The following is a 144,179-nucleotide window of genomic DNA, read 5'->3' as shown; positions in this document are numbered from 1 at the left end:
AAGGCAGCTGTTTTTTATTAATGTGAAACAGTACACTGTACTACTTGAAAAGCAATTTGGAATTATTCAAATGAAGTGACTAACAAGTCCATACGCTTTAAATAGAGCTTCCACTCAAGGATGACACTGATAAGGAGAAAGTACCCGAATACACTCATATATTTATAGTAGCATTTTCTGACATCAAAAAATAAAAGGAAGCAAAGTCAATACCCACCAATTAGAAAATGGCTCATTATGGAACATGAATGAAACAGAACACCACTGTGCTGTAAGAAATGGCAACATCAATACAAAAAACACAGAAAGATCTACATGAACTGATGAAGAGTGTAGCAAGCAGAGTTAAGGAAACAACACATACAATGACAGCAACAATGTAGTACTGCAGAAAGAAACACACACAACACACAAAACACACACACACACATACACACAGAAATGAAAAATGAAAACTGTAAAGCACAAGCATGGCTAAAAGAAGATACAAGAAGATACTCCCACTCTAGCCTATTGGAGAAGTTGGAGGTCTACAAGTATTGCACATGGCACATATTTATAGACTTTTTTGATGCATTAATTGATTATGCTGATTTTTCTTTTTTCTGTCTTTAAAAAAATAGAATGATTCTCATAGGTGGGAGTAAGGGATATAAGAGGAAAACTATGATGATACATAAAAATACATAAAATTAGAGAGTGAAGTGAAAACAAAGAGAATCCAGAATCCACCAATTACTTCCTAAAAGAAACCCTTAAATGAAAAAACCTAACAATGTCACCGCCAAAATTCTAAGTTCCCATATCAAAGAAAAAATACTGCAAGCATCCAAGAAGAAGTTCAAGTACCAAGGAAACACCACCAAGTTCATACAAGATCTGGCAACTCCTACTATAAATGAGAGATCTTGGAATATGATAATCCAAACATTACAACATATAACATTACAACAAAGAATAACTTACACTGCAAAGTGAGTATAATTCTACAGGAGAAAAAACAGAATTTTGATGGAATAAAGGACTTTTAAATATGCCAGCTTAAAAGACCAGAGCTGAAAAGGAACTTCAAAATTCAACCACAAGCCTCAAAGGAACTTTTTAGAAGGGTATATTTATTTAAGCAATAAGAGGCTATATGATGAAGAAGGGCTAGCATTCTAATGGGGGAGAAAAAACAAGTATCCCACCAGAAACTTTATGTCTTCAAAGTATAGTAAAGACTCTGAAGTACCAACTCATACTCATCAAAAGAGCAAAAGTGACAAAAAGGGAAAATGACAAATACTGAAAGGGTAGAATTGTGAACTGGTCCAGTCAATCCGGAAAGCAATTTGGAACTATGTCCAGAAAGTTATTAGATTGTGTATTCCCTTTGATCCTGTGACACTACTAGATCTATACCCCAAATAGAGTAAAGAAAGAGGAAAGGGACTCATGTACAAATATATTTATAATAGATTTTTCATGGTGGCAAAGAATTGGAAAATGAAGGAATGCCTATCAATTGGGGAATGGCTGAAATGACATACGTATGTGATAGAATGCTATTGCACTGTAAGAAATGATTAAGAGGATGGTTTTAGAAATACCTAAGAAAATCTGTATGAATTATCGCAAAATGAAGTGACCAGAACCAGGGGAATAATTTATACAGTAACAATACTGTAAAGGCAAACAATTTTGAAAGATTTAGAAACTGTAATCAGTAGAAAAGAACCAAGCACACAATGGTTCCACATGCTATCCACCTCCAAACAGAAAAGAGATGGACTCAAAAGTGCAGACTGAAGCTTTTTTTCTTTCTGAACATGGCTAATGCAGGAAGTTGCTTTACACCTTACACACACACACACACACACACACACACACACACACACACACACACACACACACGAGTATATTAAGAGATCTGAATAAGAAAAATAGATAATGTGGGTAGGGGTTGGTTCTGTACTACCAAGTCCTGTTGATTCTTCTTCTGCAATAAATCTAAATTCCTAGACATAACATTCAATGTAAGGAGACATATCCCTTCCTAAAAATCACCGTTATGCAAATTCCGACAATAAAAACCACAAGATTTATGGAGAAAATAAGTTTAGGGGCACAACACTCAAACTCAGTCCCAGTGTCAATTATAAAAGTCACAACAGGAGGAATTCCCATAGAGAGATTCAGTCATCAATAACATCTGGCACTACCTCATGTGGGGCATAAATGGGATCACCCTGTGACCGGGAACTGGAGATCTCTGGCCTTGCCTCTCCCAGGAGGCAACCTAAGGGGACAGTCTCCTTCTCTTCACTCTGCCAATACCCACTGCAATCCCAAGAGCTGGGCCCATTTCCAATAAGACAGTGCTTCACAACTACCTCTGACAAGGCTTTTCCCTGTGCAGGTGGCTTGGGGGTTGCAGGGTCAAAGGGGTTAGGTCATCAAAGTCTGTTCTGGTGTTGGGTGGGAAATACCATTGGTGGTGTCCTGTCTTCCTTTCCCTTCAGCGCCAACCTCCCTCTCCAGGCCCCTACCTCTCACTCCTGAAAAGTACTACACACTTCTGACCACTATTAATTCTCACCACCTTCTGGATCAGAAAACACAACAACTATAGCACTTATTCCTGTTGGAGCCAGACATCTCTTCCTACAGGCCCCACTGAACTTCCTACAGGTCTCACTGAATGCTGGCTGTACCCAGCCCATTCCACCCCACCCCACACACCCTTTTGCTCACTAACTGATGTACACCATCATGATGTCGGTTTTACGTGGGGTTGGGGGATGCTTGGTGGGAGCTGTTTTCCCTTCCCTTCTACGTCAGCCACTCCAGGCTCTCTCTTACCTTTCTGGAGTATTACATCCCCTCCCATTAGCTCTCACTTTTATTAGCAACACTCTTCCTCAGTTAGAATCAGACAATTCTTCCCACAGGCCCTCACATGCTAGCAGATACCTCTCTCAACCTTTCTGTAGAGATCTCTCCCTCCCACCCATTCATTCTTGCTGTAGTGGTCCAAGATGGCAAAATTATGCATAAGCAAACACAAAATTTGTATAACCATAGTGAAAAAAATTCTTATTTTCAAAATAAGCATTATAGCAGAACTGTCTACATTCAAGATTATTTAATAATAGGAAGAGATCCCTTCCTGTTTCACTACTAACAAAATTCACTTCTCATTATTCCACTCATATACAAAATTAATCTGCTTTCTATCTTCAGGATAGGATGGATAGTGGCCCCCAAGGGCACTCCCTGGTTTGCTCCCACCTCTTAACTTTCATAGTTGCTCCCCCATCACGTGAAATATCTTTAAATCTCCTCATGCCCTTCACAATCCATCTTTAAACTCATCTTCTTTTGGAAACTTTCAATGACTGAGCTCCACTTCACACTTCTCCAGATCCTCAGTCTTTTTATACCATTTAAAATACATTCTTGATATGTTTCTCTGTAAACACTTTACACACTTTAGTTGATTTGTGTCTTCACACATTCAGTCTTCCTACCACCCCATTTCCCTATTCCTCACCATTTTCCTGTATGGGGCAAGGTATAGTCTTAAACTGGGTTTCCATTGCTCCCTGGGCTGCTGTCTCTTTTGAAGACACTGGTGCATTAGTGGGGACCTGAAGAAAAATAATATTATTTAACCAAAACCTGCGAGAAAAAGAACACAGGAAAAGAAAAGAAGAACAAGAATTGCATTTAATCATTCAACATACAAGGGCCCAGTGAGGCACCATCCAATTTCCTCAACATAATAATCTTGTCCCTCTACACATCTCTAATTAATTAACTGCTTTTTTAACAATATCTTAGAATTCCTTTCAACTCTATCCAAGTCAATCTACTTTCTATGCCCAGCATATAGCTTATTGAGTTCTGTACCTCTATGCCTTTCTGCTCATACAATGCTTATCAACTTGTAATACCTACCTCCCTAAGCATCTTTCCAGATTCAGCTCAGCACTCACCCCACATTTAAAGGTCTGAACCCAGTCTTTCATATCATCCAATTTTTCTTCTATGGAGTACATAGCTCACAAATTAACTTTCCTTTAGCTCACCTGATCTGATTCACCTGGCTCTCTTTCCAAATCCTCCAACAGGGTCACCACCTCCTGGGGGCTTTCTGGACAATGCTTCTGAACCCAGGTTTGAAGTGTGTCTGGGAGGATGGTCAGGAATTGCTCCAACACCACCAGTTCCAGGATCTGTGCCTTTGTGTGGATCTCTGGTCTCAGCCATTCCCAACAGAGATCTTGTAAGCGAGTCAGAGCCTCTCGTGGACCAGAAACTTCACAGTAACGAAACTGCCTAAAGTTCTGGAAGATGTTCTGCTTTGGAGAGCTGCTCCCTTGAATGCTTGTGTTCTGTTCCCTTCTATAACCCTTTTTCTCCAGGTTCACTACGACTAGCTCATCCTCCTTATGGGGAATCTGGGGGCCAAAGGATGTAGCTTCTCCTGACTGTACAGTTGTATTTTTTCCTCCAAATCTACTCATCTTCCAACTGAGACCAAGTTTGGAGAAATTTATCCTTGGTCTCCTCTTTTTCTAGATACTGCTGAGCCAAAAGAAATCACTTTCAAAAATAAGAAAGGGCAAAGGCTTTAGCAGCACCAAACATACTTAAAACTTTCCTGTTACCCAATTCATTTAATTCTACAAGAAGATGAGAATACTTATTTTGAAAATTTAGGGTCAGGCAAGATACTTTTCAGACCCCTTGGGTTTTATACACAATCCAATGAAAGGATCTGATTCATTCACCAATGAGAATGAGTGAAAATACCCAGGATGGCCAGAGGCTTAAGAAAACCACATATAACGAAAATAATTTATATTTACAAATTATTTTATGAGTGCTACCCTCTTTCTACACATAACTTCGCTTGATCCTCACAACGATGCTAAGAATCAATCAATGGTGAGAACGATATTACCCCGCTAACGATAAAGGTGCGTCCATGAGTCAACATGGCTAAGCCATAGCAAAGCCAAGATTAAAACCCAAGTGTTTCTACAACACGGAAGAACCTAAGACAAGGCTGCTTCGGTACTTTCGGGCCAAAATGACGCAGGAGCAAACATCAGTCGTAGGTTCCTGGTACTCGCCGGGGGTCCGTTCCGATCCCAGAAGTCAGGATTCCTCTCAAGACAGGAAAGCTCTGCAAGCGCCAAGCCGGAAATGAGGCTCTGAACGCAGAGGCCCGGACAGGGACACCCTCGTGCGCTCCGCTTCCCTGATGCAAGCTCCTTCCTACCCCCACCTCAAGGTCCTCTCGCCTTGGGACAGTCGAACGCACCAGCCTCACTACTCCATCCTCGGCGGGAGCGAACGAGCCGTGCTCCCGTTGGGTCCCGTTGGACTTACGACACCCAGCCGCATGCGCAAAAGAAAACCACCCCCGCAGGAACCGGAAGTGCTTCGGCTCCTGCGCTCACGCATGCGCAGGCAGGATGGACTTCCGGTGGTCCTTTTCAATGGTACAGGAAGGCGGAAGTTAACGCTACGGACGTAGTAGAAAGATGGGGGCGCTTCCGAGGGAGCGGAAGTAATAGACTATTTATCCTTCGAAGTCTGAGAAATCTTACGTGGAAAAGGATTCTCTGCCTTTTGCTGCAGAAACGGAATAGTAAACAGAAGGCCAGCTCTGCTCAAATAGCTTCTTAAAATGTTCCAACAATTACAGATACATCTTCCAGTTCTTTTTCTAAAGCAAAAAATACTCGTCGCATTTCTTTAGCTGTTTTTTTTATGTATTAGGGGTGCAAAGAAAGACAAAGACATTTTGTCGCTCTCAAGGAGTTCACGTTATAATTGGAGAAGAGAATATGTAAACAGGTACACACGTGATCTGTACAGAGTAGTTGGAAGATATCTCAGAAGAAGGCACTCGCATTCAGAAAAGCCTCCTGGAGAAGGAACGACTCGAAGGAAGCCTAGGAAACTAAGATGTGGAAGTGAAGAGTGACAATTCCAGAAAGTGGGAATAGCCAGTGCAAAGTCACAGAGAGGGGAAATGAGTATTTGAGGGAGCAGCAAGTAAACCAGTTCTAGGTCACTGTGTATTGGGGGTGTGGGGGGAGATGGAGTAAAGGGGAAAATAAAAAATGGGCTGGGTTTTGAAAAGCTTTAAATGCCAAGCAGGAGATCATATTTGATCCTGGAAGTCATAGGAGACCATGTTTGTAAAACAGGGTACACATAATAAATGCTTGTTCCGTTTTCTTCCCTAGTAGGGACCTACTGGTGGTGTGGTTTCATGATATGTAGTAGCCTAACCATCTCAAAAAAGTTCAGTCAGACCACTTCTAATCCAAGTATAGGCGTTTATTGAGATTGGTGCCTCTCATGAAGCCCACCAAATTCCAAGAGGAACCAACAACTTCAGAAAAAGCAAGAAAAAAACAATTTTTATAGGGTAGAGATGCAATTACATAACAGAAATTATGAATGTTAAAAAGGCAAGGGGGTTATTAAGGGATTAGGGAATAGGGGAGGGTTCCCAGCTACCCTGGAACTTCAAGTGTAATTACCCACAATGCATCCAGAAAAACCCATGGTGAGGGAGTATATATATATATATATATATATATATATATATATATATATATATATATATATATATATATATATATATATATATGATAATGATATTGTAATAAGCCTCTTTATGTGATAAGTTCACCTAAAGGACAACTTTTGCTATTACTTTGAAGGTGCCTACTTAGAGAAAGTCCCTTCTATTATTTAGGGGTCTACATTTGGCTGGAACATCCTGATGGTGGTGCTTTCCAGTGGGTTGAGTTAAATTAGATTAGATTGTGGTCCTGTTAGATTAGCTAGATGTGGTTGTGGTTGAGTGCATGGACACACCTGCTGTTCCGTGAGAAATAGGAGTTCAGAGACACACCAGTTGTTCTAGTGAGTTGTGAGGCATATGTGAAAAAGTTAGGATATGGAGGGGGGTGAGGATTGGCTAGGTAGGGACAGTGGGCCTGCTGTTTTGTGGAGCTTATAAGGAAGTTAGAATATTATGGCTTTGTCATGATTCCATCACTAGAGCTCATTGAGTAGGGCTTTGATAAGGTCAGAACTACCAGAGCTTTAGAAAAATTACTTAGTCTGTACCCCAAAGAGATCATAAAAATGGGAAAAGGATCCACATGTACAAAAATATAGCAGCTCTTTTTGTGGTGCAAAGAATTGGAAATTGAGGGGATGCCCATCAACTGGGGAATGGCTGAATACGTGGAATGTTATGGAATACTATTGTTCCATAAGCAATGATGGGCTGGCAGATTTCAGAAAAACCTGGAAGGGCTTGCATGAACTGATGCTGACTGAACTGAGCAGAACAAGGAGAACATTGTACACAGTAACAGCAACTTTGTGTGATGACCAACCTTGATAGACTTTGCTCTTCTCAGCAATGCAATGACCTAAGTCAATTCCAAAAGATTCGTGATGGAAAATGCTATCCACATGCAGAGAAAGAACTTTGGAGTCTGAATGCAGATCAAAGCATGCTACTTTCTCTTTTTTGTTTTTTGTTCTTTCTTGTGGTTTTTCCTTTTGTTCTGATTCTTCTTTCATAGCATAACTAATGTGGAAATATGTTTAATATGATTATATATATATACTATATCAGATTACATGTAGTCTGGGGGAGGAGGAGGGGACTCAACTCAAAAATCTTATAAAAGTGAACATTGAAAACTAAAAATAAATAAATTTCTAAAAAGCAAAAAAAATTATCTAGGCAGCTGGAGGATGAATTGGATTAGGAAGAGACTTGGTAAAGAGATACCATTTAGAAGGCTGTTAAAATATTCCAAATTAGAGATGATGAGAGTCTGAACTGAGTTGGAACTATGTATGTGGAGAGAAAGAAATAGAGCTGTTGTGGAAGTAGAAATGGAAATTTTTTGGCAAAAGATTAGATGGGGATTGGGTACTGGTGAGCAAGAATGAGTCGTCAAGGATGACACTGAAGTGCCAGATTGAGTGGATGGTAGTGCCTTCTATAATAATAGGGAAATTCTGCAGAGAAAGATAATGAATTCTCTTTAGAATATAACTTGTTGGAGATGCCAATAACAGTTTGAGATGTCCAAAAGACTATTGGTGATGTGGGACCAGAGCACAGAAAAGAAACTAAGAATGGATATATAAATCTGGGAGTCATCTACATAGATATGATACTTGAACTCATGGAAGCTGATGCGATAACCATGTGAGATAACATAGGGAGAAAAGATAGTCCAGGGTATAGCCTTGGGGGACATCCAAGATCAGTGGCCATAATGTGGATGAAGAATCAGCAAAAGAAACAGCTGCAATGGTCAGACAGGTAAGGGGAAAGCCAAAAGAAAGCAGTATGAATACATATATGTTTATTTTATATTTTATTATATTTTATCACATAAAATATACTTCATATTTCATTATATTTTACATTTTATACATACACATTTTATTTGTATATAATTGTTTTCACATTATTTTCCACATTAGACTTAGCTCCTTGAGATCAGGGACTGTTTTCTCCTTCCTTTGTATCCCCAGTACCTAGCATATAGTTGGCTCTTTTAATAAATGCTTGTTGACGAACAGAATTGAGTTCAAGAGTTGAAAAGGATGGAAGGAAAGTATACAGAGGTGATGGATTGAGAAGGAACTGAAGGGTGGAAGTATTGAAAGTCATTGTGAGAATAAAGAACAGATTTAAAGTTTATAAGACTGGGTGGAAATGAAACAATAAAATAGTGTGATCAGATAAAAGAATTTCAGAGTTCATGAACATGGAAGTTCATTTGTGTGTGATCAAGAGTATGACCATCTCTGCGTATAAGTCAGGTAGAGTGGTAGAATAGTTCACAGAAATTGAGCAGATTGAGAAACTGGGAAATTAGGATATTTGAGAGAGCATTGATAGGTATGACCTAATATGAGGTCAGAAAAGAAGAAAAGATTGTTTGACAGATGCTAATCTCATTGAAAAAAAATAAGATGAGTCTTCTTGACTTCATGCTCAGAACTCTATCCACTTCACCACCTAGCTTACCAGCACTGATGTATGCCTCTAGTTTTATTATAATTGGTGTTTGCCTACTCCAGATCAGCACATCTATAAATAGCTTCAGCTCCCTTGGCTTTTCTAAATGTAAAACTATAATCCTGCCAAGATCCTTTGCTAGAATTGACTAGAATCCACGTAAGAATTAAACAAGCTAGTCAATGTTGAAAGCAATAGGCCCTTTTATTTGATATGTGATACTCAACAGATGTCACTGTAGAGGGCAGTTTTGATGGGGAGCATTTTTCATCCCCCTCATTTCCGGGAGAGGATAAAATAGATTCTTGCTTATCATGCCTATCTCCACCCACTAGTGGTCTGCTCAGGATGTGACCTTCTCTTGAGGTCTCTCTACTCCCCAGCCTCCCTTGATTAGACTATTTTGAGAGATAGTCTGCCTGGATTAGTGAGATTAGCTCATGAGGATCTTAGTTTAAGGCAAGAGTTTTTAATTCTGGAATACATGATCTTATTTAAAAAAATATTTTGACAGCTATCCCCAAATAATTGCCTTCCTTGTTATAATCATTTAATATTATTTTTGGATTTTTATAAGGGCCAGAGCCTGAACTGATCAACTACACTGATTTGCTTTGCCCTTTCCTGTGTCAGCAACTTTGAAGACCAGATAAGGTTGGTACAGAGTTTTCTTTTGACAGGATGCCTGAAACCAGTGGTAGGATTTATCTTATCTCAGTTATCACAGAGATGTATGTAATATGGGGGAAACCCAGACATCATGGGATCCTAATTTCTAACTGACACTACTTTGTTAATTTCTTGTCTCTATTTATGACTTATTCAACTAAAAAACTTCCTTTCTAATGGTATGGATAAAAAAAAATACATATGGAAACCATAAATTTGAGTTGAGATTGTTCTAAAGTGTATTTAAGCCTTCTCATTCTTTTATCAGTCAGAAGTTTCCTTCTAGCTCCACATTCATATATCTACTAGCTTTAAGGGAATAAATAATATGAATTTACATATCACCTAAGCTTTTTACCTCCTTTAACCAAATTTTCAGGTTGATACTTGTTAATCCTGTATATTTTATTTTATCTACTTAAAAAAAACCATTACTCTGAGGCCTACTGCAGTGGTGCATGCCTGTCATCCCTCCTACTGGGGGAGGTGGTGAATTCCTTGAATTTAGGAGTTCTGTGCTGCCATAGAGCTAAAGGTAGGTGGCTAAAGTAGGGTGTTGACTCTCAGTCTGGCATAAGACTGGTGAGTCAGTCCCACCAGAAGCATAGGCTAGGCTGCCTAAAAAGGCATGAACAAGCTCAGATCAAAAAAAGCAATGCCAGTTAAAGCCTCCATTCCTGTCAGTATTATTAGGTTTGGTCCTGTGAGTGGCTGCTACATTTGTAGCTGGAGTAAGAAAGGGAGACCCAGTCTCAAAAATAAATAAATGAATGAATGAAATCATTAAGAGGTCCATAGGCTTCACCATACTGCCAAAGGGATCTATATTATATCAATATAAAATGTTTAAAGCCTCCATTCTAGGGTAAAGGACCCAGTTCCATATGAATTTCTTTCTCTACAAAGCTAGAAAACTTAAAAATACAGATTATATATACAATTTATCAAATGTTTTGAACCCTTGGACAATATGTTAAATGCTAAGTCAGGAGACTGTGCTCTCAGTCACCTGCTTACAACACTAGAGCAAAAATATCAATTCTGGACACGATTTAAATGACTTTATTTTTATCTAGAAATCCATTGTTTAAAAAAATAAAAAAAAACAGTAAGCAAAATTTAAAATGTCAGAGAAAACTGCCTCTTGCTCATGTCAATAAAATGAAAGGGAGAAGCAGTGGATGGGGAGCCAGGGCAAGAAAAAGGTTCTTGCCTTCATAGCATTATGGCAGAGCTGTTTTAGTAAACCTGAGAGTAACACTTCCAAAGCAAGTGTAATGCTAATCAGAGAGTTAAAGAACTTCCTCACCCATTAAGGAAAGCTTGGTTAGGGAAGGCCCACACTTTTTGTTAATTTCTAATGCACTAGTTCTCTAAGGTTGTGATGCCCTCTGGCTCTGAAAAATGTATAAATACTCTGAGGTGAGGTTTTTCTTTGGGGTTTACTCTTTGGAAGTGTTTGGCCAAATGAGACTCTGGACAGCTGCTAAGGAGTGCCCCCCCCCCCCACCACCAACCTTTGAAAGCCCAGATGTTGGTGCTTCTCTCTTTGGTAACAGTTCAGACTGTTGGAAGCCCTGTCTGTTGATTGCTATTTCTTTGTATTTTCTGTGAAGTTCAGGGTGCTGACTTTTTCCCCTGAACCAAATGAATGATATATGTGTTAGATTAAAGTGATTGTTGACCCCTCAAAGGTTGCTTTCCTTTTAGAAAACTAGATCTAAAAACCTGTACAGCAGGCCCTCCTGTGTATGTTGGGGTCCTTGCTGATATACTAACGTATCCCATCAATCCTTTAAAGTAACACCTTTGAACTAAGATAGCCCACCAACCTTACCATCCTCACACTGGGGCCAGAACCTCCAAAAGGAACAAGGAAAGCATACAACTAAGAATGTCATCAGGGAGTGTCTGACATGATGATCTTTGAGCTCTGGGATTAAGAGGGAGTCTACAATGCTAAGATTCCTGGGTCCATTATGATGAAAAATATTACTAACCTCCAAAGAAAGAAATGATAGTGTCTGAATGCAGATCAAAGAATACTGCTTTTACTTTTTTTCATTTTTTTTATCTTTTGTTTTCTTTCAAAGCATGACTAATATGGAAATGTTTTACATAACTGTTAAGACATTTAAAAAATGTTAAATACATAGTTTCTGGGTAAATTAATCATTTTATTAATAAGGCTAGCAAGTTATTAATAAAAGAGGTCAGTGGCACTCTCAAATGCTAAACACCTTCATGGCTTGGGCTTAAGGCTTATATGGCCTCGGAAAATTGGGTGTTCTAGAGGATGGCAATCAACTCTGACTGGCTAACAGGCAATAAAAGAGAATGAATATTACAGTGAGGGGTTGAGACAGTGTCATGTCATCACTCCTGGACAAAGAGACTATCTCCACAGGAATACAAACCCCAGTTTTGGACAATCTAATAAAAGAATTTATCCCCACCTAAACCTGAGTAGAACACAATGGGATTAAATGCCTTATAAGGGTCGATGGGGTCTGACCACAACTGAGGAGTATTAATTCAGTTTCATTGTCAGTAATGTCCTTCAGGAGACTGAACTTTGAAATGAGGACTATCGAAAAAGTAGAAACTCTGGATCTCCCCAAATCATTGGTTATTTATAATCATTTCTCTCACTGCACATGTATAAAAAATTACTTGCCTTCTCAATGAGAAAGGAGGGAGAGAATTTGGAACTCAAAATTTTAATGTTAAAAATTATTTTTACATGTAATTGGAAAAAATAAAAAATTTTTTAAAAAGTTAAATCAGGTCAAGAAAAGAAAAGGATTCCTGGGTCCATGATTCAGGGATGGGTCACATCTGCTTAAGGTGCACTTCTTTGGAATGGATTCCATTATGAACTTAGGAAGCTCATTGAATTAACCTTGATACTCACATCTCATCAATACTTTCTGCTGGATTCCATTATGCCCCTATCCTTTTTGCTTGTAGATATTTTGAAGTCATTCTCTTCTACAATTGTGTCTTGAACTTCCCCACCACCACAACAATTCTTTATGGTGAGATTTTGTTGTTGTTGTTTGACTTTTCTTTCAGACTATTTACTGACTTTGGATTTGATGTTAGGGCTGAGCTCTACCACACTTCTAAAAGGGAGGTCTAGACTGGTAGTATGGCTACTTTGGGGAGCACTGAATATTGTGGAATTCTAGGATCTCAGAGGCTAACCAGGTTCCTGCAAGGTGGTTTGATTCAGGACAAAATCTGATTGCTGCCTCTCTGATCTAAGGTCTGCAAGTTCTTGACCTGAGTTTGGATCTGAGCCCCTATCAGTCAACTGGAAAGCTCTCTTGGTATGATAACTTTGGAAATCAATACATGATAATTCTGTGGTTTTAAGATAGTCCTGTTTTTAAAAGAGAATTTTTTCAGAGGTCAGCTTGCTCTAGTGAAGAGGAAAGATAGTTTGTCTTAATGGGGCCCACTCATGAATTATTGCTAGGCATACTGTCCTTGGGCTGTGGAGAAAACTGTCAGGGTTAGTGTTTTGAAGCTAGGGAGAAATGTGATCTTGGAATTGAGGTCCAAGCACAAGCATCCAAGCATCCCATTAGATGGTATTTTCCATCATGAGTCTTTTGGAGTTGTTGAGAAGAATTCAATTGCATTGCTTCTCAGAGCTAAGTTTATCAAAGTCAGTCATCACACAATGCGGCTGTTACTGTGTACAATGTTCTTCTGGTTCTGCTCACTTCACTCAGCATCAGTTCATATAAGACTTTCCAGGTTTTTCTGAAGTCCACCTGCTCATCATTTCTTATAGTACAATAGTATTCCATTAAATTCATATACCACAATTTATTCAGCCATTCCCCAATTGATGGGCATCCCCTCAATTTCCATTTCTTGGCCACCACAAAAAAAGCTGCTATAAATATTTTTGTACATGTGGGTCCTTTTCCCATTTTTGTAATCTCCTTGGAATACAGACCTAGAAGTGGTATTACTCAAAATCACATAATTATTGTACTGGCTTGACAAGCACCAGGTGTTCTCTTAACTCAAATTATCACCAGACAAGCTTGGACAAGTTCTGGTCATGAAGCCTGGCTATGAATTAAACTTATCCTATTTTTGCAGTTACCCCTCATTGTCAGGGCTAGAACTCACTGCATAGCCATTGGTATAAGTATTGAGATCTCCCCACACAAAAACTGGTCCTCCTTCTAGAGGTGGGACCCAGCATGTGTGTCTAGATCCCCAACTTGCTTGCTTGCTTTTCCTCACTTTGAAATTAAACTTCTGTTTGATTCCTGACTCTCCTGTTTCTAGACTACTCTATTTGACTCCAGCCATCCACAGGTTAGAGGCCAGTTTAATTTGGATGACAACCCCAGTCAGCTGGTAGAGCTGATCAGCTTCTTAAAAAACCTCAAATGTTCTGTGGCATGTCTTAAACCAGGACAAAAAGGACTCTGGATGGTTATATCATTTCCAGAGAAGCATGCTTTCTTTTAACATCATTAGTGGAGATCAATGTCTCAAGGCTGATGAGGGGTGGGGTGAAGTTTGTGAGAAGGAGAAAGAATTTCTATGTCTTTTGTGCTCTGGGACCTCTTCCAGTGTTTTTATGCTTTGGGTACTGCCAGGGACTTTGGGTGCATCTGGCTTTCAGCTTCTAGAGAAAAGATGGAAAATAAGACTGTAGAATGTAGTAAAAGGGAAAACTCTGTTTAAACAGTCTTTCACTTTAGTTAATGAGGCAAAACTCAGGACAAAGAGAATTTTAAAATAGTTTGTTAAAAGAATGTCAAGGTAGCAATACTTTGGCTGGTCACTGTGAGATCAACAAGGGTTTCAAGATGGAGTCAGCTTTCTTTGAAAACTTTCATAATGATAAAGACAATTCAGATAGGTCCAGGTCCGTAAACGGGGATGGGCCATTACATCTCAGTTTCTCCCCAATTGCCTGTATGTGACATTGATCAGGTAGGGGTACATGATAAACAGTTGATTGGTTAGTTGGTTGGTTGTTGTCTTTTGTTCTCAAAGAACCAAAGTGACATTACAATGTTGGAGTCAAGGTACAGTGTGTCCAACTAACTGATCAGACATGACAATATGAACTCAGAAGGCTTTGCCACAAGTGAGGCACAAATAGCCCACATTTGCAGTGGAGATGCCTCTAAATGGGCACATCTTATGTTTCTTTTGAGTTACTGAAGTTTTGCTTTGCTCAAAAAGCACAGAACCTTCTTTGATGCGGGCAATGTTTCCCAGGACTCATAATTAATTCAAATGTTCTTCAGGGAAACCTTGAGAGTATCCTTATATCACATTTGTCTGACTTGTATGAGTTCTCCATAGTCTTCTAAGCAAACGTAACTTGGGCATGTGAACAATCATCCGATTGTGCTTTCTACAGTAGAGTTTCAGGTAATAAAAAAAGCTTCAATCTGAGTGTGATGCCTTCTCCAACCAGGCTTTTCCCTATACTTTTCTTTGTCTAGTTAAAAAAAAAAGTGAAATACTTGTGGTATACATTGCTCTCATCCATTTTTCCATATTTGTATACTCTTCTCACTCTCTCAGTGGTGTACTGGTAAATATTCAACAGCCAGCTCTCTGAAAATGCAGAACACTTTAAAATGTAATCTGCCTTAACAATTTTCTCTATCACTTTCTTAAATCTAGAAATCAGCAAAATAATTAATTAAACACTGATTTGAAGCATTGCTAATTTCCAAGGTGTAAACAGTTAGTACAAACTGGCTTCAGCACACCCCCAACATAGCCCAATTATTTCTCCTCGGTTTTCTCTGATATTCACTTTCCCCTTGTTTTCCTTTCTTCTCTAAAAATAAAGAAAACAGAATAAAATCACTGCCAGGGCCCCTGTGTTATATGACTCCCTCTATGATCCTGATAACATTAGGATTCTAAGGAAACACATCAACTCATCCATTAAAACTTAAATACTTTGTCCTTTTATAATCCCCTCTGCTTTCTAGTTTTGGGTCTCTTTTGACCCCTATATTTCAGAGGTTTTTTGTGAGAAAACTTTATTGCACTGTTTGAACGTAACCCTGCATGCTTAGAGGCCAGACTTATCTGTTGCTTAGAGACCAAATTTGTTTCTTAACTCAGGACAAGCAGGAACTGCAGACACTAGAAACATTTCAAGCAATCTGCAGATTGATGCAAGGAATTCAAGCAATCTGTATGCCTCTTATGGAAAGTGTCTGTGTGCCAGTCAAATGACCATTGTTTCCTTGTTTGAACTCTGTATATTGTAAAACTTACAGAAGTTTGGGAGAGCAGGCCATCTATTTTAGCTCTCTGCCAAATAACTTAATATTTTCAGTTCTGGGTCTGTTCTCAATGTACAATTTGGTGTCAGAAGTGGGATCCCTGATGTTTGACCCAAGAATCCTGCAAGTTCTCCAGGACTATGGATGCAGAGTAAAACTCTGAGGTCTCAAAATCAAGGCAGGCTAGACTGACCCATATGAGCTCAATATGCAGAGTAAGAACCTGGAAATTGGGAAAATCAAATTGAATCTGTTTTATTACTGATTTCATTCTGTATAACTGCTGACATTTTTGTTAGTGCCTAAGTCATGTTTCATTTGTCTAATAGTTGAGTTTGGAGATTCAGCTTTCACATAAATCACTCATTGTCACTGAGTTTAATTCAGAAGTCAAATTCTCTTGCTAATTAGTGCCTCAAGAAAATGTTATCCTTGAAGGATGCAGGTGAACACAAGGCAATCTGACATGTTATCCAAGGAGGTCTGGTCTATATCACTAAACTGTCCTTGCAAGTAGACTTAAACAACAAACATTTCTTAGTGATAGGATGGAAGGCAGGATTGTTGCTAAACCTTCATTCTCAATTTCCAGTCAATCATATTGTTTCCCATGCCTGTGATTTAACAAACTCTATAACATGTCACAATGTTTTCACCATCTATGACTGCCTTCTATTTTGGATGCTCATCCTTTTGTCTATAAAAGAAAGCTATACCTCTTATTTGGGGTTTTAGATTTTGTGAGGGGGTTGAGACCCTGTTTATTGGCAAATCCATACTTTGTCAACAAATTGTGCTTGAAACTTTGTGGCTTACTTTATCTTAACTTTGGTCATAACATACTGTAAGGTTCAGGTGGAACATAGTCAAGTCCCCCCACCCCTGGACTAGGTTTTAGAAATGAGGACTTTGGGTGTCTAGAAAGCTAGGGGGCTGTGTTTAGCTTTAGCCCAGGGCAACTTAAAACTATCCTAAATTTGGCTAGTCTTCCAGCAAATCTCTTTCTCCTTTTCTTTCTCTTCCTGTATTTATCCCCTCAATGTTCCTGTCATTATTAGATATAAGCAGGGAGTAAAAAACTGGAGTGTCTATTTAAGTTCTCCTTTGCACACAACGTTATATTACATTGGAGATTTTGAAGTGAAAAACCCAGACAAACTGTAAAAAACTGCTGTTAAAAAAATTACAGAGAGCTTAAAGTGGTGGGAAGATTAATGAATATTCATATTTAAAATAGCTCTCCCAACTATCTATAATATATTACAATCTTTTTTAAAAATATTTTTTCCAATTACATGTAAAAGTAATTTTTAACATTCACTTTTTTAAATTGTGAGTTCCCTGTTCCAACCATTCTGGAGAGCATTTTGGAACTATGCCCACCCAAAGAGCAATCAAACTGTGTATACCCTTTGATCCAGTAATAGCACTACTAGGTCTATATCCTAAACAGATTATAAAAAGAAAAAAATGCCCACATATACAAAAATATTTATAGCAGCTCTTTCATGGTGACAAAGTTTCTATTTCCAAAGAAATGGAAATTGAGGGGATACCCATCAATTGGTGAATGGCTTAATAAGTTGTGGCATATGAATGTAATAGAATACTAGCAGCTCCTTTTATGATGGCCAAGAACTGGAAATGGAGGGGATGCTTATCAACTGAGGAATTGCTAAACAAGTTGTGGTATATGAAGGTAATAGAATACTATTGTGCTATAAGAAATGATGAGCAAGTGGACTTCAGAAAACCCTGGAAAGACTTTCATGAATTGATACTGAATGAAGTGAGCAGAACCAGGAGAACATTGTACACAGTAACAGCAACATTGTGGGATGATCAACTATGAAAGACTTAGCTCTTCTAAGCACTACGATGATCCAAGACATTTCCAAAAAACTCATCCAGAGAAAGAAATATGGAGTCTGAACGCAGACTGAAGCATGCTATTTTCATCTTGTTGTTTTTCTTTATTTTTTCCCTTTTGTTTTGTTTATTCGTTCACAATATGACTAATGTAAAAATATGTTTAACATGATTGCACTTGTACAACCTACGTCAGATCACTTACTATTCTGGGGAGTGAAGAGGAGAAGGACAGAGGGAGAAAAATTTGCAACACAAAATCTTATGAAAAATGAGTGTTGAAAACTATCTTTACATGGAATTGGAAAAAATAAAATTCTATTTTAAAAATTGCATATTCAAAATTCCCTCTTTCCCTCCCTCTCCTTCCCCTTTCTTGAGAAGGTAGACAATTTGATATAGATTATACAAGTACCATCATGGAAAAATATTTCCATATTAGGCATGTTGTGAAAGAAAACACAAACAAAACTAATAACATAAGAAAAATAAATTTTAAATAATTTGCTTTCATCTGCATTGAGATTCCACCTGTTTTTTCCCTAGAGGTTGATGGCATTTTTCATCCTGACTCCTTCAGCATTGTCTTAGATCATAATATTGCAGAGAATAAGTCATTCACAATTATTTATCCTACAGTATTGCTGTTACTGTATATAATATTTTCCTGTTTCTGTTTTTCATAAGTTCATATAAGTCTTTACAAGGTTTTTGGAAAGCATACTTCTCATCATTTCTAAGAGCATAATAGTATTTCATCACAATCTTATACCACAACTTGTTCAGTCATTCCCTAATTGATGAGCATCCCCTTAATTTCCAGTTCTTTGTCACCACAAAAAGGAGCTGGTATCAATAGTTTTGTACATATAGGTTCTTTTCCCTTTTCCACCACTTCTTTGAGACAGTAGTGCTATTACTGGGTCAAAGGGTATGCCCAGTTTTATAGCCCTTTGGGCATAGTTTCAAATTTTTCTCCAGAATGGTTGGACCAGTTTACAACTCCACCAGTAGTGACCCAATTTTTCCACACCTCTCCAATATTTGTCATTTCCCTTTTCTTTCATATTAGCCAATCTCAAAGGTGTGAGGTGGTATGTACCTCAGAGTTGTTTTAATTTGTATTTCTCTAATCAATAGTTATTTAGAGCATTTTTTTCATATAATTATAGATAACTTTGATTTTTTATTCTGAAAACTGCCTGTTCAGATCCTTTGACCATTTATCACTTGGGGAATGACTCTTTTCCAAATTTAACTCAGTTCTCTATGTATTTGAGAAATGAGGCCTTTATCAGAGAAATTTGCTGTAAAATTATTTCTCCTTGTTTTCTGCTGCTCTTCTTTGATGTGTTGGTTTTGTTTCTGCAAAACTTTTTTAATTTAAGGTACTCAAAATTATTCATTTTAGTTCCCATAATGCTCTCTGTCTTTTGTTTGGGCATAAATATTTTCCTTATTCATTTATCTGACAGGTAAGATATTATGTGTTCCCCTAATTTGCTTAGGATATCACCATTTATGTCTAAATCATGAACCAAATTTGACCTTATCTTGGTATACATTGTGAGATGTCAGTCATACCTAGTTTCTGCTAACCTGCTTTCCAGTTTTCCCAGAAGCTTTTGTCAAATAGTGAGTTCTTGTCCTAGAACTGGGATCTTTGAGTTTATCAAACAATAAATTACTATGGTCATTGACTACTGTTTATTGTGTACCTATTCTATTTCACTGGTCCATCATTTAGCCAGTACCAGATTGTTTTGATGATTACTACTTTGTAATATAGTTGGAGATCTTGTACTTCTAGACCACCTTCCTTCACATTTTTTTCATTAATTCATTTGATATTATTGATCTGTTCTTCCAGATCAATTTATTATTATCTTTTTCTAGCTCTATAAAATTTTTTTAGTAGTTGGGTTGATATGGCACTGAATAAATAATTTCAGTAGAATCATAATTTTAATTATATTGGCTCAACCATGTAGATCACCAAATGCTTAAATACCTAACTTTTCTAAAATTCTATTCTCCATAATGTTTTTCTTGCTTATTAGATTATGGTTAGATTTATCTAGCTCTGAGAGGGGAAGTTGAGGTCCTCCACTAATATAGTTTTACTATTTACTCTTGTAACTCATTTAACTGTTACCTTAAAGAATTTGGATGCTATACCATTTGGTGCATACATATTTAGCATTATTACTACTTCATAATCCATGGTACATTTTTTGCAAAGTATAGTTTCCCTGTTTTTGTCTTTTAATTAGATATATTTTTACTTTCTCTTTGTCTTAGTCATAATTATTACTACCCTTGTTTTTTTACTTCAGCTGAAGCATGATAGATTCTTCTCCAGTCCCTTATTTTTACTCTGTGTCTCTGTTTCAGATGTGTTTCTTGGATACAATATATTGTCAGATTCTGGTTTTTAATCCATTCTGCCATTCTCTTCCAATTTATGAATAAGTTCATTACATATGATTAATAACTGTATATTTCCCTCCATCCTATTTTCCCCATTTATCCTTCATTCTCTCCTTTCACCCTGTCCCTCCTCAAAAATCTGACCACCACCTCCCTCAATTTACCCTCCCATCTGTCATCCTTCCTTTTCCTTATCCCTCCCCCAATTCTTACTACCCAGTGGGGGAAGGCAGATTTCTATACTCAAATTAGTGTGCATGTTACTCCCTCTTTGAGTGAATTCCAATTACAGTACGATTCAAGTGTTACCCACCACCCCATTATCTTCTCTTCAATTATAAAAGCTCTTCCTGCGTTATCTCTTTTATGTAAAGTAGTTTACCTCATCCTATCTCTTCCTAACCCCTTTTCCCAAGGAATCCTCTTTCTCACCCCTTAATTTTATTTTTTTGAAACTGTCTCATTATGGTTAACTCATACATATGCCCTGTGTCTACATATACTTTTCCTAAATGCCCTAATAATGATAAGTTCTTAGGAGTTACAAGTACCACCTTCCCATGTAGAAATGCAAACAGTTTAACATAATTGGATCCCTTATGATTTCTCACTCATGTTTACCTTTTTATGGTTCTCTTGAGTCTTGTATTTGAAAGTCAAATTTTCATTAAATATCCATTTTCCCCTGAATGTATTATACTCATTGTTGCTGAGTAAGTGATTCTTCTTTGTAATCCTAGCTCTTTTGCCCTCTGAAATATCATTATTGCTATTACTCCAGTCCTTTGATGTAGAAACTGCTAAGCCTTTTGTTATCCTGACTGGCTCCACAATATTTAATTTGTTTCCTTCTGGCTGCTTGCAAAATTTTCTCCTTGACCTGGGAGCTCTAGAATTTGAGCATAATATTCCTGTGAGTTTTCATTTGGGAAATTCTTTTAAGAGATGATAAGTGAATTCTTCCTATTTGCATTTCTAGGATATCAGGACAGTTTTCTTTGATAATTTTTTGAAATATGATGTCAAGGCTCGTTTTTTGATCATGGCTTTCAGGTACCTCTGAATTTCCAAGAGACTAGGTATGTTTCTTAGAGGCTAATTTTGCTTAATGCTTAACTCAGTTCTACAGGTTACAGTGCCATCTTCCTTCACCCCCCCTCCCCCCAAAAAAAACCCAACCTTCTAGGGGAGCTGGAGTTGAAGGTTGATGCAATGAATGTAAGTAGTTTCCTTCCACTGTATATCTTAGTGTCTTATCTGGAAACTGCCTTCATCAATCAGCTCAAAACAAAATTTTCCTGCACAAAAGTAATTTAGGAAGAGGTTTATTAAGTTGTCCAGCAGAGGGGAGAGCCAAAATGGTGAACTTACTCCCCTCATTCTCTACAAATTGCAAATTAGATAGGATTCAAACAAAGGAGCAAAAAAAGTAGCTAATTAATTCATAATGTTTTTCAAATAAAGCACATAGATTAATTAAAATGTACTTCTCAGGAAGCCAGAAATTAACTGGAACTTCCAAACATCAATCTTTGGGTTTCCTGAAATTTTCTAGGGTCACTTTGACCAGGAGTCTTAATGTAAACCTTAAACTAGTCCTACAAACCAGTATTTAATATTTTTTGCTTAAAAACTATTACTTAATAACTTTATCTATACCTCATTCCTTTGTTTGAACTCTATGTAGTATAAAACTTACAGAGATTTGTGGGGAGCAGGCTTATAATTTATGGGTGCCAGTTGAAGAAATGCTTGTTAGCAATTTAATAGACAAAATTCAATCAAGTTACCAAATGGAATCAATTTATACAATCAAGAGTTTACCAAATGGAAACTATAAAAATAAATTTGCAGCATGGAATTATTTGAGTATAGCATCCTAAAATTCTGTCCTTGAAGGACTATTAGAAAAGTGTTCCAGTCTTTATGGAGGGGCACACAGTCATAATATTATTATTTTCTACAATTTCTACATTTTAAAAGAGCTTTATGGAATCCAATTTATGCCACCATAAATCTTTGGAAATGAGCTAACTGAAAGCAATGGGCTCTTTAATTTGAGGTGCTGGCAGCTCATGGCCCTTGAATGATATAATTTATGATTGTAAATCCTGATTTGATTTGATTGAGTTTGTCTTAAAGCAAAATTATAATGTGGTCTCATGGCATTAAGATAACATACTTATAAACTGAATGGTTAAAAATCTAAAGTATAATTGCTTCAAAACTACTCTACATTGGTTCTTTTTAATGTGATTAGTATAAAATGCCAAATTGACAGATGGATGAAATGATTTTCTACATAAAATGTCTGAGAAATGGATTCAACCAAATTGTTGTTATTTGACCAGCAATAAGTTTTGTGTTACATTTTTAAAATTCATAAAATTGTTTATGTTATTGTTAGGCTTCTAAGTTTTCTTGTATTGTCATTTTGGGGAAACAATTGTATAAGAAAAGCTGTTATTTTGAAAACTGATAGCCAGAGGGTGATGTAATTGTGCCATTAGAAAATTAATTTCTCTTTTGATCAGAATGCTGTGAAATTATGAATTTAGCTGTCATTTTAAAAATCAATTCTAAGTTCATAGACCCCAATTTAAGAAACTTTGACTTAATGTTGTTTAGTCATTCCAGTTTTGTCTGACTGTGAACCTTTTTGGGGTTTTTTTGGCAAAGATACTGGAGCTGTTTGTCATTTCATTCTGCAGTTTATTTTAGAGATGAGGAACTGAGACATAGGAATAATGAGGTTTGGCAGTGCTCTCACTTTCTCCATCTCTCACTTCAAGCCCTGGGCAAAATGCAGGGTGAAAGGTAAGGTTACCCAATTTATCAAGGCTACCTCTGTTTTAACCAATTACTCTGGCCCTACCAGACCCTCAACCTTCAGGTCACAGGCCTTGAAGGGAAAAGGAAGCCACATGGAGAGACATATCCCCTCCCCAGACTTGAGAATCAGTTGTTTGAACACTCCTTCCTTATCATCTTTTCTTGCCTTGTCTCCTTGTTGGGAAGTGACCTGATGGTGAAATTGGAGAGCCAGTTTTCTCTAGTTAAGTACTTCCCCACATTACCCCAGAAGTGCAAGAAACACTTGAGCCAGTTGTTTGGGATCAGGGAATTCCTGGGTTAACTACTCAAGCCACCCCAGCCCTTATTCGCCTCCAAGACCTTAAAGTGTTCCCACATCGATGTTAACATCTAATTAAATCTAAGGCCTGGGAAGGACTGCAACCATTAATTGCTGCTCAACGCCCTGATTTACTCCCTCTCAGTGGGGCCCAGACCAGGCTAAAGTTTCTGAGAGTTTGAAAACTAAATTGACCACCACTCTGGCATTAGCTCTACCCCTTCTAGAAAAATCCTTCATTCTATATTTTTGTGAAGAGTGATTAAAGATTTTGTTTCTGTAGAAATTATGTAATATATATCATGGAATCTGTAGGATAAAAAGGGGAAAAATTGAGAGATATAAGGGAGAAATCTGTTTCCATAAACTCAGAATAACGATCAGCAGAATGGGAAACTATGACTCACACAGAAGATAACAGGCAAAGAAAGGATTCAGTTTTTATCTTGTTTTGAGGTTAGAAGTTAGCTAAGTAGAGTAAAGACTGTTGTAGAGGCAGGCCCAAGGCCAGGACCTGAGTGGGAGTGACCTCCAGGGTGAGGGGTCAGGGAAAGAGATGCAGTTTAGGGGGTGTGGAAGGTGAATGAGGCAGGAAATGAGGGGTGGGTTAAAGGAAAAGAGAAGGAAAACCAAAGGACAAAGGGAGAGGGGGAGAATGGGGAGCAGCAGGAGAGGCTAGGAGAGAATAGGGTGGGGATAGGAGCTGGGGAAGTGGTTAGGAATGGAGGCAAGGAAGAAGGAGTTGCTGCAGACCTGGGGGGGGTCACAAGAAGGGAGTCATTTAATTGGTCCCCATTCCCCCTTTGTGGGTGGCTGTGCTACAAGCATATTACAACCTTGTCTTAGAATGGGGTCCTGAGAGAGCTCTATGAAGGCCACTATGCAGAGAATTTCTATCCATTTTCATTTTTGGCAACAGTATAAATCTAACTAAGAGAGTATTGTATTGTAAAATCCCGAAAATGAGTTGTGCTTCATAGTTCTCCAGGTGATAACTGAGACCAAACAGTGTTGTAAAAGAACACCAGCCTTTTCTCTTTAAATTCTTAAGAGAAACTAATTTTGTAAAAGACAACCGAAAGGCAAATTTTTGGAAACTGAAAAGGATCGATCCATTACAGGTATGGGGAGTGGAAGTCCCTTCATCCATAAAGGAGTATCTGAGAGTAAGCCTCCAGAAACAAACAAAAAAATCCCCAAAATAAGTTTTCCCAATTCCCTAGTGCTGAGAGAATTGGGCATACACCTCCAGATAGGGTGTCCCTCCTTGTCCTCTATGCTTCGGAAGGTGTACTTAGTTCCATGGCCTTGGACATAACCCCTGGACCAAGATCCTGAGAGTTTCAGTCTGAGTTTGAGACAGCCTCGTAGCTGTCTGACCCAATGGAACCTGAAAAGCACCTCCAAGGTTCTCGGAGAGTGATATATATGTATGTGTGTATATATGTGTATATGCTTATGTATAGATGTGTGTATGTATGCATGTATATATGTATGTATTTATATACATACACCTTTATGTATATACATGTCTTCCTTCCTTCCTTCTGTCCTTCCCTCCTTCCTTCCTTTTTTTCTCTTTCTTTCCCTTCCTTGTGTCCACATAGGGTATCATACCCTTTCCTGTGGGTGCTCTGGCCAAAAGAACATAAATTTTTGCTCTGAAACATCTAAAGATATCTTGGATTTTATAGGCTAGAGGTTGGGGGTTTTTGTTGGTTTTTTTTTTAAGAACCATGCTTTAAACATGAATCACTCTGGCTCTCATTGATTGGCCAACAAGTTTCCAGACCAAGCCCCATTTGGTCATTGACTGGGCCCTGATTGGCTCAGGGTGAGTGTAAATACCAACTGTAGCTGTTTTGTCCAGAAACTCTGAGGACATTCCCTTCCCAGATTTTTTTTTTTGACTAAGTAAAAGAGGCCATTCTCTGCCTCATTTCTTCCCTAGCCTTAATTACTGAATGGGTGTTGCCTCAGTCAAACTGAGACCTCAGCCTAAAAAGGCTCCCGCTGCATCCAGGGCCATCTCTAGTCAACCTGAGCGGCATCTGGCCGCTGGACCCAGATGGCTCCGGAGAGAAAAGTGGGGCTAGTGCCTTTGCACAGCCCTCCCTCACTTAAATGCAATTCACTTGCATGTTAGAGAAACCTGCACTCAGAAACATACCAAACTCAGGGAGGTAAAATAGACACAAATGTAGCAGAAGGCGCTGTGTCAAGAAGAAAGCCAAGGTGTGTGGGGGGAGGGGAGAAAGAGGGGAAGGCGGGGGAGGATGTGCGGGAGCAGTGACGCGATTGAATCTCGGAACTCAGATTTCCGGTATCCCTACCCTAACCCCCCCCCCCCCCCCCCCCCCTTACGGACCGGAAGTGGGGTGGGGTAGCTGTTTGGAATGGGATTATGTAGCGGAGCTAGGCCGGCCGAAAATTTCATAGATACTTCCGGCCCTTGTAACCCACCCCACACTCCACCCTACCCCACCCCCAGACGTCTTTTGTGTGGGTGTCTGGGGGTTGAAAGAGAAGTGAGCGTGACTAGCTGCCCCCTTGCCCCCGTCCAGGGTTCGCGGTGAGTGGGGTCGGGCCGAGCTGTACAGGGTGGTCGCCGCCGGCAGTCTCAGGGGAGGGAAGGTCGGTGCAGCTGCGGCCCCCCCGCAGGGCCACCCAACCGGCCCACTCTCCCTGGCCCTGCCTCTTGGCTCTCACCGAACCCCTTCTCCCTCTTCGCCTCCTTCCTCGTCCCTCCTCCTCCTCCTCGTCCCTCCTCCTCCTTCTCCTCCTCTTCCTCCTCCTCTCTACATCCCCTTCCGTGACTCTTAGGCGCTGTTTCCCTCCTTCTCCCTGCGCTCTTCCTCGCCCCCCTTTCTCCTCTTCCTCCCCTTAGTCACTTCCATCACCCTTTACCGTATCCCCGTCCTTGCTGCCCTACTAGTAACTGTAAGACACTGTCTCCCGAGGCTGGGAGCGAAAAAGAAAAAGGAAAAGCTTTCTCCGCAACACCTTTCCCTTCTGTTTTCTGTCATGCACACACTTCTCCTGTTTTGGTTATGGTGTTAGTGGCCCCAGGCTTGAATTCCAGTTCTTCTACTCTTTAGGAAAGACTGAACTTTTGGGGGGCCCCAAGCCTTATCTCTAAAATAATTGAGTTGGACTAGATCCGGGGTTCTTAAAGTTTTTTTGTGTCATGGACTCCTTGGGTAGTCTGGTGAAATCTTAGTACTTCAGGGTCTTGTTACCTAACGTTCATAAAGGAAGGCAATGCTAAATTTTGGTTGGAAGTTCGTGAAAATAAAGATGTGACTTTTTTCTCTGTCCCAAGTTTATAAACCCCCAGAAATCTATTCTAGGAACCCAAATTAGTAACCCCTGGAATAAGTGATATTCCAGCTCTTACTTATTGCCTTCCAATATGTTTGCCGGACACTTTCCTAGGGGATCGGAATTCATCAGGTAACAAAGATGACAAAGAGCAGTTTGTTTGCACCCAAGTAATACTATGCTAGCTCAATCCTTCCAGGTTGTTTCACCAGTCTTCACTATGGCCATGACATGTATAAATGAATCGGTCAATCAACGAATATTTATTAAGCACCTACTTTTGGCTAGGCACTGTGCTAGATATTGGTTATACAAATACAAAGAATGAAACAATCTCAATTCTCAAAGAACTTATTTCTAAAAGAGGAGAAAAATAAAGTATGTGCAGAATAAATGTAAGGAAAATAAAGGTAAATCAAAACAACGCAAATTAGGAGTGAAGGCACTGAACAGTTGTAGGGAATCAGGAAATGCTTCCTGTGGAAGGTGATGCTTTCAGTGCATCCTCAAGGAGAAGGGAATTCTGTGAAGCAGAAGTGAGAAGAGAGTGAATTTTGGACATGGGGCACCAGACATACAAGACAGACAGGAAACAAGGGAAAGTTCTGTATTAGGAAAATGGTTAAGATACAGTTTGACTGAATTGTGAGTTTGAGTGTGGGAGTAGTTTCTGTACAATGAACTTGAAAAGATAGATTGGATTGTAAAGGGTTTTGAAAACTAAAACAGGAGTTTTATTTAATTCTAGAGGAAGTTAGGGAACCATTGGAGAACTATAACATGGTCAGATTGTGCTTAAGGAAAATCATTGGCAGCAGTACGTAGGATGAACTGGAGAAGAGAGAGATTTGAGCCAGGGAGACTAATTAGAAGGCTGTTGTAATAATCTGGCTGAGAAGTAGCTAGGGCCTGATCTAAGGGTAGCACTGTGATTGGTGAGAAAGGGGTTCTATGGCTATAGAAGCAGCAAGAATGTGCAGTGAGAGTGAAGGAGAAGTCAAAGATAATGTTGAGGTGATGAACCTGGACACTGGAAGAAAGTCAGTGCCTTTCCAGAATCACATCAGAAGATGTGAGGATTGGAGTAGGAGGAGGAAATAATGAGTTCAGTTTTAGACATGTTGCATTTTGAGACATCTCTGAGGCATTTGATTTGGAATATCCAGTAAGCCATCAGTGACTGAAGTTCTGGGGAGACCAGGGGTTGACTACATGGATCTGTAAGTCACTTGCATAGAGATGATAATTAAAACCCTGGGAGCAGATGGGATTACCAAAGAGGCAATAGAGAGAAGAAAATGGAGCCTTTGATAAAAGCGCATAGTTAAGGGTCAAAGGGAGATCAACATAAACTTGTCTACTAATTAGTTCTGGCCTTTTTTGTTTTTTAAATGAGATAAACATTCTATTCTTTCTCCAATTTGTACATTTTGTTGTCATCAAATACTACTTTTCTATCTCAAGTTATGTCATACATAGGTCTTCTTTTTAAGTTAACCATAGAATGGTTATAAAACCATAGAATGTTAGACTTTTCATCTGAAGCTCAGGGAGGGGAAATAATTTGCCCATGGTCACTAGGCAAATTAGTGGTAGAACCAGGACTAGAATTAGTCCAATGTTCTTTTCACCATGTCACAGTGTTCACATTATTCTTATATTGAAGTACTTTAAAGTCAGTGGATGACTGACTGAACTTCATAAGCACTTGCATTTGTCATTTTTCTTAACAGTAAGTTCAGTGTTCCTCTGTCCCTATTTGAGTAGCCTGACTCCTTGTTGCCATTAAGTATACAATGGGGCAGCTAGATGGTGCAGTGAATAGAGCACCAGTGTAGGAGTCAGGAGGACCTGAGTTCAAATCTCACCTCAGACACTTGACACTCACTGGCTGTGTGACCTTGGGCAAGTCACTTAGCCCCAACTGCCTCATCCTGGGTCATCTCCAATCATCCTGATGAATATCTGGTCACTGAATTCAGATGGCTCTGGAGGAGAAGTGAGGCTGGTGACCTGCACAGCCCTCCCTCACTCAGAACAAAGTCAAGTGCAAGTCATGTCATTATTTCTCTGATGGCATGGTCTTCTTTGGCAACAAAGGACGAACACACACACACACAAGTATACAATGCTCTTTTCTGTACTGGTCTAATGTTGGGTTCTGAAAATTGCTCAGGTAAGCTTCTCCCTTTCCTCTTTCCTTTGAGCTTCAAGAAAAATATCTCATTAATGTTTCCTAACTCTTTTTTTCCCCCAACTCCATTGTCTTGTGTTTTAACATTTTATGATTTTACCTCATGGCTCTGTGACACTTAACCTCTTTATTTATAAATTAAAAAAAAAACCCTTTTAATTGTACTTATTGACAAATACTAAAACTTAAATACATAATAAAAAGAAACATATACACTTAAATATAAAATAAGAAAAAACATGTCATGTGCTCGGCAGAATGTAGGAGACGATTCAGAATATATCGCAGTAACTTTCCATTTCAAGAAAGCCTATATGTTAAATTCTTCGAGTTATGTTGAAAGCTGTCCATCTTTTCTTTGCTTCCTTCTAGGTTTTCTTTTGTTCCCTGCTGTACCCTTTTTACTCTGCTCATCTTCCCCCCTTCTTCCCTATTCCCCACCCCACCCCAAGGCTGCAATTAAGTATAGATATATTTATATATAGACGTATACACATACATACATATATAAATATATAGATCCCTAAGAGATTCTGCTCCTAATCTTTGTTTTTATGCTTGTGTGTACCTCTTTTCTTAACTCCTCTACTTACTTCTACCAACCAGCTTGCCCTCCTATTACTTAACTTACTCCTCCAAGGATCCCTCTCTTATCCTTTCATTCCCCTAAATCTAAATATCCTTTTGTATACCCACTTGACCTGTTCCCTCACTCTCCCCTCTAAAGATCCCTCCCTTATTCTTCTAAGAATCCCTCCCTTATCCTCCTATTCCCGTTGATCTAACACTTTTCTATATCCCCCTTTTAACCTATTCCCTCACCCTCCCCTCTAAAGATCCATCCTTTATCCTCTCCCCCCTTAGAATTTTATTTTTTTCTAAATTTATAACACTTTTATACTCATCTAGATGTATATGTATTTTTCCCTCTTGAACCCATTCCTGATGAAAGTAGGTTTCCGTAACAGTCCCCTTCCCCCATCTAATTCCTCTATATTGGTTCTTCCTCTCTCACCTCTTTTGTATAAGAATTACTCTTTTAGCTGTTCTTGAACAATTTTACTTTTTTGAAGTCATATTATACTCAGGTCTACCCCAGTCTTTCTTTTGGCTACTTAATTACTACTAATAATCTTAGACCTAAGTTGTTTTACATACATAAAAGTTAAACAGTCTATCCTTATTGAGTCCCTTGTAATTGGTCATTGGTATGAACCTTATATTTCTCCTGGCTATTGTATGTCAAATCTTCTGTTGAGTTCAGGTTTTTTTTTTTTTTTAAATAAAGTACTGAGAGTCTGACAATTCATTAAATATCCTTTTTTTTTTTTAATTCAGAATTGTGCTTAGCTTTGCTGGGTATATTTTTGGCCAGAAGTCCTGTTCTTTTGCTATTCCATATACAGTGTTCCAAGACCTGCGATCCTTTAGTGTCACCACTGCTAGGTCTTGTGTGATTCTGATTGTGGTAACATATGTAAACTGTTGTTTTCTTGTTGCTTGTACTTGTCCTTGAGCTGGGGGTTTAGGAATGTGACTATAATATTCATGTGAGTTTTCTTTATGGGATCTCTTTCAGGTGATGATCGGTAGATTTTTTCTATCTCTATTTTCCCCTCTTGTTCTAATGCTTTAGGACAATTTTCTTTAATCATTTCTTATATTATTGTATCAAGATTCTTTTTTGATCATAGCTTTCAGGTAGTCTGATTATTATTGTTTTCTCTTCTTGATCTGTTCTCCAGATGTTTTTCTTGAGATGTTTTATATTCTCTTCTATTTTTTCATTCTTTATTTTTTTATTTCTTCATTGCATAACTTCTTTGTCTTTCCCTTGCTCAATTTTGATTTTCAAGGAGTCATTTTCTTAAGATTCTGGATCTCCTTTTCTAATTAGTTGACTTTCTTTTCATAATCTTCTTGTTTTTCTTGGATTATTCTTATTTTTCTTTTTAGTTTTCTTTCATTTGATTTTTAAAGTCTTTTTTAAGTTCTTCTATCAATTCTTTCATTTGATTTTTAAAGTCTTTTTTAAGTTCTTCTATCAATTCTTTTTGGGCAGGTGACCATTTGACATTACTCTTTGGGGTAGAAGAAGGTTTCTTTGCTTCAGTGTGCTTCTCTGAAGATGAACCCCAGTCTTTTTTTTTTTCAGTAATAGCTTAGTTTTTATAATCACTTCTAGTCCTGGGGAATGAAGGATGGTGCCTCTTGCCTCACATACTCTTCAGTTTTCCTCTCTGAACTTGAACTCAAAGCAAGACCTCCTGTAAGTGCCTGAAGCCATTGGAGTTCCTCCCCCTCCCCCCCAAACACCCCAGCACACACACACACACACACACACACACACACACACACACACACACACACACACACACACACACACACACACACACACTCTGCTTCTGCACTCACCAGGCTTGTACTGTTTCCTTCTTTCCCCCATCACGTCTCCACAGCATAGTTGGGTCTGGTATTCCTTGTCAGCAGAGGTTCCCCAGCTTAAAGACCCAACTCCTTTCCCTGTCCTGGGAGTAAAAGTTCCTGTGAGTGGGGACCAGGAAGCCTCCCAACCTAGATAACTCCACGGCTTGTCGCTTGTTGTTTAAGTGGTCCCTAGCCTGGAGGTGTTTACTCCTGGGAAGGAAATTTCCTGGGATTTTTCTTCAGGTCTTTTCTGATTGTCCCAGGAGGACGCCTGTCCTACCCTTTCTCTTAATTATTTTCATTGCTCAATGTTCTCCCTGAGGTGTTATTTTATCTCTTTTGTGAAGGAAAATGTTGAGAACTTGAAATATTCTGACCTACTTACCATCTTCCCAGAATCTTCTCATAGAGTATCTTTTAAGGTCCTGTCTGGATCTAATGATCACTGAACTGAATACCTGTAGAGGTATTGTGAAAATCTCAAAAGTTTAACAAATAAAATTTTAATTAACTCTAAGAAAGATAAGTCTGTATCATATTGAAAGCTTTAGAGACAAATGGGGCAGCTATTCTTGCAAACAAATAAAGTTAAAGTTAACTCCAAAAAGACTGGAAGTTACTGCAGCAATAGCAACAATAATTTCTTCTCTTTTAAGTGCCTGAAAGAGAAAGTCGAGAGCTGGAATTTGATTCCTGCATCATAGATCCTATCTGGAGTAAGTGGCACGCCCTGATCTGGATGATGTCTGCAGAATCCAGGGAGGCCACATCCCTGACCTCTGGACCTCCACAGGAACAAGAGAGATCTCTGAAAATGGAACTGGGGGAGATTTGTTCCTGGGAACAGGAACCAGACCTACAGTGGAACACACCGTTTGATAGGGAGATTTTTCGACAACGTTTTAGGCATTTCTGCTATGAGGAGACTCCTGGACCACGCGAAGCTCTGAACCAACTCAGAGACCTTTGTCAAAAGTGGTTGAGACCAGATATTCATACAAAGGTGCAAATCCTGGAGCTACTGGTGCTGGAGCAGTTCTTGACCATCCTGCCCGAAGAATTACAGGCCTGGTTGCAGGAGCACCATCCAAAGAGTGGGGAACAGGCAGTGACTATGTTGGAAGATTTAGAACAAGAGCTTGATGAGCCAGATCAGCAGGTAGGAAAGGAAAGGGACTGGATAAATGTTGTGAGAGAGTATGAGTATGTCCTTGTAAGAAAAATGAGGGGCACGGAGCAGAAATGATGAAATGTTGTCAAACCTCAGTCTCCCTTGAACTACGTGTTTTCTGTTCAGTTAACTTCTTTTATCTGCTTCTTTTCTTCTACTTTTAACTGTTATCAGAAATTTAATGAAAGAAATCCTTGTTTTTTCCTACTCTCTGTTGGTTATGGACTGGAGGGGGTGAGGGCCTGTATATCTGTTCTTGGAGATTGTATTTCTGTTCTCTGTAATGAATTTGTTACTTGTAATATGGGAAAAATATTCCTACTGAGTTCTTGTGATAGGTAACTGCCACTGAATGATACTCACCACATAGAGATCCAGGAGGTTGAAACTTAGGTTTTTATTATGCTCAAGTATAGGTCCAGAGCTCTGAAAAATAACTCAGAACCTTGACTAGAGTTCTAACAAGGTTTATATAGTTTTCAGTTACATCGGAGAGACAGAAGAATAATTTTTGGTCATATATCCTTTAAAATAAAAGTTAAGAAGACTTAGTTTTGGTGTCTATAGGTAAACTAAAGCAAGCTACATATTAAAGCTTTACTTGAAGATTTATACTACCAAAGCTAGGTTTAGAGAATTTACAATGGGCTAATTGAGAGGGAGATTTACATACCAAAAGATAATCACAGGGTCAGAGTTGCTTGGTATCTTTTCACAGATAAAAAGTAATAAATTTCTTGAGAAACCTTGACTAAAATTACAGGTGTAATAAACTCCTTTTTCATCTCTTTTGACTTCTTATCTCAGGAGTGTCTAAGGCCATCCCATGAGAGAGGATTCATTCAGGCAACAGAAGAACAGAAGAGGCAATCCTGAACTCCAAAATAATAAAGACTAATAAAAAAAATTTTTTTTAATCTTATGACACTTACCAACCTGTATCTTATTTTCTCCAGGTTAGAGCCTCTACCTACAGAAAGGAGGAGAGTTTAGAGGAGTCAACACTTCTAGGAACATTACAGAAGGCCTCTTGTGTTCAGCTCCAGTCTTTGGAGACCCAGCTCAAGTGTGAGTCACCAGAATCCTACGTCCAACCAGAAAGAGGTGAGAAGCAAGATTTTGTCAAAAAGAAGGGTGAAAGTAGGTAGCCACACAAATTATCTCTCATGTTTCCTCTCCAGAAATGTTCCCTGGCTTCTCATAATATAAAGTTTCAATTTTACAATGCCCAAATACTTTCTCAATGTTCAAATTGTTATGAAATCCTGTCCTTTTCTATTTCTACAAATTGTTATGATGTTATTTCTTCCACTACAACTTTTTCATATTTTCTTTGACTTTGCATCTGAGATTTATTTATTTTTTAAATTTTAATTTATTTAACTTTTAACATTCATTTTCACAGAATTTTTGGGCTCCAAATTTTCTCTCCCCTTGTCCCCTCCCCCCACCCCAAAACACCGAGCATTCCAATTGCCCCCACCACCACTCTGCTCTATCCTCCATCATTCCTCTCTGCCCTTGTCTCCATCCTCTCCTCTGTCCTGTTGGGCCAAATAACTTTCTATACCCCTTTACCTGTATTTCTTATTTCCTAGCGGCAAGAACAGTACTCGACAGTTATTCCTAAAACTTTGAGTTCCAACTTGTTTTCCTCCCTCCCTCCCCATCCCCTCCCTTTGGAAGGCAAGCAATTCAATATAGGCCAAATCTGTGTAGTTTTGCAAATGACTTCCATAATAGTCGTGTTGTATAAGACTAACTATATTTCCCTCCATCCTATCCTGCCTCCAATTACTTCTATTCTCTCTTTTGATCCTGTCCCTCCCTGTGAGTGTTGACCTCAAATTGCACCCTCCTTCCCATGCCCTCCCTTCCATCGTCCCCCCCACCCTGTTTATCCCCTTATCCCCCACTTTCCTGTATTGTAAGATAGGTTTTCATACCAAAATGAGTGTGCATTTTATTCCTTCCTTTAGTGGAATGTGATGAGAGTAAACTTCATGTTTTTCTCTCACCTCCCCTCTTTTTCCCTTCACTAAAAAGTCTTTTGCTTGCCTCTTTTATGAGAGATAATTTGCCCCATTCCATTTCTCCCTTTCTCCTCCCATATATTTCTCTCTCACTGCTTGATTTCATTTTTTTTTTTAAGATATGATCCCATCCTATTCAATTCACTCTGCGCACTCTGTCTCTATGTGTGTGTGCATGTGTGCATGTGTGTGTGTGTAATCCCACCCAGTACCCAGATACTGAATAGTTTCAAGAGTTACTAATATTGTCTTTCCATGTAGGGATGTAAACAGTTCAACTTTTATAAGTCCCTTATGACTTCTCTTTGCTGTTTACCTTTTCATGCTTCTCTTCATTCTTGTGTTTGAAAGTCAAATTTTCTTTTCAGCTCTGGTCTTTTCATCAAGAATGCTTGAAAGTCCTCTATTTCATTGAAAGACCAATTTTTCCCCTGAATTATTATACTCAGTTTTGCTGAGTAGGTAATTCTTGGTTTTAGTCCTAGTTCTTTTGACTTCTGGAATATCCTATTCCATGCCCTTTGATCCCTTAATGTAGAAGCTGCTAGATCTTGTGTTATCCTGATTGTATTTCCACAATACTTGAATTGTTTCTTTCTAGCTGCTTGCAATAATTTCTCCTTGACCTGGGAATTCTGGAATTTGGCCACAATATTCCTAGGAGTTTCTCTTTTTGGATCTTTTTCAGGTGGTGATCAGTGGATTCTTTCAATATTTATTTTGCCCTCTGGTTCTAGAATATCAGGGCAGTTTTCCTTGATAATTTCATGAAAGATGATGTCTAGGTTCTTTTTTTGATCATGGCTTTCAGGTAGGCCCATAATTTTTAAATTGTCTCTCCTGGATCTATTTTCCAGGTCAGTTGTTTTTCCAATGAGATATTTCACATTATCTTCCATTTTTTCATTCTTTTGGTTTTGTTTTGTGATTTCTTGGTTTCTCCTAAAGTCATTAGCCTCCATCTGTTCCATTCTAATTTTGAAAGAACTATTTTCTTCAGTGAGCTTTTGAATCTCCTTTTCCATTTGGCTAATTATGCTTTTGAAAGCATTCTTCTCCTCATTGGCTTCTTGAACCTCCTTTGCCAATTGAGTTAGCCTATTTTTCAGGGTGTTATTTTCTTCACCATTTTTTTGGGTCTCCTTTAGCAGGGTGATGATCTGCTGTTCATACTTTGCTTGCAAGTCTTTTATTGCTCTTCCCAGTTTTTCCTCCACCTCTCTAACATAATTTTCAAAATTTTCTGAGCTCTTTTTGGGCTTTTCCCAGGTCTGATCCCATTGAGTGGGCTGGGATACGGAAGTCCTGACTTCCGTGTCTTTCCCTGATGGTGAGCACTGCTCTTCCTCATCAGAAAGGAGGGGAGGAGAAACCTGCTCACCAAGAAAATAACTCTCTATAGTCTTGGTTTTTTTCCCTTTTCTGGGCATTTTCCCAGCCAGTGACTTGACCTCTGAATATTCTCACACCCACCCTGCCTCTGGATCCTCCCAGCGAGCACTTGGGGTCTGAGACTCAAATGCTGCTTCCCAACCTCAGGGCTTTGGGTGGGGGCAGGGCTGCTATTCAGTGTGAGATCAAGTTCAGCTGCCTGGGTGGGGGCAGGGCTGCCTCACGGGCTCAGTTCCCTCAGGGGGTTTATGCAGAGACCTTCAACAATGGATCCTGGCTCCTGCCTGCTTGGGGAGCCCCGGTCTGCTCCCACCTCCGCTGGTGCCTCCCGAGGGGGCCTGAGTCATGGGGGCTCCCCACTCCCCTCTCAACCCACCAAAGAGAGCCTCTCACCGACCCTTGTCACCTGTGGGTGGAGGGACCCGCGTGGCTGCTGGAGATTCTGTCCCTGAAGCCTGCTCGGATCTGCTCCCCGCTCGGATCTGCTCCTTTCGGCACTGGGCGGCCGCGGCAGGACTGTGCTCGGCTCCCAGTCCGTGGTGCGAAGAACCTTTTGCAAGAGGTTTTCAGGCTCTCTGGAACAGAAATCTTGTCCGCTCCGCTGTTATGTGGCTTCTCCTGCTCCCAAATTTATTGGCAGCTCTTTTCTACAGATATTTCATGGGCTGTGGGTTCGGAGCTAGCGTATTTGTGTGTTTCTACTCCGCCATCTTGGCTCCGCCCCCATCTGAGATTTAGATGCTAAAATAATCTTTCTTTTTAAAATTAAATATTTTTTCAGTGAACAGAAATCTCTTTTCTCTCCTTCCCACCACCTTCCCCCATTAAAAAAATAGAAAAGCAAAATAATCATAACAAATATGCATAACCAAGCAAAACAAAATTGTGTATTAGCCACATTCAAAGCTGTATTCTCATTCTGCCCATTTAGTCCATCACCTCTGTGTCAGGAGATGGGTAGCATTCTTCATTATCAATACTTGGGATTCTTGGTTGCTCATTGCTTTGATCAGAGATCCTAAATCTTTCAAAGTTGTTCATTTTTACAGTGTTGTTGTAATGGTATCAATTGTTCCCCTGGTTTTCCTCACTTCATTCTGATAAAGTCATGCAAATGTTAGCTGGTTTCATAAAGTAATCTCTGTCAATCCACTCCTTTGACTCATTTCTTTCCTGCTTCAGATGTCCTGTATGTCATATTTTCCTTTAATTTCATTTTCCTTCTTGATTCAGCAAACGTTTATTTAGCAAATAGATATAGAAAAAATAGCAAAACATGGTTGACACCTTCTTTCTTTCCTCCTTCCCTCTCAGATTTGTGCTAGTTTTATACACACACACACACACACACACACTCACACACACACTCACACACAAGATCGTTTTCCAGTTCAACAGCATTTATCAAGCACCTATTGTTTTAGATACTAAGGAACTTAAATTTGTTGGAGATAAAATATTAATACTGTACCCTGAGTTTTAGACACAAGTATGCTAAAAAAAAGTTGTTATTTAACATTAAATTGAAGCATTCCTGTTTCTGAGAATGATATCTAAATCAGCCTCTTGCATAAGGGATAGGTTACAATATGATAAAATACTGTTTTGAATTGACATTCTACTCTACCTAAAAGAATAGTCAATTAATCTTACACTAAAACTACCAAGTTCTTTCTTTGACCATACTTCTCTGGTATTCTCCTGAATAATTAATTGAAAGGGACCTTCTCCCAGTGATAAATGCTGTAATCCCTTCAAAATAGGGAATGGGGGCACTACCCTTAGGTAGGTCACAACTCATTCCTTCTGGGGATGGGAAAAGCAAAAATCTGAACTAGATCACTGTTCTACTTTTCTGTTTTAATCCATTTCCTTCCTGTATCTGTCTCTACTCCCTTAGGTATTATTGTTGACCTTGCAAACATTTTCCTAAAGGAAAAGAACTTTAGGATAGAGAATTTTGTTGTTTATCCTTCAATTTTTCAAAGAGGTGATGTCTTGACTCATGAGTAAATTGGATTTAACTGAGGCAGAGTTGCACAAAGTCATCAGCCTCATTCCTTCTTCCAGAGTCATTGAAGTCCAGTGATAAGACAAAAGTCAAGGTAACTGTTGATGACCCACAATGTGGTGTCTTTGATGTCAGACCAAGCTCCAAATGCTCTACAGTGCTTTTCAGCTGTCTTCATGGCATATTGTTCTCATCCACTCTTTCCTCCAGGGGAAGTCTTCTCATGCCTGGGGTAGACATCCTTCTAACTCACTGATATGTTTGAGGCCCCAGTTACTCACAATCTGATTTAGCCTGTCTCCTGATATGGTTTACCAGGGTGTGACTGCTGCACATGCTAAAGCTTCTTGGAGCCACAGATGGGAGTTTAGTGTCAGGTAGACATCAAAGGTAGATGAGTAGTCCAGAAAAGAATTTAGCAAATCCTCACACCAGAGGTGCCAAGTCCTCTTTAAATACCCCAGATACCCTGCATGGAGAATTTAATCTAATTCTAAGTGACTTTTTTATATGCCCTTCTGTTCTACCATTTCTTGAACTCTAGCACCTACTCACTTTCCCTCATTATTCCTGCTGCCATATTTTTATGACCACAAGAATGTGTTTTAGATTTATTTACAAAGAAAGTAGTATATAGAAATGTCAAGAAATCACATTGGCAGATATTGATGAGGTAACTAATCCACCAAAGTATTGAAGTTTTAAGGATTTAAGGTACCCTGAAGTAAATATAAAAGAACAAACTACCTGGTACTTCAGCTTCTAAACTAGTTTATTGAGCTTAGAGTCTGGAAGTCTCTCCTAAATATTTGCCTGTTAGCTTCCTTCATGTCTCAGTTCCATCATCTACAAGAAGCCTTTCCCAGTCCTCCTAATCTTAGTGCTTTCCATCTGAGATTATTCCCAATTTATCCCATATACATCTTATTTGTACATGAGAGCAGGGACTGTTTTTGCCTTTCTTTGTATCTCCAGAACTTAACACAGTGTTTGGTATAGGAAGTGCTTCATTAATGTTTTTTGACTTATTGACTGACTCAAGGTCTTAATTCCACACCATATGCTCTGGCCAGAACTTACTATTCTTCATCTCTCCTCAAGATTATCTGCTCCTCCACATACTAGAACACCCTCAGGTTACCTGAGCTCCTAGGAACAAATTTATTCATCTGTTCTACAATCCTAAATCTACTTCCAGCCAATGAGTAAACTTCATCATTGGAGCCAAGCTTCTGATGTTCTACCTCCATTTCTGTATTTTTAGTTAGCTAGCATTTTCACTGACTATCTGCCATGCCTAGGATCTCTTTTTGTCTATCACTTCTTGGTTTCCATAAAGTCTCAGCTATAGTTCCACCTTATTTTTTTTTAATAAATTTATTTATTTTTAGTTTTCAACATTCACTTCCATAAGTTTTAAATTTTCTCCACCCTTCGTTCCCTCCTCATCCTCAGAATGGTGTGCAATCTGATGTAGGCTTTACATATAAATTCTTATTAAACATATTTTCATATTAGTCATATTTTGTAGAATTAGAATGAATGGGAGGAACCATAAGGAAAAACAAAACAAAACAAAAAGAGAGCAAAAAAAAAAGAGCAAATAGTATGCGTCAGTCTGCATTTAGATGCCATATTCCTTTCTCTGGATGTGGATGGCATTTTCCATCATGAGTCCTTTGGAATTGTTTTAGGTCCTTGCATGGCTGAGAAGAGCTAAGTCTATCGAAGTCAGTCATCACACAATGTAGCTGTTACAATGTGGCTGGTTCTGCTCATTTCACTCAGTGTCAGTTCATTTAAGTCTTTCCAGGTTTTTCTGAAGTCCACCTGTTCATCATTTCTTATAGCACAATAGTATTCCATTACCTTCATATACCACAACTTGTTCAGCCATTCCCCAATTGATGAGCATCCCCTCCATTTCCAGTTCTTGGCCATCATAAAAGGAGCTGCTATAAATATTTTTGTATATGTGTACCCTTTTCCCATTTGTATAATCTCTTTGGGATACAGCCCTAGAAGTAGTAGAAGTGGCACAAGCTGCGTCAGAGCGTGCACATTTTTATAGCCTTTTGGGCATAGTTCTAAATTGCACCCCAGGATGGTTAGATCTATTCACAAATCTACCAACAATGCATTAGTGTTCTAATTTTCCCATGTCTTCTCCAGCATTTATAATTTTCCTGTTTTCTCATGCTAACCAATCTGATAGGTGTGATGTAGTACCTAAGTGACTTTACTGGTCACTCTAGGGCCTTCCCTCTAAGATTATCTCCAGTTTATTTTGTATGTGTCTTTTTTTGTATATATTTATTTGCATGTTGTCTCCCCTATTGTGATTGAAATTAAGGTAAACTGAGGCATAAAGTTCTGAGTATGTTTAGTTTATTGGTAAGGCTATCAGTTACCAATAAAATAGTTCTTTCAGCTCTTCAGTAAACTAAAAGACCATAAGTTAGAGCTTACTAGTCTTCATATGGTTTGGGGAAGTTCAAGAGAACAAAGAACAGGAAACAGCACAGATGGAAAACAATATGATTGATTATGAATTCTGAAGCATCATAGATGATGAGAAACAGTATGGGAATGCAGGGCTAGCAACCATCCCTCCTTGCATCTTGTTGCTTTGGTGGTATGTTACCTTCATAGCTAGTTGGTGCCATGGTAGTAACAGACCAGAAGGATAGCCAGCATTGGAGAGATAGCATATTTTCTGGTGCCCATGTGCATCTTGCAGGGCTTGTTAGTGAGATAACAGATCTTTTTAATTGCCCATGGATATGCAAAGCTCTTTAATGAGATAATAGGTTTCCTATTGTTCATGGGCAGTGAGATGTGTATATATAATTCTTTGAATTAATGTAATTTATGGGACAACTTAGCTCAGAGATGAAAGCTAAACTTCTAAACTCATGAACTTAATTCAAAGACAAAGGAATATGGCTTGGGTAGTGTAACAGCAACCACACTGGCATACCCAGGATGGCTGCTAGCACAGGTTCTTGGATCTGCTTTACCAGGAAAGATAACTATTTAAGGGGTTGACAGTCCTTTTTAATTACATGCAGAAAATAGAGAAAATATAAGCAGAGAAATAAAGACCAACAGATAGGGCTTCTAACTGTCTGACCATAAGCAATACATATATCAAAGACAGCAGTCTGACCATTACATACATAGTTACCAGAGAGAGAAACACCAACATGTGGGTTTTCAAAGCTGGAGGAAAGAGGAGATCTCCTTAATGGCTACCCAGAGTCTCATCTGGCACATGAACCTTCTTCCAAAGAATGAGCCCCAAAGCAAAACCTCACCTCAGAGTATGTATAACAAAGACTCAGCTCCTGTTTGGCTCAGAGTCAGTAGGCACGAGACTTAAGTGACTCAACACATCTGTGAACTATCAGGTTTCAAAGGAGATTAAGCCTTCAGATGCTCACAATTTAGCATGAGCCTGGGAAGCTGAACGCCAGAAAAAACCAAAAAAAATCCCACTTTGCTTACTGTTACAGGTAGTTACAGAATAGAATCAATTACAGAATGGAATCAAATGTAACACATTAAATCAACATTTGATTTTCTCATCCATTGGATGGTGGACTCCTTGAAGGCAGGAACTCCAACACTTAACAGAGAAATTTCACCTTCCTCAGCCCAAAGTAGAGAGTGGATAAAAAGAACCAGCACATATACCTTTTGTTAGCAAGTATTAGTATCTTTTTGTGTGTATTTTAGTCCCTAATAAACCCTTGGATCTATGAGGTAAGGGAACATGTTTTATCAGGACTTATGTCCCCTAGCGTTTAATACAATGCTATGGTGCTTTAAAAGTGATTATTGAGTGAACTAAAGTGTTTCCCATAATCCATAAATTTTAGCTTGAGTTTCACTTCATTCCCATAGTTCACAAAAGATATTTTTTGTTGCATGTATGCTTGTAAACTTTCATTTTTCATCTGCCTTCCTCTATTCATCCAGAGTTCATATATTGTCCTTTAGTTTATTTTAAATATGGTTGGGATAAGACAATATAACCTTCTTTTATAAGTGGTTTTCCCACTGTAGTTTGTATATAGGTATGTGTTTTAACCATAGAAAAATGATTGGGATATGCATATCCATTATGTCTCCTTAGGCCAAGGATTCTTGTCCTTTTTTGGTGTTTGTGGACTTCTTTCACAGTTTTGACAAACCTCCTGTAATTTTTCTATGTCAGGTCATTAATATCTTATTGTTTCTATGCCAGCCATTGTCTACTATCCTCTCCATTCCTGCTCCCCAGTACTCGTTTCTGAATTTCTCATTTAAGTAGGTTTCTCCTCGCTACCAGTCCTCCTTTGCCTCCCACTCTTCCCATGGATCTCTTGTTTGCTTCCACTTATTTTTGCTTTACTTACTCCTTATTTCCTTGTCACTACAGGATCATAGAACTCAAATGATCTCAAGAAATTTGATTTAGTCCCCTGACTTACTTTTTTAAATGAGAATATTATGATCTTTAATGATAAAATCAAGTAAATTTACTTTTTCAGTTTTTAAAAGTTTTATTGACAGCTTCAGCATTTTTATTACCCTTTTCCCAGAAAATCTATTTACAATTGACTTTTTAAAAAAAGGCCTTCAAATATGGATCTCTATATAACAGCTCAGGTACCTACCCTTTTTGTAGGTGAACATCTAAACTATCTAGAACAGATGGTTTCTGTCTTCTTGGAGATAAAAAGGTCAAATAACACAACCTCATTGTTCTATTTTCTTACCCAGGTGTTTAAAAAAATGTCCTTTTCTGGTACTAATCAAATATTCTGCTCTCATCTAAAGTCTTTTCCTCATTCTTTTTTTACCTTAGTAGATATTAAGAATGACTGATTATCATCTCCTTCATAAAAGTTCTTTATATGTTTAAAGACCATAGTCAATTACCCCATCATCTGCTCTCTTCAATGCTAAACAATCCATGTTGTTAGCTTTTCTTCATTGCTTTAGTTACTTTTGTCAAATATTCTTAAAACCTCTGTGGTTTCTTCAAGTCCTAAGATTGGCTCATTATCCCCTTCCCATGTTACTACGTACACATTTTTGGTATTCTTGGTGTTTTGTTTTAATCTTCTTTTGTCTTTCTGAGAATCAATGACATTTCCTTGGTTTGTTTATTGTAGATGGTGATAATCAGACTGAGGAACACTTAACTCCAAAGCAGGAGATTTCTACACAAAAAGAGCTATATGAGGATGTTTCTAGAAATCTTAATGGCAATATTCCACAGGTTCCAGAGTATGATAAACACCTTAAGAGTCAATTAAGAAAAAAGAAGGAAAATCTGCTGGGCCAGAGACAACATAAAGATAACGAATGGGGGAAAACTTTCACTTGGAGCTCAGGCTTTATTGGGAATCAAAGCACCTACTCTATAGAAAAACCCTATGGGTGTGATACATGTGAGAAAGCCTTCAGTCAGAGCTCACATCTTCTTAATCATCAGAGGATACATACTGGAGAGAAGCCCTATGAATGTCAGGAGTGTGGAAAAGCCTTCAATTATAGCTCGCATCTCATTCTACACCGGAGAATCCACACTGGGGAGAAGCCTTATGAGTGTGTTGAATGTGGGAAATCCTTTAGTCAAAGTTCAAGCCTTATTCAGCATCAGAGAATCCACACTGGGGAGAAACCCTATCCGTGTAATCAGTGTAGTAAAAGTTTCAGTCGAAGTTCAAACCGTATTTTACATCAGAGAATACACACAGGAGAGAAACCTTATGAATGTGATAAGTGTGGCAAAGCCTTCAGACAGAAATCTGCCCTTGTCCTACACCAGAGAATTCATACAGGAGAGAAACCTTATGAATGTGAAGAATGTGGGAAAGCCTTCAGTCAGAGCACAAACCTTATTAAACATCAGAGAAGCCATAGTGGAGAAAAAATCCTTTCAACATCATGTGTGTAGGAAAACCTTTAGTCAGAACTCAGGTCTTTGTTATAAATAGAAAAAAAAAAATGCTGGAGAAAAATTCCTTGACGTAATCACTATAGTTTAAAATGTCACCCATAGATTTCCTATTTGAACGGCATAGAAGCCCCTCCAGGCAGAAGCTCCAGTAGTATAACAAATAAAGAAAAAATGTAAAAAACAAGCAAACATCAAAACTTGTCTAGCAATCTTAGTAATGGTTTGCGAGTCAGTCAATAAACAATGCAAAAGCAAGACTTCCTGCTTTCAAAGTGCTTACATTCTACTTAGAGGATACAACATATTTACAGTAAGTACAGCCCTAGCCTTTTTCTTGAAATCTTGTTTTTAACATTCACATGGGATCTCCTATTCTTATTGCAAATAATAAAATTGATAGCTAGGGCTCACTGTTGTCAGAGTTCCTTCTTTGAACCAGCAGTTTGTCAGTAACAGTGAGTGTGAAAGTCTCTTTAAAATTTAAACTCCATATTTGAAATCTCTTGATTATTCTTAAATGAATCTTATATATAAAGGCCAAATAGCCTCCTCATATAATTATTCCATTATGTTTTGATACTATATTCTGAACTTAGGATTCAGATTTTTCAAAAGAAAGTAGAAGAGTTCTGCAGAGTAGAGTGAAAGAGTTTTCCAGTAGTTTGGAGGTATTTAAGGCTTTATGGAGCATGCTTATACTACAGGTTAAACACCATTTACATTAAACCAGCTCCTAAATGTCTCATTACTCTGTTTAAAAGTGAATTTTATAATTAATATCACAATTTACTTGTTTTCTTATTTGATGGATACTTGCACATTTACATAAACTTCTGTAATTAATGCATTTATTTCTCCTTAGTAATATCTTAAGTGTACATTTTTAAAACAGTTGGCCTTGAAATCAGAAAGCTTTGGGTTCAGGTCTTCCCTCTGATATTCTGACTGTTTGTCCTTGGGCAAGTCACTTGACTTTTAGTACCCACCCACCCCCACCCCCATGTAGTAATATACTCAATAATCTGTTGATCTATATTCACCTGGGGCTCTCTTCACTGATGAAATCACAATTCTGGTCAAATAAACAAGTAAAAGTATTTCCTGGTTATTAATAAGGTACTATATTGGGGTTTTGTTTCAGCTTTCATTTATTTGTTGTATTTGTGTGCAGAGGACATCAGTGGCATTCTTTTACTAGTGGGAATGGGTGAATGACATTCTGAAGACTGTATGGGGGGAAAATGACCATTATAGCATATGGGCAGAGAGAGTGGAAATGACCAAGAGAAAAAGATTATAATCTGAAAGGAAAAGGGAAGAGAGGAGACAATTTCAAATAGTAATTGAATTTTTTTAAAAGCAGTTCTGTTTTAAGGACTATTATAAGAATACTAATATGCTTTCAATATTTTATGGATTCTTAGCAGTACTTCCCCTCAGAAGTGTCTCTTGAATTTGTCCTTTCTGTTCCCACTGGTATTTTTTTTTTTTTGCCAGCAGTTTTGTAATATCTTTAGTCTCCTTGCCTCTCCTATATTGCCTGCCTCATCCCAATGTATCTGCACAAGATTAATCTTCTTTATTTGCAGCTTTGTTCATGGAAATAAATTCAGACTCCTTAGTTTGATGTTCAAGACCCCTATGCTCAACTTTCTAGCCTTTATCCTTTTTTTGCCTTTACTGTTGTTCCCACCAAACAGTAATTTATGCCATTTCCCGAATGCTCTGTACTTTCTTATCTCCACACCTTTGCTCATGTCATTGCCTCAGCTTTTAATACTTTCCCCTCCAGTCTCTGCCCATACAAAGACTGCCCATCTTTCAAGGCCCAGACCAAATGCTGCCTCTCTTATGAAAACCTGCCTGATAGCTACAGTTGTAACTATTCTCTCCCTCTGAAATCTTAAGGTTTTGAACATAAACCTCTCTTATAGCACTTATTCTTCCTTGTATTCTATATGTATATGTTTTATAAGTTAGATTGGAAATCACTTGAAGGAAGAGACTATCTTTGTATCCCTTTCATAGCCAAACACATTGTAGATATAAAGTAAATACTTGTTGAATGAATGAGATGTAAAAGTAATGATGAATAACTCTTGAGTAGGTATTTCATTGACTCAGAGATTGTACAAACACCATAGATATCTGAAGCTTAGAGTTTGCATTAAATGGGCAAAACTGAAGCATGGTCTTAATAGTCTTACTGGTAGCAAATATCAAAGTCTGGATTAGAACTCAGGTCCCACAAACTCCAAGTTTATAATTTTTTCCACTGTACCATACTACTTCCAGAAGGAAGATGTAGAAGACTTCTTTTTAATGAATTGCTGTTACTTCATTCTTGCAGAGCAAAAGCATGTGGCATAACCAAATCCTGATTGGTTATTTTAAGAGTTAACACTAACTTGAAAATACAAGGCATACCAAAAAAACACAAAAGCTTACAATAAGGTAAGTTAGCTATTGAACCTGGCAAAGTGAAGGTGGCATTCTTTTGTTCCTTTCTCTGTACTGACAGAATTATGGTTCACATTTTAAAGGAAACACCAGCAATTACCTGTTGCTTCTCCCCACTTATTTATGTTGGATAAATGCAATTTTAGAAATGCCAGCACACTTCATAAACTTCAGAGGATTACAGAGTCACTATTGGAAAGAACCTCAGAGATTATTTAGTTCATATAGCTTCTGCCTGAACAATACCCTCCAACTCTTTTCCCAACAAGTAGTAATTAAGGATCTCCAGTGATGGGGCACACAAATCTCCTGGACAGTCTTCTCTACTTTTGTACATTTCTGAGTTCTACCTTAGTTTGAGTTCAATTTTGCCTCTTTGAAGCCCATTGATTCTAGTTTTGCCCTTTGGGGCCAAACAAAACAAGATTAATCCATTTTCCTCTTAGCAACTCTTCATATAGCTAATATCTCTTGCAAGTCTTCCCTTCTCTAGGTTAAACATTCCAGTTTCTTCAAAAAACCCTCATATAATCAAAATATCTGACTTTTAGCATGGTTTCTCATCCTGTAGCTTCTTAAGTACCTTCCTTTCAATATACTCTGTCTCAGCAGTTCTCAAACTTTTTGGTCTCAGGATCCTCTTACATTCAAAGAGCTTTTGTTTATGTGGGTTATATCTATTGATAGTTACCATATTGGAAATTAAAATGCCATTTTATCATGATAATAGTTCAAATTCCATAGACTCCATGAAAGAGTCTCAGTTTGAGAATCATTGCTCTTGCTTAACAATGTCCTTTCTGAAATGTGTGATCTGGCCATTGGAATAGAACTTTAATACTTCTTGCTCTGGATCCTCTGCTTTTGTAGCACCTTGTGCTTCTCCTCATATGTGAGGCTCCAGATAGCTACCCCAAGTTTAAGGTCCTTTATGGCTTAACATCCACTAAAAAGCTTCGATGCTGAGTGCATAGCGTTTTATTTACAAGAGAATAAATCAGTTTAAATTTTAACAAGATAGCAAAATAAGTGACAAGAAAAATTTGCCCCATTGATGAGTATGCCATCTCACGTTATCATATTGTCAGCGATACATATGAAAAAGTACACACATAGGGAACATACAGGAACACAGAAAATGTGCTTAGTGCATGTTGAAATGTCTGACAAATCTCTCATGAGGCAGAGTAATATCTTCTCTTGATATCACAACACTTATTTACTATTTTGCTTGGTGTCTACCAAGTGCTGCTCCTTGCTGGTCTTAAGCTGTGTTATCCTTTGTAACTTTCACCTATTGCTCCTGTTTTTTGTCCTTTGGTACAAAACAAATCTACTCTTCCAGATAACAGTTTTTCAAATACTCAAAGACAGCCATCATGTGCCAGTACTGTTCTCATATCCAGGTTAAGCACCCCATTTCTTTCAACTGATCCTTACATGACAGAGACTCAAGACTTCACCATTCTCTGCCTTCCTTTCTAGCTTGTTAATAATTTTCCTAAATTAAAGACCAAGGACCTGAACACAGTGCTTCATTTTAAAAAAATTTTTTTTCAGTTTCAAATTCTCTCCCTCCACTCCTCTCTCACCCATTGAGAATGCAGAATTACATATTATACACAAAATCATGCAAAATATTTTCACATTAGCCATGTTGCAAAAGGAAAAAAAGCAAGAAAAATAAAGTGAACAAAAATCAGTCTGTACTTAGAGTTCATCAGTTTGTCTCTGGAGGTGGATAGAATTTTTCATCATGAATCCTTTAGGACTGTCATGGATCATTGTATTGATCAGAGTAACTAAGTCTTTCACAATTAATTGTTACAATATTGCTGTTACTTTGTACAATGTTCTAATTCTGCTCATTTCACTTTGCATCAGCTCATATAAGTCTTTCCAGGTTTTTTTTTTTCCAATTCATCTGCTTCATTTCTTCATCATTTCAGCGCAATATCATTCCATACAATTATATATCACAACGTTTTCAGCCATTCTCCAATTGATAGGCATCCCCTCAGTTTCTGATTCTTTGCCACTGCAAAGAGAACTACAAAAATACTTTATACATATGATTCCTTTTCCTTTTTTTTTGATATCTTTGTGTTACAGACCTAGTAATAGTATTTCTAGATCACAGCATAGGCACAGTTTTGTAACTCTTTGTGCATATAAACATAGTATTTGAGATGCATTACGGTCAGGGCAAAGTACTGCAGGACTAATTCCCCTTTCTCAAAGAGGAATGTCTACACTGTGGCAAATATTTATGTTAGCATAGACTAGAAGAGAGTTTAGATCAGACTGATGGTCTGGACTGAGGGTAGGTTAATTGGGAAGCTTCTGGACATCAAAATTTGCTTTCTTTTGTAGAGGAGAAGGAGGAGAAGAGGAAGAGATTGAGAGAGGATAAGCTGAGTTATCCAGGTAGCTGGGTCCCCATTCAGGCAGCTAGGTCTACTCATAGGTTGTGTTCATTCTTCGTTTTTGAAGAGGACCATGACATCAGAGAAATCTGATGAGGATATAATCCTCATCATAAGAAAATTACCCCTCCCCATTAAACTCCCACATTAAACTTTTCCACAAATGTGGAAAAAGTAGCTCTTTTTAGGGATCACGTATAGAGTATTCATATATGGGTAACACATGTGACCTGGACATCTGCACAAAGGGATATACACATAGAGAAGTCTTGTAACCAGAGTATATTCGTGAAAGGAACTGAACACTGCAAAGCTGCTAATACCTTTTACTGCTGTCAACTTTCTGCTACTTTCTTCCAGGTGTTGCTTTCTCCATTAGGTACTGTTTTTGCTAATTCTCCATAGTTCAGAAGGTCAGCTGTTTTAAGGGTTACTTTATATACCCTGTGCGGTACCCACTGGAGATTCTTCAATCAGTATTCTCATCGAATAGGTATGAAACAACTGTGCAATCTTCTGCACCAGGCTTCGCAGAAAATAACTGTGAAGTTTTCTGTAGTCTTCTCTTCCCATTCAGTCTTCTCTTAGCCAATGAGCAGAAGCTTTCTTAGCCTGACTATGCCAACAAGTACCAATACTATGGAAACCCATACAGCATATCTACCATTTGAGTTCCTATAATTCTGATAATGGCTTCTCTTGAATTCTCTTCTGCTGAAATGCTCTGCACTTTTAACTCCTCAGCTTTTCAAAAGATTTTAATTTACATCTCTTATTTTGTTTTTAACTTCTTGAGCTAGAGAGTACCGTGGCCAGCTCTGTGTGACTTTATTTTTTTTTTAATAATTAATTTAATTAACAGTTTATTTTTAGTTTTAAACTTTTCCCCCTCCTTCCCAAGGTGGCATGCAACCTGATATAGGCTTTACTTATACATTCATATTAAACATATTTACACATTAGTCATGGTGTAATGAAGAATTAGAACCATGGGAAAAGCCATGAGAAAGAAGAAACAAAACAAAACAACAAAAGAAAAGGAGAGCAAATAGTATGCTTCCATCTGCATTCAGACTCCAGAGTTCTTTGTCTGGATGTAAATAGCATTTTCCATCATGAGTCTTTTGGAGTTGTCTTAGATCTTTGCATTACTGAGAAAAGCTATCAGTTAGACATCACACAAAGTAGCTCTTACTGTGTGCAGTGTTCTTCTGATTCTGATCATTTCACTCAGGATAAGTTCACATAAGTCCAGGTTTTTCTGAAGTTCACCTGGCTTATCATTTCTTATAGCACAATAGTATTCCTTTGCATTCATACACCACAATTTGTTCAGCCATTCCCTAGTTGATGGACATCCTCTTAATTTCCAGTTCTTTGCCACCATAAAAAGAGATGCTATAAATATTTTTGTGTATGTGGGTCCTTTCCCCCTTTTTATGATCTCTTTGGGATACAGGCCTAGAAGTGATATTGCTGGGACAAAGGGTATGCACAATTTTATAGCCTTTTGGGCATAGTTCCAAATTGTTCTCCAGAATGATTGGATCTGTTCACAATTCAACCAACAACTCATTAGTGCTCCACTTTTCCCACATCTTTTCCCATATTTATCATTTTCCTGTTTTGTTATGTTAGCCAGTCTGATAGGTGTATACATGTCTTATTTTTATACTACCTTCATTTCAAATATGGAGAACCATTCCTTGTATTAAAGAATAAAAATTGAGGAAAAAAGTGTTCCCTGGCACATAATAAGCACTTAATAAATGTAGATTAATTGATTGGAGTCAGGAAGAATTCAGTTCAAATCAAGGTTACTTAATCTCTTTTTCCCCTGTTTCAGTTGTAAAATAGGGATAATATTATCTACCACTAAGGATTATTTTGAGTATCAAATGAGATATTTGCAAAGTCCTTAGTACAGGGCCTGGCACATAGTGGATGCGTAATAAATGCTTATTTCCTTCTTTCCTTTTTTCTTTGTTTCCTTCCTTCCCTCCTCCTACTAGCTTCTATGTGGTTGATTCCAGTTTTCAAACAGTCTTTTCCCCTTTGGGTAAGGTGTCGTTTATTCTAAACTATTAATTCTCTTTCTATCTCTTTCTTCCCATGCTCTCATTTCTTTCTCCATGTTTTCCTCTACTGCTCTCATTTGGTTTTTAAAATCACTGTTAGAGCTCTTTAAAAAAAAATTCTTTTTTTATTTCTTCTAAGAATTCCAATTGGACTTATGCCTAAACTGTATTTTTCTTTGCTTGTAGATATGTTAGAGTCATTCTCTTGTTCTGAGTTTATATTTTAGGTTACCCTGTCATTGTAATAGCTCATTCTTCCAGGCTACTTATTGACTTTGGACTTTATATTTGAGTCAGGCTCTATACACTTCTAAGGAAAATGTATGAGGTAAGATTTTGTCCTCTTGGGACAAAAGCTCTTCTTCTGCTTTCTTTGAGTATCAAGTGACATGTTATTCCAGGACCTTAGGGTCAGTTCAGATCAGGGATCTCCAAGCTTTCAGTGTGATATGGGCAAAATCTGCTCATTGGCTTCATGATATAAAAACTGCAAATTCCTGATTAATGTTTGGGTCTAAGCAACATGCCTGTGATCTTGTCCTTCACTGGAAGTCCAATTAGGCTGCTGTTGGACTTAGCTACTATTGGCAAGCCCTGATTTTCAGATTTTAGAAGCTTCCTCTTTCTACCTTCTCTATTTTTCAGATACATCACTTCTAATGACTTATTTCTATAATGAAGTCACTCACTTTCCCCCTAATAAAGTCTTATCTGCAATCTTTCAGATCATTATGGCTAAATGGGCAGTGATAGTTTCCTCTTTTTCTTAATTGAGCCTTTATACAATAATTGTTTCCTATTTTCACTAATTATAACTGCTGCCTTATCATGCAATAAAAATGAAGCCAGATTTTTACATATAATTTTTTAAAATATATTTCATGGCTTTTGTTTTTACATTACAGTAGTTTCTATAGAAGAATCTTCTCCCGTCCTAATTGAACCTTCTCTTGTAATAGAAAATTTAACTAAAAAACCAATTTCAATGATTTCATATGACATTTTAACATTCTGCCCTAAAAGTCTTCTAAATTTCTGGTGCAAATTTGAAAGGTAATGAGTTCTGTTTGAGGCATATTGAGTTTTAGATTTCTCTGGGACATCTAGTTGGAAATGTTGGATAGGCAGCAGTGATATGGGATTACAGTTCAGGAGAGATACCAGTGTTTGATATACATCTGCATAGAGATGGTGAAAAATGTACAAAGGAAAAAGAGAAAAAAACCCAAGAAAAAGCTTTGAGGTACACCCAAGATTAGTAGTTGTAGCATAGATGATGCTTCCTCAAAGGAAACTGGGACACATCAGGCAGGCAGGAGAGCCAAAGCCAGAGTCATAAAAACTCAGAGAGGAGAAGGGGATCCACAGTCTTAAAGGCTTGCAGAGAATTCAAAAAGAATGAGGAGTGTGAAGAAAGGAATTTCACAATTGTCAATTAAGAGATCATTGATAACTTTAGAGAGAGCATTCCAATAAGTGATGAGCTTGGAAGCTGTATTACAGAGAGAATGAGAGAGTGGAGTTAACAATGGAGGCATCAGGTGTAGATGGCTTTATAAACAGTTTGGCTGAAAAAGGAAGGAGGGATATGGGACAGTAGAAAAGACCATGTGGATCTGGTGAAGGTTTTTTAAGGATGTGAAAATGTGTAGGTATCAGGGAATGAACAGAGGGAAAGAATGAAGATTAGAGAAGGGGTGGGAAATAGTGGGGCATTCTGGATCAAAGGTGCATGTATGTAAAGTGGTTGCCCTCAGAGAAGAGAAAGATCAGCTCTTCATCAGAACCTGGAATACAAGAGGAAATAGTAAGATGGTGTAAAGGAGTTGTCAGATGAGAATGAAGGTAGAAAAGGGAGTTTTCAAAGAATGGCCTCAGTTTTTTTTCCCAGTCTACCTTCACTGAAAAGAGTTTTGTGGGACTATTGAGGAGGGAAGAAAAAGTTTGTAATCGCTATTTTTTTGTTGTTTTATTATATCATTTTATTTCCTCCAATTACATGTTAAAATAATTTTGAACCTTCTTTTATAGTTTTGAGTTTCAAATTCTATCCCTGCCTTCCTTTCCCCCTCCCTGAGACAATAAGCAATCCAATATAGTTTATACAAGTTCAGTCATGTAAAACATTTCCATATTAGTAATTTTGTACAAGAAGACTTGAATAAAAAAAGAATTAAAGGAAAGAAAAAAAGGAAAGGGAGAGAGGGAGAGGAAAGAAAATAGCATGTTTCAGTCTGTATTCAGATGCCATCAGTTCTTTGTCTGGAGGCAGATAGCATACTTCATCAGGAGTCCTTCGGGATTGTCTTAGATCATCTCATTGCCGAGAAGAGCTAAGTTGTTGATAGTTTTTCATCATACAGTACTGCTGTTACTGTGTACAATGTTCTGGTTCTGCTCACTTCACTTTGCTTCAGTTCTTGTAAGTACAGGTTTTTCTGAAATCATTCTGCTTGTCATTTCTTATAGCACAATAATATGGAAGAGCTATTCTTGAGAGTGGTGTAGAAAATCAGTTAGGGAAGGGTAAAAACATTCTGATATTATATGATGAGTTTGTTTTTGAAAGACATCACATAAAGATATGACTCACTTGTGTTAGGTTTGGACCTAATAGCAGTATCCTGTTAGGTCAGGTTTGATTTTGGATAAAATGAAGCACTCATTGCTTTCACTGAACATTTAGCAAAAGAAGGTTACTTTGTTCAAACAGCAAGTATATACACGTAGCTTCTGTAGACATGGTTCTCATTTCCATATGGAAACACATCACGTCAGGACAGGGTATTGCAATTCATGTTGTCTTCAACCATCTACCAAGTCAGAAGAGCGCTGACTGCATGGGAGTGAAGTTTTTATGCCTTTAGATGATCAAGAAACTGTGTCACGTGAGGCCAGGTCCAATCAGGTCCACAGGGCAGCACTGTCTCCTTTTATGGAAAACTTTAACAGCAAGAACTCTGGAACTTTGCCTCCATGGTGACAAGGTCCTAAGAATCTTCTAGGTGACCTCCAACATTGAAAAGCTTTGAGAACTGGACCATTCTCTTTCTATAGGCAGTATTAAAGGGAACAGAAAAAGACGAAAAAACTACAGATATCTCTTATTCCTCCTCCCTGTCACCATCACTCTAAAGAAGAAGAACAAAGAAGAAATATTGGACAAGAAAAGTCAGGAAACCTAGAATTACTTGCCCCCTGTTCAGAAAGAGCAAGTGTCAGATCTCAGCAATCTGGTCCATGTGGTAGTTGATAGTGATATTTTAAAGTTCACAGTGAGTCTCCAATTACAATGTGGTGATGATGAGTCAAGAGCCAAAGCAATACCAGGAATACCTGGAATGATGAGACCTCCAATATAGTCACAGATTCTCCTGATGTAAAGTGGTGACAATGAGCAGGAAAGGCATGAGGAATATCAGAACCTTAACACAGATGATGACATTTTCAGCACAGTCAGAATTTTTTATCATGCAACAGGATCATCTGTAGTAAAGTGGTTAAGAGGTCATAAATTCCTTGCATGTAACCTGTCCCAGCATTTAATTTGATAATGAGGGTCTCCCAATATTACCACACCATTCAGTATTTCCCTGTTTGATGTTCCCTGGATTACCTGCCAAAACCTCCCTGAGAACCACATCAGAGGAATGATACAAAATCTTAGCCTTCTTAGAGACCTTTGTTGAGAGGCCACTCTCTTTCTCCAATGGAGTAAATAAAGACTCTCTCCCTTCATCAGTGGCTTCAGAATTACCACTAAGTCAGTTAAGGGATTCCCTTTTTTCCAAGGAAATACAAACTTGCCATAGTTATATAATGACAGTTTCACCTCTTTCATGCTATTAGAAAGCAAGATATCTCCCAACAATACGACTCTTTGGTCCCCCGAAAGAAAGGAAAGAGTTGTCCAAACCATCTCAAAAGGAAGCCTGCCAACTGAGGAAGATCTAAGCTATTTCTTTCATGGGGAAAGACAGCAAAATTATATTCGACTTCTCAGTTGAAAGCAAACTGCTACTAAACAGTCTCAGCTATAGTAATAGAGGAAAAAAAGTTGTCAAAGTTGATAAGTCTAAACCACTCACCCTGAGCCTGGATTACCTGCTCTACAACATTGAAGACATCAGAAACAGCCATAATGACGGGCACAGCAGATTTGTCTAGTTCACTCTAAGCTTCCCTAGCTTCCACTATAAACTTCAGATGTCACCTACCTTCTTTACAGTTAATACAGAGTTGTTGTAAGAGGAGCTGATATGATGAAGTACTCCAGCTTTCTTCATCTCTTATCACTAGAAAAGAAATATCTTTTTTGCATCAGCTGAAGCATAGTAAATTCTACTCCAACCCTCCATTTTAACTCTGTGTGTATATTTCATTCTTAAATATGTTTCCTAGTATACAATATGTTATTAGATTCTGATTTGTAATCCATTTTGCTATCGGTTTCCATTTTATGGGTGAATTCATTTCTTAACTTTTCTACTCATCAGAGGTTGTGAGTTCTTATCTAACCCTTCTGCTAAAATTGAAATCTAAGAAACTAAACCAAAATGGGAATATCTGGGAGGCTCTTTGCCTATTGCTTCTGAAGATTACTGTGCCTGCTATAAGTGATCTGTAATGAAATAACATGTTAAAGCCTATGTAGTAACAACAGATTTTAAATTTAGAGATTTTATTTTCTCCTTAGATGTTAATAATGGAATTATTCAAGTTCTAACATAATGACACTAACCTAGCTCCAAGCTGTGATTAGTGAAATTTTGCTGTTTGAAGAAAAGTCTCTTGGATGTTAATCTGCTGCTATTTTAAGTTTTGATATCACGCATGAGTGTCTGACCTCTCACAAGACCACTAGTCCATTCTTCAAGGGAAATGCTATGTGCTTCTGCAGTCTGAGGACCGCTACAGGTGGATGTATGTCTCTGGGAAAGTTGAGGGAATGACCTTGCAAAGGTGAAGGTAGAATCCTCTTGACTTTGTTTTCCCATCTTGGTAACCTAGACATTTCCCCACCTGAGGAACATCTGAGCCTGGCTGGGATATTCTGTGGCTCATGATGAGCCTTTCTGTGTGAATGGCTATTGACCATGACTCATACCTGAAATGAAATAGAACTAAGGAACAGTACTGATACTGCTATGTCTCTCCCTTTTCCCTCACGTAGGAAATTCCATTGATAAGGGCAAGTGTATAATGATGTTTCATTATTTCATTGTAAGAATAAATATAAGAGATAAACACTATTGGTAACTTTTGACTGAATAATATATGCTAGTATAATACTACTACAATGAAAAATCATTTTAAACTGTCATTTGAATTACAAATAATAGACACAATGAGGTCTTGTATTTGAAAGGGAATTTAGTTTATAAGAAAGCAATACTACAACATCCTTTCATTATATTAATATGATTATAATATGCTCCTAAAGTGGAATAAATTGTAATCATATTTATATAAAGATAAATGTAAAATTTTTTTAAATGAAATGGATCACATAATTTTGAGGAGCAATAAAATATGTTTGTGCAAGAAACTCCCTATATTCTATTTGAACAGATATTTCTTACCTGTAGTTGGTTGTCCATGCCCTATATCACCTGTATCCATTCTGTTAAAGCAGATTTCTTAATTATGAAAATATTAACTCCCATGAATTTCTGTATACTGATAGTAAAAGTATCTTGTAATCCTCAAAATAGCTAATCTGAATAGAGTACTTCATTTACTTTTGTTGCTTTTCTATATAAAAGAAGCCCTACAGAAGAATCTGAGTTTGTGGCAAGAGATGCTATCTCTTGTGCAACTCTTTTACAGGTAAAGTATCTTTTGACTTAGCAACTGTGACTTAGTATTTAGTTTCAGGTACCTAAGACAGTTACATTCTGTGAGCCCAAATGAAACTCTGCACTAAAATATCATCCTAGAGACTTCCAGAGGACTTTTGGTTGCTCTGGGTTGTTTGTTTACAAAGAGAAGCAGCCTAGAACTTCTATTAAGCTTTAGGTTACTGAAAAAGCCTCCAAGAACTATAGAAGAAGAGCAATCTGTTCTGGCACTTTAGCCAAATCTGTCAGACACATTTTTATTTAATGTGTAAGTATTCTGCTTGGAAACTCAGCAGAGTTCCTCCTACTAAATCAGAAAAAACCTTCCCTACTCAGAAATTTCCAACTCATATTTTATAGTGATGATAAAAAGAAAAGATAGGTCACAGTCATGACAAGAAAAGCATAAAGTTTCAGATAGGAGTTTTCATAATTATTTTTTAAAAAAAGAAATCATTGTTTATGTCTGTAGATTCATGAAACTGACTTCTCTCAAAGGGCTCCCTCTTTTAGTCTTTGTTGTTGCTCAGTTATCTGACTTTTGGGGGTTTTCTTGGTACAAACACTGAAGTGATTTACCATTTCTTTCCCTAGTTCATTTTACATATGAAGAAACTGAGGCAAACAGTTTAGTGATTTACCCAGGGTCACATACCTAGCATCTCTGACTGGATTTGAACTCAGGTCTTCCTGACTCCAGGTCCAAATCTCTGTGCACTGGACCATCTAGTTGCCCCTCTTTTGGTCTAGCCACTCACTAGTAAATAAAAAAAGAACACTTCATTTAGTTAACAAAAAAGCATTCACACTTGTTTGGTCAAGAGTAAGCAAGAAACATTCAATTTGGTTGCTACAAACAAGGCACTACCACATTAGTCTGATACTATTAATCTAGCTAACATTTTTTTTCCTTCTTTGGAGAATTAATGTCCCTCTTTGAGATCGATTAAATCCTCTATTCAAGAGAGACTAATTAGATCTTTGATTAAAGAGAGTCCAAAGAGTTTGAGAATACCATGCTAAGCCCCCTAATATAATATTCTTGATTTTAATAATGAAACTGAGGTCTTAGTGATGTGTGTTGGATGTACACTTTTAGAATTGCATACAATTTTCCAAGGATAAAAGTCTGTATGAACATTATAAATAAGTGGTTTTTTGTAAAGTATTTGATAAAAAGTTACATATGACATCTTTGAAGTAGACAAGGCCACAGGTAATTTGGAATGACACAGTATTGCTACAAACATCTTAGCGACATGGAGCTAACAAAAATGAAATTTCATGAAAATATGATGTATCAATGTCCCTCTAAAACTGTCTACTTGGCATGTATATTCCCAGTGGGAGGACAAATAATTTATCTGACCACCACAGTTTGAAATGTTCCCTAGTGCTAAACAAGGAAAGATCTAGATAAAGACAACAAATGATTGAGTTATTATGAAAGATGTTAACCTGTTAGATGCAGGAGACTGGGGATGTGATGAGACAGTTTACAAGTGGCAACAATCTAATGAAAGAATAACAAGAAATCCTGAGTTTGTATATAAACATACTTTAAAATAATAATAGCTAGAATTTATATTTTGCAAAGTACCTTACAAATATTATCCCTTTTAATCTTCATAACAATCCTGGAAGTAGATTCTATTATTACCCCTGTGTATCACCAAAGCAATATTCACAGCAGCAATGGTGACTATGAATATGCCGGCATAGTTTTGAATTGCAAAGTATAAAAGACTTTCCATATAGAAAGCAGAAAAAAAAAACATTTATTCAGATACCAGAAAGCCAAATCCCAACATGAGAAAGCCAAATCCTTCACAGCAACAAAGAAATCCATCATAGTAATCAAAAAGTCTATACAGGTTATCAGGCCTTCCCACAAATAAATACCCTCAAGCAAAATGCCACATAGCCAGCTGCCTGCTTTCTCTCTCCCAGATCTGACTGGTCTGACTCACTTCCTGCTCCACCCCTTCCTGCTCCACCCATTCAGCAAAATTCTTCCACCACAGGCTGCATGTGACTCAGACTTCCATGTGACCCAGGCAGGTCATATGGGTCTATTAATGAATGGGAAAAATCTTCCCATTTAAATTACCATTATATAGATGAGGAAACTGAGGCATAAAGAGAAGGTTAATTTTACAATAAACATATTCATTTAATCAAAAAGGTTTTGAAAAAGATCATTAATATGTCTGCAAACTAATTTAGCATCCTGTTGATGGTCTGAGAATAATTTCATGCATTTGATCTGCTCAAATTATTTTGGGGAAGCTAAAATGGAAGATTATTTGAGTGTTACAAGTATCAAATGCCCTTCACTTTGCCTTGAGTGAACAACAGTACCTATCTGTGGGGCTGATGCCAGATGTTCCTAAAAAGTACTGGTATTTCCAAACATTTTACATGTCATTTCCTCCTTAGCTGGAACCTTGAACCACCTTCTACTCAGAAAGAGATGGAAATTGTCATGTTGTATTATGCAATATAGCAGGTGAAAAATATTTAACACTTTTGGGGATTGGAATTGGTGGAATGGGATAGAAAGTGCCTGATACTGAAAACTTAGACTTTATTTTCCTCACTCTACACCTACCTCCATCAGCCCCACTCCCTACCCCCATGTATTCTGCTATGCAGTGACACTGGCCTCCTTGATATTCCTCTCATAAGATACTCTATCTCCTAACTCCTATGCCTTTTCATTGACCATCCCTAAATTGAAATTCTCTCCCTTCCATCTTGGCTTCCTTTAAGCCTCAGCTGAAATCCCTCCTTTTACAAGACTATCCAATTCTCCTTAATGCCATTGTCTTCACTTTAGAAAAATAAATAAATCTCCAATTTAGCCTGTTTTTATCTTGTTTACACTTAGTTGTTTGCATGATATCTGTTAGACTGTGAGCTCCTCAAGAGCAGGATGGTACTTCGCTTTTCTTTGTATCTCCAGTGCTTTTAGCACAGTACCTGGCACATAGTAGGTACTTGATAAATGTCTGATAACTTGATGGTTCATCATTAATTTTTTTTTTGCCCTGGCCAGAGTGTGGATGTTTTCTTATCCTCTTAGCAGGGCTGAGCAAAAGTAGGCATCCAGAATTTCTTGAATGACGGTTCCCTTTTTTTATCCCATTCCTTCAGCCTTATAGAGCTGTCTAGATGAGGAAACAAAACTATTTTCCTTTTAGTGAAAAAACTGTGGTGCAGTTCTGACAAAAGAACAAATCAAAGGAATGTCTCTGGACTAAAAATCTTTACTTGACTCTCTCCTCAAATTATAATCTTATCTCTCTCCTCTCTCTCACTACCAAATTCCTAAAAAGAATTGTCTATATTGCCTTTCTCTACTGATCACTACCACTTTTCAGCCCTCTACAAATGGGTTTCTCATTCCGCTACTGTACTGTAACTGTTTTCTCCAAGGTTTCCTACGACTTTTTATGTGTTAAGTACTTCTCCTACTTGATTTCTCTGTGTCTTTTTGTATAAGTTTTTCTCTCTTCTGTCTGACCATTCGTTTTCATCTTCCTAGATCATCATCTGTTGCCTCTTAATATGGTTGCTCTGCAGGGCCCTCACTTGGATCCACTTCTCTTACTACTCTTTCATTTGATTATTTCATTTGTTTCCTTATCTTCACAAATTATTCAAGCTTAATATCTTACCTGAAATCCTATTTACATAATTCATTAGTTTCAGGTTCAGAATTTGAATGACATAAGACACTCATAGACCTTCCAGCAATTGACACTCATACCATGGAAAATATATTTAACAAGGATAAAACATTGATTCATTTGAAGAAAACTTCCCTGCTTCTTTGTTGAACATGTTGGGACTGGTGAAGCCTTATGAAAGGCAACCTATCAACTGACTTTTATATTTAGGCCACCAGAAATCTATACCAGTGGTCCCAGCCTTATTGCCATGAGTCAGTTAAGTATCAAGAATAGTTTTAATACCATTTCAGAAAAAAATGGAAATGAATCTAGATATTTCAGATATTGCTCTTACTAAACCCCACCCCTTCATGGCAAGGTCCTGAAGGTCTTCTAGAGCAGAAGTATCATACACACAGCCTACCGACAGCATTGTGGCCACATTTCCTGGCCACATTTCCTGGTGCTGAACCAGATTAAAATGTAAGTAGGAAATATTTAACAAAATAAATAAAAATACAATAGTATATAATATTATATATATATTAATATGTGGCTTTCTAAGTCAATGTACAGCATGCAGGGCTTCTTACATATAGTTTAGTGGTCCCCATTTCTACTTGAGTTTGACATCACTATTCTGAAGGATCTTCTATAATTTAGGGCCATTACTGGACAACTCTAATTTGGGGGTTATGGTATTAAAATTTGTGCCAGTCCAAGTGACCCCATTGTTTCCAGTCTTGCTTGTCTTCTGGGTACATGCCAGGCAGCCTGTAGGGAAAGGAGGCATGTGCTTTGATCCCATCCTCTTGCCCTTTGTAGTACCTGCAAGTCCCCAAAGCCACTTCATTCCATATCCTTATCTCTAATTTTATTTCCCTATGATGTAGCAATGAGGGAGGAGTTGAGAGATACTATCCCATCCCTTTTTAGAAATTGCCACCAATCAGGATTGTCTTTCCCATATTATGAAATTTGTCTATAAAAACAGTTTGTGGTTTGAATTTGTTGTTTGGCAGCTCACAATGCCAAGATGTTTCCTTGAGATGCTTAATAAACTCCTTTTAATTTTCTCTACCTGAGTTTGCCTCATTATTGAGGGGAAGGCCCAAACAAAGATTTTCTTTTAATAATTTGACAAGTGCAATCTAGAGGACATTTCACCCAGGGAGTGCTCATTAGGGAATTCTATCCTAATCCTGTAGCCAGCAAACTGAGCATTTGTCCCATTGGAGGCAAGAGCATATTCCTGGTGGTCAGTCAGCTATGCAGTAATTGGAGAATTTAACTCCCTAAACTCAGGTAGGAGAAGGAGAAATAGGGCCCAAATACAAAGGAAGCCCACACACAAAAGTTAGTGTGAGTAAGGTGCTTGCCAGTATGTGAGTGTCCCCCTCATCTGCAAGGGAATACTGGTATTCAAGTTCATATAGGGATCTGAAGGGGCTAGCAATTAAATTAGGAAGCTAGTCCCTCTAGATCCCTATATGAACTTAAATTCCTAGGTAGACAAGTGACCAAAACTTGAGAGAAGACAAAACTAGGTTTTCTCTGTTGAGTTTCACCACTTATTAGGAACTGGGAAAGCTGGGGGCAGGGGGGAGAAGAGAAAATTTGTCCAGATAAAGGATGGAACCTTGGAGACTGTAGTCAGTTAGATTCACATCAAGATTTAAAGATCTAGACAAAATGGTTGAGGGGGACTTTAAAAGCTGAAACTGCCCTCATTCTCATACAACTAGAGATTAAGGGGTGAAACTAGCTTTTTCTGTAATGGGAAGGATCTTTTAAGAGATTTTACAGAAAATCCCAGCAGTATGAGTGACAGCAGAGAGGTAAAGAAGCAGTCACAACATGAAGCTCCCTCCCCGCAAATGGATGCAAACACCCAGTTTTCGGTAATGTTAAAGAGAGATTTATTCTCACTGACTTTTGATCAGACTTAAAGTGGGAGATGAGGAAACCTGTGAGGTTCATCCTTTCTGCTTTCACAACTCTGGTCAAGTTGGAGATAAAGACAGCTAAGAAAAGGAAGGAAATAATTTTTTTTTCTCCTTTCTCTTTCTTTTTCTCCTGGCTTGTGGAAACTAGTTTGAAATGATTCAGCAGAATTTAATCATTTAGGTAAATTAGTAAACTTTAATCTAAGTCCACTAGAGAGTTATAAAAAGGAAGGGAGAAAGCTAAAGCAGTTGAAGTCAGTTATGTACTAACTACATGAATGGAGATTTAAATGGGAAAGGGTTTGGAATTTGGAAAGAGATTAGAGAAAGTTTTGATTCCATTGGGATAAGAATTTGAGAAAACTTTTAGAGAAAATACCTATTAGCAACTTTAGACAGTACCCTACCAAGTTATAATGTTTACTAACTGAAAGTCATGGGCTCTATATTTTGAGGTGTAGACAGCTTACAGCTCTTGGAGAAAAAATTAAAGTTCTAAATATCATTTGAGTATGTAAACTCTAATTTGACTTGATTGAAGTTTTTGTCTTAAAATTAAATTATATGGTCTCATTTGTGAGATGGGTTCTCTTACTAGAATAATTGTTGTTAGAAAAATGCAAAATACATTTGATATTTGGCCCCTTTGAGCCCCTTTGAAAAGTGAACCCAAGTATTAAGCTGACTGGGAGCATTCTTCTGTTTATGATTGATAAGGACCAGGCACCTTGAACTGAACACTGTCTTGATTAATGGTATTTCTCTTCTCTTGTTTTATGGGTACTATCCTGTTATGACAACTGTCATATTTTTGACATCCCCTTGTTTATGGCTGACAGAAACCAGACACTCTCTTGTTCTATGGAAACTATAATTTTGACTGACAAAAGACAGGCTCCCTGAGTCAGGGAGGAGGGAGAACTTCCTTGCTCTTTGGGTATATAATCTGTGTAGCCTGGCCCCAAAGTGAGCTCATTTCCAAATGAACTCCCATGCATGTTATGCATGCATGTCTGCCTGCTTTGAGAGAAATAAATACGCACATATAACCTCGCTCTGTTTGTTTTTCTTAGAACAAATTCCGCAGTTTGACAATTTTGGTGTCGTGACTCACATAGGACAGTGACTGGAGACTGGATTCTTGCCCTGACAGTGTTGGAACTGGGCACCCTCAGGACTTATTCTCCTTAAAGTTCATGCCATGATGGGGATGAGGATGAAAGTGGGGGTTGTAAGTTCCTTCTCTATCCCCTGCTCCTATCATTATACTCTGCCTCTTTGTTGCCATGCACAGTTTCTCCCTAAGTAGGCTCTGGGGGCAAAGACCACTTACTGAGTCTTCTGTAACCTCTGTATATTCAGATATCCTCTGTAATTCAGCCCTTAAAAACAAATTAAGTTTAAAAGCCAACAATATGTCTAGAAAAGAGTGGAAATATTTCCACCACTGGTTTGCTGAAATGGCAGAGCAAGAACGTAAGGCAGAAGCTTCTTCCTTTAACACTCATAAAGCCACTTCAGCTTCAGCAAGTCTAATCTTTTTTTCCCCCACCCTCCCCACCTTGCCCAATAGCCCCAGCCTGCCTTTCTCTTCCCACTATTGCCTCTTTACCCTACTCGTCGCCCTCTTCCTTTTGACAGTTGCAGTCCACTTTGCCTACAGACCAGATCCCTGAACTTAACTCCATTGGGACCTGTCCCTTTAAATCTGCAACCTTAGGGGTGCTCTGAGGAAAATTTGTGAGATCTAATTCCCATCTGCCCCCTTTTTCCCCTCTCTCACCTAGGAGAGGTGTCCATGGTAATAAAGGGTCACCCCATCACCACTTGGTGGATACAGGGGCAACCTTTTCAGTCTTGGATCTTTGCAAATTCCCCACCCCTCTTTCCTCAGAGAATTGACAGCCTGTTGGTGGTGGGGTTTCTAATAATGCCCTCCAAATTTTTGGACTTCCTCTCCACCTATCATTCTAAAATTAGATTTATATGTATTTGTCGTGTCAATTTGTCTATGTCTATGTCTCTGTCATGTTTGCACTGTCGACTAGATTCTGTTAGCTTGAAAGATTTAAAATGCAGCTAGTCAGAACTTCTAAAGGCTGTAGTTGGAACACTAGGAAAGATTGAGTAACTTTATAAATTTGCACCTTAAGCTTTCCATGGGAGATTAGATTATTTTTTAAAAAAGGAAAAGTCTGTAAGACCTTTTCTCTATGATTCCAACATTGGCCAAGTTAGGAGCTACATAAAAAGTTAGATAATTAAAATTGTAGAACTGTTAAAAATATCTTAGCAGATTCTGGAGATTAATTGGAGATTAATCATTAAGGAGTTTGTAAATTAATCATTTTAAGATTGCAGAGGAAAACTCCTGAGACTTTGGAGAACTAGGTAAACCCCTTTGCCTTCCCCACTACCTTCCCTAGAATCAAGAGTGTACCTCAGTACACAAACCAGCTTATGTTTCTCTGTTAACCACTCACATCTCAGATTGATTAAGCAAGTTATTTTTATCTCTCTTTACCCTAGTTTCCTGATTTGTAAAAAGAAAAATAATAATGGTTGTTATTGTGAGATCATAATGATACAATTATTATAAAGTGCTTAACACAGTAAATGGCATATACTAAGCATTACATTATTACTATTATTATTTCTTTAATGTAATTTTTCCATGCCTGATCATTTTAAAGTGGTTTCAAAATGCCACTTAAATGTCACTTTAAAATGCACATATACTAAAATTAGAAAGCTACAGAGAAGATTACCATGGTCCCTGAACAAAGATGCCATGCAAATTTGTGAAGCATTCCATAATTTTGTAACTTTAATTTTCTGAAATAGAAGTAAAAATCACATATGTTATCAAATGGTGTGGTGTCTGAAAGATCTAGGAACCCAGATGATGGTGTTCCAGTAGACTCCTATCAAAACTCCCTTGTTGTTGGCTTAGCTTGGATTATAACCATTATTGTTCTAGGTCTTGGCATGTCCATGTATTATCAGACTATTCTTTTGGACTCTAGTTAGTTGCCTTTAACTGAGTTTGGAATTAATGTTGCTTTCTTCATTTTGTATATGTCTGCAGCCATAGTCTATGTCAACGATACTAACTGGGGTGGACTCTGCTATTACCCTTAATTTAATACACCAATGATTTCTATATGTGATGATTTGGAAATGCCATTGATGTCACCTGAAATTTATTGTTTGTGTTATTATTGTATTTCTAGATTTTTTTATATTGTAAAATTTGAGAAACCATAAAACAGAAATGGTGTTAGACAAAGTACTTTTTAATCTGGATTTTGTTATATATGAATTAGGTTTTTAAAAGGATGTGGTTAAAAAAATTAGCTGATTTGAACTATTTAGTGAGGTGCATTTAGTTACAAACAGGTAACAATGATAATACTAATATTTGCTATAATAGCAAATTTTCATTTGAAAATTTCATTTGCCTATTACGAAAGTATGTAAGGTGGTTTGAAGATGTAGCTTCAGCATATTAATGATGTGTTTTAGCAGCACATATACTAAAATTGGAATGGTACAGAGAAGATTAGCATGGCCCTTGTGCAAGAATGACAGGCAATTTGTGAAGCATTCCATATTTTTGTAACTAACTTTCTGAAATAGGAGTAAGAATCACAAATGTCATCAAATGGTGTGATATCTGAGAGATCTAGGAACCCAGGCAGGGTTTATGATGGTGTTCCAGTAGAATCCTCCTATCAAGATGGTACAATGAGAACACTTGAGAGTCTCAGAGACAGTGAATTAGCTGTGAGTGCAGATCCTTTGCTGCTTCTACCTCTCCCCTTACAGCTACCATTTGGCCAAGCCTTTAATTCAAGTGACCCAGAAGAACCAGTTCTAGCTCCAGATATCAAACCTGTAAAAAGGTTTGTTCCACAGTCTTGGAAGAACTTCTTCAAAGGGAACAGGAGTGATCCAGAATGAGACAGACCTGCATCTGACATTCGGTATATTTCTGATGGTGTTGAGTTATTACCCCAGTGACCATAAAGATCCGTACAAAGGATCCAGGGAAACTTATGCTCCCTCAAGATTCATATGGATCCATAAGACAACACATAAAAACAGCTCTGACTTATAGTGAGAAGGTGGGAGAGTACAACCAGAGATACTCGTACATGAAGTCATGGGCAGGACTGCTGAGAATCCTTGGTGTTGTGGAGCTGCTTTTAGGGGTAGGTGTCTTTGCCTGTGTCACAGCCTATATGCATATCTTTATATGCATAAAGATAATGAATGGTACAACCTGTTTGGATATTCACAGCCGTATGGTATGGGCAGTGGTAACCTGGGCAGCATGTATGGGGCCACTACTACAGTGTCTCCCAAACCCCCTTTATACTTGTTTTTGCTGGGCTAGCTTGGATTATAACCATTATTGTTCTAGTTCTTAGCATATCCATATATTATCAGACCATCCTTTTGGACTCTAGTTGGTGGCCTTTAACTGAGTCTGGAATTAATGTCGCTTTCTTTATTTTATATGTCTGCAGCCATAGTCTATGGAGTGAACTCTGCTATTACCCTTTATTTAATACAGCAGTAACTGCATCATTTTGCCAAGTAGAAGGAGGACAGATGGCAGCAATGATATTTTTGTTTGTCACAATGATTGTTTATTTCATTAGTGCCATAGTTTGCTTAAAGTTATGGAGGCAGCAAGGAAACACAGAGGATAAGTGAACCCTGCATTGCATCTAAAAGAACAATTCATGAAGTGCCCAGCAGTGATAAGAGACAAAGAGACTTGTAAGTTTATTTCAAAGAGCTGAGAATAACAAAAATAAAAACCTGACCTGCTTAGTGGATACATCCCACCTGGACACATTCCTAAACCCATAGTAATGCCAAATTATGTAGTGAAGTACCATGTGATTCAGTCAAATGATGAACAAGAATGTTATAAAGCTGTGTTCAAAGACCAGTTTTCTTGCTGAAATCCAAGAAGTCCTCAGAAAATTTGATGAGTTGGATGCAGCCATGAGCAGACTGCCACATCACTCAGAATATAGACAGGAACAGGAAAGAATTTTTAAAATTCTTTAAGAATTTAAGAAGTAAAAGAAATATATCTTAACCTACAGGAAAGTAGGAGGGGAAGGGGATAAGAGAAAATGGTGTTGGGTGATAGAAGGGAATGGAGATTGGGAGAGAGGGTAGTCTGAAGCAAAGGACTTTTGAGGAGGGACAGGGTGAAAGGAGAGAGAGAATAGAATAAATGAGAGAAATAGGACAGAGTGAAATACAGTTGGTAATAATAACTGTACAAAAATTTTGAAGGAAGTTTCTCTGATCAAGTTTTTTTTTTTCTTATTTCTCAAACATATAGAGAACTGAGTCAAATTTATAAAAATAAGAGCCAGTTGATAACTGATGAAAAGATGTGATCAGTTTTCAGGTAAAGTAATCAAAGCTATCTATAGCTATATGATACTCTAACTCACCATTCATTGGAGAAATGCAAGTTAAAACAATTCTGAGGTACTACCTCTTGCCCATTAGATTGGCTAATAGGACAGAAAATGTAAATGACAAATGTTGGAGGGGATGTGGGAAAAATGAGACATTAATGCACTATTAGTGGAGCTGTGAATTGACACACATTCATTATGTAGAGTGATTTGGAACTATGTCCAAAGGGTTATAAAACCATGCATACCTTTTGAGCTAGCAATACCATTACTGGATAGGTCCGTATCCCAAAAAGAGATAAAAACAAAAGGAAAAGGACCTATATATACAAAAATATTTATAGCAGCTCATTTCTGGAGGCAAATAATTATAAATTGAGGGGATACCCATCAACTGGGGAATGGCTGGACAAATTTTGGTATGTGATTATGATGGAATACTATTGTGCTATAAGAAATGCTGAGCAGGATGCTCTGAGAAAAATCTGGAAAGACTTGTATGGGCTGATGTAAAGTGAAATGTACTGTGTACAAACTAATAGCAATACTGTAGGATGATCAGCTGTGAATGACTTAACTATTCTTAGGAACATAGCCATCCAAGACAACTTGGAAGGACTTATGATGAAAAATACTATCCTTCCACAGAGAAAGAATTGACAGTATCTGAATACAGATTGAAGCATACTTTTTTAAACTCTATTTTTCTTGAGATTTTTTTGTCTATGTTTTCTTTCACAGCATGACTATTATGGATATGTTTTGCATGACTACATGTGTATAACCTATATTGAACTGCTTGCCTTCTCAGTGATGGAGAAGGGAGGAAAGATAAAAAGGGACAGAATTTGGAACTCAAAGTTTTAAAAAATGAATGTTAAAAATTGTTTTCACATGTAACTGGAGAAAAATAAAATATTTTTTAAATAGGCTATATAATTGTAAAGAGAAGAGATAGACAGGATGTGAGAGTAACAAAAGCTACATGTGGTGCAGAGTGCTGGACTGATCATAGACTTATCTTCAAGCTAAATATTCACATTCAATAAAGCAGTAGTCCCAAGGCAAAATGACTAACAGAAAAATTAATTTCAACAGATTAGAGCTCTTCTTAGAGTGGGAACAGTTTACTGCTAACTTGGAAGGAAAGTGGAACCCACACACAATTGGCAATAATGGAGCAGAAAATGAGTGGGCAGCTTCCAGAAATTTGATGTACAGCACTGCATTTGCTTCTCTGGGTTAGAACACTTGCAAACATCAAGACTTGTTTGACAAAGATGATGGGGAAATTCAATAGCTGCTAAATGAAAAATGAGAATTCCACTGGGTTTATCAACAGGACACTTCATCCCTCTCTAAGAAAGCAGCATATAATTTCATCAAGAGTAAAGTACAAACAAATCTTAGAGAGATGCAGCACTCTTGGCTCAGTAAGAAGGCAGATGAAATTCAGTTTTATGCTGATGATAACAATCCAAAGCACTTTTATGATGCTCTGAAGTCTATTTGTGGGTCAAGGACCAATGGTGTAACTCAGCTACTCAGTGCTGATGGAACCACATTGATTAGTGATAAGGACATAGTCCTAGAGAGACGGGCTGAACACTTCCAACAGACAATCATTAATCAATGCTGAAGTCAATGATAATTTACCTCAGATTAAAGTCAATCCTTCCCTAGCTGAAGTTCCAAGTGAAGGAGTTTTGAATATCATTAGGCTCATTTCATGTAGCAAAGCACCTCATGCTGATTCTGTTCCAACTGAGATTTACAAGGTGGGGAGGGAGGAGGTCCATTGCTCACACAGAAGCTGACTGAAATTTTAAGGTTATATGGCAAGATGAATTTATCCCCCAGGAGTTCAAGGATGCCTCCACTGTCTATCTCTGCAAAGGTAAAGGAAATAGATTGTTCACAGGGAAGTCTTTCTCTTAGTCATGACTGTCCAGATTCTTGCCAAAGTCCTCCTTAATGGGCTGATCCTTCACTTGAAAGATGGTTATCTACCAGAGAGCCGGTGTGGCTTCAGAAAGGGCTGAGGAACAGTTGATATGGTATATGCTGTCTGACAATTTCAGGAAAAATGCCAAAAGCAGAATGGAGGTCTGTCCACATTATTTGTAGATCTGACCAAGGCCTTTGATACTGTCAGCTATGAGGGCTTATGGAAAATTATATTACAGTTTGGTTGCCAGGAGTTCATCAATTATTGTACATCAATTTCATAGCAGCATGCTTCCCAGGGTTCTGTATAATGGATGATACTCTTGTACTTTCTCAGTCACCAATAGAATGAAACAAGGCTATGCGCTTTCTCCCATGCTTTTTAGCATGTTGTTTTCAGCCATGTTGCCAAGTGCCTTCAGTGAGGAAATGCATCAAGTTCAGCTACCACACTGATAGTAACTTCTACTATCCTGTTGTGTAAGATGAATTTCTATACCCAACTGTGTATGTGTATGAGTGTGTGTATATCTATATTCATCTATGTGTATAGGTATGTGTGTATATATATGTGTGCGTGTGTGTGTATGTATATGTCAGTTAGCACATGGTATTTAATGATAAAGTCTTCAACTTGAAAAGGCTATAGGCCATGACCAAAGTGGAGGGAGTATTGGTGTTTGCAGATGATTGTGCACTCAATGTAACCTGTGAAGCTGAGATACATCAAAATATGGATCAATTCTTTGCTGCCTGTGCTAATTTTGGTCTAACAATTAATATCAAGAAAAAATAGGTGCTCCATCAGCCAGCACCACAGCACCCACAGCAAATGGAGAAATTTTGAGTGTGATGGATAAGTTCACTTACCTTGGCAATATACTTTCTAGGGATGTACACATTGATTATAAGGTTGACACACACATTGCCAGAGCTAGTTCAGTGTTTGGTAGACTCTGAAGGAAAGTGTGGGAGAGAAGAGGTATTAGACTGACTACCAAACTGACTCTACAGAACCATTGTGCTGATCTCATTGTTGTATGCCTGTGAAACCTGGACAATATACCAGAGCTATGCCAAGAAACTGAATCGTTTCCATTTGAATTGTCTTAGGAAGATTCTGAAGTTGACCTGGCAGGATAAGATACTAGACACTGAGGTTCTTTCTTGAATTCAACTGTCAAGCATTGAAACTCTATGGCGGAGAGGGAAACTATAAAAGGATGGCCACATTTGAATGCCAAATACGCACTTACATAATTGACTATTTTATGGAGAACTCACACAGGGCAGGTGTTCACATGGTGATCAGAAGAAGTGATACAAGGACCCTCTCAAGATCTCTCTTAAGAATTTTGGAATTGATTGTTTGATATGGGAGACACTGGCATAGCATGGCATGATCTCATCAGAGAAAGTGCTATGGTCTCTGAGCAAAGAAGAACTGAAGTAACTCAAAAGAAACATGAGATGTACGAATTTAGAGAATCTATCCCAAATGTTCACATGGACTATTTGTGACCAGCCTATGGTAGAGCATTCTTACTTTGTATTGGTGTGATCAGCACAGTTAGAGGCATTGTAACTTGACTCTAACATAGCGATGACATTTTAGTCCTTTTCAAGAATGAAAGGCAACCATGCCAACAATTTAAGAAAATCACAAACTTCCAAGTTTTGTCTATATTTAAGAGGAAATTTCATTTAGAATTCTTATCAACTCTGTGCAAATTTTCTGTGTTGTGGAATTCCTCCTGAGTAAATGGGAATTGTTGTGTAATATAGGGGGTGTGATTTTCAAGCCTGCTTCATAAGGATACATACACACACATACATATACATGCACAAATTTACACATGTGTGTATATATGTGTGTGTGTGTGTATACATACATATGTATGTGTGTGGATGTTAATTCAGATATTTGTGAACTACCATATTCACTATCTCTGTGACATTCCAGAATGTAATTTATTCTCTTAGTTTCTAGTGATACTTTTAAAGACAAAGGGAAGAAAAGATACTGCATAAATTTTTAAGGCCTCATAAACTTTGTTATTTTGATAAGGCTAATTGAATTGGGTATGTTTTTGAATCCTCTTCCCCATTACAAACACCTTTTTGACTAGAAGGAAGTCATAACTAGGAATTTTACAGTAACTAGGAAATTAGTTTCTTATAGTACTTTGCAGATTTACGTGTTACTTAAAGACATTTTATACAACTTAATTTTGATAAATTCTAATTTGAAAGATTTATTTGTGCTTTCAAATTAAAGATTTTATTTTCCTTGAAAAGAGAAATATCTATCATTTTAGTTTTCTGACTAATTTACTTCATAAAAATTTAGTGATTATTCCTTTTAACATGTAAACTGCTTCTAAGAAAGGGAATTCTTTTAGGAAAAAATGTTTTATAAAAATCTTTTGTTGTGATTTTTTAGAAAACCTAATAAAATTTCATTTGTAACCCAATTTATTGCTAGATTACTGTAATGAAATTTAAGTGGGAGAGATCCTGCAGTTTGATCTGAATTTGTAGTCATTCCATGGCCTAAGCCAGAGTTAAATTCATGTTTAAACATATATGCATAAGATTCAATTCCTGAAGTATCTTATTCTTTCAGAATGATGAGTATAATTAGTGAAGGATAAACAAGCTTGTGAAGCAACGACATAAATCTATTAAGTGAGGGTGAAAGTCAGGAACCTCTTTTTTGTTGTTGTTTTAGGGAATAGGATTTCAGTACAGACAGTTATGTTAGTGAAGAGTAGTAACTTATGAGCTACCTTGTGTTATCTTAATGGAAAATCTGATTTTGTGCATATTTGTTATTTAATCTGGAATTAGAACATGTGTAGAAATGTATGCAAAATACTTAAGATTCACTTTGAAGATGTTCCCATTGTTTAAAAGGATTCTGAGTGCAGTAGTATTTTTCTTTGATGAATCTCTTACTGTGACTAATGTGAAATTATAGTCAATACTTATCTAGGATATGGGATCCTTGAAAGCTGAACCCACCTAAAACTCTGATTATTGGAACTAGTTATTCAAGATTTTATGGGACCGTAATTTGCTATTGTTTTGAGCTTTGATTACAGGGATGATTGTCTGAATTGTCATGAAGCCAATGGTACGAAATGGCATGTTCTGCAGTCTGGAAACTGCTAAAGGTGGATGCCTATACCTGGGAAAAGTTTAAGGGATAACCTCAGATACAACCTAGCTAGGATCTCTTGACTCCATTTCCCCATTGTGCTGTTTCCTTTCTGAAAAGGAAAAATTCCCCACCTGTTTAATCCTGAGCCTTGCTTTTAATTTTTTGTGACTACATGATTGGCTGTCAGATATGACTCATGCCTGGAATCCAATACAGCTAAGGAAGTTTTGCCACACTACTATGAGATACAACAGTGTCACAACTATTTCTCTCTTTTTCCTTTTATGGTAAATTCCTATAATCAAGAAGTTCTGTAAGTAAAATACTAAATTTATTAAATAGCAGATTGATGCTGGACCATCTCTGAGTTATAACAGGATGCAAGTATGAATATCTTACAAATACCTATATTTATGGTCAAATAATAATATAGGTATGATAACCTCCTCAGGGGGAAATGATTAGACAAAGTAATAAGACAAAGATGTAGTGTGATAGTTTTCTAATTAAATGGAATAGTTAATTTTGAGAAAAGTTTTCTCTAAGAACTATATACAGATATATAATTGGCTTCCAAAATTTATCTATCATGGAAATTCAGGCTTTGAGCACGTTTGTGTAATAAGTTCTTAAAATTGAGTTTTATATATGTTTTGTATGGATAAAGATAAAGAAAGTAAATTTATTTTCCCACAATTAAACTATCTTTCTGATCATTTTAAAAGGCAGAAGATATCATTTTTGGTTGGACTCTCAAAATAAAAATAAATTCTTATATCAGGTAGAGTATTAGGGTAAAGACAGAAGCAGCAAATGGCATGTAAATTGAAATTTTCTTAAGTTTCAAAATTGGAGAATCAAATTCAAGTGATTGTACTAAATGATACTAAATCGGAATCATCTAGGAACTTCTGAATTTGAAGCCAGAGAAGCAGAACTCCTTGTTGAGCTGTCCTAAGAATAAAGCCTATTTTCCAGAAAAAAATATCTAGAGAGTAGATGAGACATCTGGGACTCAAAAAGTACTGATTAAATGGACATTGAGAACTGGTTACTAGAATACAAGGAGACTTGATATTAGTTAACATTGGTAATAATGATTGTATTGCTTTGCAAAGTTTATGTTTAAGGTTTTTTTTGGTTACTTTGGTTACATGTAAATCTCCCTCCTCAAAACTAATCCATTGTGAGCCCTTAATAGCAGCAAGCACCCTAGCACACCCAGGATGACCTGTTAGCACAGGTTCTTTTGATCTGCTTTATAAAGGAAAGACAACTTTAAAGGGGTTAACAATCCTACTTTTCATTGCAGAGAAAGAAGTGCATATAGAAAATACAAGCAGAGAAATTAGCACAAAGACCAACAGACAGGGCTCCCACTGTCTGAGTAAAGCAATATTGATATACACTTTACATACATCACTGGATTGAGGGAGCACAGACAACATCTGAGCAGTCCAGGGGTTCTGAACATATGACTACTCAGATTCTCCACCTGGAAATTAAAATATCCTTCTCATGAGTGAACCCCCAAACCAGAATATGTATAAATACATGTATACTTCTCAGAGCCAGAAGGTATCACAACTCTCATGACTCAGTGCCTAATCTACTTAGTACCAAAAGGTATGGAAGCCTTCTTATAAGCAAGCCTCCCCCTATGCATGCTCCTTCTCAGGCAAGGAGCCTTGGGGGAAGGCCTCAATGGGCTTCAAGTGAGGCCTATTAATGGGAGGGGAAGATCTTATTATCCCATTAACATTGCAGCCCTCTAGGCAGTTTAATCTGCACCTGACTTGATGTAATTATGCAATTATAGGAACTGTGAGAAAAAATTTTATTGTATTATTTGAACTTTTATGGCTGAGAAACTGGATCATCTCTATGTGCCTATACTATGCTGACCAGAAACTCTGATCCAAAGATTGATACAAGGAATTTTTTCTCAATTGTAAATCCATATGTCTTCTAAAAGTCCCTTCCAGGTCTTAATGACTACTTCCACAGTTGCTTACTTATGGGTATGGACTCCTGGATCATCTAAAGACTGTGCCTATTCCTGAGTGGATATCTGAGCCCATAATAGTCCTTGCCTTTTGGTTCTGTAAGGGCCTGAAGAAGATGGCATCTGATTCAGATGGCTTTCCCAAGAATCTGGACCAGGCTTGCAAGAGGAAGGGCTCCTTCCCACCTTGAGCCCCCTTTTCAGATCCTTGCATGCCATATACCATTTGCCCATATCTCTAGGCTACTCTAGTTTTGATTTTGGTTGCCTGACTGTATGGTTTTCTTTTACTATGCCCCCTACCTCAGACTTCCTTTTAGTCTCCTTCTTTACTTGCTTTTGGTTGTGTTGTAAAGGGCTGAGGAAGAGTGAAGTTTTTCCCATGCCATCTTTAGTCTGCAGGTAAAGTGTTCAGCACACCTTTGATCAAAAGGAGGGGAGATGTGGAACCTCTTGAGCCCCTTTGAAATGCTCCCTGAGTGAACCCCCAAATTAAGCTGACTGAGAACATTCTTCTGTTTAAGACTGATAAGGACAAGGCACCTTGAACAGGACACTTTCTTGATTAATAACATTTTTCTCTTTTATAGATACTATCCTGTTATGACACTTTCATATTTATGACATTCCCTTGTTTATGGCTGACAGAAACCAGACACCCTGGGGGCACTCTCTTGTTTCATGGAAACTATAATTTAGGTTGACAAAAGACACAGATATCCTGAGTCGGGGAGGAGGGAAAACTTCCTTGCTTTATGGGTATATTATCTGTGTACCTGGCCCAAAAGTGAACTTATTTCCAGATGAACTCTCATGCATGTTGTGCATGCATGGCTGCCTGCTTTGAGAGAAATAAACATGCACATATAGTCTAACTCTATATGTGTTTCCTTGAATGAATTCTGCAGGCTGACAGTTGTAAGGTGACATGCTCAGAAACTATAAAGATTAGAAAACGAGTGAAAATCTGGTCTCAGAAATTTATTAGCTGTGTAATCTTTAGTAAGTTACTTCACCTATTTGCCTCATGTGTACAATGGGATAATGATGGGTGATGATGGCATGTATCTCCCAGTTTGTTATGAGGGTCGAATGATGTGATAATTGTGAAATGCTTAACACAGGGCCTGGAACATGGAAAGCACTACATAAATGCTAACTATTATTATTATTTATACTTGGATGCAATTGCTCCGAACTGGATTACTCCATGTTGGGCTTTACATGTGATTAGTATAGAATCCCAAATGCATAAATGGTAAAGCTGTATTAGAGGATTTGGAAGTGAATTTATATGAATTGATCTTATTTGACTAGAAAGGGTTTGTGTTATGTTTTAAAAATCCACAATATTGTTTTGTTTACTGTTAGACTTTTAATTTCTTACGTTGTAAATTTTGGGAAACCATTGTACAAGAAGTGTTGTTACTTTGATTGATACCTAGAAAGAGTTTCATTTGTATCTTTGGAAAAATAACTTCCTTTTTTAATCTGGATGCTGTTAAATTATGAATTGAGCATTTGGAGATGTGGTCACAATGTTTAAAAACTGTTAAGTATTTAGTGGGGTATATTTATTTGTTTGCTTGTTTTTAAATCAAATAGAGTTTGAGGCTTGTAGTTGTCCAGAGTCATAAAGTCTTATCAGTCCAGCTGTCAGGGCTTTCTAAAGTTCTTAAGTTTGAGAAATGAAGACTACTCACAACCAAAATGGGGGACCTACAAATTTGCTTATAGTATGATATCAGTTTTATCTGAAATTTTATTTGGCTATAACTTTTTAAAAATTATTTTTATTAATTTTGTTAATTTAATTATTTAAAATTGTACCTATTAATAGGTAGCATGAATTGAAGTTGTATCTTTGAACCAATGTAGTAACAGTAGAACTTAGATTCAAAAAGTTATTTTGTCCCAGAGGTTAACAGGCAGTACACAGTTGGAGGCTTGCTGTCATCTGTCCCAGGCTTCATTACCGTGGGCTACCCAAGTCATCTTACCTTAGTCCAGGTCTTTGGTGGCCAGCCGGATAAATGTATGGAGAGAAGAGACTTTCCAGAGTCAAACAAGGGTTAGGCTTTATTCAGGGTCTTGGTTACATGTCCATATGCAGGCGAGTTCTTCCCCAGGAGAAAGGAACCCCCTTCCTCCCAAGGAGCAAGGATCATACAACAAGAGGACAGAGGTGGAAGAGGAGACGGGCCCCCGGGAGGGGACCCCACCGCAAGGGCCGCCTCAGGCTTTCCTGTCCCTACTTAAGCTCTCCCAGCCACATAGTTTGCACATGAATACTGTGTGTGCTCTCAGCCCCTAGCTAATTATCAACAGGTGTGCTTAGACCACAGACCAATCTCAAGAGTGGGATGCTCTCCCCAGCAAGTTTCCACTGAGAAGAGGTGGAAAAACAAGATAGCTTGTGTTTCACTCCTCAATTCCCAGCTGTTCCTTGGGGAGCCTCGTGAGAGCTCTGAGGTTTAGAAGCCCTCACTTTTACCTGCCTGAAACCGTTCACGTGAAAACCGAGCTTACACCCCAACAATTGTCAACATTTTTCTGGGGTTTGGAATCAACTATTGGGTATTCACTGCATGTGTGAAGCTTCAGAATGTAATTATTCATATATTATAAATAAAGGGTAAATAAGATGTCCTTATATGTGCTTATTGTTAACTATTCTTACAACTTGAGAAAAATTATAATACCTCAGCTCTAAGCTGTGATTAGTGTAAATTCATTATTTGAGGCAAACTCACATATGATTCTAGTTTGATATTATTCTGAGTTTGAGTTCAGATATGATTCTCTGAATTACTTTGAAGCCAACAGTCTGCTGTTCAAGAGGAATACAGTATGCTGCCCAAAGGGAATATGATCTGAGAACTGCTACAGGTAGATGTCCATGTCTGGGAAAGTTGAGGGGATGATCTTGTATAGACAAAGGAAGGATCCTATTGACTCAATTATGCTATTTCCTTTATGAACACAATATTGTCCTACCTGGTCAATTCTACATCTGGCTCTCATACCCTGTGAATAATGTGAAACTTGACTGTATAACTGGCTGTTAAATATAACTCATTCCTGGAATCAAACAGAGCTAAAGCAGTTTTTCCCCTGTTGTACTTTATGTAAGGTCGGTCTGTGCCCTTGAAGGCACAGTCTTGATAATGTCATAACCAGGGGTGGGGAACCTGTGGCCTCAAAGCCACATGTGGCCTCAAAGCCACATGTGCCCGTCTAGGTCCTTGGGTGCAGCCTTTTGACTTAGTCCAAGTTTTACAGAACAAATCTTTTTAAGGGGATTTGTTCTATGAAGTTTGAATTCAGTCAAAGGGCTACACTTGGAAGACTTAGAGGGCCACGTATGCCATCAAGGCTGCAGGTTCTCCACCCCAGGCATAACCATGTCCCTCCATTTTCCTTTCACAGCAAATTTATATAATCAGAGTTGGTGAACAATGGAAGTTTTGTCATTGCAATACTAAGTCTTTCAAATACTAAATCTACAAATAGATTAATACTAAAACATCTGAGTTACAATAGGATGCAAATATGAAAGATCTTACTCTCTTACTCTGAATTTGTGGTCAACTTCATATCCTGCACAACTAAGTAATTGAATTCTTATGCTTGCCATCCCCTTGCTAATGGTTTTATATTCATGCATGAGATTAAGCCCTTTTAAGATATGAGGATAATATATATGTGTATATATACACCTGTGTGTGCATATATAGGTGTGTGTATATATATATATATATATATATATATATATATATATATATACATACATACATATATATATATACACATTGATATGTATAATTGCAGTGATAATTGTATAATTTTTAAATCAATAAATTTTCTTTTTTTAAAAAAATTATTTTATTTTCAGTGTTCTAGAATCACTACCATATAACTTAAGATTTTTTTCCCCCTCCATTCCCTCTACTTCCCCCCTCCCTCCCTAAAATGGCATACAATTTTATATAAGTTCTACACATACATTCCTATTAAATACATTTTCACCTTAGTCATGCTGTGTAGAAGAACTAAAATGAATGAGAGAAATCATATAACAAACCAAAACATAATACACACACACAAAGAAATGATCTGCTACATTCTGCGACTGAATTCCATAGTTCTTTCTCTGGATGTGGAAGGCATTTTGTCTTAAAAGACCATTGGGAATTTTGTAAGTCCTTACATTGCAATGAAGTACTAAGTCTATCAGAAAAATTCCTCATACATTGTGGTCATTGCTGTGCACAAAGTTTTCCTGGTTCTCCTTTCACTCAGCATCAGGTCATATAAGTCTTTCCAGGCCTCTCTGAAGTCTTCCTGTTCATCATTTCTTATAGCACAATAGTATTCCATTACATTCATATACCATAATTTATTCAGCCATGCCCCAAATGATGGGCATCCCCTTGATTTCCAGTTTTTGGCCACCACAAAGAGTGCTGCTATAAATATTTTTGTACATGTGGGACCGTTTCCCATTTTTATGATCTCTTGGGGATACAGTCGTAGAAACGATATTGCTGGGTCAAAGGGTATGCACATTTTTGTAGCCCTTTGGGCATAGTTCCAAATTGCTCTCCAGAATGGTTGGATGAGCTCACAGCTCCACCAACAATGAATTAGTGTTCCAACTCTCCCACATCCTCTCCAACAGTTATCATTTTCCTGTTCTGTCATGTTTGCCAATCTGATAGGTGTGATGTGGTACCTCAGAGTTGTTTTTATTTGCATCTCTCTAATCAATAGTGATTTAGAGCATTTTTTTCATGTGACTATAGACAGCTTTAATTTCTTCCTCTGAAAACTGCCTGTTCATATCCTGTGACCATTTATCAGTTGAGGAATGGTTGCATTGGATTTGATTGTGCAAAAACTTTTCAGTTTAATGTAATCAAAATTATCCATCTTGCACTTCATAATGCTTTCTACCTCTTCTTTAGTCAAAAATTCTTCCCTTCTCCACAAATCTGATAAATACACTATTCATTGCTCCAGCAATTTGTCCATAGTATCAATCTTTATACCTAGATCATGCACCCATTTGGACTTTATTCTTGGGTACAGTGTCAGGCATTGGTCTATCAACGGGTTTCCACCATACTGTTACCCCGTTTTCCCAGCAATTTTTGTCGAACAGAGAGTTCTTATCACAGAAGGTGGGATCCTTGGGTTTATCAAACAGTAGATCGCTGTATTCATTGCCTACTGTGTCTTGAGTGCCAAGTCTATTCCACTTGTCTACTCTTCTGTTTCTTAGCCAGTACCAAGTGGTTTTGATAATTGCTGCTTTATAATACAATTTGAGATCTGGTAGCACTAGGCCACCTTCCCTAGCATTTCTTTTCATTAGTCCCCTTGATATTCTGGACCTTTTCTTTTTCCAGATGAATTTTGATATTATTTTATCCAGCTCTAGAAAATAATTATCTGATAGTTTAATTGGCATGGCACTAAATAAGTAAATTAATTTAGGTAGAATTGTCATTTTTATTATACTGGTTTAGCCTACCCATGAGCAACTGATGTTTTTCCACTTACTTAGATGTGACTTTATTTGTGAGAAAAGTGTCTTGTAATTGTGTTCATATAGTCCCTGAATTTATTTTGTCAGGTAAACTCCCAAATATTTTATAGTGTCTACCTTAGCTTTAAATAGGATTTCTCTTTCTATCTCTTGCTGTTGGGCTTTGTTACTAATATATAGAAATGCAGAAGATTTGTGCAGGTTTATTTTGTAACCTGCAACTTTGCCTAAGTTGTTTATTATTTCAAGTAGTTTTTTACTTGAATCTCTGGGATTCCCTAAGTATATCATCAAATCATCTACAAAGAGTGATAACTTAGTTTCCTCTTTGCCTATTCAATTCCTTCAATTTCTTTACCTTGTCTAATTGCTACAGCTAACATTTCTAGTACCATACTGAATAACAGTGGTGATAATGGACATCCTTGTTTCACCCCTGATCTTATTGGAAATGCATCCAGCTTATCTCCTCTGGATATAATGTTTGCTGAAGGCTTTAGGTAGATACTACTTCTTATTTTATGGAAAGTTCCCTTTATTCCTATGCTCTCCCATGTTTTTAATAGGAATGGGTGTTTTATTTTGTCAAAAGTTTTTTTTGCATCTATTGAGATAATCATGTGGTTTTTGTTAGTTTTGTTGTTGATATGATTGATAATATTAATAGTTTTCCTAATATTGAACCAGCCCTGCATTCCTGGTATGAATCCTACCTGATCATAATGTATTATTCTTATAAGTTGCTGTATTCTTTGTATCTATATTCATTAGAGAAATTGGTCTATAATTTTCTTTCTCTGTTTTGTCTCTTCCTGGTTTAGGTATCAGAACCATATTTGTATCATAAAAAGAATTTGGTAGGACTCCTCCAGTTCTCCCAAATAGTCTTTATAGTATTGTAATTAACTGTTCTTTAAATGATTGATAGAATCCATCTGGCCCTGGAGATTTTTTCCTAGGGAGTTCATTGATGGCTTGTTCAATTTCTTTTTCTGAGATGGGCTTATTTAAGTATTCAACTTCCTCTTCTGTTAATCTGGGCAATTTATAGTTTTTAAAATAATCATCCACCTATTTAGATTGTCAAATTTATGGGCATACAATTGGGCAAAGTAATTTCTAATTATTGTTTTAACTTCCTCCTCATTGGAGGTGAGTTACTCTTTTCATTTTTGATATTGGTAATTTGGTTTTCTTCTTTCTTTTTTTTAATCAAATTGACCAAAGATTTACCTATTTTATTGACTTTTTCATAAAACCAACTCTTAATTTTATTTATTAGTTCAATAGTTTTCTTAATTTCAATTTTATTAATCTTTCTTTTGGTTTTCAGTATTTCTAATTTGGTATTTCCTTGAGGGTTTTCAATTTGTTCTTTTTCTAGCTTTTTCAGCTGCATGCTCAATTCATTGAGCTCCTCTTTCTCTATTTTATTCATGTAGGCATTCAAGGATATAAAACTTCCCCTAAGAACTGCTTTTGCAGTATCCCATAAGATTTGGTAGGTTGTCTCATTATCATCATTCTCCTGAATGAAGTTGTTGATTGTTCTTATGATTCGTTGTTTAGCCCACTCATTTTTTAGCATTAGATTTTTTAGTTTCCAATTAGTTTTTGGTCTGTCTTTACATGGTCTTTTATTACATATAATTTTAATTGCATTATGATCTGAGAAGGATGCATTCACTATCTCTGCCTTTCTGCACTGAATTGTGAGGTTTTTATGCCCTAGTACATGGTCAGTTTTTGTATATGTGCCATGTACCACTGAGAAAAAGATAAATTCCTTTCTATTCCCATTCAGTTTTCTCCAGAGATCTATCATACCTACCTTATTCAGAGTTTTATTTACCTCCTTAACTTCTTTCTTGTTTATTTTGAGGGGAGAAGGGGAGGTTGAGGTCCCCCACTAGTATAGATTTGCTGTCTATTTCTTCCTGTAACTCCTTTAACTTCTCCTCTATGAATTTGGATGCTATACCACTTGGAGCATGTTTAGTAATGATACTGCTTCATTTTCTATGGTGCCTTTTAGCAGGATTTAGTTTCCTTCCTTATCTCTTTTGACTAAATCTATTTCTGCTTTTGCTTTGTCAGAGATTAGGATTGCTACTCCTGCTTTTTTTACATTAGATGAAGCACAATATATTCTGTTCCAGCCTTTTACCTTTAACCTGTGTGTATCCCTCTATTTCAAATGTGTTTTATGTCAACAACATATTGTTGGATTATGGTTTTTAATCCATTCTGCTACCCATCTCTGTTTTATGGGAGAGTTCATCCCATTCACATTCATAGTTATGATTACTATCTGTGTCTTTCCCTCCATCCTCTTTCCACCACCCCCCCCCCCCCCGCTCATTTGTGCTTTTAGTTGTCCCTTCTCCCTTCCCCTCCATAATAGGGTTTTAATTTTTGACGACTACCTCCCTCAGTCTTCCCTTCCTTCTTTCAGCCCCCTTCCCATTTACTCCCCTTACTACTTCTCCCTTCCATTTTAGCCTCCTCTCCCTTTGCTTTCCCCCTTCCCCTCCTACTGCCTATATCAATAAATTTTTTTGATCAAAGTCTCTCTCTGGCAATATTAAGAGACAGAAGTGCTCTTTTCTTAGTCGGACTTCATGAATCCTTTTCAAGAATAGAATTAGAACTACATGGTCTGAATGGGTTTTTACCAAATGAACTAATCACTGAAAGACCAATCTGATTAGATTTCATCCAGTTTACTAAATTATGCAAAGATTTGTCGATCTCTCACTAGCTGGTTTTAGCAGCATTATTTGGAAAATCTCTGCAAGTGACCAAGAACCTGGAGATGGTTGAGGAAATGACTGCACAACTCTGTTCTGATCCACAGGCAGCTCTTTGAGAGATGCATAGGAAGAACTTGTCAGAACCCTGAAGATTATGGATGGTGCAAAAGTAATTGACATTACTGCTATATTAGTTTTCTTTATTGTAAGACTCAAACTGACTCCATTTTGAGACTTCAGTTTCATTTTCCTTTAAACCACCTGATTTCAGGGAATTCCACCTGCTCACTCACCTTCTACCAACTCAGAAAGTCCCTACTCTTTCCTCCAATAAGAAATTAGATTGCCCAATCCTACCTCCTGTTTTTATCCTGTTTATTTGTTTTCCTTTAATGTTTAAAATCCTGTATACAATCTATATTCTGGGTCTTTGTGCCTACTGAGGGGTGTTTCAACTGGTTTATTATGCTTATCTTGGTAATAAATTGCATAGCTTGGAATCCTTCTCCTTGGTTACTATAAATCCACCTGTGACATTATTCACCTCTTATAAATTTGCTTATGTTCAGCATATCACTGTTATGTATCTATTACTTATTCTGTAAACTGCTTATCATTTATTCTTGGACTGATGTCAGTGTAGGAACTGAGGACCTTATACTGCACATTTGCTAGTCATGGCTTTTGCCCATAATGCTTATGCAGAGGCCCTTTGTGTGATTTCTAGTTGCCCTTTTTATCAAGAATCTAAATTCTTGTGAGAGAAAACTGTGAAAAAGGGAGGAGGTACTGAAAGTATGAAACTTGAATTTCATATAATTGTCATGCGTCATGAAATATTATTCTTGTTTAAATTTTTTTGAATCACTTAAAAATGCTCAAGGCATTAGTTTTCAGCCTGTACAAAAAGAGGAAATAGAACATTTTCTATTTAGGGGGCAGAGCCAAGATGGTGGAGTAGAAAGACACGCATACACTAGCTCTTCCCCCACAGCCCATAAAATACTTGTAAAGAAAGACTCTCAACAAATTCTAGAGCAGTAGAAGCCACAGAACAACAGAGTAGAGGAGATTTCCAGCCCAGGGTGACCTGAAAGGCTGACAGGAAAGGTCTATCGCATGAGACGTGGAGCAGAACCCAGCCCAGCCTTGGCAACATGACGTGGTGCAGGGAGGAGGACCAGACCAGGCATCGCGGAAGAATCCCCAGCAGCAGTAGAAGCAGTTTTCAGATTCCACAACCCACAGGTGCCAAAGGTCAGTGGGAGGGTTTTTTCAGCTGGCCAACAAGGGAGTAGGGTAGTCCCATAGCTCCAGCCTCAGGTGATGGCAGTGGAGGCCACATCAGGCAGCAGCAGCTCCCACAGCAGCCCACATTCATTGTTGGATCATAAAACCCCTGGGGGATCTGAGCAGCTGATCCTTACCTCTGCCCTGTGTGGAGGCTCTGCCCCCACCTAATGCTCCTGGAGGAATTGAGCAGCTGTTCTTAATCTCATACTGAATGGCAGCCCTGCCCCCACCTAAAGCCCCTAGGGGAATTGACCAGCTTTTCTGAATCTCAGCCCCCAATGCAGGCTTGGGGGAACTGGAGGCCAGGTGGTTGTAGAGAGGAAACTCTACTACTCACAGATTCTGGGCAGAAAAGTTTCTTGTTGCTCCCAGACCAGTGTACATGCTTGATTGTGCCACCTTGGAGCAACTGAGATCTTACAGACCCCCAGAATATACCCTACTCTTGACAAAGGACCCAAAAGTCAAGTAACTGGTTGGGAAAATGCCCAAAAAAGGGGAAAAAAAATAAGACTATAGAAGGTTACTTTCTTGGTGAACAGATATCTTCTCCCATCCTTTTGGATGAAGAAGAACAATGCTTACCATCAGGGAAAGACATAAAAGTCAAGGTTTCTGTATCCCAAACATCCAAAATAAATATTCAATGGTCTCAGGCCATGGAAGAACTCAAAAAGGATTTTGAAAATCAAGTAAGAGAGGTGGAGGAAAAATTGGGAAGAGAAATTAGAGAGATGCAAGAAAATCATGGAAAGCAAGTCAGCAACTTGCTAAAGGAGACCCAAAAAAAAAATGCTGAAGAAAATAACACCTTTAAAAATAGGCTAACTCAATTGGCAAAAGAGGTTCAAAAAGCCAATGAGGAGAAGAATGTTTTAAAAAGCAGAATTAGCCAAATGGAAAAAGAGGTTAAAAAACTCACTGAAGAAAACAGTTCTTTAAAAAATAGAATGGAACAGATAAAGGATAATAACTTTATAAGAACCAAGAAATCACAAAACAAAACCAAAAGAATGAAAAAAATGGAAGATAAAGTGAAATATCTCATTGGAAAAACAACTGATCTGGAAAACAGATCCAGGAGAGACAATTTAAAAATTATGGGACTACCTGAAAGCCATGATCAAAAAAAAAAGAGCCTAGACATCATCTTTCATGAAATTATCAAGGAAAACTGCCCTGATATTCTAGAACCAGAGGGAAAAATAAATATTGAAAGAATCTATAGATCACCTCCTGAAAGAGATCCAAAATGAGAAACTCCTAGGAACATTGTGGCCAAATTTCAGAGTGACCAGGTCAAGTTAAAAATATTGCAAGCAGCTACAAAGAAACAATTTGAGTATTGTGTAAATACAATCAGGATAACACAAGATCTAGCAGCTTTTACATTAAGGGATCGAAGGGCGTGGAATATGATATTCCAGAAGTCAAAGGAACTAGGACTAAAACCAAGAATCACCTGCCCAGCAAAACTGAGTATAATACTTCAGGGGAAAAAAATGGTCTTTCAATGAAGCATTCTTGATGAAAAGACCAGAGCTGAAAAGAAAATTTGACTTTCAAACACAAGAACCAAGAGAAGCATGAAAAGGTAAACAGGAAAGAGAAATCATAAAGGGCTTACTAAAGTTGAACTGTTTACATTCCTACATAGAAAGACAATATTTGTAACTCTTGAAACTTTTTTCAATATCTGGGTAGTTGGTGGGATTACACACACACACACACACACACACACACACAGCACAGGGTGAGTTGAAGAGGAAGGGATCATATCTAAAAAAATAAAATTAAGGGGTGAAAGAGGAATATATTGGGAAGAAAAAGGGAGAAATGGAATGGGGCAAATTATCTCTTATCATAAAAGAGGTAAGAAAAGACTTTTCAATGGAGGGAAAAAGAGGGGAGCTGAGAGGGAAAACATGATGCTTACTCTCATCACATTTGACTCAAGGAAGGAATTAAATGCACACTCATTTTGGTATGAAAACTAATACAGGAATACAGTACAAGAAAGTGGGGGAGAAGGGGATAAGCAGGGTGGGGAGGATGATGGAAGGGAGGGTAATGGAAGGAGGGAGCAATTACAAGTCAACACTCTTGGGGAGGGACAAGGTCAAAAGAGAGAATAGAAGAAATGGGGGGCAGGATAAGATGGAGGGAAATATAGTTAGTCTTACACAACATGACTATTACGGAAGTCATTTGCAAAACTACACATATATAGCCTATATTGAATTGCTTGCCTTCTCAGTGGGGATGGGTGGGGAGGGAAGATGGGAGAGAAGTGGGAATTCAAAGTATTAGGAATGAATGTTGAGAACTGTTTTTGTATACAACTGGGAAATAAGAAATTCAAGTAATGGGGTATAGAAATCTATCTTGCCCTGCAAGCAAAGGGAGAAGAAGGGGATAAGGGAAGGGGGTGGTGTGATAGAAGGGAGGGCATATTGAGAGAAGGGGTAATCAGAATGCAAGGCATTATGGAGTGGGTGGAGGGGAGAGATGGGGAGAAAATTTGGAACTCAAAATTTTGTGGAAATGAATGTTGAAAACTAAAAATAAATAAACGTTAAAAATCATAAAAATAAATATTTTTCTATGAATAATATTTTTCTTCTTTCTTTGTTCTCTGTAGGGTATACCCTTAGTAGTGGCATTGCTGGGTCAAAGTTTAATAGTATTTTGGACATAGTTTCAGATTGCTTTCAAGAATGAAGTTCTCAGTTCCACCAATAACGTTAAAGTTTTTGTTTTCTCATATCCCCTCCAACATTTTGTCATTTTCCTTTTTTTTTGTAATTTTACCCAATCTGAAGGGTACAAGGTTGTTTGAATTTGGATTTCCCTAGTTATTAGTAATTATATTTATATCAATATAGCTATTGATAGCTTTGATTTCTTCCTCTGAAAACTGTCTATTCATCTCCTGTGACCATTTATCAATTTGACTTAGTTTCCTATACATCTTAGAAATGATACATTTATCACCCTAAAGGAGTACCTGCATAGACCTTGGCCTAAAGGGGCCAAGGTCTCCCAGTGCATCCTGGGTGATCTCCAGTCATTCTGATGTATATCTGATCACTGAATTCAGATGGTTATGGAGGAGAAGTGAGACTGGTGACCTTGAACAGCCCTTCCTCAGTCAAAACAAAGTCAAGTGCAAGTCATGTCATCACTTCTCTGATGGCATGGTCTTCTTCAGCAATGAAGGACAAACACAATAATCCAACCTTTATCAGAAAAATTTGCTGTAAAATCATACACATCCCCACCCAGTTTTCTGATTTTCTTCTAATTTTAGCTGCTTTGGTTTTGTCTGTACAAAAACATTTTAATTTTGTGTAATAAAAATGACCATTTAACCTCCAGTAAACATCTGTCTCTTATTTGGTTATGAACTCTTTCCTTACAGATTTATAGATTTATTGATCTGAGAGGACCTGCTCCACTAATTTGTTTATCTCACCTTTAGTGTCTTTCTAAATCATACACCCATTTGAAGCTCATCATGGCATACAGTATAAGAGATTGGGCTTTGCCTAGTTTTTCCACACTACTTTCCAGTTTGTCTAAAAATTTTCATCAGATAATGAGTTCTTGTCCCAGTAGCTGAGATCTTTGGGTTTATCTAACTCTAGGTTACTGTGTTCATTTGCTTCTGTGTATTATGTACCTATTCTGTTCAACTCATTAAACTATTTCTTACCTGGTAACAAATTTTTTTTGATGATACAGCTTTGTAGGATAGTTTGAGATCTGGTGCTACTAGATCCCCTTCCTTTCCATTTTTTTAAATTCTCTTCATCTTTTGTTCTTCCAGATGAATTTTATCATTTTTTATAGTTCCATAAAGTATTTCATAATTTGATTATGGTATTAAATAGATAAATTAAGTAGCATTGTCATTTTTATGATATTGACTTAGGCAATTTGTGACCAATTTCTATTTCTCCAATTCTTCAGATCTGCATTTATGTGATGAGTATTTTATAATTGTGTTCATACAGTTCCTGTGTCTATCTTGGCACGTAAACTCCCAAGTATTTTATACCATCTGTAGTTGTTTCAGATGGAAATTTTCTATTTCTTCCTTCTGGGTTTTATTGATAATACACAGAAATGCTGGTGATCTGTGTGAATTTATTTTACATTTTACAACTTTGCGGAAGTTGTTAATTGTTTTGACTAGTTTTTTAGTTGACTTTGTAGAGTACTCTAAGTAACCCATTATATCTTCTGCAAAAAGTGATGGTTCTATTTCCTCATGGCATATGCTTTTTTCCTTTTATTTTTTTTTTCTTATTGCTAGACTTAGTATTTCTACTCTTATTGCTAGAGCTGGCGTTTACTCTAGTTCTAAAGTTAATTAATTAATCATCAATTAATTCAGTCATTTAAAGGACAAATACTGAAGCTGACACTTAAATCCTTTGGTCACATGAGAAGACAAGACTCACTGAAAAGACCCTAGTGTTGGGAAAGGCTCAAGGTAAAAGGAAAAGGGGATAGCAAATGATGAGATGGATAGTGTCACTGAAGCAATGAACATGAGTTTGGACAGACTTTGGAAGATAGTAGAGGATATGAGTCTGTGAGGTAATAAATAATTGGACATGACTGAACAAATGAACAACGGCATTTATAGTACAATATTGAATAATAATTATGATCATAGATATCCTTGCTTTACCCCTCTCTAGCTAATCCCTATTATAGATTATGCTTTCTGTTGGTTTTAGATAGATACTAATCATTTTAAGGAAAGCTCCATTTATTCCTGTGCTTCCTAGTATTCCTGCACTTTTTAACAGAAATGGATATTGTACTTTATTAACAGTTTTTTCTGCATCTGTTGAAATAATCATGCAATTTGTTTGTTGTTGTGAGACATCAAAATCATGATCACAATAACAAAGATTTGGATACAACTAAAAAATGAGTGAACAACAAATGTTTTAAACACGTTTATTATTCAATGCCCATCTTTTTTTCATTTATGATTAAGCTCTGATTTACAAAGTCATTGACCCTGGGCTGCATCCTAAGCTCTACAGCTTTTCAGAACACTTTATTCTATTTCCTCCTGCATTTTTCTGGTGGGTACAAAAAAGTAATGTTATTTGAATTTCCTCTTCTTTGTATTTGAATGTCTTTCTCCTGATTACTTTTGGAACTTACTTTTTTCCTGAATTAAATTGTTAAACTTAATCATTCTGTGTCTTGGAGTTTACAGCCTTGGATTTTTTATATTTCTAAAGCCAGTCTATGAATTAATTCTTCCAACTGGTATTTCATTTTCTGTGTTCAGAAGTTCTTGGCAGTTCCCTTCTATTATTTCTTCCATTATTGTGTTCAGTTTCTGGGACACTGTTTCTTCTAGTGCTATATGATCTTCTATTGGTTCTTCTATAATTGTTGTTTATATGCCTCCTGTCTTTGATATCAGTATGTTTCATTTGGATGGTAAATATTTTTCTTTTAATGTTGTTTTTTGTTTCTTTTTGTTGATTGTTCTTCACTTTTGTGTATTTGCATTCCCAGTTTATTATTCTCATTTGTCTCCTGACGTCACAGATTTAAGTTTTTCTCTTCTGCTCCATTATCTTTGCTTTGTAAGCCATGAATTCTGTGCTCATAATTCTCATTTCTCTTTTAAACCACTCAGGGATAATGTGTTGTGATTCCATATTCGCTTCATATTGGAGGCAGCACAATTAGCAGCAGCAGCAATTTAGAGATAGTAAAGGGATTGTACAACTTATCAGAAAGAGATTTTAAGAGACCCTTTGTGTTGGCACTGAATACAAGACTGGGTAGGTGCTGTGTGTCAACTCCATTGCCCATTACCCAGTTCCATCTCTGTGTTCCAGGGCAGTCAGCTGTGCTTGCAGTCACAAGGGATCAGGTGCCCTGTTGCAGTTCCAAGGGGGAGAGGAATGCTTGTGGTTGTAAGTGAGTGGGTTCCCTACCTAGGTAAGGACAAGAGCAAAACCAGGAGAGCAGTGACCATTCCTCTCCCTGGATCACATCACCTTGGAAGCACTGAAAACTTACAGGCCTCCAGAACTAGCTGTGAAAACACCAAGGTGGAAAAAGCCTGAAGTTTGAGATGGTGATACCACCATCTAACATAAAGTTCAAAATCAAAAAAATTGGCTGAAAAAATAAACAAACAACAGAAAAAGAACCAGACTATTAAATGCTACTATAGTGCCAGGGAAGCTCAAGACACAAAACTCAGAAGAAGAAAATGACATAAAAACATCTACAAGTAAAGTCCCAAAAAATGCAGATAGGACGCAAACTCAAGGTTAGAAACTCTTCACCAGATGCCTTGAAGGAAGGACTCGCAGAAATTCCCTAGAAGCAACTGAGGCAGAAACAGTAGCTGAAGCTGAAAGACCTCTCTGAATGCCTCTGCAGATAATCAAAGAGCCTCTTCAACACATAGTTAGCAAACTGAAACCAATCGTAGATTGTCTACACATGTTCCATAATCTCTCTCTTTAAGACATTATCCTTAATCATTATAATGATTCTTCTAGAAGCAGGCTTCCCAGGTTGTCATGTGGAAAGATGCAGCTATCCCAGGTCCTCTGTGCTCGAAAGGCTAACTATTTGTGCTTATCAACCCTATACTACATGACTTTTGACCCCAAAACTTTACTGAAACACTCCCTAAAGTCCACATGAATTTTGTTAGCACTTCTACAATATGACTATCAAATGTGCATACAAACCTCCCCTCCCTCCCATGAGCTCCTCTCCAACTGCCAACTAGAATGTCTTCCCAGATATTCCACTGGTTCTTTAAATTCAACATGACCCAAACTGGCAAGCCAAGTCTGTAAACATGTCCTATGTGCTAGGCACTCCACTAAGCAAGCACCAATGATAGACAGACACAAAACAAAACCAGTCCTTTCTCTCAGGAAGCTTGATAGGAGAAACAATTTGCAAACAATTATGTACAAATAAGATACATGTAGTATGAATTATAGATAATCACAGAAGAAAGGCATTAAAGGGGATTGGGAAAGGCTCCTTGAGGAAGGTAAAATTTTAACTAGTACTTAAAGAAAGTTTAGGGAATTTAGGAGCCAGAGATAAGGAGGGAGAGAACATGTATGTAGAAGATCAATGAAAATGAACAGTTAGAAGACAGGGTATCCTGTTTCACAGCAAAGTGACACTCCAGTGTCACTGGATCAGCAAAGTAGAGGAGCTTCAAGTGTAAGAAGACTAAAAAGAGGGGGAAGAGAGATGGACAGATTAATGAAGGACCAAATAAAATTTTATATTTGATCCTGGAGGTAAACTGAACAATTTGACAACTGGATGGAGGATGAACTGGAGTGGGGAGAGACTTGAGGCAGGGAGACCAACCAGAAATCTATTGCAATAATTCAAGCATGAAGTGAGGAAGCCTGCACCAGAGTGGTAGCAGTGTCAGGGAAGAGAAGGGAACATAATGAAAGATATTACAAATATAGATCTGATAACAGATTAGACAGAGGGAGTGAGGGAGAGAGTGAGATATCCAGTGTGACAAGTACATTTCCAGCTTAGGTGACTGGGAGAATTGTGATGACCTTGACAGTAATAGGAAAGTCAGGAACAGGGGAGGGTTTGAAGGCAACAATAATGTGTTCAGTTTTGAATATGTTGTGTTTGAGGTATCTATGGGACATCTGGTTAAAGACAAACAAGCAGTTGGAAGGAGACTAGAGATCAAGAAGAAGGTTAGGACTAGATAAAAGGATCAGAGACTCATCTGCATAGAGGTTAAAAGTTAATCTATGGGAGGTGATGAGACCACCAAATGAAACAGTATAGAGGGAAAAAAGAAGAGGGCCCAGGAGAGAGCCTTGGGGGACACTGAAAGTTAGTGAGTATGATGTGAATGAAGCTCCAGCAGAGACTGAAAAGAAGCAGTTAAACAAAAGAACTAGGAAAAGAGCAGCGTCACAAAAACTTAGTGAGAAGAGGGAGACTGACAACATTAAAGGCTGCAGAGCATAACCTCTAAAGGTCCTCCATTCTCAAAAATGAATGAAGATTGAGGAAAGGCCATTATATTTAGAGAGGGCAGTTTCAGTGGAATGATGTATTATAGAGCTGAGCAGCTAAGTTAAGAGAGCAAGAGGAACAGAACATTATCTGCCCCCCCCCAAATATTCTCCTCTAAACTCCCACATTCTGTTAATGGATTTTCCATCCGCCCAATCATCCAGGTTTGTCTACAGACATCTTTGACATATTACCCCCTCACCCTCTATATATCTTTTGCCAGTTCCCTCTACATACCTCTATGTATTCCCACCTATATATTCTATGTATCTCTATATATTCCCACCTATATGTTCTATATATCTCTATATATTCCCACCTATATATTCTTCACCTCCCGCCCTCCACCCCAGTCATGCAGACCTATCTCAGTAGACATCTTGGACATTTTACTCCCTCACCCTTACATATTCTTTTGTCAGTTTCTCTCAATATTACTTCCATAATATCTCCCCCATCCATTCCTTTTTTTCAATCAACTTGCACAACCCCTCCTGTAGTTCACACCCCTCCTCTGGATTTATTGTGGTAGTTTCCTCCTGGATGATCTTCTCACCTTCACCCTCTCCCTGGTCCAATCTGCCCAAGTGTTCAGTGACTTCCTATAGCCTGACACTCATGGCCCATTTTCAGCGTCCCCACCACTCCCCTGTACCCACTCCTTTCTCCAGGCAAGCTGTTCCCCCAAACTTGTCCTGAACTTGAAGGGCATTTTTGACAGGCCATTCCCTGTGCCTTTTCTGGGAGCTTCCCCAGAGCCTGCCTCCAGTTAAACGCCCTCTCCCTTCCCAGCTTTTGCTCCAACGTCTTTGGTTCTGCCTTTTACACACCCTCTGGCATTACACTTGTTTGTGCACACCGAGTAGCTCTCACTGGAGCTTAACCTCCAGTTTAAGTGCGGTGGTCACGTCCTTTTTTTTTCATTTTTGTCGCAGTTTCTCACACACAGGGAGACCTAAAAGGTTGAAATTGAATTCCCCGCCCCCATCCCCATGGCAATCATCGGAACCCATCCTGGTTCCCGCTGACCTGGAAACGGAAGTCAGTAGTCCCTGCGACTTCTGGGAGAAGGTTTTCTGGAAGTCTTTCTGCGTAGCCAGGCTGAGCTGCTTCCTAGGCCGGAGGTGAGAATGAGGAGCGGGTGGGGAGGGTCTCCGGTGGGGCTGGGCCAGGGAAGCATCGTTCTTACTCTCTGTAGGCCGCGGGAGAGAATCCTCTGAGCATAAAGTCCGAGGTTCCCAAGGAAAAGGTGAAGAAGGGGGCGAGAAAGGACTCAATCTGCGTGTCTCCGCAGCAATCCAGACACACCTCCCCCCTTCTTTTTTCCTTAGGAAGGATCAACTTCTTTGAGAACCTGGGCTTGCCGCTGAGGATTCTGGGTGTTTTTGTTGCGGGTGGGGGTAATTGGGGGCCTGCGCGGGGACTTCTGGGACTTGTAGTCCAGGGAGGGCGAGTGCATACTAGGGCTGCCGCTTCAGAGGGTCTTTTTGGAATCAGAGGTGAGTACGGGCCATTGAAACTCCCCACGTATTACCTGTGCCACGGAAGGGATTAGTGCATCATCGAAAATTAGAAATCCCGTAGTGTCCTGTTACTATCAGAAACGTTATTTTGGCATCCCAGCCCCTCCCTTCTTTCACCGTTAGTCTCTTGGCTCTATGATCATGTACCTGTTTACAGAGTTATGGGCTTACAAGATTGGGAAGAATCCTAGAATCCAGATTTTAGGGCTGAAGGGGACTAAAAAATCATGTATCCAGACACTCATTAACATCTAAGAAAGGAGAAAAACAAAGCAAGGAAAAGGGGAAGCATTAGCTGGGGGAGAAAAACATAAAAAAACCTTTTAGAACAAGAACCCACCCTCTCTGGAAGCCTTGGGGTCTCAAAGGGTTAGATCTCAGAATTAGGGATGGGGAATGTGGTTTCTAGACTTTTTGCTGACAGGGATTCGTTCCAGGCTCCTGGAGATTTGTTCCCATTCCTTATTGCAGGAGCTTGAGGAAGTTTTAGAAACTCATGATAATTATGAATCACAGGTTTCTTAATCTCCTGTTAACACGCACTTTGATGAGCTGCATGGATTCAAACGCAAAAAGTGAAACAGTTCCTGCTCTCAAGAATCTTACATTATAACAGAAGAGTGTCATATAAAATATAGACAGATTGTGTACAAAAGTAATGGAAGATAATTTTGTGATGGAGAGCACTAGCAGTGGGGCTTCGTGTAAAAGGTTGAGATGAATCTTGAAGGAGATCAGGGATTCCAAGAGTCAGAGAATGTATTGCAGGCATGGGAGACAGCCAATTTAAAGGCAGTGGGGGTCTGGAGATGTGGAGAAGTATGATAACCAATAAGCTGTATCATGCAGTATGTAAAGTCTAAGAAGCCTGGGAAGGTAGGAAAGGACTAGATTGTGAAGAACCTTAAATGTCAAACAAAGGATTTTATATTTGATCATGGAGGCAATAGATACCCACAGGAGTAAACTGAGGGAAGTGTTAGGTGGCATTATCAGATCTGCATTTTAATAAAGTTATTTTGGCAACTGCAAGGAGGGTGAATTGAAATAGGGAAAGACTTTAGTGACGGAGACTAAATACATGGTAGGCTATTGGAGAAACAAAATGAGAGATGAGTGGAGGATATGATATGTTGTTGAGATAGAAACCACAGTGTCTAACAACTAGTTGCATATATGGGATGAAAGAGAGGGAGGACTCAAGAGTAAAGCCAAGGTGGAAAACTTGGTTGTCTAGAAGGATAATCATGCCCTTGACATTAATAGGAAAATTGGAGAAAGGGAGGGAACTTTCTTGAGGGGTGGGGGAATTGGAGAAGGTAGGTTCTGTATTGAACAAATTGAGTTTCAGATGCTTATGGAACATCCAGGTGGAATTTCCAATAGGCAGATGTGTAATGAGCCCACGAGAGGTTTTAAGGTTGGATATCATCTGCATAGAAATAGTCTTTAAACCTATGGGCACTAGTGAGATTGCCTAAATCATTTCCCACCCAGGTACTTTTCCTGGACTGCATCATCTCTCTGGAAATTCATCATTCTGCAAGATAAAATCAATTCAGAAACTCACTCCTCTTCAGATAATTTCCCCCTCTTCCATTCCAATAGAGACACTATCATATAAAGAATATATAGAATATGTACAAAATTAATACAAAATAGTTTTGTGAGAGAGTACACATGCATATGGGCATCATGTAAAAGGTTGAGATGAATCAGGGATGTCAAGAAGCAGAGGTGAGAAGAGAATATATTACAGACATGGGAGACAGCTAATTTAAAGGCGCTGGGGTCTGGAAATGGATAGGAGTGTGATGAACTTGTACAACTTCATGAAGTTGCACAATCTCATCATTCTCTGCCATCCTCACCCTTCAGCTTCTTTTTATGTGTTGTCTCTCCCATTAGATTGTGAGCTCCTTGAGGGTAGGGATTGTCTTTTATTTTTTTATTTTTGTTGTATTCCCAGCATAGGCACTGTGTGAGTGTGCGTGTGTGTGTACGCCTATACATACATACTAACTGTTTTGTGCCCAAGAGAGAAAGGAGAAGAGACCCTAGACTTTGGAGTATGCCCACAGTCAGTGGGCATGACAGGGATGATAAATGAGCAAAAGAAACTGAAGAGAGGTCAGAAAGGTTTTCATGCCGTGAAAAACCAGAGAGTTAAGAGTGTCCAGGAGAGATTAGTCAGTGTTGTCAAATATTGCTGAAGCCAAAGAGAATGCACATTGAGAAAAGGCCATTTGGTTTGGCAATTAGAAGATTGTTTATTAGTAACTTTGTAGAGAGCAATTTCAATTGAGTTTGGAAGCCTAATCACACAGCATTAAAGGTAAAGCAAGAAGCAGAGGCACCAGGTGAATAGGTGGTCCTGAATAGATCAAAATATACTCTAATACCTTCCCTGGGATTTCTCAGATTTTTATGATTTAAATAAAGCAAGTCTAACATACAAAAGGCAATTTATAGGGCATATAAAAAGTAACATTTGAGTACTGTACTAATTTAAAGGTTGGTCATTGATTGTCATTTGAATTTAAACAAAACCACCCATTTCACCATGAAATTATTTTATAATGATAATGCTATAAATGCATGTATATATCTTTGAAATTTTCATATATGCTATGTTATTTAATCTTGCAAAAATTCTGCAAGGAAGGGAACATTAAATATCAATATAGCTATTTTTATAGATGAGAAAACTGAGGATATAAAGAATGCCAATTATCTCCTCTTATATATGAAGTCCCCTCCAACATCTGTCATTTACCTTTCCTGTCCTATTAGCCAATCTAATGGGTATGAGGTAGTACCTCAGAATTGTTTTAATATGTATTTCTCCCGTCAACAGTGAGAGTATTTTTTCATATGGCTATAGATAACTTTTCATTACTTCATCTGAAAACTGATCATACTTGATCATTTATCAATTGGGGAATGGCTTATTTTTATAAATTTCACTCAGTTCTCTGTATTTGAAAAATAAGGCCTTGATCAGAGAAACTTCCTTCAAAATTTTTTTGCAGTTATTGCTAACTGTATTTCTCTCCATCCTATTTTATCTTTCTCTTGAGTCTTATATTTGTAAGTCATATTTTCTATTCAGCTCTGGTCTTCCCATTAAGAATGCTTGAAATTCCTCCATCTCATTGAATGACCATATTTTCCTCTGAAGTATTATACTCAGTTTTGCTGGGTGGGTGATTCTTAGTTTTAATCCTAGCTCCCTTGACCTCTGGAACATCATATTTCAAACCCTCTGATCCCTTAATGTAGAAACTGCTAAATCTTGTGTTTTCCTGACTGTGATTCTACCATACTTGAATTGTTTCTGGCTGCTTGTAATATTTTCTCCCTGACCCCCAGGGAACTCTGGAATTTGGCTGCAATATTCCTGGCAGTTTTCGTTTTTGGATCTCTTTCAAGAGAGTGAATTATTTCAATTTTTATTTTACCATCTGGTTCTAGAATATTTTCAAATTTTCCTTTATAATTTCTTAGAAGATGATGTCTAGGCTCTTTTTTTTAATCATGACTTTCAGGAAGTCCAATAATTTTAAAATTATCTCTCCTGGATCTATTTTCTAGGTCAGTTGTTTTTCCAGTGATGTATTTCTCATTGTCTTCTATTTTGTCATTCTTTTGGTTTTGTTTGATTGTTTCTTGATTATTCATAAAGTCATTAGCTTCTATTTGCTCCATTCTAATTTTGAAGGAATTATTTTTTTCAGTGAGCTTTTGGATCTCCTTTTCTATTTAACCAATTCTGCTTTTTAAGGTATTATTCTCTGTTGGCTTTTTGGACCACTTTTACCATTTTGCCTGGTCTGTTTTTGAAGGTGTTATTTTCTTTAGTATTTTTTGTGTCTCCTTTACAAAGCTGTTGACTTTTTTCATAGTTTTCTTGCATCACTATCATTTCTCTTCCCAATTTTTCCTCTGCTTTTCTTACTTGATTTTCAAAATCAAGTTTTTTGAGATTTCTTGGCCTGAGACCAAATCATATTTTTCTTGGAGGCTTTGGATGTAGGAGTTTTGACCTTGTTGTCTTTTTCTGAGTGTATTTTGATTTTCCTTGTCAACATAGCAACTTTCAATAGTCAAGAGTTGTGTTTTTTTTCCATTGTTTGCTCATTTTCCCAGCCTGTTAGTTGACTTTTAACTCTTTGTTAATGTAGGGCTGTCCTTCCAGGGTGGAAGGTATATTGTCCCAAGCTTCAGGGATTTTGTGCAGCTGTTTTCAGAGATACTTCTAGTTTTCAGTTCTTCCAAGGTGGTATGATCTAAGGAGAACTGTTTACTCCTCTCCTGGCCTGTGCTGTGGTCTGTGAGAGACTATAAGCACTTTTTTCTGCCCTGGAACTGTAAGGAGGGTCCCCCCTCCACTGTGGCAACAAGCTCTGCTATACCAGTGTTCCTTCTTGCCCTTGGACTGCCAAGCGGGATTGTGACTTGGATCCAAGTATGGGCAAAGCAACAAAGCCCTGCTTTGATGCTAGCAAAAAGATCCTTGTAATCTTCTGACCAATTGTTTGACCCCCTTATCGTCCGTGGGCTGAGAGCTCCAGAAATGACTGCTGCCCCTGCTGATTTAGTCACTCACAAGGTCTGCTGCTTATTTTCTGGGGCCAGGGTTGTGCTGATATGGCCTGTGCTGGACAATGCTCTCACCTTGGTGCAACAGATCTTTCCTTCTGACCTTCCAAGTTATCTTAGGCTGCAAATTTGTTTCACTACCTTTTTTTTGTGGGTTCTGCTACTCTAGAATTTGTTGAGAGTCATTTTTAAAGATATTTAAAGGGTTTGGGGGAGAGCCCAGGCAAATCCCTGCCTTTACTCCACCATCTTGGCTCCGCCTCTTCTTTACTACTTGAGGCCTGGTAGGCTTATGTGCTTTGGGCAACTTCCTGGCTGAAGGTAAGCAACAGTTTCCTCAGACCCAAAAAATACCACCCAGTGATCTTATATGTATCATAGATAGTCAGGCAGATTTGAGGGGAAGAATGAACTTCCTGTAGTGGGCTCAGATATAGGCTGGACCCCTTAGTTCTTAGGAATTCTCTGGAAATGACTGACTATAGTTCCAACTATAGAAGGATCTTAGGGACTGCTTAGAAATGCTACCTTAGACATTTCAATGTTAGGAATTCTTCCTGGCAGATGAAGGGAGTAAGAAGAAATTAATGAATTATATTGTTGGGAGGAAAGTAAAAGAGTTGCAAAGGGTAAAAAAGAAGGACATTTGAAACCATTCTCAGTATAATATAGTGGAAAGAATGTTGGACTGGGATTTTTGTAACTTCTATTTGGGAGAACGGCTTCTGCTACTAACCTTCAAGTCATTTTACATCTCTGTGTTTCTGTTTCTTTGTCTGCAGAATGAGAAGGTTGATCACTAAAAGCCCTTCTAGCTCCATCTTTGCAGGCATTCCAGTGGTCATATCGTTTTCAATATAATTAAATTCCATTCAACAAACATTTATTAAATGTGTCAGGCACTATACTAGTCACAACAAAAAACAAAACAGTCTGTGCCCGTAAGAACTTTATATCCAATTTGAGTGGGTGGGGGGAAATGACAGATAAGTAAATAAAAAATATATTTTTAAAATCAATTGGGGAGGGGCCAGAGTGGTGGGCAGATCAGCAAAGACCTCTTTATAGGCCTTTAAGGCCTCTACATGTTTGCAGAGCTTTGAAGGGAATTCAGAATTCTAAGACATGGAGTTAAGGACAAAAAACTTTCCAGGCCTGAGAGACAGCCAATAGAAAGACAGAGAGTCAAGAGGTAGAATGGCCTATTTAATGAACAACTCTTTTTGCATTTAATTTTTATTTTATCGGTTACATGTAAACAAACATTTTTAACATTTTTTCTTTCTTTTTTTTTTTTTTGAAGGCAATCAGAGTTAAAAGTGATTTGCCCAGGGTTACACAGTTAGTATGTGTCTGAGGCTGAATTTAAAATCGTGTCCTGCAGACTCCAGAGTTGGTGCTCTATCCACAGTGCCACCTAGCTGTCCCACTAAGTGTTTTTCTCAATAACTTTTCTTCCATCACTTATAATTTGCCTGGTTTTATTCCTTAATGATTAGCATAATTGCATTACATATTACTTTCTCCATCCCAGGGATTCTGAACCTTTAGGTGTCCTTGTTTTCCATCCCTGACTACCCCCTTCAACCCTGCCTCCACATATTCTACTCCAGATTTAACCTGCCCTGTGTAGTACCAATGCAATATTCACAGCACCCATGGCAGCCATGAATATCCTGGTGCAATTCAGAATCACAAAATATCACAGACTTTCCACATGGAAGGCAGAACCAAAACATTTATTTAGACACCAGAAAGCCAAATCCATCATAGTAACACAAATTTATACACAGTAACAATGTAGAGAACAACACCATTGCACCTGCTAGGCTTCCCACAGACCAGCTCCATTAAACAAATCACAAGCACACTTTCTTAAAGAAAATCACAAACAAACCCTTTCACTCACACTAGCCAGCTGCCTGCATCCTTCCTAGCATTGGCTGCTTTCAGGTCTAACTTCCTCTCACCTCTGCTCCAGCTCCACTTCTTCCTGTTCTACCTATTTAGCAAACTCCTCCTACCATAGGCTCCATGTGACCCAGGCAGGTTACATGGGCCTATTAATGAATATGAAAGATTTTCCATTTAAATTGCCATCACACCCTGGGCTTTTTGGAATGTCTGGAAGTTAACAAATTTGATTTCATCTTAAACCCTTTCCTTTCTCATGCTTTCCACCTTCTAGCACTCATTGAGACCTGGCTTCCTTCTGATGACACTGTTACTCTGGCTAGCCTTTCCAGCATTGGTTGAACTTTCACTGATATTCCTCAGTATTGTGAGGTTGTGGTAGAGGAGTCAGAATACTTCTTGTTCACCATTGTCACTTCAGGTTCTCCCTGTCCAATGTGTTGCCAATGCCTGTTGATTTTACCTTTGTTAGATCTTTCCTATAGGCCTCTTCTCTCTTCTGACACTGCTATCACCCTGCTGCTGGCCCTCTTAACCTCATGTTTGGGCGATTACAATTGCCTTTTGTTCTTCACCCTGGCACTCCAATGTCAGATTGATCCTCGTAAAACACAGTTCTGATCATTGTCACTCCTATATTCAGTAAACTCCAGTGCTTTTCTGTAACCTCCAGAATCAAATATAAAAGCCTCTATTTGACTTTTTTCAAAAAAATTTTTAGAAATTTATTTTAAACTTAAATACATAAGAAGAAAAGAAAAAGAAACATTATAAACTTAGAACTAAAACTTAAATACAGAATAAGAAAAAGGAAAAAGAAAGCATTGCCATATGCACAGCAGAATGTAAGAGGGAATTCAAAATACACAGCAATCAATTTCTGTTTCAAGCAAGACTATATAATAAATACTACATGTGTTCAGAGTTGTCCATCTTTTCTTTGCTTCCTTGTAAGTTTTCTTTTGTTCTCTGCTGAGCGCTTTTTACTTTGTTCTTTTCCTTCCCCCCTCCCCCAAGGCTACAGTTAGGCATGGAGGTAGATGTGTGTGTGTGTATGTGTGTGTATGCATGTATATGTGTATGTATGGATGTGTACACATACATATATACATATGCATACATGCAAATATACATATGCACGTACATATACTTAGATATCTATAATCATATAGACACATACATTCACATGCATCTATGTAAGACTGTACTATATTTTTGTCCTGTTTCTCTGAAGATGGATAGCATCTTCTTTGATAAGTCCAAGTTTCCATATTTTTCTAAATCTACCAACTCATCATTTCCTATACCACAACAATATTCCAACCTTATACTGTCTACATATTTTAAATAGCTTAAAATAATATTAATATGACTGACATAAAGTGTAGTTTCCATATTTTTCTCTTTTGAATAAATGCATTTTAGCTCTAACTTTGTCTGAGATCATGATTACTACCGCTGCTTTTTTTCTTATTAAATTTTACTCCTGATCTTTGTTTTTTGTTTATGTGTATCTCTTATTTCCTATCCCTCCTGACTCTTGTACTTTCTATCCACTTGCTAATAATATCCTATTATATTATCTGCCCTCCCCTTGAAAGATCCCTCCTGTATCCTCCCCACCACCTTTTCCCCTCATCCTCTTGTTTCTATCTGAATTTAGTAGACTTTTATAGTCCTCCAGATATTTACATTATTCCCTCTTTATTCCATTCCCATTAATCTAAACACCCTTCTATACTCCCTATGCTATTCCCTCACCTTCTTCTTTATAAATTTAGAAGACTTTTATTCCTTTCCAAATTATATATTATTCTCTCTTTTACCCAGATCTGATGTGAGTAGGACTCCCTCTAAAAATTTCTCCCTTATTCTGTCCCCCCATAACCTTCTATTTCTTTCTGAATTTAGATACATACATGTATACACACATACATACATGCATATGTATTGTTCTCTCTTTAACCTATTCCTGATGTGAGTAGTCAGAACTACCAGCCCTCCTCCCTCATCTAAATCCCCTGTGTCAGTTCTTTCTCTTGCACCTCATTCGTATAAGATAGTTACTCTTTTTACCTTTTCCTAAACAGTTTTATGTTTTAGAATAACATCATACTCAATTCTACCCCAATCTTTCTTTCAAACTACCCAATTACTAATAACAATCTTAGATATGTGTTTTATATTTCCTCATATAAAAAGTAAATAGTCTGTCCTTACTGAGTCCTTGGAAGTAGTCTTTTATGAGTATCTTATATTTCTCTTAGATTTTATATGTCATATTTTGTATTAAGTTCAGGTTTTTTTGGCAAGAAAATCTTGGAAGTCTGGTAATTCAATGAATGTCCATTTTTTTTATTCAGAATTATGTTTAACTTTGCTGAGTTCTGTTTTACTTTTAGGGCCCTTCTTAACCCTTTCCTACCTTTCTAATGTTCTCATAATCAATCTTTCTACCCAGTACCTTTTCACTGACTGTCCCCTAATCCTGAAATTCCTTCTTTCCTCCTCTGTTTCTTCTAGCTTTCCTCAGGACTCAATTCAAATCCCAACTTCTGCAGGAGACCTTTCCCTGTCCCTTAAACTGCTAATGACTTACCTCTGAGAATACCTTCCATCTATTTTTCATGTATATTGTATGTACCTAATTATGTGCATGTTGCCTTTGCATTAGAATGTGAGCTCCTCCATTCCCCAGTTGGTAAGTGGTTAGGGGATGTGAATGAACAATTTTCCAAGGAAGGAATCCAAACTATCAGCAGCCATATGAAAAAATGTACCAAACCACTAATAATTACAAATGCAAATTAAAACAACTCTGAGGCTCCACCTTACACCATCAGATTGCAAAGATAACAAAAATGGGAAATGGCAGATACTAAAGGGGCCTTGGGAATACAGGTACATTAATATACTGTTGATGAAAGTGTGAACTAGTCCAACCAACCATTCTGGAAAACAGTTTGGAACCAAAAGCAATTAAATTGTGCACGCCCTTTGAATACCATAAAGAGATCAAAGAAAGAGAAAAGAAACCCATATGTAGAAAAATATTTATGCCAGCTTTTTTTTATGGTGGCAAAGAATTGGAAACCAAGGAAGTGCCCCTCAGTTAGGGAATGGTTTCACAAGTTCTGATAGATGAATATAATGCAGTACTATTGTGCTATGATTAAAGGGATGATTTCAGAAAAATCTGGGAAGATATGTATGAAAGTGAAGTGAGTAGATACAAGAAAATAATCTATACAATAACAATAATTTATGCAGGAACCATGTTATAAAGACACCTTTGAAAGACTTCGAACTGTGATCAGCACAGTGACTAACTACAATTCCAGAGGACTCAACATGAAATATGTCATGATGGGGGTTATAGACTTTGATTAGAAGGGGTTGGGGTGGGAGAGGCGAAGCCAAGATGGCGGAGTAGAAGGACGGACCTATAGAAGCTCCCTGCCATATCCCATAAAATACCTGTAAAAAATGACTCTAAACAAATTCTAGAACAGCAGAAGCCACAAAACAACAGAGTGAAAGAGATTTCCAGTCCAAGGCAACCTGGAAGTCTGACAGGAAAGATCTATCGTACTGGTCTTTGAGCAGAGCATAGCTCAGCCTTGGCTGCATGGCATCGGCAGGAACAGAACCAGAGCAGGCAAAATCCCTGGCAGGAGCTGTGGTTCCCAGATTGCTCAGCCTACAAATGCCAAAGGCAACTTCAAAGGTCAGTGAGAAAGCTCTTTCAACTGGGTGCAAAAGGAAAGTGATCTGGCCTCGCCAGCAGCAGCCACTGCAGTGGCAGCATCCATTTTTGGAGCCCGCAGGCCTAGAGTTCCTGGGGGAATCAAGGAGCTGATCTGGGTCTCAGCCCTGGTCCTGGGGTGAGGAGAAACACTGGCTGGTGTGGTAGAGCTGGTGGAGATTCTGGAGAGAGAGTTCTGCTTGCAGATCCTGGGCAGAAAAGCTTACAGTAGCTCCCAGACCAGAGCACAGGCTAAGAGAAGAGTAACTCTTCTCCCTTGATTGTGCTACCTGGGAGGAACTAAGAACTTACAGGTCCCCAGAGTATACCCTCCTCCTGACAAAGGACTAAAAAGTCAAGTAACTGGCTGGGAAAATGCCCAAAAAACAGAGAAAAAAAATAAGACTATAGAAAGCTACTTTCTTGGCAAACAGGTATTTTCTTCCATCCTTTTGGATGAGGAAGAACAGTGCATGCCATCAGAAGAAGATATAAAATTCAAGACTTTTGCATCCAAAATCTCCAAAATAAATATGCAAGGAACTCAGGCCATGGAAGAACTCAAACAGGATTTTGAAAATCAAGTAAGAAAGATGGATGAAAAATTGGGAAGAGAAATGAGAGAGATACAAGAAAATCATGAAAAACAAGTCAACAGCTTACTAAAGGAGACCCAAAAAAATGCTGAAGAAAATAACACCTTTAAAAATAGGCTAACTCAACTGACAAAAGAGGTCCAAAAAGCCAATGAGGAGAAGAATGCTTTAAAAAGCAGAATTAGCCAAATGGAAAAGGAGGTTCAAAGCTCACTGAAGAAAATAGTTCTTTAAAAATTAGAATGGAGCAGATGGAAGCTAATGACTTTATGAGAAACCAAGGAATTACAAAACAAAACCAAAAGAATGAAAAAATAGAAGATGACGTGAAATATCTCATTGGAAAAACAACTGACCTGGAAAATAGATCCAGGAGAGACAATTTAAAAATTATGGGACTACCTGAAAACCATAAACAAAAAAAGAGTCTAGACATCATCTTTCATGAAATTATCAAGGAAAACTGCCCTGATATTCTAGAACCAGAGAGTAAAATAAATATTGAAAGAATCCACAGATCTCCTTCTGAAAGAGATCCAAAAAGCAATATTCCTAGGAATATTGTAGCCAAATTCCAGAGTTCCCAGGTCAAGGGGAAAATATTGCAAACAGCTAGAAAGAAACAATTTGAGTATTGTGTAAGTACAATCAAGATAACACAAAATCTAGCAGCTTCTACATTAAGGGATCAAAGGGCTTGGAATACGATATCTCAGAAGTCAAAGGAACTAGGAGTAAAACCAAGAATCACCTACCCAGCCAGGCTGAGTATAAAACTTCAGGGGAAAAAAGATGATCATTCAGTGAAATAGAGGACTCTTTCAAGCATTCTTGATGAAGAGACCAGACCTGAATAGAAAATTTGACTTTCAAACACAGGAATCAAGAGAAGTATGAAGAGGTAAACAGGAAAAAAAATCATAAGGGACTAACTAAATTTGAACTGTTTACATTCCTGCATGGAAAGGTAATATTTGTAACTCTTGAAACTTTTCTCAGTATTTGGGTAGTTGGAGGGATTACACACACACACACACACACACACACACACACACACACACACACACACCACATAGGCAGCACAGGGTGAGTTGAATAGGAAGGGGTGATATCTAAAAAAGTAAAATTAAGGAATGAGAGTGGAATATATTGGGAGGAGAAAAGGAGAAATTGAATGAAGCAAATTATCTCATAAAAGAGATAAGAAAAAGCTTTTTCAATGGAGGGGGAAAGTGGGGAGGTGAGAGGGGAAAAAATGAAGCTTACTCTCATCACATTTGCTTTAAGGAGGGAATAACATGCACACTTAATTTGGTATGAAAATCTACCTTACACTACAGGAAAGTAGAGGAGAAGGGTATAAGTGGGGTGGGAAGGATGATAGAAGGGAGGGCAAATGGGAGGAGGGGGTAATTAGAAGTAAACACTTTTGGGGAGGGACAAGGTCAAAAGAGAAAATAGAATAAATAGGATAGGATGGAGGGAAATATAGTTAGTCTTACACAACATGACTATAATGGACTTTTGCAAAACTATACATATATAGCCTGTATTGAATTACTTGCCTTCTCAGTGGGGATGGGTGAGGAGGGAGGGAGAGAAGTTGGAACTCAAAGTTTTAGGAACAAATGTTGAGAATTGTTTTTGCATACACCTGAAAAATAAGAAATACAGGTAGTGGGGTATAGAAATATATCTTACCTTACAAGAAAAGAGAGAAGATGGGAATAAAGGAAGGTAGGGGTGTGATAGAAGGGAGGGCAGAGTGGGGGAAGGGGTAATCAGAATGCACAGTGTTGTGGGGTGGGGGAGGGGAGAGATGAGAAAATTTGGAACTCAAAATTTTGTGGAAATGAATATTTAAAACTAAAAATAAACAAATAAACATATTATTTTACAATAGCAGGGATGGAGGTGGGAGTAGACATGGCCAATACAGGAATTTCTTTTGCTTGACTATACATTTTTGTAGTAGATTTTTTTTCTTGTTTTCTCAATGAGGGTGTCTAAGGGAGGTGTGAGGGAAGGTAGGAGGAAGAGAATTTGGACCTGAAAATAAAATAAACTTTAATTTAAGAAAAAAAGAATGTACACTTCTTTACAAGAGAAGCCATGTTGTTGTTTTCCTTTTTATATACTTAACACTTAGCACAGTGCCTGGAACATAGTTGGAAACATTTGTTTATTTATTTCAAACATTTGATGCAAAGATTTTTTTCTTTTTGACTTCTTATCCTACATGAATTAATTTTGTTTATGCAGAAGACTTTCTATTTCATATAATCACATATTTTATATTTTGTAATAGCCTCTGGCCCTTGTTTGGTTAAGAATACTTCTACCAGTAGCTACGAAAGGTACACAATTTGCTTCCCTTCTAATTTGCTGTAGTGTCATTTTTAATGTAGAGCAATGTATCCATTTTGAATTTTTTGTAGAAAGTAGTATAAGACAGAGTGGTCAAATATCTGAATCAGATCAAAATGTAATTGGGAAATATTTAACAAAATAAACAAAAATACAAGATAGGTAATGTTAATTTGTAGTTTCCACATCAATATGCAGTTCCCTGAAGGATCATATTTGAGTATGACAACACCAGTGTAAAATAATAGTCTAAGCTTGATTTCTACCAGATTGTTTTCTTACTTTCCCAGTACTTCTTATCAAATAGTTCTTTGCTAAGTAATTCATGGGGTTTTGTTTTTGTTTTTGCAACACTGGATTATTGAGTTGCATTATTAAAAAGAACTTTTAAGGATGGCAGAGACTTTGGTATTTTTATAGGCAGGAGGAGGGAGGGAACAAGTTAGAGAGAGTGAGAGAAATGAAAGTGGAGGTAATCTTCTGGAGAATATGGAACGGGATGAGATCATGGTAGAGGACTTGGCCTTGAATGAAGGCAACCTTTTCATCAGTGACTGTGAAGGAAAAGATAGTGTTTGATCGGAGGAGAAAAGGGAACTTTTGATAAATGGCTTCAATTTTAGAGTGAAATAAAAGTCAAGGTCTTCAGCTGAAAGAGTATCAGGAGGAAGTGTTTTGTTGACAACAGAAGGTTTGGAACACCTGCTGAGTTGAGTGAGATAAAGAATTGATTAGGAAAGAATAGAAGGATTGTGGATTTCCTTACAGAAGTGAGGAACCAATTGAAATTAAATAACAATTTGTAGTGGACTCAGTCCACATGATTTCATGACTTCCTCTAAGTTCCATTAAGTAGCATTCAAGTAGATGCAGAAGCATATGGTGATGGTAATCTAAATTTAAGATTTGGCAAGGCATAAGCTTCCATTGAATAAGTGAAAAATGGATTCAAAAGTAGAAGACAGAACTTGTTTGCCAAGGTATCAAAACTGGGAAAAGAAAAACAGGTAGCCAAAGTGAGGGTTCAAGAGATTAAAGGTCCTGGTGAGGAAGAACAATGGGGTTAGATGTAGAAAGATAGAGGGAAAGGTGAAAGAGTGAAAGATCATGGTCATATAAAGCAATTTCAGAGGTTTTGAATATGGAAGTGAAGCATTTATGGATGAAGGCAAGTTCAACGGTATGACTTTGCAGCTGAGATGAAAAAGTTATAGAAGTTGTGTAGATTGAGAAACTGGGAAGTTAGGATATTTGAGACATCCACATATATGTTGAAGTTCCCTAGTATGAGGCAAGAGTTGAGGAGGAAAGACTATAAGTCAAGCACTAAATTCATTGAGACAGCTGGGAGAATGTCCTAGGAGCTGGCCACCATGATTTTGATTGGGATAGAGTGAACTTAAAAAGAAAGAGATTCCTGACTTAGTATAGTAGAGGTATATTGGTACAGAGGTATTTTCTAGAAGTGGCATTAAAGAAAAAGGAGTATTCTGACTCTCTCACCAGGACCAGCAAATTGAGGGGAATGAGTGAAAATGTAACCAGTACTGGAAAGAATTCCCAGAGAAGCAGAGGCATCTGTGGAGTACCAGAATTGAGTGTCAGAACATAAAGGGAGGCAAGAGAGAAAGGCCTAAAATGAAAAGAAATTTCCTATGTATGAGAAGGAATTCAAGATGGCAGAGTAGAAAAGGAGACAGAAATGGAGTGTGACATAGTAGGGTAGGATTGGGGTAAATGGGAGTGATTTATTGATCAACTGGGGTTGGAAAGGATTGTTTGTACTTTAGCAATTGAGAATTTAATATCATTAGGGAGAATAAGAGTATTTGAACCATTGGAAGATATGTCCACTATCAGTGGGGAAGAGGGGGTAAAGACTGGGTCTACCCCAGGCACAGGCAAGAGACACTGTGGGGCTGGAATTGATAGAATTTAACAGCTGATTAGATATAACAGATTAAGTTGATGGAAGAGTCAAAGATTACTCCAAGCTCATGAACTTGAGTAACTGAGAAAGATGGTAGTATGATCAATAGAAATTAGAAAATTGAGAGCAACGTATAATTTTGAGGTAAATGATGAGGTCCAAGAAGACATGGTCATCAGGTAGTTTGACTTCCATTCCTACAACTCCAGGGAATAATTTTAGCTGGAAAACTCCAGAACATGGGCTTGGCCTGCCCCACCAGCAGGGAAAGGAGAGAAGTACCATTCCATCATGCCCTTTCCATCAGTGTCCTGAACTGGCTTGCTTGCCTGTCTAGGAAGGACAGAAACATCATTCAGTCATGGTTATTCCACCAGAAAGAGAGAAAAGTCAATTCTGTTGTGCTCTTTCTGCCAACCTCCTGGACTGACCCGCCTTTCTGACACGGATATCATTCCATCAAATTCACTTAGTAGGTTATCTGCCTCAACCTGACTGCTAGAGAAGTGCCATTCTATTCCTCACCAATCCCCTCATCTGAGCCTGTGTCTCAAGCAGTATCCTTCCACTCCACCCCACCCCACGCTTCCAGTTACACAGCAATGCCTAATGTCCTGAGAAGACTGTACCCAGAGGCCACACTTTTAGGGATGTTGATAACTTCCTCGAACTCATTCTTCAATATAAACAGACTCCTACCCTGCCATACCCTACCCATTCCAGTGATTTTGAACCCCAGAGCTATCATTATTCAAACTATCTCGTTCCGTCCCATCTTCTCCAGCAGATTATTTCCTTGATAATTCCTACTCCCTCCCTTATCTTCAGTCCCTCACTGTCTACTTGCTGTTTCCATACAGCCTACAAATATGCCTGTATCTTCCCCATTCTCAAAAAAGTCTTCACTTGATTTGCCCATCCCCATTAGCTGTTTTGTCATATTTCTCCTCCCTTTAGTGACGACTCCTTAAGAAGGCCATCTATGATCAGTGCCTCCATTTCCAGCTTCGGACTTTATCTGAAACTGTTCCTTCCACAGTTAACAGTGATCTCTTAATTACCAAATTTAATGGCCTTTTCTCAGTCCTCTTCCTTTTTGACCTCTTTGTAGCCTTTGACACTGTTGATACCCTCTTCTATCTTCATCCACATTGCTCCTGCTAATGGTAGATATCCCCCAAGGCTGACCCGTTTTCTCATCCCCTTTTATACTGTTTTGCTTGATGCTCTCATCAGCTCTCATGGATGTCTATGCAGATGATTCTCAGATCTTTTCTAGCCCTAACCTTTCTTCTGACTTCCAGATATACACATCCAGCTGTTTGACTTCTCAAACTAGATTCCAGTAGACAACTCAAACTCTGCGTATTCAAAACAGCTCATTACCTTTCTTTCAAAACTCTCCCTTCTTCCTGACTTCCTTCGTATTGTCAAGGGCACCAGACAGAGAAGGAAGCCGAGGCATCATATTGAAATCCAGTGTCAGAAGCAGATCCAGGACAGGAGTGAAGAAAATCCAGTCCTCTCTCCAAAATGAAAGTACCAATGTTCCCCAAAGTTCTACTCTGGGTCCTTGTCTCCTTCTATACCAGACTTGTGCAACTTGTGGCATCCTGAAGGATTTTGGGTGACCTTCAAAAAATATAGAAGTTTGTATATAGAGGAAATCATTTGGACCACAGGTTGTGCAGGCTTGATCTATACGATTCCTTCTGGTGATCTCATCAGCTCCCACGGATTCAATTATCATCATGCAGATGATTCTCAGATCTTATTTATCCAGCCCTAACCTCCCTCCTGGACTCCAGATTCACATCTCTAACTGCCTATTGGACATCTTAAACTAGATGTCCTGTAGACAACCAAAACTCAACTTGTCTAAAACTGAACTCATTTACTTTTCCTCCAAGCCTTCCCCTCTTCCTTAACTTCTAACTTCTCTATTACTGTTGAGGATGGCAACTTCATCATCCAGTCACCCAGACTCACAGTCTAGGTGTCAGACTCAATTCTTCACCCTTTCTCTCACTCCCCCATCACCCATCAAATCCATCAACAAGGCCTGTCATTTTACCCTTGTAACCTCTCTTGCATATACCCCCTTCTCTCCTTTGACATTAACACTGTTCTGTGACTAGCACTCATCACTTCATGCTTAGACTCCTTCATTAACCTTCCAGTTGTTCTCCTTGCCACAATGTTTTTTCCCCTCTAATCTACTCTCTACTCAGCAATAAGACTGGTTTTTCCTAAAGCATGGATCTGATTGTGTTTCTCCTCTATTCAATAAACTCCAGTGGCTTTTTAATATCTCCAGCATCAAATATAAAATTCTCTGATATTCAAGGACCTTCAAAACCAGTTTTCTTCCTGCTTTCCAGTCTTTTGTATCATATTTCCCTTCTCCTACATACTCTGCAATTCAGTGACACTGACTTTCTATTCCTTGAACATTCCATCTTCCATCTCCATACATTTTCTCTGGCTTTCCCCTGTGCCTAGAATTCTCTCTGTCTTCATCTTGACCTCCTTGCTTCTCTGGCTTCTTTAAAATCCCAGCTAAAACCCCAATTTCTAAGGAAACTTTTCCTTATCTTTCTTAATTCCAGTGCTTTCCTTTTCTATTTTTATTTCTAATTCTGTATTTACCTTCTTTGTATGTAGTTGTGTTTTATTTCCTTTAAAACTGTGAGCTTCTTGAGAACAAGAACTATTTTGCTTTTCTTTGTATTCTCAGTACTTTAGGTAGTGCTTGGCACACAGTAAGTGCTTGCTGACCTAACTTTATTGTAGGGAGGTTTAGAGGAGCCATCTTCATAGAGATGATAATTGAAGTCATGGAAATTGATGAGAAAAGAAAAGTGAACTGGAGGGAGAAGCTTAAAGGACACCTAGTTTCAGAGCCAACATGAGGATAGCTAAGAAAAAGTGGTGAGACAGGAGGAGAACTAAGAGAAAAAAAAAATGTCACAGAAGCCAAAGGGTAGAGAATATCAAGAAAGAGGTGATATCAAATATGTCAAACTGCAGAAAGGAAAGAAAGGATGGAGACCAATAACAATTTGTTAGAGTTGGTCTTTAAGAGAACAGTTTAAATTAAGTGTTTAGCATAGAAGTCGACTTCCCAGAGGTTGAGGTTTGAGTGGGTGGGAAGGTAGTTGGAACAATAAATATAAATTATTCTTTCTGGAGATCTAGCAGTGAAAACTTAAGAGGCATAGGGCAACAGCGTAAGCAAGGTGGCATGTTCAAGAAATTGTTTTTAAAAAGGTTAGAGGAAACTTTGTTAGTAGGCAGCAAGGAAGAACCACTAAAAGCAAGAGAATGATGAGAGAAGGCTAATAATTGATGGAGATATATGAGATCAGATGCACAAGTGGAAGGTTTAGCTTTGACTAGCAGGACAGCCACTTTATCTTCTAAGTAAAGGGAGGACGAGTGAGGATATAAGGTTGTTGTTGTTTTCCAGTAAAGATGTTACCTCCAGAAAGATGGCATAAGTCCTTTATGTAAAGGAGGAGGTTTTGCTAGTAAGATTCCCTCCTTTAAGGGGAGTATTTAATTTTCTTTTTGTGTCCCCATCACCTAGCATAGTGCTTGGAACATAATAAGTGTTTAAGTGATGTTTGTTGAGGTACCTAGGTGGTGCAGTGGGTCTAGAACACTGGATCTGGAGTCAAGAAAACCTGAGTTCAAATCTGGCCTCAGCTCCATGACCCTAGACAAGTCATTTAACTGCTGTCTCAATTTCCTCTTCTATAAAATGGAGCTATTTGCAAACCTTAAAGCACCGTATATGCTATAGCTATGATTCATTCTAGTAGTATAAGTATTCATTGATTTATTGAGGTAAGGTCATTTACTGTGAGAGAGAAATGTGGACTGTCGTTGCACTTTTATCAAAGAGAATGCTAGGAATAACTGGTATGAGAATGTAATGGGGTTGGCTGGATGTAAATAAAAGTATTGCCATGAGGCAATGAGGATCTATTTGAAGTTAGATAGCATGAATTTGTAGTGGACCCAGTTAGCATTGTTTTGAAATTACCTTTAGCAGCACTTAGCACCTTGAAAATAGAAGCAGAAAAGGCAAAATTATGGGGCTAAATCAAGGTTGGAGGTTTGTAGGGCAAGAACAAGGGATTCAGGGATGCATAAAATTATGAGAGAGAAGAGAGAGAGAGAGTAAAGATTGTAAAGTAAAGAAATTGAAACCAAGAGGATAATTGAATAGGCAGATAAAATGGAATTTTGAGAGACTGTCACAAGTTTGAGAGGCTGTCAGAAGTTGGAATAGCAGTTTGAAAAATCAGGCATTGGGGAAACTAGAAATTAGGTGAGTATGATCAGAGAGGGGAATTGCAGACTCCAGTAGAGTGGAATAAATTTGGGTGGGCTGAGTTAGGTGATTTTATTCCTCCTAGGAGTACATAAGGTAGAGTTGATGAACTGGGGGACCAGGATGTTAGAAGGGTAGATTATCATAAATATTGAAGTCATCAAGGATAACAGTAAATAATTTCAAAATTCGTGTGTTTGTTTATATGTGTGTATATATACACTTGTATGGGGGCAGCTAAATGGCACAGTGGATAGAGCAGTGGAGTTAGGAAGACCTGAGTTCAATTTTGACATTAGATACTTGCTAGCTGTATGACTCTGGGCAAGTCACTTAACCCTGTTTGCCTCAGTTTCCTTATCTGTTAAATATGAGAAATCACTCCAGTATCTTTGCCAATAAAACCCCAAAAGTGGTCACAAAGAGTCAGAGACAGCTGAAAATAATCAAACAATATACACCTGTGTGTCCATAAAAGTTTCAATTCTTTCTACTTAGACAATGGAAAGGAAGCTTTTAAGCCAGATACTGAAGTAATTGAGGAAGCTGGAAGGTGTTTCTGACATCAGTAGATGACAGGAACTTGACCAGACAATATAATTGCATGTTGTAAACTTCAGAGAAAGAGAGGTTGTTGAGTGAAAGAGGATCTAGTGAAAGAGTCAGAAAGAAGATCTAGATCTAGAAGTAGCAATGAATAGATTGACTATCCTTGTCTGTGTCAACTAAGGGGCATGAGAGGAGTAGTCAATAAGAGTATCACAGAATGTGTTCCCTTACAGGAAAAACCAGATTTCAGTTAGTATTTATTTGTACCTTTATTGAATTGTAGTTTATAGGTGTACATAAAATTTTTGCCCTTTTAGGACTTTTAAAATGAACTATGATCAAGTCAATCTTTTATGTACACTTACAGGAGAAAAGTATATATTTATTTCTTTTTTCATTAAGTTTTGTCCTTTCTGTTTTTGTTCATGTTTTTTATTTATACTTTTCTCTTTGATTTATCTTTCTGATGGGATATTGTTAAATCTACTACTATTAATTTTCTCTTTCTTCTGGAAGATCTTTCCTCATATATGATATTATTTGGTATACATGGATTCAAAATTAGTATTCCTTTATTATGATACCTCTTAGTATGATATAATATCCTTGTTTGTCTTTCAGTGTTATATGATTAGAAATTACTTTTGTTAAGTGTCATCCTTGCAACTCCAGATTTTCTTGAGTCATCATGAGCTGATCTTCATTTTATATCTTTGTACACTTCTTTTTTTTTAAGATAAAATATCAGAGATGATGTTTTGAAATTCCATTAATCTTTTCCATTTCCCCCCCAATTTTTTTCTTTTTATGAGGGAATTCAGATCTCCTCTGGTAAAGTCTCCATGAATTTAAACCATCTCCAAAATTGGATCAGTACACAGTGAACATTGTTGGTACCATACTACCATAGTTAAGGCACATATCCTCCTTCCTTTTAACAATTAGTAATTTTCAAAAGTGGACACTGACATTTCCTGTCAATCCAAATTACACTATTAGGCAGCTTTGCTGTTTTCAGAGATTGAACTTTGTTAAGGTACTTGGGGAGGTATGTTTCACGTCAAAACAAAATATTTTTTAAGTGCGTACAACGGCTACCATACTTTTTGAGAGATTTGATAACAAGCTGCAACCCAGTAATGCTGTAATTTTATAGCCAGGCATCATAAGGATCAGTTGACAATACCGGAAATTTTTAGCTAAGAGAAGAAAAAATTTAGGCGAACTTAATTGTGATCTTCAAATATTTTTAAGGGCTCTGTGAAAGGGGAGAATTAAATTTATTCTCCATGAATCCACAAGTTAGAACTTGGCATAGTAAGTAGAAGAAAAATTAGTTATAAGGAAAAGTTTACTGATATTTAAACATGTGTGGGGTCCAAAATTATCCAGTCTGCAAAAAAAAAAAAATCAATGAGGCAAAGCCCTAAGACATTAACTATTTATTAAAGAGTCCAGATCCCTTCAATGAATGTGACGCTCGGTTCTTTCTCACAATCTGAGATTTCCCTCCTTTCCCCAGGGCCTTAATTTTATAGGACTTAGTACCCAGACACTCAGAAGAGATAAAGTAAAATACAGAGTTACATTGGATGATAGACCTTCCTTTTGACCCTCTTGGAGGGCCAGAAATGATACATCAGCATAAGTGGTCACAGGATGAGCAAGGCAAGGGTCATCTGCACTGACTAAGTGGTCATAACATGGGCAAGGCAAGAATCATCTCTGCTAAGTAGTCATAAGATGGGTCCCTGCTAATGTTGGGTAGGAGAGGGTGGTCCAAGGTATAAAAATAAATTGGGAGACCTTCTATATTGTGTCAAGACGTCCCACACAGTCTGAGTTTGGTCATGTACTCATCACCCAAAAGGGTGAAGGTCCTCTAGTCAGCATTCTTGTAGTTAGGAAGGTGAATTTCATAACAGGTTAGCGAACATTGAACTTGCAGCTTGTAATTTAAAGTTTAGGTCCTATTATAAAAAAGAATATCTAACCTTATCTAATTATTCCTATATCTCAGATATGTAAAATATGTATTAATATGTCTAATTCCTATATTCATGTTACTTGACTAGACTAAATGTATATTACTAGTTGGGTATATCACTGATAATCACTAACAATCACCACCACATGGAATCACACTCAGCTGATTAATACTGATTAGAGCAGAATAGAAGTCTAATTAAAATCATCTTTGTCAACTGTCTGAAAAAGAAATGGCCTCCTCATGAGGTAGCAAATTTCCCGTCACTAAAGACATTCAGGCAGAGACTGGATGACAAATTGTTGGAAGTATTGTAGATGGGTTGTAGCTAGGGTTGAAATAACTAACTTCTTTGGTTTCTTCTAACTCTTAAAATTTTATGATTCTGTAAGAATTTTTTCTCTTAAAGAAAACCATTGGCTAGAATTTAACTGTGTTAAGACTAGAAGCAATACTTAGTTTGGTATTCTTTGTTCTTAGCATTTGTCTGCATTTCCGATTTCTTTCACAGTACCTGGGGGCTACCTACAAAGAGAAATTAATTTCTGTGAAGATTAAATCCCATCCCATCTTGGCATCAGCCCTTCTAAATCAGAATGTCTACAAAAGTGAGGGAGACTTCGATGCTAGTTTCACAAACGCCAGATGAACAAGATAGGATTCTAATAGTGAAGATGGAAGAGGAGGAGATCCATACCTGTGAGCAAGAACCCAGCCTCCACTGGAACAACTGCTATAGCCCAGAAACATTTCGGCAGCGTTTCAGGCAGTTTGGCTACCAGGATTCTCCTGGGCCGCGTGAGGCCCTGAGTCAGCTTCGGGAATTTTGCCATCTGTGGCTGAGGCCTGAAATGCACACAAAGGAACAGATCTTGGAGCTGCTGGTGCTCGAGCAGTTCCTGGCAATTCTGCCCAAAGAGCTCCAGACCTTAGTACAAAAGCATCATCCAGAGAATGGAGAGGAGGCAGTAACGGTGCTGGAAGATCTGGAAAGGGAGATTGATGGACCAGGCGAGCAGGTTCATATTGGCAAGGGGTCATCTAGTAGTGGGGGGAAATTTTCTGAATTTCTGTCTCCCCTTCACCTAGTTAGAAAGATAAACTTGTCTGTTTTGCCCATTGTTCTAGGAAAAGGAATGAAATTCTAATTCTTCCATCCTTTGTCCCTGCAATATTTTTCCATATAGTCTCTTCTTTCTGTGATTTGTGTTCTTATTACTCCCATGATTGGCTTACAACCCCAACCAAATCTAAATGTTTCCAGGTCTCATTCCATCAACAAAATCAGGAAGAGATGGTACTTCAAGGAGCAGATCAGGAGTCACTAAGCCTCCAAGTCCAGCCCATGGTTAACCAGCTCAAGTGGGCATCTTGGGAACTCCACACCCTAAGACGAAGTGGTAAGGAATTAATCTCTGTGTGGGGTGGAGGGTGAAAGTGGGTATCCCTTCCACCTCAGGTATATAAAATTGGTGCCTTTTCTTTGTCCATCTACCTCTTACGATTGGAGGCATTATCATTATTTGTTTCCCCCAGCATAAGCTCTTAATATAGTAGAGCTCCTTTTACCCTTTTCATACCCTAAATGAAATTAGTCTTTTTTTATAGATATCAAGCATACTGGTCATTTCTTCTAATATAAGCTCTTCATTGGCCATTCTCATATTGCTATTAAAATCATTTTCCTCATTTATCTTCTTGGCTTCATTTCTATCCTTCTTTTCCTACTATGACTTCCATTAATTTTTACGTCAAATTTTACATCTTTCTGATTTCTTTCTTCTTTGCTAGACCAATTGCTTCAGACCACCTTACCACCCTTTGTAAATCAGTTCCCATTCTATCTACTGTAGACTATATGCCTACCTTTCCCATGAGAGGAACGTCTTTCTGTTTTCCAACAACTTCTCTCTACGTTAAAAAAAAATCTGTCCCAGAAGGTATCCATAGCTTTTTCTAACTTTACCCCCTCCTCTGTTTTTCTCCTGTTTTCATGGCTTTTTCCAGGGCCCTAATTAAGATCACAACTGAACCTCACCTCTGGAGGGTATACTGGTCATCCTGTTTACTCTGAATGAACTGTGGAAAAATCCCTTTTCTTCTCACTTCAAAAAGCCCCTGGAGTTTCTCAAGCAGGGAAGAGACATAAGAACTGTGCCTTAGAAGTATTAATTTAGCATCTTTGTGTAAGACAGTTTGGAGGATGGAGAAACTGGAAATTGGGAGAATAATGAGGATTTGACAGTAATAGTCCAGGCAAGAAGTGATGAGAACCTGAACCAAGGTTGTGATTTTTGAGTGAGGAGAATGGGATAGGTACAAGAGATACTATGGAAGTAAAATTAATAACTCTTGGCAACTAACTGAATGTGACATTAGAAAGAAGATTCAAGGGTGAATTTTGTAGTTTTAAACCTGGGAAACTGAGAGGACTGAAGGACAGAAACAGAAAATTTTGAATATGAGTAAGCTTAGAGCAAAGATAATGGCTTCTGTTTTGGACTTGAGCATATTGAATTTGAGAGGGAGAATTCAGTAGAATGTAAACTTCTTGAGGTCAGGGACTATTTTTCAGTTTTGTCTTTGTATCCCCATCCCCTAGCACAGTTCTTTGCCACATCAGTAGTAACTGTTGCTGTTTCCCACCCAGCCTGATGTCTTTCTTTTTCTTGACCTCATTAAAGGGGCCATGCCCTGGCTACTTCTTAAACAGGCCTGTTCAATGAATGGGCCCTAAGTGAGTACCTGCAAAGACCTTAGGCCCAAGGTCTCCCAGTGCATCCTGGGTCATCTCCAGTCATCCTGATGAATATCTGGTCACTGGATTCAGATGGCTCTGGAGGAGAAGTGAGGCTGGTGACTTGCACAGCCTTCCCTCCCTCAAAACAAAGTCAAGTGCAAGTCATGTCGTTATTTCTCTGATGGTATGGTCTTCTTCGGCAACGAAGGACAAACACAATCTTTTCACATAGTAGGTTCTTCATACATTCTTGTTTGTTGAATTAAACTGGACTGCATGGTATATCCCAGTGGAGAAGTCCAGCAAGCAATTGGTGATGGAGCACTGAAGTAAAGAAAGGTTAGTTTGGAGTTTTTAAAAAAGAACTTTAAGTGACTAAGAAAAAGACCAAGAAATGTAGAAACATATTTACAGAATACAAATTTCTTATCTGAATGACTGGACTCAAATTTGTTTGGTCTACACAACCTCAGTTCTTTCCTTTCTTCCACCCTATTTCATGTGAACTATAGAAAAGAATTTTGTTTCTGTATCTGTGTCAGATTTGAATAAGGAGGCTGAACCCTTATTGATTGGTGGTGACAGGGGAAGTCATCTGTTTCTTAGGGCATGGGAAAGAACCAGAGAAACTAGGGCTTTCAGGTAAAAATAGCTATGGACAGTGATCCCTTTCATCCTACAGTTTTCTCTCACAAGGGGCTTCTTTCACTTTTACATAAATAGGACTTTTTTGCTGTAATCCATACCAAACAGGTATGATTTTAAAGCAGAAAATTTAAATGGACTGTTCATGACTGTTGTTATAATAAATTGTTTGTCATATCTGCTTAAAACTGAGATTTTCAACACTTGAAGAGTTGTAAACCATAAATGTTGGTTCTAATACCAGCATTCCATGACTTCATGATTTCATTTGAAGGGTCATTTAGTTTAATCCCTATCCAAAATGTGAATCTTCTCTAGAACATCCCCTGTAAGTGAGGATTTGGTCTCTTCTTGAAAATCCCCCAATGATGTTATTTAATAACCCCTGAAGTAACTGATTGAATTTTGGTACATCTCTACTTGAGAGGAAATTTTTCTTTATATTGGGCCAAAAGACTACCTTCCTATGGTTCTTATTCTGATCTCTGGAGGCCAAGTAGAACAAGTATAACTTCATATCTACATGAACACACTTCACAGATTTGAAAGTAGCTATTATCTGTTCTCTGTCATCCCTTCCACAGTTCATCTTTTTCAGTCACATCACCGTCCTGATCACTTTCCTCAGGACAAGCTCCAGCTGGTCAATATCCCTTCTAAAACATGGGTTTAAGAACTGGACACAATATTTCAGGTTGCAAATGACAAGGGGAGAGTACAGCTGGATAATCACTTCTCTGACCCTGACATTTGTCTTTCCCTGATTCTAGAGCACCTCATATTTAGTTCCCCAGAGGGCATATATAGTAACTTAGCAGTAATAAAGAAAAAACTCATATTTCATATTTGCATAGTGCTTTTCTCACAATAAATTTTTAGGGAAGTAATAGTAGCTATTTGAAAGTTGGGGAAAGAGGACTCAGAGGTTACAGGATTTTTTTCCAAGATCACATGGCTAATAATTGACAGAGCCAGCTCTTGAACACATCTAAGTGTAGTGCTATTTCCACCATGCCTCACTGCCTCTTCAGTTATATGTACAAGTCTTTTCATTACCCTGGGATATCATTCATGTGAACCTTTGGAGTTGAAGTCATTGAGTAAAGATAAGTACTGTTTTTTTAACCTCATCTGTTATATTGAGTTTCAATTCTCTGTTAATCATTTGAGTTCTATCCTTCTAATCTGAAAAATATCGTTCTCCTTGGTAAACAAAACATGAGCAAAAAAATACCATAATATATTTAGAACTGGAAGGAAATTAGCTGGAGGTCTGCTCGTCCAGTCCCCTTATTTTACCGAAGAAGACACTTATCTGAGTGGTAATGATGCGTATTGCAGATTAAGCATCAGACACTTCATCACTGAGCTTAATCTCCAGTTACTAGACTGTAGGAGTTTTTTAAATAAACCATAACAAGTCAAGTCAACAAGTATTTTTTTAAGTGCCTACTATGTGTCCAGCATTTTGTTCAATGCCGAGGATACCAATAAAGGCAAAAACAATCCCCGATCTCAAGCAGTTCATATTTCTAATCAAGGAGACAATATGCAAAAAACTGTATAAAGGAAATATATACAGAGTAAAGTGGAGATAATCTTAGTGGGAAGGAACTGGCATTTAAGGGAAATGGGGAAAGGCTTTCAGAATGTGGGATTTTTAGCAGAGACTTGGAAGAAGCCAGGAGATCAAAATGAAGAGACAGAAGATGCAGTGTTGTGTGCGAGAGAAGAAAAGGAGGCCAGTATCACTGAATTGTAGAGTTCCTAGAAGGGAGTAAGCTATAAGAAGAAAAGGAAGGGAAAGGAAGAGAACCTGTTATGAAGAGATTATAATAAGAAACTACTGGAGTTTATTGAGTAAGGGAGGACACAATCAGATCTATACTTTAGGAAAATCAGTTTGATAGCTGCGTGGAAAATGGACTAGAGAGGAAAAAGCCTTGAGGCAAGGAGACCAACTAGAAGGTTACTGCAGCAGTCTAGGCATGAGTTGATGAGTGCCTGTGACAGAATAGTGTTAGTGTCAGAGGAGAGAAGAGGGTATATGCAAAAGAGATTACAAGGGTAAAATTTACAGGACTTGTCAACAGATTTGATAGATGATGGGGGAGTGAGAGAGAGGGTAAAGAATTGAGTCTGACATCTAGATTATGAATCTGAGTGACTGGATTATGATGATGGCACCTCAGCAGTAATAGAGAAGGAAGAGGGGAAGCTTGGAGGAAAAGTGAATGAGTTCAGTTTTAGCCAAGTTGAGTTTTGGTTTCTACAGGACATCCAGTTTAAGATGTTCAATAGGCAGTTAGAGATGTGAGTCTAGAGGCCAGGAGGGAGGTTAAGGCTGGATACATAGATTTGAGAATCATCTTCATGATGATAACTGAATCCATGGGATTCATACCAAAGGAAATGGTATAGAGGGAAAAGAGAAAAGAATTGAGGATAGAACTTCAGGGAACACTGGTACTTCCTTTTTGGAGAGAGCACTGGACTTTGTCCATTCCTGTCCCGGCTCTGTGTCTGACTGGACTCCTGGACCCACAATTAGTGAGTGTGATCTGGATGAAGATCCAGAAAAAGAAACTGAAGAGGAGCAGTTTCCTTCTAGGAGGAGAACCAGGAGAGAGCATTATAGAAAAATCTAGAGAGGAAAGGGTGATTGACAATGTCAAAGACTGTATAGAGGTCAAGAAGGATAAAGAATGAGAAGGCCATTAATTTGGTAATTAAAAGATGGTTGGTAATTTTGAACAGAGTAGTTTTAACTGAATAATGAGGTCAGAAACCAGACTAAAGATTTTAGTAGCGAGTGAGAAAAGAAAGAAAACAGAAGTGTAAGAAGTTTAGCCACAAAAGACAAGAGAGATATAGAGAGATGACTATTTGTTAGGTAAGTTTTAAAGAGAATTTTAATTTAGATATTATGTACTAGACTTCTGAAATTTTGTGGTTCCATGAAGCCTAGAAAGCTGGTAATTTACCAAAGAGTATACAGAATTGAGATTCAAACCCAGATGCTCAGGTTTTAAAACCCAATTCTCTTTGTATTATACCATGTTGGCCCTCAGAAGTAGAATAGTATGACATTCTTCCTAATAATTATTGTTTTCCTATTCATACTAAATAGGCCCTATCCCTTTCTTAATCTTCCTCTTACTCCAGAATAACAAAATGCATACACACAAAACTTTACTATTTGATATGTATTGCCTCACTTTAGGTTGGGCTTTTAGCTTTTCTGACTCTTTATAAGACAGAACCTTGCTACTTTTTGTATTTCTCCTTATTTACCTCTTCTCATGTCCATGTTTTGTACATATGTGTACAAGTAGTATTGTGTATATTGTGAAACCTTAAAATGTAATACATAGTGTAGTTATTTTTAAATCATTTTGTTACTGACTTGCCTGTTTAGGTACATATAGACACCTCTCTTTTTTTCTTCCGTATTTGAATCAATTGTGACTTCACTGGAATTTCTATTTTGAGTGCCTTTCATTCCTTCTGACCTAACTTCTCTGCTTCTCAGATTATAGGATCCTGTCCATCCAATCTGAACTCTTTGAACTCTACCCTCCTAAAATCCAAGCCAAGTTTCACACTTTTCATCTGTTATAAATCTGGCCATTATCTCTCTCACTTTTGTCTTAGAAAACCATAATTACTCCCAAAACTTTTGTCTTTAAGCTTTATTAATACAGATTTAAATTAATTGTGTTTTATGGATTTTGTGAATTTTTAATTACCTCTTGAGATAATTTGAGACAGTTCTTGGGGAATACAAAGCAAGGTTCAACAATCACCACTTGGATAAGAAACCTATATGGCCACTATGATTACATCTCAAAATTATTTTTTTTTAACTTTTATATTTTTTCCAGTTACACATAAAAGCATTTTAACATTCATTTTTTAAAATGGTGAGTTCCAAATCCTCTCCTTCAATGTGACATAGATTATACAAGTGCAGTCATGCAAAACATAATTCCATATTAGCCATGTTGCAAAAGAAAATACAGATCAAAGAACAAAGGCCAAGAACATTTTTAAAAACCGTGCTTCTCTCTGCATTCAGATTTTCATCAGTTCTTTCTCTGGTGGATGGAATTTTTCATCATAAGTACTTTGTTATTGTCTTAGATCATTGCATTGCTGACAACAGTGAGTCATCGCAGTTGTTCATCATACAATATTGTTATTATTGTGGAAAATGTTCTCCTACTTCGACTCACTTCATTTTGTATCAAACCATATAAGCCTTTCCAGGTTTCTCTGAAACCATCCTGCTTGTCATTCCTTATAGCACAATTCCTTCACAATCATATACTACAACTTGTTCAGCTATTCCTCAGTTGATGGGCATCCCCTCAGTTTTCAATTCTTTTACCACCACAAAAAGAGCTGCTATAAATATTTTTGCATATATAGATTTTTTTCCTTTAAAAACAGATCTCTTTGGGATACAGAACTAGTAGTGGTATTGCTAGGTCAGAGGGTATGCATGGTTTTATAGCACTTTGGGCATAGTTCCAAAGCGCTGTCCAGAACAGGTGGATCAGTTCACAACTCTACCAGCAGTGCATTAGTGTTTCAGTTTTCCCATATCACCTCCAACATTTGTCATTTTTCTTTTCTGTCATATTAGCCAGTCTGATAGATGTGGGGTAATACCTCAAACTAATTTTAATTTGAGTTTCTCTAGTACATAGTGATTTAGAGTATTTTTTCATATGACTATAGATAACTTTGATTTCTTCTTTTGGAAAATGCCTGTTCATATCCTTTGACTATCAGTTGGGGAATGACTTATATTCTTATAAATTTGACTCAGTTCTCTATATATTTGAGAAATAAGGCCTTTACAGGAGAAACTTTGTGTAAATTTCCCCCCCAGTTTTCTGCTTTCCTTCTAATGTTGGCTGTATTGATTTTGTTTGTGTAAAAACTTTAATTTTATGTAATCAAAATTATACATTTTATATCCTGTAATACTGTGCTACTCTTTTTGCTCATAAATTCTTTCCTTATGCATAGATCTTACTGGTAAAATTTTCCATGCCCCCCTAATTTGCTTATGGTGTTACCCTTTGTATCTAGATCATGTGCCCATTTTGAACTTATCTTGGTATATAGTGTGAGGTGTTCTATACCTAGTTTCTGCCAAGCTACTTTACAGTTTTGCCAGGAATTTTTTGTCAGATAGTGAGTTCTTGCCCCAAAAGCTTGGATATTTCGTTTAGCAAACACTAGATTGCTGCAGTCATTTGCTACTATATATAGTATACCTAATCTGTCTCACTTGTCAAACACTATTTCTTAGCCAGCACCAGATTGTTTTGATGATTACTGCTTTTTCACAATTTGAGATGTGGTACTCGTAGACCACTTCATACTTTTTTCCCCCATTAATTCTCTTGATATTCTTGACCTTTTGTTCTTCCAGATGAATTTTGGTATTATTTTTGTCATATATAATTTGTTGGTAGGTTGATTAGCATGGCATTGAATAAGTAGATTAATTTTGGTAGAATGGTCATTTTTATTATATTGACAAGGCCTACCCACGAACAGTTGATATTTTTCCACTTCTTTAGATCTGACTTGATTTGTGTGAAAAATGTTTTGTAATTGTGTTTATATGGTTCCTAGATTTGTCTCAACAGGTAGACTCCCAATTATTTTACATTGTCTGCAGCTTAATGGAATTTCTCTTTCTATCTCTTGCTGCTTGACTTTGTCAGTACTATATAGAATTGCTGGTGATTTATGTAGGTTTTTTTATATCCTGCCATTTTGCTGAAGTTGTTAATTATTTCAATTTTTTTTTAGTCAACTCTCTGGGATTCTCTAAGAATAACAATATCCTGTTATCTGCAAAGAGAGATAGTTTTATTTCCTCATTCCTATTCTAATTCCTTCAGTTTCTTACTCTTTTCTTGTTGCTATCGCTAATAATGGCCATCCTTGTTTCACACCTGATCCTTTTGGGAAGGCTTTCCATTCTATCCACATTACAGAAGTAATGCTTGCTGATGGTTTAGATAGATGCTACTAAATCATTTTAAGGAAAGTTCCATTTATATCTGTGTTCCCTAGTGTTTTTAATAGGATTGAGGGTCATTTTGTCAAAAGCTATTGAGATAATCACATGATTTCTGTTAGCCTTGTCATTGATATGGTCAAATATATTGATAGTTTTCCTACTATTGAACTAGCCCAGCATTCCTAGTATAAATCCCACCTGGTCATAGTATATGATCTTTGTGATACACTGCTGTAATCTCTTCGCTAGTATTTTATTAAAATTTTTGCATCAATATTCATTAGGGAAGTGTGTCTACATTTTTCTTTCTCTGTTTTAATTCTTCCTGGTTTAGGTATCAGCACCATATTTGTGTCATAAGGATTCCTTCTTTGCCAATTTCCGAAATAGTTTATATAGTATTGAAATTAATTGTTCTTTAAATGTTTGGTAAAATTCACTTGTGAGTTCATCTGGAGCTGGGGATTTTTTCTTAGGGAGCTCGTTTTTGGCTTCTTCAATTTCTTTTTCTAATATAGGGACATTTAAGTATTCTGTTTCCCCTTGTGTGAATTTGGGCAATTTTTATTTTTGTAAATATTCATCCTTTTCACTTAGATCATTAGATTTATTGTTATATAGCTGAGCAAAATAGCTGCCAATAATTGCTTAATTTCATCTTCATTGGTGTTGAATTCACCATTTTCATTTTTGATACTGGTGATTTGATTGTCTTTCTTTTTTAAATCAAATTAACCAATTTATCTGTTATTTTTTTTCATGAAACCGGCCCCAGTTTTATTTCAGTAGTTAAAGTGGTTTTTAAATCTCTCACTTCTGTCACTCATCCTTTGCCATTCTTTTTTTTTTAGTTGTCATTTTTCAGTCATGTGAGACCCCATTTGGGGTTTTCTTGGCAAAGGTACTAGAGCAGTTTGCCATTTCCCTCTTCAGTTCATTTTACAGATAAGGAAACTGATGCAAGCAAGGTTAAGTGACTTGGCCAGGGTTGCACAGCTGTTAAGTGTCTGAAGACAGATTTAAGCATAGGAAGAGGAGTCTTCCTGATCCCAGGGGCTGACACTCTATCTTGCTATTGTACTACCCAGTTACTACTCTCCCTAGTCCCATGTTCATTTCATTGTCTCTGTTACCTTTCCCTCCCCAAAGTCTGCTGCCTTACTTCCTATCTCTCATACTGTGGTGCCATTTTGCAGGTATTTACAAGGCAATAATTCCTAGAACATTTGAATTTCATGTAGATCATCTTGTCCCCCTCACAGCACAGAGAACATATGATATTGCATTTTCTTTTTGTTATTTCAGGTGATGACACCAGAGTGGAAAAGGTAGAATTGGCTGCAAAGCAGATTTCTTCTGATATAGAATCGCATGGTAGTATTCCTGGCACCCTCAATATGAGTGCGCCCCAGGTTTTAAAATTTAGAGAAACCTGTGAAAGTGATGGCAGATTCAAAAGAAGGCAGGGAAATCCCTCTCGCAAGAAACAGTATAAATGTGATGAATGTGGTAAAAATTTCAGTCAAAGCTCAGCCCTTATTCTTCATCAGAGAATCCACAGTGGAGAGAAACCCTATGAATGTGATGAGTGTGCAAAAGCTTTCAGCAGAAGCTCAATTCTTATTCAGCATCGGAGAATCCACACTGGGGAGAAACCTTATATATGCCATGAATGTGGGAAAGCATTCAGCCAAAGTTCTAATCTTTTTAGACATAAAAGAAGGCACAATAAAGAAAAAATCCTAACAGTGTCATGAGTGTTTGAAAGTAACGAAAACCTTGTCATCAAAAGAGAAGATTCAATAGACAAAGATCCCTTTGATGAAATCATTGTAGTTTTAGGGGGAATAAATTCCCTTCTGAAGATCAGAAGAGCCACTGTGGAGAATGTGAAACATTAATTACCATTTCTTTCTTATATGATAGTACAGGCATTTGAGAATTCTAGCTGTACTTGAGGCAGTCACCCTTAAGTCCCACTTGTTGGGGATAATCTATTAATTTATTCTATTTCCATTGCTATGTCAACTAGAAGACTGTTTGCCCCCTTCTCTAAAAATGTCCTTCTTGGATAATTTCCCCTTATTTAAAGTGAATATAAGAGTTTTATAATGTAATTCACTGAAAAGATGAGCACTTTTTATTTTTTAAAATGCATCACAGGAATTTTAGCAACAAGTTTGAAGACATCTTTTTCAGCTCTTCTATTAGACCTGTTGACATTGACCTGGATCTGTGATTTCATTGTCATAAAGAGCATTTTCCGCTGCACATTCACAATTTAAACTATGATCATACCATTTGTATATATGAGAGAGAGGATTTGAACTCGGATCTACTAGATTTCAAAGCTAACACTCATCTACAACACCATGCAGTCTCTCTTGTTATCACACTTTAATATGAAAATTCAGGCTTATAGGAAGGGTAGCCAGAGAGGTATAGGCCCAAGAATAGATGGTTGCCATTATCTGGGATGAGAGATTATTGAGGTCAAGAAATGGACAAGACTCCCAGTTTAGAAAAAAGACATACTCTGATTTAAGCTAGTAAGAATGTAAATAGTATGTAGTTTAGAGCTAGCTCATTTGACAAGAACAAGATGCTTCCCTGTGTTAGTAGGAAGTCTCTAACTTTAAAAAATGTGTGTGTAAAAATAAGCTACCAAATCAGATTATCACTTGACATCAAAGTATATTATAACAAACTGATGTTAAGCTAAGTGGTGATAGCATCATTATCATTTGGAAATGGAAAGTTGTAGGGTAAAACTTTTTCAGAGTATCTGAAGCATTGTCTAAGAGGATCCCCTTTATTAGCTGACTCGTATCTAATTATAATGGCAGGCATATCTTTATAATGAAGAAGTGTGATTGATTGGGCTATTGAATCTTATTGTAAGTATCACTTAAAATTGAGCAAAAGGAACTTTAGATAATTTTGTCACAAAATTTCAGAAGTCTCAGTACCTGAGAGGCTACTTATTCCAACCCATAACTTAACAGTATACCCCAGATAGCTCAATACCAGAAAAAGATAATTAGTTAATACAACTATGTAATTGTGATTAATACATATATATTTCCCCAACATAAATTAAAAAGTGACTTCCTAATACAAATAAATTTTGGGATTTGGGTATCACCCTTGGGTAGCTTAACCACTGTTTCCAAGCATAGACTTTGGATCAGATCGCAGTCAGAGTCTGGACCCATGATGATACCACAAAAATGTAGAAACTGGTAATACCTGATTTAAAGAACTTGCCAAAATGCATTCTTCAAAATTGAAGTTAAAAACATCCCCACTATAGTTTATAAGTTTTAAAGATTTTATATTTTCCAGCAGCTCATCGATATGTATTGGGCAAGTATAGTAGCACAGAAATTATATCTACATGTTTAATGGAAATAAGTGTTCTATTTGAAAATAAAGCAACTGGCTTATTTATTTAAATTACTTTGACAGAAACTGATAAACTAATTTTCCCTTTTGAGGGATTCATTATACGTATTATAATAATACACATTTTGTTAGTGATAATGCCTATGTAACGTACTCCATTGACTGTATTCTCCTGTTGTGCTTCAGTTACACCACTGAGTAGACAAACGTCAGACGTGAGAAAGAAGAAGGAAAAGGAAGTACCTGTAATTGGCCATTTGGTCTACCTGTAACTGTCACAAAGTATAATCATTTCACACTTCTCCCAAGATTATTAATATATCTAATGCTTTGGATGATTCCAATAGGTTGGAATTAGTGTGGGCCAGCTAAAAGTATATGTGACAAATATATAGCAACAAGTCATCAAAAAAAGCCAGTGGGGAAAAGTGAATGCAAAATGGAGCTTGCTTATAAATATGCTGATAGTGATGATGTCATGTGGATTATAGAGTTAAGTATATATGTATGACTGTATTGATATAATGTATTATTTTATATTATAGAAAATGTAAGGGTCTTTTCTTTGGGACTCATTCTCCTTGTGGCTGAAAAGAGCAAACCAATGACCAATAAAGCAGTGACCTCCCCATAGATAATCATTGTTGTGTGTTATTCCCCCAATAAGAGGATGATCATCGTTGCGTTAGGACTTGGATACCTTGCACATTAGACTGGAGAGTCTAAATCAGGTAAACTGAGGGGTACAACTACCCTCATTTGGTTAATCATTCATTCAGCAAGTGTTTATTAAGTGCTTAAAACATACCAGGCTCTGGGGATACAAAACAAAAACACACCTGCCTTTATCTTCTACTGGGGGAAACTGATTACATGGATAAGTAAGTACAAAAATACTCAAAGTAATATGGGATAGGGGAAATGTTCTGAACAATGGGAGGAATCAGAAAAGACCTAATATAGAAGATGACACTTGTACTAAGCCTGGTTGGAAAATAGGAATTCTAAAAAAAACAGTTGAGGAGGGGAGTAACGTCTAGGTATGGGAGATATTCTAATGAAAAGGCTCAAAGGTGGGAGATGAAATGTCATGTTCAGCAAGTTAGACCAGTCTGGCTATGACATATGTAAAGGGCACAACATATGATAAGCCTCAAAAGACAGGCTATGCCCAGATTATGAAGAGCTATAAACAACAAAGGACTTTGTATTTTATTCTATCAATTCAATATGATGTAATCAAAACTTTCCCTGGGGACCATAGGTAGGAAATCTGATCAGAGCATTCTTTCTTTCTAACAGCTGAACAAGCCCTTTAAAGTTTCAGAAAACATGGAGGTCTCTATCTGGAAAATTTCTAGGCATGATCAAGATATTTGTACCTGCTATTAGGTAAATGAAATAATCTCCAAACACAGGAGAAGATTTAGGGAGGATGTGATAGTTTTCTTGAAATATTTTAAGTCTCATCATGGAAAATATATTAGACTATTTTGCAGAGAAACAAACTTTGGCTTCAAACAAGGAAACTATTCCTAAGAGCTGTCTAAAAATAGAATGGGCTGTTTGACAAACATTAAGTGACTGCTATGTGAAAGACATTCCTGAGAGTTGAAGGTAAAAAACGGAACTAAAGCCTTCAAAGAACACACATCCATTGGAAATGTAGTGGGTTCTCCCTAGCTGGAGGTCTTCCAGCAGAAGCTGGAATCACAAGGTGGATTCCTCTTCAGGTAGGAGTTGAACTAAATGACCCCTGAGGCTCAAACCCAGACTGAATCTGTGATTTTACAAATCTTTTATGCTTTTGATGGCAAGTAACTAAAAAATTTAGTTGTAGTAGAAAAATACCTGCCAATGTACCATACTTATGAAAAATTTGCCCAGTGAGTTGTCTTTTCTGAGTTGGCTCAAGCTTTTTGTTAGAACTAAAAAAAGCAGAGATAATGCAGACCAAACTTTCACTTCCCCCAGCCATTTAACCAAAAGAAATTTAGCTCTGTATTTGTTTTCAAGCATCCCTGAAATTCCACCTCATGTGACGAACCAGTTTTCCTTCCTTAAAAAAAAAATCTTGTAATCAGTATATAATAACTTTGGTCTTTTTTATTTCCTTTCCTTGTGTATTTCATATCTTATAACTTTTATGGCACCATAATATTCCATTACATTGAAATACCATAATATATGCATTCTCCAAATAAACAGCAAACATTAAGTACCTACTATGTACAGCATTATGGTGGACTCCACAAACAAAAGTGAACCAGCCCCTACCCTTAAAGTGCTTGCATTCTAAAAGGGAATTTGGAGGATGTGGGGCTTAGGGAAGGTGCAGAAAAACGCTAGGAAAGGCTTGGTGCAGAAGGTGATGCTTGTGCTGTCTTAAGTAATTTGGGATATGAGTAGTTTTCAATTTTTGTCTTTTTCAAATCTCTCTCTCCTTCCCCTCCCTCCATATATGTGTGTGCATGACATTTGCCTTAGTCTTGACATTTTAAATGACTATTATTTTAAAATGTTTGCCATTCCAACAGATACAATATATCCTAACATGTAACTTTCTAACGAATATATTACCGGAAAACTGTTGGAGATACTGTTTCAGACACCTAGCAGATACAAGAAAGCTTGACATTATGTAACTTTCTAACGAAGATATTTCCGGAAAGCTATTGGTGGTAACTGTTTCAGACAAATTGACAATTGTTAATGGAAAGATACATTGTTGCTAGGTTGTAGAGGGTTTCAAAAACCAAATCGTTTATACGTTCCAAAAGTCTTAGTGCAGGTTTAAATTTTAGTATCAAAACTGCACTAAGACTTTTGCAATGCCTCGTATCTTATCCTAGGGAACCAATGGAGTTTATTGGACAAGGGAATGACATGGTCAGTCCTGTACTTTAGGAAAATCACTCAACTGTGTGGAGGGTAGACCGGAGAAGGAATAGACTTGCGATAACGAGAACCTGGACTAGGGCGGTGACTTTTGGAGGCTTTGTGCATAGCGAGAAGGGGTAGAAAAGGCAGGATTTGGCATCTGACTGCAAATGTCGGGGGAGACAGGATAAGAATCGTCGCCAAGGTTACGAAAAATGCTTGCCGCCCCTTTCCGTTCTGAATCTACCATCACATGCTTGTAGGATTCCCCACTCCCTCATCTCTACGGCAACCACTTGAGTCACTTCCCCCTGGCCCGCTCCGGATTGAGAACCGGAAGCAGCTCTGCCGGGAGGCTTCTGGGAGAACGTTTTTCTAACATCCTTTTACGACAGCCGGGGAGAAGGCGAGCCACCTCCTTCCCAGGCCGGGGGTGAGAACAAGAAGGGTACAGGGCAAGCCTGCGTTCGGACAAGTCCGAAGTGGGGGCACCGAGAGCGAGGACCCAGGAGGCTTCATTCATCCGTGTGTCCCAACTGCTGCACCCATAGCCCGAGATCTGCGAGGAAGGACGGAAAAGGGGGGAGAGGAGAACTTGGCGATTCTTCATGGCCACCCTGCTGTGACGTTTTCAACCTCATCTCCGTGCCCCGCCGCGGAGCCATTGAGGGTTGAGTATTCCAAGGGAGGTGCCTGTCTGCAGAAAGTAGGGGCCGTGTGCGAGGGCTTCTGGGAAGAGTAGTCCGGGCTGGGTGTGTGCGGAAGTCTTCAAAGGGTCTTCTTGGAATTAGGTGAGTGCTGGGTTGAGGGTCCGAACATCTCAGGTTGCCGGCATGTCGCCTCTGTGGCTCCCCAGGGATGCGCCTGGGCGTCCGTGGAGGTTCTAGACCCTGCAGCCAGAACAGGAAGATTGTTTTTAGAGCTAGGCCTGCTGTGTCCGTGTCCTGTACCCCTCGATGACTCTTTCCAGCCTCACTCCCTCCTTACTGAGCTGACGGGGAAATTTTTCTTAGAAAATAGGCAAAAAAGAGGGGGAGGGGGAAAGGAGCGTTTCCTTAAGTAGCTTTCGATTAAGCGTTGCTCTCTGCGGCCAATAAATGAACACACATTTTTGAAAAACTACATACTAAGTGCCAATTGCTGGAATAAACCCTGGAAATACACCCAACTAAATAATGATGCACTCCTTCTCTCAAGAAGTTTAACATTCTGTTGAGGGAGACAACGTGGACGTAATTTAGAATATGCAAAAGACAAACCCCGTAATTTTGGAGAGAGCATTAGCATCTTGAGAAAGGTTTCCCAGAGAAGGTGTTACTGGAGTTGTTTTGAAAGAAACAAGGAAATTAAGAGGCCGAGATGAGGGAGTGCATTCCAGGCATAGGATTCAGCCAGTGCAAAGTCAAGGAGATGGGGAAATGGAGTGTCCTGTGTAAAGACCAGCAAGGTCAGTCTGGCTGGACTGCAAGAGTGTGGTAAAAAAGGAGTGGATAATAAGGGATTTTGGAAAGGCAGGCTGGGAAAAGGTTGTGAAGGGTTTCAAATGTCAAAACTCTTTTGTACATGGTATTTGTTTGAATTTAATCCTAAAGAATTAAGGAACCACTGGAGTTCCAGTGAGAAGGTTACATGGTCACACCTGTGCTTTAGGAAAGCCATTCTAGTAGATTTGTGGTGAATGGATTGGATTAGGAAGAAATAAAACAGGAAGAGGAGGTGACAGACTATTACAGTGATCTATGCATCTGGCGATGTGGGCCTGGTCCAGAGTAGTGAGTGTGTGAAGAGATGGGTGACATTTGAGATGTTAAAAAAGTAGAAATATAACTATTTGGCGACTGAATAATAAATATGTGGACTGAGGAAGGGAGGTTTCCAAAAAATAGACAAAAACCTTGCGCCTAGTCAGGATTAGGAGTGAAAAAGCACACTAGTAGAATCTTTTGCTCATAAGGACTTATCTCGGACTCCTAGGGTTGACGGAAGTCCCTTTCTCCTGGTTAGTACATAATGAACTTTTTGAAAAGAATAAAGGGTTCCTTGACCACAGTTACTGAGTAGACTTGAGTCTTATTCAAGTTATTTAAATAAATATTGAAAGAAATGCACAGGGCCTGAGGTGAAGGTAGAAGGAAGGTAGAAGGAGGTAAAATTTTTCTGTCATTTGTCTTTGGTTCACTGGAGGGAAAAAAAGTGTGCTGACTACCCACAAACAAAAAACAATAAAGATCCATATAAGATTTGAACAGATATTACCTTAGCATTACAGATTTTACTGTACCACCCATTTCATCATGCTTAATATTTACAGATGATGTGTACTGAAAATTATTTGAGGACAAAATTAGGGGAGCTGCCTTCAATTTTTAAGAACCACTTTCTGGGGATCATTGAATACATTATCCACAGTTGCTATTAGGTAGCTGTTTCCCTAAAATCTGACTCATACACTGGAGGTTTCTCACAGATTTTTAGTTCATTCTTTGTCTTTCTAGCTAATCTTTTATTTGTTGTTTTCACTCATCTTTGTGACTATATGAATAATAATATTAGTGGTAATTTCTCATATTCATTTTTTTTTTTTTTTTTACAATTTTAAAGGCAGCTGGTGGCACAGTAGATAGAACACCAGGCTTGGAGTCAGTAAGACCTGAGTTCAAATCCAGCCTTAGACACTCACTGCTTTGTGACCCTGGACAATTCTCTTAAGCTCTCTCAACCTCTGTTTCCCTAACTGTAAAAATGGCAATAATAATAATAACACCAGGCATAGTGCCAGGTACATGGTAGTTGCCATATAAATACTTATTCCTTCCTGGTTTGTCACAACACACCTGTGAGAGAAGAAGTGCAAGTATCATTCCCCTTTTTCAGATGAGGAAATTGAAATTCAGGGAAATTTAATAGCCCGAAGTTATACAGCCAATAAGTAGTAAAGCAGAGACTAGCATTCCAACCAGAATAATTGAGTGCTTTGGCTCTTATGACCAGATTTTCCTTTCCTTTTATGAAGTTGTGGTTTATATAAGGAATAAAATATCAATATTTCTTTGTTCAGTCTTATTTTTCTATCTCATAGAAAAGCAAATATCCTTATCGGATGATTAGCTCCTGACTAACCTTCGTTATCATATATATGTCTAAGCTTTTACGGTTAGTTATCTGTTGCTGCTGATTTTTTTTTTTTTGTCCAATATTCCAGGAGTGGTAGAAGAGCTAAAGGTAACTATATTGGACCCCAACTGAAGTAAGTTTCCTTCCGACATAGTGTCATTCAGAATGTCTACAGAATTGAGTGAGGATTCAGTATTGATTTCTCCCACTCTAACTGAAAAAGAGAGTATTTTGAGAGTGAAGATAGAAGAGGACCGCACCTATGAACAGGGATCTAGTGTCCACTGGAACAGCTGCCATGGTGCAGAGATTTTTCGCCAGCAGTTCAGGCAGTTTGGGTACCAGGATTCACCAGGACCCCGTGAAGCCCTAAGCCAACTCCGTCAGCTTTGCCGTCTCTGGCTTAGACCAGAGAGGCACACAAAGGAGCAGATCCTAGAGCTACTGGTCCTGGAGCAGTTCCTGACCATCTTGCCCAAGGAACTCCAGACCTGGGTTCGAGAGCATCATCCAGAAAATGGAGAAGAGGCCGTGACCATTCTAGAAGATTTGGAGAGAGAGCTTGATGAACCAGGACATCAGGTAGGAAGAGGGAAAGGTTATAACTGAAATAACTCCTTGATTCTCTTTTCTTTATAGGTTTTGAGGACACTGATTTCTCCTGGTTTTCCTACTACCTATCTGACTGCACATTCTTTCTCATTTTCCAGATCTTCTTCCAGATCATACCTTCTAACTGTAGGTGTCTCTCAGAGTTCTATCCTTGGGCCTTTTCTCTTCTATATTACTTCACTTGGCGATCTCATCAATTCCCATGGATTTAATTACCATCTCTATGCTGATGATTCTTAAATCTACCAATCCTGCCCCAGTCTCTCTCCTGATTTCCCATTTTGCATCTCCAGCTGCCATTAAGACATCTCTAACTTAACCGCATGTTCAGTAGAAATCTTAAATTCAATATGTCCAAAATAGAACTCATCTTCCCTTCTAAACCCTTCCCCATTCCTACCTTTCCTGTTACCGTAGATGGTAATGCCATCTTCCCATCCCTCAGGCTCTCAGCCTAGGAGTCATCCTGGATTCTTCACTATCTCTCACCCCCACCCCCTATCTGTTGCTAAGACCTATTCATTTCACTGTTGCAGCATCTCCAATATTCCCCCATCTTTCCTGACACTGCCACCATTCTACTATAAGCTTTCATCTCTGCATGCCTGAAATATTTCAGTAGCCTTCCTCAAGTATTTCCCCATTCCAATCCATCCTCCATTTAACCAATAAAGTGATTGTCAAAAAAATGCATCTCCTATCACGGCACACACACAAACACACCCCTATTCAGTAAACTTCAATGGCTTCCTTTTGCCTCTGGGAGCAAATACAAAAGTGCTGTTTGGCATTTCAAGCCCTTCATAATCTTGCTCTCCTCCTACCTTTCCATTATTCTTATACTTTACACCTCTTCAATCCAGTAACACTGGCCTCCTGGCTATTCCACACCAGACACTCCACCTCCTAGGTCAGGGCATTTTCTCTGGTTGTTCCCCATTCCTGAAAAACTCCATTCTCTATGATTACTAACCTCCCTGGATATCTTTAAATCCTGACCAAAATTCCATCTTCTACAGTCGTCACTAACCACTCTTAATTTTGGTGATTTCTTTCTGTTAATTATTTCCTATCTATTCAGTATATAGCTTGAGATATTTGCTTGTTTGCCTGCTGTCTTTCCCATTAAATTGTAAGCTCCTTGAGAGCAGGGACTGTCTTTTGCCTCTTTTTTGTATCCCCAGCATTTAGCACGGTGCCTGGCATGTAGTAGTCACTTAATAAATGTTTTTTGATTGAGAGTATAGGTGTAGACCTTTGGACTTCTTTGGGGGCATTTATGGAACAGTGAGAAGATAACTGAATTTCAATCTTCACTTAACCAGTTTGGAATTAGACGCCCCTATGTGTATCTGTTTTCTGTTATCTGATCCATTTCTAGGTGATAGAATGAAACTCTCTTTGCCTTGTTGATTTTTCTTGGAATGTTCTTTTCTCTCTGCTTTATTTCCAATTCCAGTTGTGATTCCTTTCCAATGGCCTGTCCTCCCCTAATAACTAAATTGATTCCAGGTCTCGTTCAGTGGTCGAGCACAAGAAGACCTTATAGAGGAGATGGAACCTCAAGAAACAGCTGAGGAGTCATCAAATATACATTCCCTGCCCATGGAGAATGAGCTTAAGTGGGAAGCCTGGGAGTTCCACCCCCTAAGACACAGTGGTAAGGAGATGGCTTCTATATGGTTTGAATATATAGCACAAAATATTGGTGCCTTTGTCAGTAGTGCCCTAAGTCTTTTCTTGCTCACTTAGATTTTATTAGGAAATGCCCATCTCCACACAAGAAAGCTGCCTCCAGGTATATATGGTGTGCTCCCTAGTATAATTATACCATAACTTCTTGTTACCAGATTGTCATGACCTTCTAGGAATTTTTATTGCCACATGTCAGTTGGTTGCATCAGTTATTTCTCCACTTGTAACCTCTTCCTTGATAATTTGTTTACCCAAAAAGAGCAAGCTTTCAAGTTACCAAGATCTCTTCTAATTACTAAAATAATTCATTTGATTTGTTTTTAATGTAAGATGTCACAAGCTTATCTCATTAGAGTTGTCATTACTATGCTGTTATCCTGTGCACTGCCCTTCACCCTAATATTTGATAACATTCTGTATTTTATTATAAATCTCAATGACAGTTTTGTTTACCTGAGATTACTATGTCTGTCCCTCCTCCCTTTACCCCCTCTTGCCTTATAGCTCCTTAGCCTATACATTTCAGAAATATTTTCTGACTGATTTCCTTCCTTCCTTAAAATGAAGGAATATTGCATCGCCTCAGAATCATCAAAGCTTAGTATTGGAAAGAACTTCAGAGGTCATATTTCATCTAAATACCTGAAACATGATTTCATGTTTGAACACTTCAAGTAATGTTGAACTCTCACTATACTTTTAGATTTTCTTAAATGTATTAGTTACATTTTTATTTTCTTCTTCAATAACAACTTTCAAATTCTGTCAATTAGTATAGAGCAGAATTCAAATAAGAAATGCAAAATCTCATTATTCCTGGGTTACTTTTCTGACCATATCCTGCTATCTATATTTTTCAGAGCCCTATATTCCACTTAATCTTTGCTGATTGTTTTTTTCCTAGGTCCTTGACTGCTTTTCTAGTCATTATGAAAGGCTTTTTTACTGCCCATAATAATGATCACATCATTATTCTCATAATATTTTCTCACTTCTGACTAATAGTACCCTCTCTTTCACACTCACCTTTATTATTGTACCATTTTACAGGAATATACAAACCATTAATGTGAGTATGTTTATATTTTATTTGGATCATACTCTTCTGTCTCTAATAGGTTCCCTTCTTGAAACACAGGGAATAAGTAGCATTCGTATTTTCTGTTGTTTCAGATGGGGATACTCACACTGAGAGTGGAGAGTCGCCTCCAGATCAAGAGATTTCATCAGGCATGGAGCCACAGGATGATATTTCTGGCACCCTTAATATAGATGTTGCTCAGATTTTCAAATATGGAGAAATCTGTCAGCGTGAGGGCAGATTTGAAAGAAAGCAGGGAAATCCCTCTCGTAAAAAACAGCATAAATGTGATGAATGTGGTAAACTCTTCAGCCAGAGCTCAGCCCTTATTCTACACCAGAGAATCCACAGTGGGGAGAAACCCTATGAATGTGATGAGTGTGGGAAAGCCTTCAGCCGGAGTTCAATCCTTATTCAACACCAGAGAATCCACACTGGAGAAAAACCATATAAATGTCATGAATGTGGAAAAGCTTTCAGTCAGAATTCTGGGCTTATTAATCATCAGAGAATCCATACTGGGGAAAAACCCTATGAATGTAGTGAGTGTGGGAAAGCTTATAGTCAAAGCTCAAATCTTTTTAGGCATCAGCGAAGACACAGTGAAGAAAAAATCCTGTCAATGTCATGAATGTGTAAAAATATTCTTTTAGAGCTTGGGCCTTTTTCATCAGAAAATAAGGTGTAATGGGGAAAGAAGGGGATCAGTTTAGTTTTAGGTGGACTAAATAGTTCCCTCTTAACGTCAGAATAGCCCCTCTGGAAAATGAGGGCGATCTTTAGTCATTATTCCTACTTTATCTTTATGTTGTCACACCTTTCTATAGACTCAGAATCTTAACCTTATTTTTGATATTTATTTCTGAATTTCCTGTTTGTAAAAACATGTCTCCTCTGCCTGCCTCATTTCAACACTTCCATGTTAAGACAAGTAAATTGTTTCTGTATTGAGAATGAGTCCCTTCGAAGACAGATTTTGTGTCACGTTAAAAATGTAACACCAAAACTCTGAAGACCAAATCCCCAAAGCACCATTTCTGACTCTTCAATTATGTTTTCTTTTATCAAAATCTTGTTTGCAAATCGGGCTCTAGGAATTTGATAGGTAGCTCAAAAGAAAGAGATAGATCTTTAAATATAGAACAAAGAAAATTAGTATACATTTACGAAGTGCCAACTATGTTCTAGGCACTGCGTTAAGCTCTGGGCATAGAAAAAGAGTCAAAAAAACTATACCTGCTCTCAAGGAACTCACAAACTAATGAGATAGACCACAAACAAATACGTACAAACAAATTATACGCAGGATAAAAGAAATAAAAGATGAGAGGCATTAAGAGGGTTTGAGAAAGATTTCTTGGAGAAGATGGTTTTTGTTGGGATTTGAAGGAAGCTAGTAGGCAGTGATGAGAGGGAGAATCTTCCAGGCATGGTGGGCAAGGCCAGTGTCACTGGATTGGAGAGTGTATATAGCAAGGAGCAAGGTGTAGAAGAATGAAAATGGGTGGGGAACAAGGTTGTGTTGCCCCTTGTGGTGCCAAACATATCATTATGCATTTGATCCTGGAGGTAATAAGGAGCCACTAGAATTTATTGAGTAGGGAGATGACATGGGTCACAGTCAAACATTGAAAAGCAGACCTGGCACTTAAATCAGAAAAGGGATAAACTCTTTTATTGAATAAGGATTGGTTGATAATAAGTAAGATTCCAAAAGTGTCCAAAGCTGTCTAATTTGTAGAAAGTTTACCGATGAATTACACTACCAACATATATCTTATCAGTCAATTAAAATATAGCCAATATAAAATATAGCTATAAGATGGGAAATTTTAGGATATTATAAGAATATGTTGAATGACACATGTTAACAGGATAATTGTATCATCCAGGTCATCTTGGAGTCTAGAAAAAATGACAGTTGGAGAATAAGACTTACCAGCATGTCTCTAGCACTCTCTAATTGATACCAATAGGTACCAATAGGTAATAACGTGCCTAGCCCTGTGCTAATCACTGGGCATACAAATAACTAATTCCAACTTTCAAGGAGCTTATATTCTAATGTGAAAGGTAAAAAGTTCATTGAGCAGTGCCAGCTGCTGGCATAAGTATTTAATCAACCCAGCCAATGCATCACTATGGATGAGAACCACTGAGATTAAAAAAGAAGCAGTGAGCACTTACTGTGTTAAAAAGCACTGTGCAAGTTCCTCAGCGTTGCTGTAGCTTGGTACTACCACTATGAATTATAAACTGGTTTTCTGCTACAAATAAGTGTCTTGAGAATGTGAGGGAGTATTGACTATTTTTCTTCCCTAAGGTGTAAGCTGATCCCTTTAGAGCTAATGCAACCACTAAAAATCTAAGGGTTTTGGCTTAAAGAGCTTGAGAGCATCCCTTATTAGCGTTCTTCATCTCCAAGTTGGAGCTACTCTCTGTTGTGAGTTCTAAGGATTTCTGAAAGATCTTGTCCTAATACCTACCACTCAAACACCAGGTACACTTAAAGTTATACTTTTATGTTTCATTGATCATACGTTCTATTTAAAAATAACATGCCTGGTTTGTTCATGTCTAACATATCTGTCAGACTTCATGAAACTAATTTTCAGTGTTTCCTGGTTTTTTAACTTGTCTATAGGGTCATTATAATAATATACATATTAGTCAGAAGACTATGTACTCCATGACTCTGTATTCATGACTGGTTCATTGCTTGGTGGACAACACCAGTAGCAAATTAAGGCTATGAGAAAGAGGAAGGAAAAAGACATGTGTAGAGTGACCCTTTGATGCTGACCCACATGAATTTTAATCATTTTAGTTTAGAAAATAATTATCTAGCATTTGGAGTGCCTTCGAAACAAAATTGTCATGGGCCAGTTAAAAATAGTCGTAAATAAAAGGCCAGCCAGTAGAGAAGTGGATGCAAAAAGGAGTTTGTTAATAGATCTAATGATCGTGATTAACTAAGAAATGTGCTTTATAGATTTAACAGTACAAATGTGTATTGATACTATATATTTTAAGTTATAAAAGGGTCTTTTGTTTGGGACTCATTCTCCTTGTAGCTGCTGAGAGAGAACAAGTGATGTCTAATAAAGCTATGAACTATCCCTGGAGTAAATATATCTTGCCTTATTCCTGACTGCTGATGTGAAAAAATAGTGAGATTGCAGATATATGGAAGATAACCAAGGAAAACAGTCACCCACACCTTAAATTGCAAGTTGTGCAAGGAATTAGAAAATCCAAGGGCTTCTCTTAAATGGGAGGGTGCTTTCAGAGGAGCCAGGCAAGCAATTAAGACCACAGGATCTAAGCATAAATCAATCCTGAACATCTGAAAGGATTTGTCTCTATGGAATTCATTGCTAACATTCTCCTTTTGCTGCACTGGCTTATCCCAAGAGGCACTGTATCTTAGAATTCAAAGACCCCTTTCTGAGGACATGCTCCTTTGGCATTGTTCTAGCTGATTTTAACATAAGATAATGGCACCTCTCAGTGGCTAAGGTAGGTAACCTCAGACTTTGTGTACGTTTGAAAACGGAGTCATCCTCCAACTTTCCTCAAATGTTCTTATCCTTTATCTCATAAGCGTTTTTTTTTCTGAATACACCGTATCCCCCAAAATCTAAAAGAATTTTGGACTCTCTGTACAAGAGAATCTGTTCTTTCTCCTCATTACTAATTTGTAGGGCCAAAAGAAAGGAGTCAGTATATGCCTTATATGGTATTAAATCTATAACAGACATACCAGTATGGGCACCATCACCTGGAACGGTGCCAACTCGAAAATTTGGTCGCAATTTCCTGTCACAGTATCATAGATTTTAGAACTAGAAAAAGTCCAGTTCTCTCTTTTTACAGATGAGAAAAGAGGCCTAGAGGTTTTAAGTGATTTGCCAGATGTCACATAGCAAGTAGCAGATCCTATACGTGTAAGACACTTTGATTCCAGATTTACCATTTTTTTTAAAAAATGTTCTAATGATAAATTCTTATTTTTATACCCATTTTTCCTGATACGCAGCATTTGCACAAAAATATACACATAACTGAAAATTTATAGAGCCCAGTTTGAACCCTTTGTAACAAAAATAGTGAAAGTCAACTGAAACTGTCTGCCACCATAAACAATATTCTGTAAATATCCCCCACCTCTGCTGAGTAGGTAGGTGTATTTGATAACTGTTCTCTTGGACAGAGATTGGTCTTTACATTTAACCAGACTCCAGTTATGTTTTAGTGGTGTTTTTATTTTCATTATTGTAATTGCATATTTTTTTTCTTGGTTCTATTTACTGGGCATGAGTTCATGCAAGTCATTTCATGTACTCAGAATTCCATATGTTAAATCGTTTCTTCCAGTGCAATTCCATTGCATTAGCATACCACACAGAGAAGAGTAATTTCCCTTACACTAATTTAGTCCTTTATTTTAAGGTACCTGTTTGAAGTTAGCTCTTTTAAGTAGTTTCTGTTATTGCCTTGAGGAGCTTGCTCCTGGTCCTCTTTTCTCTGTTGTGCCTCACTATTAGGGAAATACCAGTTCCTGCAGGAGATCAAGAAAATACTGTCCTATGGTAGGATTCTTCCTTTGTCTTTGATTGGGCAGTTTGTTATTGAGCTATTTCCTCCCTTTACTCATTTTTATCCTCATTTGCCCCAAAATCCATGCTTACCCACTCTTCTGGATGTCAGTTACCCCCAGGAACACTGAGGTATGGTGAGTGATCTTTCTATGTGCCAAATCTTTGTGGATAATATTGTAAGATTCCCATCTCTATGGAATATAGTTCTAATCCCACTGGAGCATTCATCAATAGTACACCCTTCCACCACTGAAACAAGGTTTTCCCCTTCACGTTTTTCAATCCTTTTTTTACCTCTTCACCCATTCTCCTGTAGGCTGTCTACTTCTTGAGAGACCACAGGAGTTATTTTGCCTTCATTGTTAACTTTTGACTTGATTAGATGTTCCTCTCTATCATTTCCTTTCATCCCCCTTTTTATGCATCCTCCCATTTTATAATTTAGCCCCCAAAAAACACTGATTCATCTGTAGATTGGTTGTTGTGAGTTTTATTCCATGATGCCTACATCGTTGCTTTCATTCTTGTCTGCTATATATTTAAAAGAAAGTCTCATAATTGTTTCTCTTATTAATTCATCGTTGTCTTTGTTGCTGCATTTGTATATTCTTATATATCTGTTGTCTGGGTTGTTTGAGAAGCAAATAATTTTTCAAGTCTAGTATTCTTTCTAAGAATGTTTCAAAATCCTTTTTATTACCGATGTGTCAAGACTTTTCTTTCCTCCATACCACCTCACTCAATCGCAATGTTTACTAAGAAGTCATTCTGGGTGAGAACTCATCTTTAACTCTTTAATCTACATCTCAAACCCTATGACATCAGCTCTGATTTTTTCAGTCTCTAAATTGGTAGCCCTTCTCAACTATCAGAGCCAACAAAATTGCTATAATGCTACAAACAGGATGTTTGATCATCCATTTTATGTGTATAAGAATAAACATAATCTTATATCTAGGGTGTATGGGTGTTCAGGGAAGATGAGTGCCTGTGGTTTGATGACTGCCAAGCCTTTTTCAGGGTTATTTTCCACCTTTGGTGTACACCTGCCACCCAACTCTCACCCGTGGTTCCCAGAAGCTATATCATTTGCAGCAGCCATATTCTGCTAAACCATTCTGGCAGGTAGTCTAAACCAGGTTTGAAGGCAATCAGTGGGCCTCAAGCCCATTGGTGAGTT

General features: G+C 37.9%; 3 protein-coding genes, 1 long non-coding RNA gene, 2 other non-coding genes and 1 pseudogene across 7 annotated transcripts in view; 5 read left to right on the top strand and 2 right to left on the bottom strand.

The window, feature by feature from the left end:
* Positions 1-5,433, bottom strand: part of LOC140525479 (zinc finger protein 445-like) — a 17,311-nt gene extending 11,878 nt beyond the window's left edge. The window contains exons 1-2 of the mRNA XM_072640915.1: positions 4,074-5,433; positions 3,536-3,632 (exon numbers count right to left, since the gene is read on the bottom strand). Of these exons, the coding sequence (XP_072497016.1) occupies positions 3,536-3,632; positions 4,074-4,511 (535 nt within the window). The 5' untranslated portion in view covers positions 4,512-5,433. The remainder of the gene's footprint in view (positions 1-3,535; positions 3,633-4,073) is intronic.
* A 20,390-nt stretch (positions 5,434-25,823) lies between these two features.
* Positions 25,824-44,219, top strand: LOC140525480 (zinc finger protein 24-like). The gene is made up of 4 exons (XM_072640916.1): positions 25,824-26,033; positions 32,060-32,562; positions 33,531-33,678; positions 43,173-44,219. The coding sequence occupies exons 2-4, from the start codon at positions 32,143-32,145 to the stop codon at positions 43,958-43,960; spliced, it is 1,356 nt and encodes a 451-aa protein (XP_072497017.1). The 5' UTR covers positions 25,824-26,033; positions 32,060-32,142; the 3' UTR covers positions 43,961-44,219.
* Positions 44,220-55,960: 11,741 nt separating this feature from the next.
* LOC140525486 (uncharacterized) lies at positions 55,961-93,739 on the bottom strand. The gene is made up of 2 exons (XR_011974046.1): positions 93,658-93,739; positions 55,961-58,280 (listed from the first exon to the last, which is right to left on the bottom strand). It is a non-coding gene; the product is annotated as an uncharacterized lncRNA (long non-coding RNA).
* Positions 58,280-68,748, top strand: LOC140525484 (MARVEL domain-containing protein 2-like; annotated as a pseudogene).
* Positions 65,104-65,208, top strand: LOC140530539 (U6 spliceosomal RNA). Its single transcript, XR_011975976.1, has one exon. It is a non-coding gene; the product is annotated as a U6 spliceosomal RNA (small nuclear RNA).
* LOC140530522 (U6 spliceosomal RNA) lies at positions 65,904-66,005 on the top strand. Its single transcript, XR_011975960.1, has one exon. It is a non-coding gene; the product is annotated as a U6 spliceosomal RNA (small nuclear RNA).
* A 363-nt stretch (positions 93,740-94,102) lies between the features above and the next one.
* Positions 94,103-141,517, top strand: LOC140525481 (zinc finger protein 24-like). Of its 2 annotated transcripts, none has more exons than XM_072640918.1 (4): positions 94,103-94,127; positions 116,692-117,199; positions 117,445-117,580; positions 126,917-129,654. In XM_072640918.1, the coding sequence occupies exons 2-4, from the start codon at positions 116,777-116,779 to the stop codon at positions 127,366-127,368; spliced, it is 1,011 nt and encodes a 336-aa protein (XP_072497019.1). In that variant the 5' UTR covers positions 94,103-94,127; positions 116,692-116,776; the 3' UTR covers positions 127,369-129,654. The 2 variants fall into 2 exon arrangements, with proteins under 2 accessions (XP_072497019.1, XP_072497018.1); XM_072640917.1 differs by lacking the exons at positions 94,103-94,127; positions 116,692-117,199; positions 117,445-117,580; positions 126,917-129,654 and adding exons at positions 132,213-132,687; positions 135,099-135,592; positions 137,135-137,282; positions 138,491-141,517.
* The last annotated feature ends 2,662 nt before the right edge of the window (positions 141,518-144,179 follow it).

The sequence above is a fragment of the Notamacropus eugenii genome, chromosome 2 (genome assembly GCF_028372415.1).
Source record: "Notamacropus eugenii isolate mMacEug1 chromosome 2, mMacEug1.pri_v2, whole genome shotgun sequence".
Lineage (NCBI taxonomy): Eukaryota > Metazoa > Chordata > Mammalia > Diprotodontia > Macropodidae > Notamacropus > Notamacropus eugenii.
The sequence above is the reverse complement of the archived record's forward strand: the minus strand, read 5'-3'. Positions and strand labels throughout refer to the sequence as shown.

Bases quoted from the DNA above. Each gene is read 5' to 3' on its own strand.
- LOC140525481 (XM_072640917.1), top strand. From the start codon at position 135,176: ATGTCTACAGAATTGAGTGAGGATTCAGTATTGATTTCTCCCACTCTA. The intron at 135,593-137,134 runs GTAGGAAGAGGG...AATTGATTCCAG, and splicing joins TTGATGAACCAGGACATCAG to GTCTCGTTCAGTGGTCGAGC. The intron at 137,283-138,490 runs GTAAGGAGATGG...CTGTTGTTTCAG, and splicing joins CCACCCCCTAAGACACAGTG to ATGGGGATACTCACACTGAG.
- LOC140525480 (XM_072640916.1), top strand. From the start codon at position 32,143: ATGATGTCTGCAGAATCCAGGGAGGCCACATCCCTGACCTCTGGACCT. The intron at 32,563-33,530 runs GTAGGAAAGGAA...TATTTTCTCCAG, and splicing joins TTGATGAGCCAGATCAGCAG to GTTAGAGCCTCTACCTACAG. The intron at 33,679-43,172 runs GTGAGAAGCAAG...TGTTTATTGTAG, and splicing joins CTACGTCCAACCAGAAAGAG to ATGGTGATAATCAGACTGAG.